This window comes from Bacillus rossius, chromosome 1, assembly GCF_032445375.1.
Source record: "Bacillus rossius redtenbacheri isolate Brsri chromosome 1, Brsri_v3, whole genome shotgun sequence".
Lineage (NCBI taxonomy): Eukaryota > Metazoa > Arthropoda > Insecta > Phasmatodea > Bacillidae > Bacillus > Bacillus rossius.
Genome location: NC_086330.1, coordinates 50,897,816 through 51,041,994, shown reverse-complemented (window position 1 = coordinate 51,041,994; position 144,179 = coordinate 50,897,816). Strand labels below are relative to the sequence as shown.

General features: G+C 36.5%; 1 protein-coding gene across 2 annotated transcripts; it reads left to right on the top strand.

The window, feature by feature from the left end:
- The first annotated feature begins 61,487 nt into the window (after window positions 1-61,487).
- LOC134535866 (excitatory amino acid transporter 3-like) lies at window positions 61,488-124,643 on the top strand. 2 transcript variants are annotated; one of them, XM_063375209.1, is made up of 11 exons: window positions 61,488-61,675; window positions 65,764-65,898; window positions 82,326-82,435; window positions 83,539-83,960; window positions 87,007-87,049; window positions 88,321-88,354; window positions 90,425-90,632; window positions 93,679-93,912; window positions 98,010-98,204; window positions 104,497-104,631; window positions 121,858-124,643. In XM_063375209.1, the coding sequence occupies exons 4-11, from the start codon at window positions 83,539-83,541 to the stop codon at window positions 122,006-122,008; spliced, it is 1,422 nt and encodes a 473-aa protein (XP_063231279.1). In that variant the 5' UTR covers window positions 61,488-61,675; window positions 65,764-65,898; window positions 82,326-82,435; the 3' UTR covers window positions 122,009-124,643. The 2 variants fall into 2 exon arrangements, with proteins under 2 accessions (XP_063231279.1, XP_063231288.1); XM_063375218.1 differs by lacking the exons at window positions 61,488-61,675; window positions 65,764-65,898 and adding an exon at window positions 70,549-70,579.
- Window positions 124,644-144,179: the final 19,536 nt, after the last annotated feature.

Sequence of the window (144,179 nt, the reverse complement as noted above, 5' to 3'; positions counted from 1 at the left end):
ATAAAGGCGAGGAAGTTTCAGAGCATATATTAAACTCCTCAAATATTTGATTTCATTTTTAATAACCAGCATTTGGGCTGAAAACTTTACGCATACATGCGAGTTTGTAATTAAGAGTAAAAAAGTAATCGCGTTTTGGGCATGTTCGCCACTCACCCACCATGATCAATACGCATGTTGAGTTTCATTTAAATTTTGTTATTTTTGTATTAATTTGAAACGTACTTGTATTGAATATTCCCATACAACATTTTTTAATCGTTATGAATTTAATATGTTATCGAAGCAAAATATATGATACTTCCCAATCAGTGTTATAATAACAAACATCAAGACTGTAATTACAAACATTAACAAATTTATCATGTTTAAAATATGAAGGAAAACAAAACTTTTGGTTCAAACTTAAGCCGTAAAAATTTTCCATGTAAAATTGGCTTCAAGGACGAGGTTTCAGTAAAGTTTTAAGGGTCAGGTTTAAATATCTTGCCCCCCCCCCCCCCCTTTTAACAAAAATTTATTTGTGAGATTTAAAATATAATCCATTGCTTCTCTTCAATGTGGTAACTGTGAAGTTAATTGACAAAAGTTGATAATATGAGAATGAAAATCCCACTACAAATTTTTTACTGTTATTTTGCGTGCTGGTTACTATTGTTAATTGCACTTTAATAAGGAGTGTTAAAAGAGTGTTTGTTTTAAATAAAGGTGGGCCAAGGATTGTAGGCTTTTAAATCAACACACTCAAATTACAAATACGTCACCAAATTTACCAAAATTGGTCCTACATACGTAGTCTACAAACTACAAATTAAATGTATGGACCGTTTCACGTCGCAAAGTATGTTTTGAAACACTATTACTCTAATATTGTGAGTTGGATTCACCATATTTATATGTTTAAAACATGTAAACACTTGGTATGTGACTAGTGGTTTGATATTATGTTTGAACGCTAACTTTGCGGATATACTGTAGGATCATAGTTAAGTACATGACAAAGCTAAAACACTTTAAGTAAGTATGTTCAGTTAGCTTTATTTTAAAACATTCACTCGATCGAGAAGAAAATACCTGTCAGGTTACACAGGAATCGATTGTTTACAGCTATAATGAATCGAAATTATAGTTTTAATGTTTCGGTGCTTATAAGGAAGGGCCATGCTTAACGTTATCATACCTCATATCCAATTACACAAAACAAATCACTTCAAATATTTTAGTCCAGTAGCCATTTACATCAGACCTTGGTTCAGATCCGGTAGTTCTAATGTTTTGCTCAGTTGTTTATGATGTTGCCTCTATAAATAATCCAAGTTTTAGACCTCGAGCGCCAAACGCAACATTGTCAAAAATAAAAAAAGGTCCAAAAATCACCAAATTTAATACCTTTCTTCAGTTTTTGGTGATTTTAACCCTAAAGAATTAGTTTGAGACTATAAATACGCATAAATTTTCAAAATAGACTAAATGGGCTACAATTTTACCCCAGACCCTATCTGTAGACCAATATTTTCCAAAATAAAGCTTTTCAAAATTTAAAAATTTTTTTTCGAACCTGGAAATTTTTAGCAATATTTTGTTTTTCTGTGGGAAATTCGACCCAGTAGACCAATTAACTTGAGAAAACTACCCCCATCCTTTTTACATATTCCAATGGACGCTGAAGAGATTTAAGGGGGACCTCATTACTAGTCATGTTATTTATGTTACATTATCAAAGCCTTGTCTGAACTTTTTCCTTCCAACCATTTTAGGTGAAAAGGTTGCTGGACTACTTTATTTAGCTCATTATTTCTTTTACAGCTGCACGAGCTTGCGTTCGGTCATCTTTTTTTTAATCAATGGTTGATGACGTCAAATCAGCCAGTCACAAGCAAGCATAGAAACTATGTCGTTTTTAAATACGTACTTTTAAAACCTGCGCAGTCTGATTGAGGAGTATCCGCGACCGGGATATGTTCGGAACCCGTGTAACCAGTTCCTGAGTTAAATATATTCCAATGAAGTAGTTCAATGTGTTGTGTAATCGTGGCTACGAAAATGTTTTTCGAAGTGAAACTTCTGTGTTTAGGAGGTTACAATTTTCGAGCCTTACGAAAATTCAGATTGTAATTGGTGAATAGTCAGTTACGTGGTGAGGAAACCGTTGAGGTGGGAAATGCGTCAGCGGCGATGCCACTCCAACACACGCATTAGCAGTCGAATGGGATGACGGCTAAAGAGGGGGGGGGATGGATAGGTACGTGGCGTAGCATGCTACATGCTAGTTGTAATGGCATGGAGATGTAGAAATGACGCAGTAGTGATGCTAATTATTTCTCGTGAAGCTGCTTGTGTTTGTCTACTCCTCAGTTTCCGTAACAGCTAACGATTTACGCTACTATATTTCTTGATTTAATTTAAAGTATCTGCAATTTTTTAAATGCTTGGGAAATAGTTATAGATTTGTGCAATTAACTTTATAACTATCATTTGTTTTTATGTGGATAATGTGAGTGAAAATGTAAAAAAAAGACGCATAGACTTAAAATTATGCATATAAGTGTAATTTTATTTTGGTACGTGAACACGATGATTTTAAAAGTCAATAGGACTTATAGAATTGTGAGATAGGCTTTATAAGTGTTATTTATCTTTGGTTGGACTGTTTTTTTGTTCTTTTATTTTATTCGGCTGGAGATCGTGATTTAACATCATGCCAAAAAATAATCAAAAAGGCAGAAGCAGATAAGAGGTATTATCAAAAGCACCTTGGGTGTAAACCACCAAAAGAGGAACCAAAAAGTGCCAGTGAACGGATGCAAGAGGCATTCATTTTTCACTTGAGATCATACCCGCATCCTTACTATTTTAAATTATTATCTCTTGTTCAACAAATAAATACTAATAATTTATCTCTATCTATACCTAATAAGCAAGCAATTTCACATCTGTCGCGCGTGGACTCCACGAACAATTTTTTTTGATAGTTATTTGTAAAAACAGTGCCGGAGCCCTGGAATTTTTATCATTTTGGAGGCCCTTCTCCCCGAAAAATGGGAAAAATCAACTCTTTCAAACAAATTTTAAGCCAACTTGGAACTTAAATTTTGACTACGGTTTTGTTAATTCATCTTAAGAAATGTTTATATTCTTTCTGATAAATTATCTTTTGGACAGTTTTATAAATGCTTTCAATCAGATTCCGGTGGAATCACGTCATTATGTGGCAAAAAAATATTTGAAAATTTTTCTAATACGAAATCATGAATGGAAATGTTTATTGAGCAGCATTTTAATTTACATGCTAATAACATTTTTATTTCCTTTTTCCATTAATGTCCATATTTTAGAAAGAAGACTTGACAAACAAAAAAATTAAACATTAAAATCAGCGGCGCGGGGCTCCTGGCTTGCCCTGCCCTGGATCCGCCCCTGTTGATAAAGGGAAAAGTAACTAGGAAGAGTACGTGTGCAGTTTTACGATAACGTCGAATGTGTGGTATGCTCTGTGAACTAGATAACCATCTTGTAGTGTAACTGCAAACAGTTACAGGCTCGCGGAGTGCTATTTCGTACGGCAAAGCTGTGCTGTTTTCGGGATCACCATTTGGGCCAGCGTCGCCTCAAGGGAGGGAGGTTCTTTGCAAGTGGACGCGAAAATAGCTCCGAGTTGTTGGCGCTAGTAAAAATTCGCGATAAGGGAAATAGGGAGGGTAAGGGGGTTATCGTCTTCCTTCATGGCTCCTCGAGTAGCTGATAAGCCCTCTCGGCGAGGACCTCAACGGCTCCCTGGCGGGCTTCAGGCTAGCGGGAGATCAACAGCAGAAGAAAAAGGCAAGAGAGTGTTCGAAAAAATTTTGTTTTGTGGTTATGGAACCAGTTGCTTAAAGGGACCGCATGCCATTTAGGCAGTAAATATGACTAATATTTACTACAGCATGCTAGGGCCGAAAAACGTTGGTACGTTACTGACCTCCCTGTAATTATATATAATACTTTGTGATACCAACTTCTATAAAAAAAACAAGATAATTCTAACCACATTATGCATTTCATTAAACATTTCAACCATTTATGATGTCTTCAATTTAGTTATTTTTTCAGCAAAATAATTTTTTTTATCGAGTACATTGTGCTTTCAGAGGTTCATAATTTAAAACTGTTATCATTGCATCGGCGTGGTCCTTCCAGCTTTAACAGCGTGAGTCACTCCCATGCTGAGTTAGCCGCGCTTCACATCATTTTGCCCGCAGGACCGCAGTACGATCACATGTGCCCCCCCCTCCCCCCCCGTACAGGCACCGCGCCCTCAGACACTCCTCTGTGCATTTTGATTACGCGATTTGGCACGTCCGGCAGACACCGGTGGGCCTCCGTGTCGGGCGCACCGCCGACGGTGCCCTACACCAGCTTCTTCGCTCCCACCTACGCCCTTTATTTTTTTTTCTTCCTCGAACTGTCGTAGCAAAAATTACCTCCTCCCCTTCTTCTACTGGGCCCTCTCCACCTGTCTGCAGCTCCATGACACCTGGTGGCCAATATAAGTACAAATTTTACCCCTTTTTCTCCCTGAGGTACTGTCGGTAGACCACGTTGAGCTACACTACCGGTACTCTCTCTGTCGAGCAAAGTTCTTGGGAGTGGTCTTGACTCCTGCAGGAGCAGGCGCTTGCTGCTTGAGGTGTTGGAGCTGTTGCCGGCTCTAGTATCCGAGGCATAATCCAATATGACCACGTAAAGTGTGGAAGGATGCGAATGCATAGCCTCTCCGCACCAATGGAAACCTCCTACCAAGGGTGTTTACTAAAGCGGGCTCTGCCGGGAAGACAACGTCCCTCGGCGTCATCAGATGCTGGAAAGTGGTATGTGGTGATGCTGGAAAGCCCTCTCTGCTGGCAATGGTAGTTGGTTGGGAAACATCACTCGTTGCTCAGCACTACCAGGCCGTCAAAAGCCTTGGGTCATCGTGAAAGATACAAAGGCATACTGGCAAAGGCCGGTCCTTGGCGGGGCTTCTGCCCTGGAAATGACCGCAGCCGGGCCGTAACAGCTGTAAGCTCCAGGGAGTCGGATAAGGTGGGATATCTGAGAGGCTGAACCTTCGGGTCTCCAGTTCCCGAGGTGACCCTGCGGTCCGGACTGGGACAGATACCCCGTTAGCTTACAGTCTAAGAGGTCGGAGAATTCCCCATGTGCCATAAAAAATTCAGGCAGTAGCCAATCGATTCTGGGAGATCCCCCACTGAGGTTTCCTTGTGTCGCCCAGGTCGTCGGGTATCGGACTCGCACTAGCGACTGGGCACTCCACGCTTAAGAGCAAGCCCTAGGAGTCCCCACTTCGAAACGGGTGGACGGGTGAGCAGAGTATCTGCTCCGGCACTAGCCTGAACAGGTATTAGAGGCTGGCTAGGTCCTCGGCCGGAGCACAGGCTCTCTGGGTTGTCTGAGGAGTTCCTGAGATGTGATAGGTTCGATGGGTGGCTTCATTTCTCTCTTGAGGGGCCTAGCCAGTGAGCTAATGTAGGTTGCTGAGTGGGTTAAGAGGCTTGTCATAAGGGGGCACGCCTAGACGGTGCCGCCCCACCAGAGGAGTACATGCCGGCCCTCGCGGGTTACTGGGCGTGTTAACAAATCCCGCACAAGTATTTGCGAATTAGATGTCGGCCAAAGTTGATACTGTTTGGCCCCACCTCACTTTCGCGTGCTGTACGTCATCTCACGGACACTTCGGCCACTGCGCGTGACATCTACCTATCATCTTACGAACTTCTTCAAGCCCCACCCTCTTCTCGGCTCTAGGACCGACTTTAACTATGCGAGCAACCAACCTCTTTCAGGCAGACTCTCGGTAACCTCACAGAAAGTCTGACCTACGGTTCTTGTTTGTTTGGTTTTTTAGTTGGAAGTCTCTCTAAAGAGGTAACAAAGGGAGTTAATTTCCTTAATAATTATTTAGTATTAACATTTAGTGCTTTGATGTAATTTTGTGTGGTTTTGTTTTCGCCTTTGCGTCTACTGTTAAGTGCTTTCTCAGCCCATCTGGGATGTAACTTCAGAATGTTCTGCACAGTGGTAAGTGGAAATTGTCACTCAAAGCTAAACAATAAATATTTGGTTTGTTTTAAATAAGTTCTGTTTTTTTTTTTTTTTTAATTATTTTCTTGTGGTTGACCGTTTCTCGGTTTGGTTATTGGCATTGGGGTTCCAGTGCTGGAGCCAGCAGCCTGTTCTGCTTCAACTTTCTTACCTTTTGGCTGCTCTCCTTCGCGGACTCCTAAGATGCGCGCCTTTTCTACGTGCCGCTGTTTCCAGTGTCCTCCGATGCCCCACAGAGACTCTCCTTCACTCGCTTTTCAAGTAGGGGAGAGCAGGGTACAGTGGCCACCCTTAGATAAAACGATACATAAATTTTATATTGTAATTAAAATTGAAATATAAAATAACCCTTCATATAATATAGTTTTCGTACAATCAAAAAAATATTAATTTCTTTACGTCTTGCAAACCATTATTTTTTTATTAAACTTTAAAATCAATTGTACCAAATGGCCACTTTGCTCACATATGTCGGGTTGAATGGCCATTGACTGGCCATTTTACCCGACGTAGGTAAAACATTAACACAACTCATTATATTAATAAAGATAAAACCAAGGTATGTGTATACAATTTGTTAGCAAGTTCAGGAGATAAACTTAAAAAAAATTGTTTCCACAATATCTAAATAAAATAAAATAACGAACTAAAATCCCAACTTAACTTCATCAAAAAAAGCAATTGCATTTACACTATGTTAACAAACAGAGTGCTAAAAGTTTATGTGTCTTCAAATAAAATGACTTGACTTTACTTAAACAAGAACCAATTAAAAATTAAAACCTAACCTATCAAACATAACTTTAACAGTTTTGCGTCTACAGCCTTCACATAAAAAGTAACCATTTTCCTCTTCGCAGCAAGCACACTCTTCGTGAGCCCAGCGGTGACATCCGGAACACCTAATCCACACTTCATTTGTTTTTGAGTTTGAATATGCTTCTTCACAATATAAGCAGTCAGCGTCATCTCTCTCACCTTCGTCCTCTTCGTTGAAAAGGCTTCGCCTACTATTGGCAGGTTTTTTCATAATTTCAAATCTATTTTTGGTGGGTTTGAGATTTTTAAATGTTTTGTTTTGACTTTAGTTGCTTGTTTTGGTTCTCTTTTTGTTATTTTTGCCTTCCCTTATAGACTTCTCCTCCAAAAGTTCTCTCTTGTACGGACTCGAAGTAAGAATCGCTGCTTTACCTTTCTTATGGTTAGTTTTGCGTTTGGTGATGTTGGATATCTTGGAGATATTGAAAATGATGTGCTTGGTTCAGAACCCGTCACTGGACTCTTATATAGACATTTGCTAATGTTTTTGTACTTTCCACTCTTAGTTGATCCATCTTCACAGCCAACTTCTATATCTTCACCTCCAGTAACTGTATCTTCACCGCCATCAACTTTGTATTCACCTCCAGCAGCTGTACCTTCACCAACATCAGCTGTATCTTCACCATCAGCAGCTGTACATTCACCGTCAGTCATCGTACCTTCACTACCAGCAGCTGTATCAACTACACCACCCACTATTACATCTTTTCCTTGAGCTATTTCTTCACCGCCATCATACATTGCATCATCGTTACTGCCAACTTCTACAGGATTAACACTGGCCAATAAAATATCCGTGGGTTCTGCACTGAAAAAATCTGAGTCGGAAAATTTGTTAGGGTCCAGCAGAACAATACCAAATTTCCGAAATTCATTAATAGCTGTAGCTGGCAAAACTGCTCGTAAAAATGCTTCACAAGCAGCTTACTTACTTGGAACTGAGTAAACGAAAACAACACACACACATTGCCATACACGTTAAACAATTATAGTGCAGATTAAAAGAATTAAAATGTTCAATAGTTTCTTTTATCATTTAGGAATACATAAATAGAGCTAAGTATACAGTTCGGGCAAAGTTAACATACGGTCGGGTAAAATGGGCATGTAGTCGGGAAAAGTGGCCAGCTACCTGGCCACTTTGCCCTCTGAGACGACATTACACAAAAACTAGCGGGGGAAAAAACCTATGACATCTTCTACAGTTATTAATATGTGGTTTTAAAGTATAAAACTTGCTCTTTTCGCTAGGCTATATTAAATAATTATGGCATTACTAAGCATTTAAACATGACCAACAGTAATTATCACTTACCTTACATCAGAAATAATGTAAAACCTTAATAAATCAAGTAACTTTCACTGCAAACAGGTCGGGTGCTCTCAGAACACTAATGGCGTCTCTTACAATAGTTTCACATCCTCGCCACCAGACTTCAGCACTCACCAGTGGAGTAACGGCCAATGGCCACTTTGCCCGCCCTGGCCACTTTACCCTGCTCTCCCCTACATACCAAAATTTCAAGACGCGAATCACATAATTACTTTCTGCGCCCAGCGCTAGAATTTGCTGCCTGAGTCGTAATCACTCCTTGCCACTATCACGCACAGATTGCAGCACGACCCCGATAAGGGACTTGAAAAAAAAAAAACCTGACGTGATTTTTTTCAAGGAATTTTATTAAAACACACCTCATCGTGTTAATATTTACTAAACAATTAACACTATAATGTTTGCACACTTAAGAGGTTATATTTGTACGGAATTATTGAAATATTAACCTGAAACATTTTAAAACAGATACTAAAAAATCTAAGTATATTTTGGCATACTTATTTTTTCTTAACGACGGAAATCAGTCTACGAGTACTTTCTACAAACAAATCTTAATATTATTAAACCGATAAAAATTATTATTACATAATAAATAATGATTCTGTTTTAAAAAGTGTAAAAAAACTCCAGTAGTTATATTTGAACCACGTCCATGAAGGTCATCTACAGCGCGCTCTACCACTGTGCTACTGAGCCCGTTAGAGTATTGTAAGGAAAATATTTAATGCCAGCTTTCTTAGGTATTTTTAAAACTTGAAATTACTTGTTATCATGACGATTATAGTTTACCAAATATATTCCAGGTATTGTCTCTATCATAAGGTTTTATTTAGTACACCAATAGGTGTGTGTACTATAATGATTACAAAAGTGACTATATTGGGATTTATTTTGCTACACGTCGGTCCGTCAGCTTTGTGTCACATTTCCGTTCATCGAATTCTATCTATTGATTTTCACGAAATTACTCTTACCAAATGTCGTATACAGAGAGCTAAGTAGCGGGCACATCTGAAGGTCATCACATGATTGAAACATTGTGAAATAGAAACACACTTAGCTTCATGCCTTATGCATCTCCTTTACATGGTAATTGGAATTAATATTCTAAAACTGACTACGAATAACTGTTTAATGCTCCAAGCTGCAAGCTGTGATTTAAAAAGCATACAATCTGGTTTTATGTAACTTTTTTTTGTTAAATTTTATCGATTCAGAAGATCAAATTTAAAGTAATATTGAACACGTAAATCTCAATGTTTTTTATTTTAACTGAGTTACTTCGTATGAAACAAAACGGGTGTTCTATGAATGCAATTATTATAAAAAAAATTTGTATAGTATAAATGTTTGTCTAATACTAGTAAAATATATAAATTTAACTAAAACACTTTTGAGAAAATAAATTTTCAAGTTTCAGTTATCTTAAATAGATACATAGTAATAATTACAGTTTTTTTTGGCTTGAATTACTATCCCGTATGCATGAAAGTTTATAAAACTAATAATGGCACACCAACATGTGTAAAATAATAAGTTTCTAAAAATTATTCTATGATTAAAGTATTAATTAAAAATACATTGATCTTTAGTATACAGCCAGACTTTATTATGTTTGTTGGCATATATTTATTTTCAAATTTATTGATATCGAAAAGAAACAAATACAAAGTTAAATTTATGGCTGCATATAGATGAACATCTTAAAATTGTGGCTTGCCATAACTAAGAGCTTGAGGACATTTAACAACTGATAAATTATGTTTAATAAAGACGAGTTACTTGCTTATTTACACAAAAGGAGGCAATGAACAATGCCAAGCCCACAACAACATTTTCATAACGAACGCACAGCTGTCGTAAATAATGTTGTCTTTTTCCAAGCGGGCTTAAAAAGGGAAATTTAATTATCTGAGTTTTCCAAGAGGTTTTATTTGCTCCAAAGTCAAGGTATCTTAATAGGATTATGTTCCGTTGAGATGGAGGAAACCTTTTTTTTTCACAGATAATATTGGGCATAAATGCAAACAAAAAAGGAGCATTATAAATCAAAGATAATTAGCAGGGGAAGAGAAATACGGTTTGTTGTAATTCAATTGTACCTGTATATAAATTTCTAACAGGCGTAACTCTTGAAATGCTGGCCTGCGGAAGCGGAAAATCTTTACTTACGAGAACTAGAAATACAAACACTTCACTTGTTGCTCTTTGAAGTGCACTCTTTAAAACGGATTGACTTTTTGAGAAGCAGTAAATGTTTTATGCCCTTCAAACAATGACTCATTATATTTAAGACCACTCTAAAATTATCAAGAAAATATGATCATAATTTTAGAAATATTGGGCTACAACAGGTATGAGGAGTGGAGAAAATGCTCAAGGCCTACTGTAAAGTTGTTGCGAGATTGTGAATGGCATTATACACACATACACACACATATAAGTCTGCTACTCAAAACAATATTTTTCCATTATTATAATATGCTTGATTTGATGTAGATTGTAAGAATTGAAGAAAATTACGTGGATTTTTAAATGCCAAAGATGATTTTTTTTATTTACTAAAAATAATTTCTTTAATTAGTATTGCGAAAGACATGAATAATTAATTTTTTGTATACATTTTCAATTGAAATATAAGTTTACTTACACTGAAGAATAACATTAAAATATAAATAAAGTTTGTCGGGTAAAATAAATAAAAACCAACTTTCTAAATATAAATAAAACACACGCCTTCTCTCATTTACGTAATGTTTCGGTCACTATAACGCCAGTGATTGACTATGGACAACTAACGCATTTGCAGAAATTTGTGCAATGTATATCATTTTTAAGATACAAGCGCCTTTTTTGTCTTTCATTATGCAAAAACTTACTTCCATGTAATGAAAGGTTTAATAGAAGTGCGAGAAGTTTATTAGCTAAAGTTTAAAAAAAAATGTAAAAAAAATATTCCTTTCTATATAGACTTATGAGTCATGTTAACATTATGACTGAGTAAAGTTGACTATTTTTGGTAGTATATTAAGACAATTATTTAAAATTCTTACAAATAAATTAAATTTTCAACAATATCTCCACCACAATAGTGAAAACTCGTTAAGTCATAGTCACCTGAATTAATTAGGTTAAATTATGTTCATTTTTCTTAAAACCAAAAAATACTTTTCCCTCTATCACCTCCAGCGAGCACGTGTAAACACACTGGAACATTTTATTTTCATCAATGTAAAGGTAAATTATCGTCACAATTTTCCATTACATTAATAACTTCGTCAGTGATAAACAAATGTCATCCTTTAATTATTATCACTTGTAGATTAGAATGGTTTATGGACAAAATGTATGTAACTACGGAACATGACTTATTTATCCTTTAATGTTCCTGTGTGGCAGTATTTAACAGGTGGATTGCCATTAACAAAGTTTTTTTTTACATTTATACTTTTAAGAGTGTTAGAAAAATATAATAACTCAATACTTTGATGATATTTAATTACATAAATAAATTACTCACTGTAAAAAACAAATAGGAAACCTTGAGAAAAAACTGTACATTTATTTACATATATAATTAATAATAAAATTTTCAAAGCTTTTACACGGTTTAAAGACTAAAATGCAAGTGTGATGCTAATTTTTGAAATTGATGGACATAATTTTAACGGGTTGCAGGGGAAAAAAATATAAAAAAACTTAAAGGAGCATTTCTATGTCATGGTTCTGTAATCGCGTTTTCAAAGGAGTACCTATTGCCTGTAAGCGCGTGAAATTCATATTTGCGCGCTAAATTTCATGGCTGTAACTTTGAAAGGTTGCTTTTCCGGACACGTGTTCCTTAACGAAAATTGCTTGTTTCCACCGAACTAAATTTTTTTTCAGCAATTTCCGAAAACGCTGTATATATGTTTTATGTATATAGAAATTTTTGGAATGTTTATTGATACCTGGTAGTAATAGAAGTGGAATGGTGGAAAATAAGCAAATGGAAATGTGATAGTTTCTTAACATGCCAGCCGACATAGTTACTTGTTTTCCCAGATCACGCTCACTGCAGTACCTAGAGTGTTGAAACTCGAGCCCGGATCGCAAATCGTCACACTCTCCCAAGCCAATGGCGAGCCAGAAGTGAGCCCGAATCGCACTTCGTCACAATCGCCCGAGCCAATGGCGAGCCAGAAGCGAAGCGAACCACCCCCGTCCGTAACCGAGCTTAGCTCGTCACAGGTAGTGCTAATTTTATTTATGGGTCTGCATCCATACGCAAATGAAGTATGAGAGTCTTGATCCATAAAGCAACATTTCGTAGCCCACACTTGCTTCAATTTTCCCCCTTGCGAACACTCCAAATTTGTTAAGGCCTATCACTGCAGCTCACAATTGGCTTCAACAAAATAATTTGGTACACTGAATTCTGGAAGCATAGTTGGAAGTATTTTTTGCATCTCGTGTGGTCTAATTTGACTGAGCCAGATTCGTAGGTAGCTATGTGAAATAGATGAGAGGGTAAATAAATTAACGAATGGCATTGTGAATCTCGTATCACAGGGTTATTACATTAAAAAGGGCGCAAATATTTATGATGCGCGATTCGGGAATCTGCGTCCCAAGGTTTTTGCGCCTGTTTGGGAATTTTGGGGGAGGGGGAAGAAATAAACTTACAAAACTCATCTCTAGGTAGTCTAGGCCTTTATGCATGAAATAATCGCAAAACTTTATAACATTCAAAAAAATTTCCCTGAAACATAGTTTCGGCGTTATATTACGTTTGTCATCCACTGTTCACAGTGAGAAGCTCGTTAATTTAATTTCGGGTGGGAAGAGGTAGAACCACTTGCCCCGCTATTTCATTTAAAATTCTTTCTATTTGTTGGTGGAAATGAGAGATTTTTTAAGGATTTCATGGGGTGTAGGAGGGTTGGGATATGCCCCCTCCTCACTACGTAAGCCCCTGGGGCGAGCCCCTTCTGCCTGGCCCCCTGGCAATTACGCCCTTGGTAGATTGTCGCCTCTGACGAGACGTAGTGGCACGGAGGTTTCCGTGATGGGGAAACGAGCTGTCGTCTCCCCCTCAGGAGCGGAATAGTACTGTTTGCCCTCTGCTTGCGCGGCAATAGGGATGTGACGTCACCGAGTCCCCTGTCGCTGCGGATTGCTGGCACTCGCTTCGGCAAGGGCACACACTTACTCTCTCTGGTTGTTGTTCCTCCGAACTCGTTCGCCTGGAACGACAGTGTTGGAGGACACGATGAAATCTGTTATGCAAATCGCCGGGTCTATGAGTTTCCTACCCACACCCCCTCACCTGTGGATTTCGTTCGAAATTCATGTCCAAGGTAGTGCAATGACGACAAAATAAAGAAGCATTAGGCAAATGGAGCTGAAGAACAATCTGAAAGAAGCAAACACAAGCATCCGACATTTAAACTTTACTCACCCTTCATTCAGTTTTATATACGTTTCTCGCTCTGAACTCCAAACAACTCTAAAACGGTAATTCTTTTACATTAGATATGCCCAAATTTAAAACTGCTGTGCTCTATATTTCTTTATTTTACGTTTATTTCTTTTCTCTGAGCATTTTCTTTCGAAAAATATACCATTTCCACCTAAAACATTTAAATTACCAGAATTTAAAATTTTATCTCAGTTACTGTATTTGATCTCGTTTGGTTGTGAACAAATGGAGGTTAACTATAGATGTCTCAATTTATCTTGCTGATAGTGTAAATGTGGTAGTTTTACAGGCTTATTAAAGTGTATTTTTAATTTTGAAAAAAAAAGTTGGCGAATAGTGTGAAACTATTTTCATTTCTGCCATATTTATTGGTTTTTGTCAAAAAATAAGTTTATTGCGTTTATTAATATATTTTCATCTCCACATCCAAACTCTTTCCTCTTTATCTGACCCCAAACAACTCTTCATATTTTCTCAAGTTTAAATAAGTGCTTTTTAACTTATTTTAATTAATCCCACAAACGCTTAACAGAATCGATATTGTAGGTTTAACTCGCAATTGTCACCGGAAAATAAACACATGGAAAATCAAAGGAAGTAGAAACAAATAATTAATATAATGTACGCAGGAAAACAGCTGACCATGAAAAATGGAAAAATTTAAAAGAGTATTAAACAAAGAAGCTCCACAATACCTTACATATATGCTTGTTAGCTTCGGCCCAGTCACAATACGAGAAATAAAGTCTCATTTCAGGTACCAACATTTCATACATAAATTTACAAGCATTATTTCTTCTAATTGGCATGTAATATTTGGAATTACCTACCAGGGAAGCTAAAAACACTTCACTTATCTCGTTCATGGAAATATAAAAGGTCCTTTGATAATGCAGAATTATTTAAACCAAAGGCAATGTTAAAAGTCTGTTTTTGAAGATTTTTATTCAATTTTGTTCAAGTTTTAATTCTATGTTAATAGTAAGTAGGATGTAAGTAACACAATATAAAAGAATAACATTTTAGCATTTATATTTTAATAATTATGTGATGATTCATACCGTGAATGTTTTATCACTTACAAAATTTCCAAACAGCCAAGGGCACAATTTGGTCGTTAGTAAATAAATTTATAAACTCATGAAGTGTAAGAAATGGAGGGCCCAAATGTAGCAGGAAAGAAAATTATGGAAAGGTACGGTTTTACTACGCGAAAATTAGCTGCAGAGATTGCAGTAGGTTTCTAACCAACCGTTACTGACTTAGTGATTTGAAATCAATAACAGTAATTTCGGAGTTAGGGCCGAAACACTGTCTCCGGACTCACCCCATGCGTTTGTCACCTCAGTGATCACGGTCATAGAACACTTAACGTCACCAGAGAGCAAAATCTCGTCTGGATTCAGAGGAATCACTTTAGAGTCTACACATAGGAGCTCAGTAGAGGACTGTCGATCCGATAGACAAGAGAACATCACTATTTTTTTATTTATTTTTAAAAATGATTAGTGGCACACTGACAAGTTTTACATTCACCAGTGAGCCAACCATCCCCCTCCCCTTCATGTTGTATCTTTTTATGTAACTCCGAGTCGTTACGTAATTGTAGTTATAGTAGTAGGTGAATGTGTTGGCACCAATTAACACTAGTTACATCCAATTCTTACCCGGGTTTCGAACTCAAGGTCCCTGCACCGAAACCCGGTGCGTCGCCGTCTACGCTACGGAGGCCGACTCAATAATCAACTAGCCACGCCACTCAAAAGCCTGCAGAAAAGTGGCTTAAATGAAAAAAATATTAATATCGGGCTCCATTGAAGTATTTGATAACGAAAACGTTAGCCTCTACTGGTATGGAGCGTAGAGTATTTCTTGCAAATTTTTAACCCGGGGGGAAAAAATTTAAACGTTTGTGCTCTAAAAAATTTAACTTTTATATTATAGTTTGGGCTGTCAAAGCAACGTACATTTAATCATTGCATTTCGTTATTAATGAAAGATTCTTTTATTATCTAATAAGAACAACCAAGGATGATGCGATTAATTTGTTTATTTTTGAACCACGATCATTTTTGAGACGATAATAATCCGCCATAGTCAAGGATCAATAGTATCAGAATGTTTAACGAAATGTGATCTACACTCGGTAAAAGTTATATTTGAATCAATAAAAGCGTAAGCCACAGTAAAAATATATGAATCTAAAAATATTTTCACAATATTTAATCTTAAGCAAGGGATGTGAATGATTAAAAATAATCCAAAGAAAATAGAGTAAACACGATTATGATTCACGATTTAACTACAGAAAACGTCCAAAAATAGTATAAGTTATAACTCTATTTTAATCTTAAAGCAGTTATATTCAAAATATCTGTACAGCATTACCGTGCAATAGAATAGTTTACGACCTATTTCTGTGAACGCAGATTACTTTAAAGAGTCAGCTCCATGAATTTCTCCCCGCAATATAGTGAAGCTTGGGAAATCGAAGCTCACCACCTTGCAGCATAAAAACGACTGTGAAAAAAATGGGGGAGGGGTGGGGGAGACCAAAAAAAGGGGGAATGGGTGATACACCGTACACCTGAATGTGGCTTCGAAGTCGTACCTCATGTAAACAGCTACTTTCCGTCAACCCCTCTCGAACAGTGTTACATCCCGATGTGCCCTATTCAACTTTGGTTTCTCAACTACTTTACGAGAAATTCCCTGCGGGGAACACTCCAAAACCATGAATAATGCATATGACCGAGGAGAGAGAGAGAGAGAGAGAGAGAGTAGGTGTGTGTGTGAGTGTGAGTGAATGGAGGAGTGGAGGCGATTGTTAACAACCTCCCCTCAGACCTCAGCACCTGTCTCGTCCTAGGCGCAGTGCGTCCTATCCACTGTGAGAAGCTTCGTGGTGCCACTCACAGGCTCTTCTCTCGATGGAGATTTACCGAGCTCAGTTTCTCTAAACGGGACGATTTTGTCGTCTGAGGAACGCATCACTACTTTGCGGCAGATGCGAGCGGCATCAAGGTTAGGTCTCACACGCGTAGTTAGCCATTTAGTTTTGACGTGACAACGTCTAATAAATCGATGAATGCCGGCTGCACGCACGAAAAAGTGTCCCGTTTCACACATTGTTCCGTTACACTGTGTTCTGTTACGCTGTCGGCGAGTGCAGTAATAATAGGTTAAGTTACAATTGACTAAAAAATTATGGTGATTTATATAATTGATGATAGATATTTGATTACAGTTTATTCATATGAAAACTTTATCATAATTATATTTAAACTTTATAGCTAAACGCCAGTTTTTGAAATTAATTACAAGTCATCCACACGTGAATGTTTCGTCGACTGTTTATAAAGTGAAGTGAAAAGTTACGTGGTTTTCATTGCTTATTACAACAACAATTTTGGCAATAAAGGTTAATAATTCTTGCATTTTAAAAATCTGATTACTAGTATAATTTCAAGAATTTATTCTTTTATTATTAAAATAAAAATGATTCAATTTTATTCATAAAAGTATGCAATCATTTCATCAATGTTTTTTGATGACGTTATCACGTTAAACTATCGTCCGTGAACCGACTTTACAGACAACCAATTTTTTGTATGTGTAATATCTTTGCTCTCGGTAGTAGTAATTTCATGAATGCGACGGAAGTCGAGGAACGGAAATGTTTAACAACCACAGGGGATGGCGCGAACGTAATATCACAAAGACAAAGCGAAATGTTAAAGTTATAGTTGTTTGATGAAGTTTAACATAATAAGCAGTATTATTTAATAAAAATCATTGTCAAAAATCAGGTCCAAAGTTGGGTGTGGAATCTACATGTGATTCACTTCCATAAATTTAGTTGCATACACAATCTGCGTATATGTATCAAGCTCGGCATTATTATTTTTAAGAATTCTACGTTAAATATAGTGTCCGAGTTTTGCATTATAAATGTGTTTGCAACATGAGAACACTTGAATTTGCTCATTACTGAGGTAAGATGTTACACATCTCTGGCCAGTAATGAAAGACTAGCTCACATTTCTATTTGCAATTGCTATTATTTGAGGGCTCTTCCTGTGGATTTATCACGTTAACGGTCTTGCATGTTATGTCCAATCCCAAAACTCAAACATGTGTTTATTTTTGTGATACCTAGCGTTACAATCTACGCTTACTAAATAAATATCTGGTGACAATTTTTATGACAAAAATAAAAATTCAAGAGAAATCTCGGAATATATAATTATCTACTCTAAAATCATCAAAACAATATAAATGAAAATTAAATTATATAACCACCTTGGCGTTTGACACAGAGCTAGGGCAAGAAAGGTTAATTTACATACATGTTTATAATCTACACATTAATGTGTTTAGTGTTGTTTGAATCTGAACTATCTATGGCATTAGTCAAGTCAGTGAGTAAGTTCTAAGCTGGGTGCCTCATGATTTAATTATGACATTTTCATGCATTCTCCAATTATAACAGAACTAAAACCTATTACTCCAGTAAAACACAACAAAAGCTTTGCTGGTGTTATGGAAAATGCCGTACCAAAAATATATTTCCACGAAACTAATTAGAAAATTTTGAATTTTTATTTGCTAAAATTTATTAAAAATTGTTTGATAATTTGTCGTAATACCATTAAAATACGAACTGCACAAAAAGTTCCAAAAAATAATAAAAATTCTAATTAATGCTCATAAAAACTTGTTATTAGGAAATTGGTTCAAACTCTGACTACCAGTTTTATTTTATTTTTTAAATTATTTATTCTTATTTTATAATTTTCTTTGGCGAGATATGATTTTGCTCAAAATGACTTTTCGGTGACGGTAGTTCCGGAGGCGATTGGAATATATTTACTTTTTTGGCCTAATGTATTGCAAATATATGAACCGATAAGACATCCACCTCTTATCTCTGAGATGGCCTGAACGTAAATTGTGTCAATCCATCGGGTTAAAGGCAAACCCCAAGTCCCCCCCGGGTCAAAAAATTCTCCCTCTTTTCGGCCACCCCGGGGTTCTGGCTCTCTGGCTCCAGCGACAGTCTCTTGTAAAGTGCTGAGCTGTGTTTTCTCTTCACCCCCCCCCCCCCCAAGATACTACCCAGTCGGCTTCCCCGAGCGCAAGGCGTCGCTCGGTTCTTGTCCGCCGTGTCAGGGGCGTATCTGCGTCGGTGAGGCGGGGTGATAAGTGCGACGCTCGCTGGTGCTACTAGCGCGGTGTCTCCTCTGAGCTGGGGCGCAGTCTTCTCGTCTGTGACATTTGAGCGGTAAACATTGTATTAACGGGCTTTTAATGTCTGAAAATGATTCTGAAAACAAGGCGTTCCCTTTTCACTATCCTAAAAATACACTTTAAATCCAAAATACGGAAACATGTTCACCCATCCGCCCCCAGAGCATGCTTTTAGAAAACAAATACCACTTGGATATATTTTTTCAAATCGCGTGGTTTGTTCTGAAGCCCTGTACACTGCATGCGTGCCCAGGTGGGTGGGGGCTTTAAGTTACGTGAATGAACGAACTGCTGTGTCGACTTCGAGATCAGTTATAGACAAACGCAACAGACTCGATGCGAGGATATTGGGGAAGTAAATGACCCTGGCTGGCTGAAAGTAACTGTTTGGAGTGATTTCGTGGGAACCACAAATCACCGGAACCTGGATGGACCAGGATTCCAACCCTGGTCGTCCCGAAAGTGAAATCAATGCTTAACACTTTGTCATCACTATCAGTAGTTTCCAGTGGAATTGTCTGAATGTGAGTTATGTTTCATAACTTATATTCTTAAAGTGAGTCCGCTATAAAACGAAGAAAGCGTTTTTCATGTTTCACTCTCTAAAAAAAATTAATGTATTGAACAATGACGCATCCCTTTTATTTCCAAATTAAGTGGGAAAAAAAAGTTTGATGGCTTTCCCCCCCCCCCCCCTTTTATTTTAAGCGAAAGTTAAATTGGAGGGTAGCATTGAATATAATTTGCAGAGAAGCGGAAAAACTATTTAACGCTAAAAATTAACCAATTACAGTTCCAGTCGCCAAATTGAGAAAATGACAGATAATGAATAAGCTGATTCCTACTAGCTAGACACATTTAGTTTTGTCGGTATCCGTCAGTTGTTTAAAAATAAAACTTTTGTGTTAATTTTGTAACTTAAATAGACCGCTTTTCACCCTCGATACACATACATAGCTCCCTTACTTGCTGCAACAAAACTTCTCGTAGACACGTGAATTATGACTTAATGTATTACGAATGTCTGCCCACTTGGTCTTGTGACTAGTGGGCAGATTCCTGGGTTCAGGACTGGGTGTTTAGTAATGTCCCTTTCACCTTCATCCGCGGAAGGCAATGGCAAACCAGAATGGAATCACCCTGCCTCGGCAAGCACAGTGACGTCACGGCTGTCACCAACGTGGAGTTGCCTGTGCTCATGACACTCAGTAATCGGCTGCAACGACTCATCATCATCATCATCATCATCATCATCATATCAGTAATTTATTATATTGCTATTAATTCCTTACTTGACCCTGTCTCGTGTAGAAATTTATTATTAATTCACGTACACCACTCTGACATACCGAATTAAGGATTTATTTTTTTCTTGTTTCTTAATACAGAGTTAATGGCGATGAATTTCATTCATATAACTAATTTATAAATCTGAATTACAAGTAACTACGCAGACACACATTTAATATTATTTTCTCAAAATACCACTTTCCCAGATTGTATGATTTCCAAACTTAAGAGTGTAGATTACTGTATCACATTGTCAACTTTTAAACTACCTCTCGTGTGCTACACAGTCGGTAAATAGGGAAAATTACAACAGTATCAAAGTGCTGTTTGAAGAGTTACGGCAAATGCCAAACATCAATTATGCATGAGAATACTCTAGTGCGTACAGTTTAAAAAATCCTCATGATTCAAAGCAAGCAGTAGCGGATCGTGCAACATTATTCATTCCTTTACGCACAAACGGTCCTCGTATTCTGGCAACGTCTTGGACACACGCACTAATAAATTAACTAAAAAACCGCCACTTGAAAATGGACCAAACTGCCAAAACCTCGTTGCGTTTTTTTTTGCCGACGACCTATAAATCCTAGTTTTTTTACTGTTCTAATTTTAGAATGCTACATAATAAAACTTGTTACAAAAATGTTAAATATTGTTTGCTGTAAACTACCGGGCTGAGCGAGGTCTCAAAATCAACTTGAGCGAATCGGCGTTTGTATGTATGCATGCGCGCATGTGACTTTGTCCGATGATAACTTTTGATAACTTTCGAACCACTGAGTGAATCTTCATAAAATTTGGTAGGTAGGCACGTGGGGTATATATAATTTTCAAGTTTATATGTGAGCTTAAAGGGTCGAGGATTAAGTAGGGTATCCTATGAGTGTTTTTTTGTACACTTCAGAAAATATTTTAAAAATTAAAATTGATTTTTCAAGTCATATGAACCCAAAATTTCATTTAAAATACTGCAATCAACGCATGATGGGATTACAATTGACAAAGTCAAAAAAACAATAGCCTACAGTTATAGAGTACCATTAAAAGTGTTTTAACGCTAATAAATAATTTTTTGTTTACTTAAAAACCTATAACAAGATGTCATTAGAGAAATGTGTCAAATGTTGAAACACGCTGAAGAAAACGCTCGCCAAAAATGGAAACTTTTGCTCAATTATCTACGGTTCGTTTTATTTTGTCAGATAGATTGTCAGTTGCATTATTATTATTATATATTTGGTTGGTATCATTTTACTTTGAAATGTTTTCTTGATTTGTTTATTAGTTTATTTTTACATATATGCAAATTTGTAAGGACGAATAGCAACGTACTAACATTTATAGATTTCTTCTGAATTGTTTTCTGATTTTACTTGTAAATAGGCCTATTAGTTAGTTGCTTAGTAGTATTTTACTTAAAACATTTTCCTTTTTTTATGCTATGTAAGTGCGAACTTTGGACACTTCCAACCTTCACTAAAGTCGGAACATCGTGTAGTCTCAATTCGAAGCGAACTTCTAGTTTATAAATAAATAACTTTATATTTAGTGCAATGTCAACCATCAGAATTGGTTATTTACTATTTAGCAGGCTATACATCTTATATTTTCATCATTTATTTTGGTTTCATTAAAATTAAATATTTTAATACCTCACTCTGAGCACTGCCATCATTAAAAAAATTAATGCAACTTACATGAATATTGCAAGGCATTTATTAAAAAAAAATATGACTCAAGTGCGTACAGTACAAATATACTTATCCATTTTTTTTACCTCTTCCAGTATTTGGATACTGCACAAATAAATAAACCGATAAGGACCATCTATTAAGTTTTTCAGAGAAGAAGCCGAGCTATAACTATAGAAAATATTACCTTCACGAAATATACACAGATACACAGATTTGTAACTGAAAGCGAATTGGTACTGAATCATGGTTGAAAGCTACCCAATGAGATTCTTGCTATTTTTCTTTAGTCACGGATATGCTACATTGGAAGTTAATTTTACGGAGGGTATATAAATGAGGTAAAGTCACTTATCGGCCGCTCGTAAAGTGAGGGAGTCATCATTCTTCCGGAAAGCGCGTGCACTCGGGGCGATTCTTAAAAGAACCATTGTGTGAGTTGTGCCATTAATACTGAGCTGAAATATATATAAAGCCTTGATTTTCCGCTCCAAATGACCTCTTAGAGAGGCTTCCGCTCAAAGCTGCTCTTATCCGCAAGAGAAGCACTTGAGGGAAACATGCAGTCATCTGGAGCTTTTTGCAAAACCAGGAGAAATAAAAATACAGAAAAAAAAATATATATGTGAGCAAGTCTTTCAGTACTTGCCAGAGATTTGTGACACCTAACCTCGGTAACGAGCAAATTCACGCGTCCTCATGTAGCAAGCACACATCTGATACAAAACTTGGACACGAAAATTAACGTAAAATTCTTCAAAATAATTCCGACCGTGATAAATATACAAAAAAAAGTGTTTACAATTACACTTCTTGATGTGAATCACACTCCTGCCAGAGCAGCTACGTCAAATATTGAATCGCTTGATTGGCAGACCGCAATGTTAAACTATATAATGAAACGTTACTGATTAATGCAAGAACAAGACATAAAAAATTACTAAACGCCGGCTTTGGACCGATTTTTCACAAGGAATTTTATTAAAATACTGCCCATCTTGTTAAATATCACTAAACTACAACAATTCCCTTTGTCTTTGTGAACATTTGTTTACGCAATACACTTCAGATGGCATTACTGTGGCTGTTACACATTTTCGTTCCTTGATCTCCGACGCATTCACGAAATTACTCCCCTCAAATGCCGTATACCGAGAGCTAAGATGTTCCACATAAATACCCAAATAAATACCCAAAACTCCCTAATCCTTGAGAGAATGTCCAGCTCATATCTATGGTTACGCTTCTATTTTCTATTCTATACACATCTCTATGGAGTAGGCTAATATTTGTGCTTCATGATACGATTGTCTCCAATGTATACCTATCTCTTTGGCGTTACAGAGTCAGTGAGTCAGTGATGAGCATAAATGGGTTAGCATTAACAAGTGTATAAAATTAATTGGTAAATATGTATTGTACGGATTAGCGCCAAAAAAAATCGTACAAATATGAAATAACTTTCATTATATGCTATCTTACGTCCTCTTTTCAGAACCGCCTGCGGAGATAAAAAATTCCAATTACTTTAGGAGATATCGAATTTTTTAATCTTCATTTTTTGGCGATTTTTTAAAAAAAAAATGTAAAAATCCGAAAATACCTTTATTCTGTGCTCTTAAACTTCCTCTTTTCATTAAACCCAGCTGAGATAAGAAATTCCAAATACTTTTGGAGATATCGAATTTTTTAATTTTCATCCTGTGCACTCATGCGGCGAGAACAGTTACTTGTTTACAAGTATGATTTTTTTTTTGCGATGTTCCCGAACGGAGAAACCTGAGACCCACATAAAGTTCTGCCATTCCCGATTACACCCGAACAATTCACCTTCGGCCAACCTCGGGTTTATTTATTAATATTTATATTTCTCTGTTTATTTTAATGTAGCTATACTAACCTAACTAACCATCCAAAGGGTTTTAAAGTGTTTTAATGTAGCTAACCTATCCGACCACTTTTAATATTTCAATTCATTTTTCCTGCGCAAAAATAAATAAATCCCGAGGTTGGCCGAAGGTGAATATTCGGGTGTAATCGGGAATGGCAGAACTTTATGTGGATCTTAGGACTCTCACGTGAACGAATACATCATGTAAAAAGAAACTTACGTGAGTTTATTCTGTTCATCCTTTGTCCCGGTTTGTTAGGTCAGGTCAGCTACATTATAAATACTTTAAAACTAAACAACCAATAAAATTAATTTTATTATTTTTAATGTCCGTTCAGTTTCAAAGTATTTATAATGTAGCTGACCTGACCTAATCTACCTTTGTCCCATTTTGTTAGGTCAGGTCAGTTACATTATAAATACTTAAAACTATACAACATGTAAAATAATTTGATATTATTTTTAATTTCCGTTTATTTTGAAGTATTTATAATGTAACTAACCTTACCTAATGGAAAATTTCTGTTATTTAGACATTCACGCGCACACGGCAAAATATAAAATGGCGACGGTCAAATTATTACACACGTCTGGTATAGCAAAATAAGAACGGCCATATCTCCAAAAGTATTTGGAATTTTTTATCTCCGCAGGCGGTTCTGAAAAGAGGACGTAAGATAGCATATAATGAAAGTTATTTCATATTTGTACGATTTTTTTTGGCGCTAATCCGTACAATACATATTTACTAATTAATTATTTAATTTAGTAAAATAATCGAGATGAATTTTAATTAATGATGAAAATAAATCGATATTCTGAATTTTTATTCTAATTTACTGTGCATGATAAGTCAGTGAGTGATTGCTACGCTACTTAAGTCCACCTCTGCTCTTCCTCGTGGGTACGCCACTGTTCCTTATTGTGGGTACGCCATTCCATAATTCACGGCTTTTACGGTCCTAAAATAATAATAAAAAACTAACTTTAATTCTGCATGCAAATAATTAATAGATAGAATTATAAAAAGGACTAGAGTGATATTATAAATACGGTTGGTAAAGTTAAAATTTAATTAAATACACAATTTTAATTTTAATATAAATCAATGTATAAAATTAATTATTAAATTTAGTTAAATTATCGAGATGAATATTAATTATTAATGAAAATCAATAAACACACGGAAGTTAAATAATAATGTAATAAACAAAAAATCTTCCTTGCTGTTAATTGATTCACTGACTAGTAACTCTTGATCGTAACAAAGCCACATACAGTTGGTCGTGTGAAGATATATAGAACAATAAAATATGTATTTCATATATAATTGTATATAAAGCTGATACCAACAAAAAGGAAATACCATTCTTCTACCTTATGAAATTCATCATTCAAACAAAGAACGACATGTAGAAAGATAATAGACATGTATATAGGAAGGTAATGGTCAAACACATAATCATTCACACACTGAAATATACAAATTAACATACACACAGAATAATACTTTTAATATCCTTAACTCACCGATGATGTGCAGGAAAATGGCTTACCCAACACCAAGATGTAGTCAAAATGATATCTTTGCGCCACGGACTCGGCAGCAATGCTAGGAGGTACAGGTTAGCAAAGAGCAATACAAATTATATGGCCTACAGCGTTACGCGATCATTAAGTCATTGATGAGCGTAACTATGCATAGGATATTTATTGTCGCGCTTACGAAAATTAGCGCAAAATTTTAAATTTTTATTTATGTTTTATACAAGCATAGATTTTAACCACGGAGAAAAAATTGAGTATTGAACAATCGGGCTATATTTTGTTTTATTATGCCTATTAATATGCATAGTTATTACTGAAAAGTTATTCATTTCTTTGTAGCGAAACAGTCGCTTTCATGTAAATGTACAAATGTACAAAAATCTGTATCTTTACATGATTATTTCAGTTCTATTTACAATACATTTTTCCAGTGTGGGGAAAAAAAGACCCTAGGATAACAAATAATGTCTTAGTGAACCCAGAGTTCGAACTAAATCCTTGCCCTAGGAATCAGATCGCGCTTATCTCACTGGGCTTCACAGTAGGAGGTGCCATGAAATGCCCACTTTAAGCCTTCTCAGAACGCTTTCTGCCACGAACTGCAATGCGCAAACTGACCCTACGAGAAAAAAAAATATATACACTTACGTTAATGCAAAGGAGTCAAATATTAAAACCACCATGTATTATATAGGAAAGACAGAGGTACCAAACATGTTCTTTAAATTTCTCGAACATTCACGCACTTTAATCAGGCTTGCTTTCTCATTCTTTAAATTTCAGTAAACATTTTATTATTTCTTTAAACCTCCTCTTACAGACATTAATGATTTTAAAATTTACACAAATTTCACTTCGTTGGCACCATATAAAATATCCATAGCTGCTGTGTATGAATGGTCATTGAAAAATTCAGCACTTTACATGCCTTGTCTTTTTGGCAACGGTAAAGCTAATTTCTTTCTGTATTTCTATTTTGAACATTTTCTTAGATCTGAACAGAAATTTGCATCTCTTTCAACTATCTCACTTCCTTAAACGTACAAATACGCTTCTCTGCAATCACAGTCTTAGAGCCTATTTGATTGTAAGGGAGAGTTAGTAAACATCTTTTTTTTTATTTCAGAAGATATACACTTCCCCAGCTTATGCTGAGAGATTTAGTGGGCAAAGGGATACAAAATCACTATTTATAAAAACACTCATTGCAAGGCGAGACTCAAACCCTTCGCTACTCTATTATAAGTGAGGTACCATGTCCTATGCAGACTCTCTAGACTGTATAGAATGTGCTAAAACTTTATTTTAATATTTTCACTAGAAATTATAGTTAAACAAATCATCCTACCAATATATTAAATGTGGAAGTACTGATGTATGGATGCTAGAATGTTTGTTGCTCAATCTTGTAAATATTTATGTAAACCCGGAAAACTGTAGCCATTTCTTAGATTCTCTGTAAAGAATTAAAAAAAAATTGCAGCATTTATTTTAAATTGAATACACAGATAACTGGGCCTAATAAAAAATTAAAATTAAGTTTTAAAATAGCCAAAATACATTTTAATTTAAAAATAAAAAGAAACCACGAAGAGCAGAGAAAGAAAATCTGTTAAGGTAGAAAGTTTCATGTCATTCTGTTTTGCGAAGACAATTCCCTCGCTGTGAAATTGTTTGAAAATTATTCCATAATACAAAAAGGTGTAAGCCAATGTGAACATACCTAAGTATTAGTGAACAAGCGCACAAAATTTATTTCCTCCTTAACTTGGTCCATTTTACACATTGTAATTTTTCGAAATCAAGTTTCGTGGTCAGCCAGCGGCCGTGGCTACCGCACGCGCCCAATGAGGCTTCCGCTCTCCCGTTTGTCATGTCCGGACGACTATGTTTATTTCATTGTCGGATGTTATTGCCGCAGATCGATGCTTCGAACAAGCTAATTAAAGTCGCGTTCGCAAAAGCACGTAGGGGCGGGATGTTTTGTGATGTCATTCCCATTTGCATCCGAATGCTACCCCGTGATTCCACTGCAGTTTCACGCCAGGCATTTGTTTCGAGTTCACTCGATAACCGTTATTAACAAATGCCGAATACAAACGGGTAAGCTAATTATGTAGTTCGTCACGAAATTTCTTTTTATAAATGTGCGTTTTCATAACTTTATTCGGAATGTTTGATAAGAATTTAAAATTACCGGGACATTTGGTACAGAAAATGTAACATGTATTCACAGAACGTAGCTTCAATAGTGTAGTTAAAAAAATAACTGGAAAAAAAGTACATTGTTGATTATAAAGAAAAATTCAATCATTTGGAGCGCGGTTACACGGGCTTTTGAACTACTTCAGGCTAACGTGTTCAACTTTTGTGTGTGGTTAAACATAGTCTGAATATGTTTGTTTTAAGGATATAAATCATTCAACTTAAACATGTTGGCCTATTAGTTCAGAACGACATCTCTTCTACATAAGCCTCTGACTGGATGTAGAGTGTTAAGAGTATAAACAGTCCTTTGCAATAAAACGCAAGATGAAGAATGTTCCTGGCACAAGTTAGTGTAATATTTTACAGATTGCAACAAAAAATAAAACAGGTGAATATCTTTTCTTTTAAAATTAAAGTTGACAGTCATTACTTAAACCTGTTCACCTGAAGAAGTTCTTCGTTCAGTCTAGCCGCGCCCTTAGCCTCGTTGCGAGACCCGATTCTCTGAGGCAGATCTTTGGAGCTGGACATTTTCTTGTAGGTCTCGTCGAATTATAGACTTTATGTGCTCAGACGTGAGATATAAGATCCAAACTTGAGCAACATTTTCAAAATGTATGATTTTTTTTAAATTATTAAGTTTTTTTAAAACCATTTAATACAATGAAGATAACACTGTTGATTATACTGTAGCTAAAAATTTTCACCAACAATGGCCGCAGCACTTCAGTAAATTTTGTCACCGTCGTTGTTAAAAAGATATTGCTATTAACACGTTGAGTTGCACCAAATAATACAAGTAGCTATTGGCTTTCAACATCTTGCCGTCAACGAGCTGAAAACATTTTGATTTTACCACGTGTCGTTTACTCCCTAATTTGTGTATTACACTGTAAGCTACATGCTATTAATATTTTTCCCCCCAACTAGTCTGGAGGTGACTTAAATTTAATAATGACCTTTAAAGGTGCTCAGGAACATAGTGGAGTAGTCACAAATTTTGCATATTTCAGTTCTCTATATTTACTTTATTAAATAGGATAAAACAAAGTCGCTATCCGCGTCTGTCTGTTCACTTACTTTTTTTTTAACTTCACAGTGGATTTTGAGTCTATTTTTAGCATAATTGGGAGAATTTCTTACGGAAAGTTTATTTGTATAGTAAATTGTAAATTTACATTAAAATTAAAAATTTCATATATATATATATCTCATTGTTTTGTAATCAAGTAAAAAAAACGCTTTTAGATCGCTTACATGGATTACGCTGACATACATGACTCATGCATCAAATTAATGTATGTGCTACATAATCGTAGGCCTTACAACGAACGGCCTACAGAAAGGTCCGCAACATATATAAGTTTATCTTCTAAGGTTGACTCATATTTTTATTTTTCAGAATTGGTTAAAAAAATTTTTTTTTTTGCGAAGCTGTTTTTATCGACATACAGTAGTGTTAATCATTATCCAGTTAAATATGGTAGTTACCGTAGGCATTTAATTACGGTCAAAATTTACCATCACACCAAACCATATGCGATCCATCAAACCGTGCTTTTTATCCCGATACCTTTAAATAGTACAGAACAAAGTCGCTGTCCGCGTTGATAGCATCTCTGCGGATCCAGAGAGGATTACTAGTGCCAAATAAACTTTGGAACGTTTCAGGGGAAATGTGTAGGTAACTCAAAGCTGCAACATTTTGGCCAACGTCACTCTGTTCCGGACCTCCTCGTCTTATTTACACGAGATCTACAACGCCGCTAACGTTTTTCTTTACGAATCGGACAAACGTTCATAATATTTTGTTAGTTATGTTTTGCTATTAACATGTGGTCTAACGTAACATATAGATTTTTTTCCGTGTTTTATTTTAGTCTAGGGCTATTTCTAAAAATATAACTTAATAATACTTTCCTTACATTTACTATCTTCACACAAATAATTTCAACAGATATTCACTTATCGTAATATCATGGGTGTAAAAAGTCGGACAAGTAATGATAATTACGAAGTCTTGTGCGCTTTTTTTTACACCCACGATATTATACAGAGTGACTATTTGTTGAAAATATTTGAGGCAGAACAACAAATGCAAGGGCAGTATCAAGTTATTTTTTTGAAAAAGCCATTGAAAAAAAAAAGTAATGATGAAAAAACGAAAAATCAACATTGCTTGTAAGACCTAACATTAAATTTAGAATTAGTTTCAAGGATTCCTATAAATAATGAAATAGTATGAACCACTAAACTTTGCAGGTTCAATGACCTCTAGGATAAGTTCCACAATATTCTTCATTACCTGTTAATTGGATAATAACTTGTCAGACGTCTCAAATGGGTAAGTAACTTGTGATTATAAACTGATGGTTCCTCGTTGACACGGATTTTTCCAGAGACTTCCAGCGGCGCAAAGTTATATAATTGTTTGAATTTTAGCGTACCGAAAAATGAATTTCAGAAATTTCACTGTCTATAATTATGAGCTCGAAGTAGGTTATGTCTTCTGTCCCACCTGTCTTCACTGGAAATGAATTATGATCACCTCTCTGCCCTTAAATTTTCACCCACTCTCCCATTCCAGATTTAAAAAAAATAATGCGTTCCTTCTATCCTTTTGCGCACACCCTAATTTGTAGCCCATTTCCGACATTTGTAGCGCAGTGGGATGCATGCCGGCTTTTGGTGCGAATATTTCTGGTTTCGAGGCCCTTGCAAGTTATGAGCGTAAATTTTCATTGTCTGAATTCGTTACAAACATGTCAAAATACTAGATGAACAGTCAAATAATCAACAAATGAAATGTCTGATTTAATATTTTTAATGTCATTGCTGGTTACACTGTATGTCATAAGAATCCTCAATAACAGAAAAATGCCACCAAAAACACCCGATGGCAAAAAATTGAAAACACAGCCAGCACAGGATATTCCTTGGAGTGCATTAGTCAGAAAAATTGCTGCAGTATAGACGTACACAGTGGGCTAACAGCGACAGGAGAGTTGCAACAGAACAGAAGAAAATACAAAAACAAAAAAAATACCTTGGACAAAACAGTGACAAATTAGACGAACCCAACGATGATGCTAAACAGACAAAGTAGAAAACACAAAGACAACACAACGCCAGCACAGAAAAACACGGTAGGCTTCCTAGGACAACAGTTGCGACGTTTCGGGAACTGAGATCTGTTCCCATCAGCAGGCACAAACCGACTGAAATAATGCCAATATTGATTAGTTGGGGATTAAAATTAATAACGAGCCAGAAAATTTGATGAAAAAATTATTCAAAAAGTTGGTTGAAGAGATAATAGCGGATCGAGAGGCCTTGTGTTCAAATCCCCGGAAAGGCATGGATGTATGAGGCGTTTTTAATTGTAACTGTATGTAAGTGGGAAACTTTTCTGGAGAAAATATACCATGCATTTGTCCGGAAAATATTTTTTTTTCAATAATAACATAGCTTTTCATAATCTAAGATAGGTTGATATACTAAGATAATATGACAAATCTTCTATGCTATAGCCTATACGCACGTAAAGTGTTTCGTTTGTATCATCTTTCAGAAACATTTTACACCGGTTGTAAATTTTTACGTTAGCATTATTTACAGCACAGGTAAAACACGTTGTTAAAAAGTAAGTATAGTACTGTGGAATGTGCCACATATACCACATAATAGCAAAAATCTTTTATTATTTAGTAATGTTTCTATACACTTTGATTAAAATGAAATTGTGTTTCTGTGTAAGAGTAACTCATTGGAAAATTTGACTGTTTTGGGGGAAATTTTCCCCCAAAAAATTACTTTCCCGGAAAACATATATTTATAATTGTACCATTATGTTATTTTTTTTAACGTTGTCCCAGATTATTCTTGTGTCATGAAAACGGGAACGTCAATAAATCCAATAAAATAAATAAATCAATTAGGTCTTATTTGGTTTTAGCGCATGACACGAATGATCTCTTGTTTTTATTTATAATATCTACGAGTATTAACCTTCGGTACTGACGTTTTGGCTACGTGCGGTCGCGCGGGAGGCCATCATCAAACACTCGCACTGAGAAGCTAATTGAAACTGGCAGACGGGTGAATAACTCGACGGTCGTAATTAATTACGGCACGTAAATAAAAAAAAAAAGAACCGTCAAATTTGTAGCTCGTAGAGGGAATGTTTCAGCACATTACGCACTCCCGGCATTCGTAATCAGGGGCCGCGAGCGCGCAGCGCGGTACTGGCGTGGTACTGGCGTGCCGACAAGCGTGCGATGTGTGCCGTGACGGTTCCGCTCCAAACAAGTGTCCCCGCGCGCGCGAACGAACGGCGGCAGAAAATGAAACGAGGACTCCCGCGCGGGGCACGCGGTCATCAAAAGAGCGCTCAGCGCTGAGCAGGAGCGAGGTTGTCACGTGACCAGATCACGCGCCCTGCACTACGAATACACGCACAACAAGGGCCTCAACTGTTTTTTTTTTTGACGTGACAATGTCTAACAAATCGATGAACGCCGGCTGCACGCACGAAAAAGTGTCCCGTTGCGCACATTGTTCCGTTACGCTGTGTCCCGTTACGCTCTTTGTATGTACGCTTGCGCCGCATCTATCTCTCTTCCACTCGATTGGCCTATGCGTCCGAGGAGAAGAAAGACAGCGGCAGCACACAACTTTCATCTACACGTGAACTGTTTCGTCGACTGGTTATAAAGTGAAGTGAAAAGTTAATGTGGTTTTCGTTGTTTATTACAACAACAATTTCGGCAATAAAGGTTAATTATTCTTGCATTTTAAAAATCTGATTACTAGTATAATTTCAAGTATTTATTCTTTTATTACTAAAATTAAAATGATTCAATGTTATTCATAAAAGTATGCCATCATTTCATCAATGTATTGTTATGACGTTGTCACGTTAAACTATCGTCCGTAAACCGACTTTACAGACAACCAATTTTTTTCCTGGCGACCACCTGTAAGCCCATTCAAATGACCAATCACACGAGATGAAATAAAAAAAAAAATCGTGAGCCAGTGATGTGTAAAATTCTAACCCCGGTAAAGAGAAAGTTTATGTTTTTTTCATGTTGCAAATAAACTCTTAAAGCGAAACTAGGACACGATTTTTAACGTTGAATTCCTTAAAATAATGCCAAGCGTGATAAATATACTCAAATTGTGCTTTCAACTACATTTCTGGACGTGAATCACACGTAGTTTCCACATCCGCCGCTAGAATTCACTGCTGGAGCAGCTACGTCGACCAGTAAATCATTTGATAAGCAGACGGAAATTTTAAACTACATTTATAATTAAACGGCTCCGATAAAGGTGAAAAAGACTTGAAAAATATATTAAACTCAGGATTTGGACCTGATTTATATTAAGGAATTTTATTAAAATATTTCCCATCTTGTTAAGTCATTATACTGTTAATACTGTTAAGTTTCCTATAGCTTTGCGGACTTTGGTTCGCACCATCCGCCACAGATAGCAGCTATGTGGTAACACATTTTCATCCCAAACAACTTCCATTCCACTCACAAAAATACTCCTACCAAAAACAGTATACCGAGAGCTAAGCAGTTCACATAACAGAAAAAAAAATCGTCGCTTTGAAAAGTGCGCTGGAAGTGAAACTTCACACTTTAATAATCTATTCGAACCGATAAAACAAAAAAAATAAAGTGCACAACAAATATTCCTTCAGAAGGCTCAAAATTTTTATAACGTAACGAAGGAAAACTCTGCAGAGTCTTATACAGTTGTTTGACTCTCTACTTCATTTATTATTTTCCTTCTCACCCTCTACGCCTTCGAGCGCTGCATTTTTCGTAACGCTCTGATGAATTATTATTTAAGGGCCCCGCCTACCCGGGCACACATACGGCGTGCAGAGCTTCAGAGAAACCAACGCTATTTGAAATCTACTCAAGATATCCGTGTGGAGTCTATTTACGAAAAACACTTAAGAATTCGCTGAAGGCCGATTAGTAGTTTTGTTTCCGGATGAAGTTTTTAAACTGTATTTTTAGAAGAATTAAAATGGCTAAAAGACGTGATTTCAGAGAAATGTTTAGGCATAAAACGCCCGGTACCGATTCTTGAAAGCACTTAAGGGATTCGCATTACACCTTTATCATTATTTCTCCGCCAGATAATGTTTAGGTCACTACTCAGAATTTATAGTTTCCCCATGCACGACGAGAAGACTGCGCGCCAGATCAGAGGAGACGCCGCGCTAGAAGCACCAGCCCTTATCACCCCGCCTCAATAACAGATACCTTCCCCACTGACTAGTTGGGTATAACCCTACTGGTAGTAAAGCAGTAAAGAATTTTTGAAGTGAAAACGGTAAATATGTATTGTACGGATTAGCGCGAAAAAAAATCGTACAAATATGAAATAACTTTCATTATATGCTCTTTTACGTCCTCTTTTCAAAACCGCCTGCGGAGATTAAAAATTACAATTACTTTTGGAGATATCGCCGTTCTTATTTTGCAATACAAGCCCTATGTAATCATTTAACAGACGCCATTTTATATTTTGCCGTGTGTGCGTGAATGCCTAAATAACAGAAATTTTCCATTAGGTAAGGTTAGTTACATGATAAATACTTCAAAATAAACGAAAATTAAAAATAATATCAATTAATTTTACTTGTATAGTTTTAAATATTTATAATGTAACTGACCTGACCTAACAAAACGGGACAAAGGTAGATTAGGTCAGGTCAGCTACAGTATAAATACTTTGAAACTGAACGGACATTAAAAATAATAAAAATTAATTTTAATGGTTGTTTAGTTTTAAAGTATTTCTAATGTAGCTGACCTGACCTAACAAACCGGGAAAAAGGACGAACAGTAGGAACTCACGTAATTTTCTTTTTACGTGATGAAGTCGTTCAACTACGTCGCGAAAAAAAAAAAAATCATACTTGTAATCAAGCAACAATGGTGAACGCGGGAAGCCTACGATTCACTTATACTTCTGGACATACCCGAATACTCACGTTGGCAAGCCTTCTTTCAACAGACGAGAGGCAAACGCCCGATCGTGCATCTTCGGTTTTTTTTTGTTTATTGTAAATAAATATGCAACTCATGAAAACTAATGGTCAATTAGGTTATGTTAGCTACATTATAAATACTTCAAAACATTGTGGATGGTTGATTTGGTTAGGATAGCTACATTAAAAATACTGTGAAATCATGTAAACGGTTTCCTAGCGCTGGATAGCTACATATTAAAAAGTTATTTGCTAAGCAACCATAAAATGATTTTACAGTTTTTTTAATGTAGCTATACCTACCTAATATAACCAACCATCCACAATGTTTTAAAGTATTTTTAATTACTTCTTGCTAATTTTAAGAAAAGAAAGCTTGCCAACGTGAGTATTCGGGTATGTCCAGAAGGATGTGTGAATCGTAGGCTTCGCACTTAACGCCGCATCAGTGCACAGCATGAAAATTAAAACATTCCATATCTCCTAAAGTATTTAAAATTTCTTATCTCCGCTGAGTTTAATGAAAAGAGGAAGTTAAAGAGCACAAAATAAAGGTATTTTCGGATTTTTAAAAATTTTTTTAAAAAAAATCGCCAAAAAATGAATATTAAAAAATTCGATATCTCCAAAAGTAATTGAAATTTTTTATCTCCGCAGGCGGTTCTGAAAAGAGGACATAACATAGCATATAATGAAAGTTATTTCATATTTGTACGATTTTTTTTGGCGCTAATCCGTACAATACATATTTACCGTGAAAACTTCTAGGCCTATAAGAAGGTTTGGCTAGGGAGTAAATTCATGTAAGTCGTCATCGACATGGTCACGAGACGTGTTAATTTTTTTATATTTCAAGGATAAAACTTAATTGATTCTATTTTTAAAGATACAAGTTTATAATTTTATCTTTATTTTTCAAGGAAATTTTAACGTTATTGTGTGGTACATATTGCGAGTATTGGATATCTTTAGTAGGTAGGTAGTTAATTTTAGGTTATGTTTTTTCTTTTGTTTTGTTTATTTACGATGTGAATTTCTTCAAATGTCAGGTTATTGATTTATTAGAGATAATGTCAATTATTTGTAGATTTAAGTTAGTAATTTTTTATTCTTTCAATGAAAAAACTTCATTTCTTCAAGTTTTAAAGTTATTATTGGTAGGGGCAAAACTTATGGGTTCGCGTCACCGACATTCTAGTGATATAATACTAAAATAATTTTCTTGCGTACATTTGACGTAGAAATGATTTCATATTACACATTTAAAAACAAAATTTTAAGTTTTCACTTCTGTCGACAGTCCCCATGACTGAATTTTAGTTTTTTTTATTTAAATAATCATCGCCGTCAAAAGTAAATAAACCGAAGATTAATTAAAAATGGCGTCAAAGGCACAAATAATTCACGTTCTAGAATTTTCAGATTTTTAAAATATTTGTACCAAAGTTGATGTGAAAGTTAAAGTAAGGTTGCTTTCGGTATGTTAAATTCGCAAAATTCTCGCCAAGATTCGTTCTTATCTTACTTATTTTTCTTTTCAAGTGAGAGCAGTATTTCATACGTTTAGAAGTTCGTAACTAAAAGGAAAGGTTGCTTACGTTACGTTAGTTCAATTATAATACGTAAAATCGTTGTTCTATTCGAACTCTCCAGAAATTTAATTTTTTGTTCTTTTTCCAGGAGGGTTTTTTTTCCCCCGCACATACATATAGGTGAACGTAACTTACATGGAAGGTTGAACTACATTTAAAATACTCTGAAATCGTAAAACATGAATTCACAAAAAACGCATTTATTTATTTATTTTTGGTAATTCCGACCACGAAGCTGCAAGAGCGAGCGGCGAACTTCGGATGTGTTCGAAACTGTTCAGGCGTGTGACTTCATCAGCATCCGACAGCCGGTATTACGTCTTCACGGCTTGTCACAAACACGAACAAAGTTCGTTGCGTCCCACGTGCGTGTCAGTTTCGGTGTTTCGTGAGATGAGACACAGCGCGAACGACAGACTTTCTTGTATTCTGTCTCGAGACCCAGTTTTGCACCGGACTAGGGTTTTGCGTTCTGAATAATACTAGGCACGAGTCAGTCACTGTTCACAAAATAGCTTTCAAACAAAATTTGTGCGCTATCACAAAGAGAAGAGCGTGAATATAAAAGGAAATAACCAACCATATTTCTTACGCTTGTATAACATTCCTTAAAAGAGCCTTAGGCTTAAATAATGACTCTTTGAAAAAAAGCATATTAAGGGGGTAGTATATAATAGTCCTGCTACTGGTGCCGGTGCAAGGAGCTAGAGCCGACGTTCACCATCTTGGATTGTGACGTCACAGCGGCCATCTTGAATGACCTTGATCGCGGCCACAATCTTATATGAGACCATGTCAACTATTTTGTTTCCCGCCATTTTTAATTATGACGTCACATCCAGCTTTTTGTTTTCTAGAACTTTCCACCATATTGCATTCTGCCATTTTGAATTATGTCACACTTTCAATTTACGTTACGGCTGCTATCTTGAAAATCCGTAACTATTATCAAACAAAAATTTAAAAAAAAAATGTATTAAAAAAAACTAAAAAAGTAAAAACATTATTTGCTTATAATTTTAATAAAATTTTTACTAAAAATGTACTTACGTCATAGAGTTAGAAGTCCTCGGTTCGAACCTGGTGAGGCGGAAAAAAATGGGGATGGATCCTTCCTCTACAGAAATCTGTATTTATTTAGTTAAAAATTAGGAAAAATTCAAAAATTCATCATGAAAATCACTCATTAATTAACTGATACATGAAATAAATTTCCGTCTATAGTTCGATCCCTGGACGATGCAATAAAGGTAATTTTAGATTTTAAAAAACTTATTTAATAAAATATGCTGAATAATCCTAAAAGCCACTTAAATTACTCATCCACCAGCCTCCAGTAAGCTTGCGGAATCCCAGATGGTGGAAAGTTCTAGAAAACAAAATGGCCGATGTTATGTAATAATTCAAAATGGCGGGTAAAAAAATGGCGGTTAAATGTCTTCCATAACGTCATCCAATTTGGCGGCCGGGGCCAGGGTTAAGGTCAAGGTTAAAGGTCATGTCCATCCAATATGGCCACTGTGACTTCGCAATCCACGGAAAACTGCTCCAGCTCCTTGCACCAGCCCCAGTAGCAGAACATATTATTATATACTACTTAAGGGGCCCGCCTTGTCAGGGTGGATTATAAGTGCGTCGCTCGCTGATGCTTGTAGCGCGTTATCTCCTCTAAGCGCAAGACACTGAACTGGTGCGCAGTCTTCTCGTCCTGCATAAGACAACTATGATATCTGAGTGGTAACCAACACATTAGTTGGCGATGAAATGAGGATTAAGGTGTAATTCAAGTCCCTTAAGTACTTTCAAGAATTTGTACTGGTTGTTTTATGCTTAAAAATTACTCTTAGAACGCGCATTTTAGCCATTTTCACCCTTTAAAAAATACAGTTTACTAACTTAATTTTAAAAAAACCTACCCACCCTTAGCGAACTCTTAAATGCTTTTAGTGGTAAGAACCCACTCGGATATACTGAGCAGTTATCTAATCGCGTTGTTTTTCCAGAAGCTCTGCACACCGTATGTGTTCGCACAAAAATAGAACCGTCTGTCTAATTTTCTTAAGAACTATTTAAGTTACAATTATTTCTTGCTATGACCATTAAAGTATACAAAATGTGTTCCAGGATAGTTTCGTTACCGTAAAGTTTCCTTTGGCACTCCAATACGTTTAGTATATACCTCTATAGTCTCGAAATTGAATATATACCAGTAAATGGTCTAACCTAACTAGTTAATGGTGCCAGACGCTGGTCAACCATCTGTGCGAAATCAACGAAAACGTGAGATCTGCGCATGAGCGAAATTTAGGCAACAGATTGTCCGTGTCCTATTCGTGCACAAGGAATATGGTTATGGTACAGCTGTAGCATATTCAACACCTAAACCCCTATTATTGTGTCTCGGAATACCGGCCTATAACCTACGTAACTTATACGTAGCCATTAAATTATTTTTATAACTTCATTTAAAAAGCTTAAAATCAAATAAGAATACATATTTATAAACTACACCTTAACAAGTGACCAACATAAGAAACTATAAAAATTAAAGTTTACAATAAAGCTCGAAATTTAACAATATTAAATTAAAATGACTGACTACAATTATACAAATACGTTGTCATTATATTAAAATTAAAATAATTATACAAAAGTTGTTCTAAAAGTATGACATCATTCAAGACCAGTGCGTGCTGCTGAACAGGGGTCACACAGTGTTTTCCACCTGCTCAAACCTGTTCGGTGAATTGCTTGGTAAGTACAACAGTAAATTTACATACATTCACATTATTTATCTAATCTACAGTTTAGTTATGACATAGTTTTATTGTCATAACTAAATTTTTCGGCAGTTTAAATAATGTTTTATTTATTGCTGCTCAAAATAAAATGTCATGTTAACTATAACGTTTTAAAACACAAAATAAAAGGAAATAATTTCAACAGCTACTGTATATATCTTGTTTAACCATGCACATATTTTTGCCTACAGCTCAAACAAATTTTTACTGTGTGTGGGCAGTAAATAGATATATTCTCACAATCAGAACTTGGTACGTAAAGTGACTGTCTTCAAATTCAAAGGTTGGTTCACAAAAGTCGGCTATACAAAAGTGATTTCCCGAAGGGATTAATTTTGTACAAAAACATGTAGGTACCATTATAAAATAATTTTTAAAAAAAATTTTTTTGACAAAGCACATTCCTAAACAAATATTTATCAATTACGAAATAATTTTTATTTTAAGTCAAATTTACGTAATTAAACGTTACATTCAAGATATAAATTAGAATATTTATTTTACTTAAAATTGACGAAAAAACAGATTTTTGTCCCCCATAGAATAATTATAAATCTAGACCTACAAAACAATTTGTGGTGACTAAGTAGTTTTTTTAATGGAATATTATTACTAGCAACATGTTGCTTCAGTATTAAATGGTGCTGTTAAAGAGTACAAAATCATTTGTTGTCATGGCAAAATGTTTGAGAGACTGTATTAACAAAATATTTTGTAATGGTCACAAAAATTATTTATTTTAATATTTTAGAACAGTTCTCGTTGTAATATAAACGCAATTCTCGGTTGACTTAAAGCAATAGTCTACCAGTTGGTTGTAAGTACCTATCCTTAAAATCTTTGTTACCCCATCTAACCCCGAAGTGTTAACCCATGAACTTCCTTATTGCCAGTCCCAGACATATTTTTATGGCTATATCTGAGACGCCAAGACTGCGCGATACACACGTTCCGTCGTAAAAAATAAATCTTTAGTTTAAGTGAAAGGAAGCACATTAAAAGGCTAAGAAACGTGGCACTCACTACTTGTCGACAGCACTTTAGTGGCTATAGCTACTTCATGAACATTACCGCCAATCGTACAGCAGGCTAATAAATAAACTGTGTAGGCACGCCTCTAACGAACAACATTGGACAGTACACAATATCATTTTCAACTACATATCCACGCAAACATATTTACAATTTAAATGTTGCATGTACTTAAAAATAAAAATTTATATATTTTTATAAAAGATTTATAATATGGCACATGTTTTTTTTATAGAAAGATGTAGTTCTGAGTGGAAATTTACTATTAAATGTGAACTTTTCAACCTTCGTTGAAGACATTTTGGCGCTTCAATCTTCGTGCCTCCTCCCCTACTCAGAATTACCCTATTTCCCCTCCCATTTATTCCCCTATCGCATGCGCGAGAGAGTTATGTTTTCCCTATATAAACTGCTGTTTGGTAAGCCGCAGTGTCCACTGCATTGGTACCGAGCCTCACTTAACCACAATAAATCAAAAGAGCTATAAAACACCTTAAACCTAAAATAAAAATATAAACCAGGAGACGATGGAATTCAGGCAGTAGTGTCACAAAACGTACCGGAAAATGCACTAGTATTTCTAGCCTGTGTATTTAACGCAATTTTTAAGTTCGAGTGTTTTCCAACTGCCTGGAAAACAACTAACGTGATAGTTTTTCCCAAACCAGGGAAGACTAAAAGTATGCCACAAAATTATAGGCCTATTGTGTCTAAAGTCATGGAATTTATAATTTTGCACAGAATCAACACCCATCTTAAAGCCCACAATATACTGCAAAATTATGAATTTAGATTTCTACAGAAACACTCTACCACACACGCATCAGTTAGTCAGAATAACTGAATGCATCACAACAGCGTTTAACTGGAAATAATATGTAGTGGCAGTCCTACAAGATATTGAAAAGGAATTCGATATGGTTTTTCATGCTGGCCTGTTATATAAACTTTATGACAAATATTCCCGACTGCTGCATCAAATGTTTACATTATAATTTCGATCATAGAACTTTTGCAGTCACATGCAAGGGAGCCAAATTGGAAACAAAAGTTATTAGTGCCGGTGTACCACAAATCAGTATTCTGGACCCCTGTACTGTTTAATATATACATAAACGACATGCCAAAACCATAATTCAGATTGGTAGAACTAGGATTCTACGCATTTGATACAATTATTTTCATCAGAACTCATAACCTACAATAAGCAACACAGAGATTACGTTCTGCACTTACGCTTCTCGAGAGATTTTACGCAAAATGGCGAATTAAAATTAATGTCAATAAATATGAAGCCATCGTCTTTACGCGTAAATTATACCCCATGCAGGCGACCGACCCAAACTTACGCTATTTGGGAAAAATATCCCACATAAAGACACTGTAAAATACCTCGGTATACATAGGGATCTAAAGCTTACCTGGAAGGCTTGCACCTCGCATAGATGGCAAATGTACGAGTACGAATGCTAGGCTCTCTGCCCTCTACCCCATCTCAAACAGGCGAACTCTATTACCTGTAAAACAGGCGTATTGATTTACGAACAAATGATCTGCCCTATAATACCGTATGCTGCACTTACCTGGGCCCAAGTACTGTGCCCGGCAGATAACTTAGCGTCTGAGCTCCCTAGTCCTGTCTTTGGTAAAGGGAAGGGCGAAGAGAAAGCGATACCCTATTGTCAAGGTCAGCGGCAAGGTTTGTACTAGCAGAACAGAAAACATTCGGCGCGTGACTTCCTATACTACGTAAGTCTGTATCCACGCCCGTGGGGGCCCCAGGGCGGTAAGGCCTTTTGGCTAAGATCGCTGGGTTACCAAACCAAAAGTGATAAATCCAATGAATTGTACTTGTACTACATAAGAGTAACATAGTGTAAATTGCAGAGGTTGTGCTTGAAAATTTGTACTCATCTGTCAGGAAAAGTAACAAACTTATATCTAATCCTGCAACGTTTTACTTTGTCCCATATAATATACTTACGGTGTCTGATAATTATTATGATAACCAAAATTAATTGAAATGTTGTTAACTCAGTAACTAGCAAAAACCAGACACGATTTATTTTGGAAAACTAGGTCACTTAGTATGTAAAATAAATTTAAAACTATGCTTCTCAATTCATTGTGTTCTCATTGTTGGTGTAACCAAGTAAAATGTATAAACGTGTATGTTTGTGCTACCTACTTTACATGTGTTTGTTAACAAAACAAGGTTTATTACATACATAATAATTAGTCGGGTTTGTAAAAAGTACATAATGAAAGTAATTCTCCGCTTATTTACGAAATCTGAAATATGCCTCACATTCCTGTCGGGGCCGCGGTTGTCTACTATTCGTCAGTTTCGCATCTGGGAATCGTGCCGGGAGCAGTCGCTGGTCGAAGGGCTTTCTCTAGGTACTACCTATCGTATTTCCCGTTCTGTCATTTCATCAACACTTCATACTCATCATTTCTCCACAAAAGGCTATCAAGACCTTACTTGTTAATAGCCGCCCAACTCACACACACCCTAACTGCCCAAATATTTTACTCCACTATACACTACGTAACAGTAACGTAGTAAATATATATTTCCATTGTTTATTAAATACTTAAAACAGCTGTTTTTTCCTGGTGTAGTCTGTGGGTCATGTGGTCGTTCTTTGCTGACTTTACGAATCCTGACTATGGACCGTTCACTCACACCCGTGTACTTCGCTGCTCTTGCCGTCGGTCTCTGTAAAGGCTCGAGCAGACATTTATTTTTCGCTTCTTCATCACAACACTACATCACGGTTTTTATTATTTCCCGCTCTCCGCTATGTATCACTTTACCGCGCCTCTGCGAGCTGCCACCTTCGCCTTCCATTTTCGGGTATACACTGAAGGGCGATATTTTCCTAACAGCCCCTACACGGCTCTCGGCTACGTGTCGCCTGCTTACCCCCTCTTCTTTCTCCGGTCCCGCTGTCCCCGCAACACGGTGCTGAGAGACGCTAAGATAACTGCCGGGCACAGTATCAGCTAAGACACACTTACAGCGCCTCCCAATCACTCAAAACAAATGCCTGAAAATCGCTGCATATGCATCCAGATATTTTCGTACTGCCAACTTAAAAACAGAATTAACATACGAAATGCTCTCGGAGCACATTGTAATACTAGTCGAATAATTCCATACAGACAGAACGACACACGCGAACCCCAAAATTTCCGGACTAGGTGATTAGGAAATCCGAAAATACAGGCGCCCACGAACCATTCCGGGCGACCGCCCGCCTTGATTCATTACAGAAGAGTGATCCTCTGCCCCAACTAATGCAACCAATTCTACCACATAGCTCACATAGCACAGCGGTTCTCAAACACACCATAAACATTCTGCGTGAACACACACACTGTGCTAGAGCCGACGGTCTTTGAAGACCGGGGGCAATTTCTCAAACCGATCAACAGCGACTTGACGACATGTTTACCTGCAGCTGTGCCTCGGCTGGAAGGGGGTATTTTTCTTCAGTGCATCGAACACACACGCATACATACCCCAAGAACTCACACCCAAGGGAGCAGACTATGTCCCCGGTGCTGTACTCATACATTTACTTATTTATTTAATTTCTCTTTCAATATTTTTCTTATAATTGCCTTTAATGCTAACCCTGTTTCCTGCATTTCAGAGAGGCGAGCTGGCATCCGTCGGGTGGGTGGCTCAGTTCCTCCCCCCACCACAAGGGCCGCAGGTTGTGCTGCGACTCTGGTTGCAAAGCAGCAGCGCCCCGGCTCATTTCACGTCATCCTGTATAACCCTCACAAAGCTGTCGTTTCGCTTGCTCACGAACATATTCTACTGTTTCCAAACCCTCCTACAATAATAATTATAGTAAGATTTTTCCACTCGCGACTTTCACAAAGGTTTTCCCAACACTCTCTCTGTCTCTGTTGGTTTTCCTGTGCCCTTCGATCTGACTCTTCCTACTTCGGGAGTGTGTCCGTGGTTATAATTGGCAGTCATGTAACACCAGACCACCCTGCTGCACACGCGATGCATGTGACCCTTTTACAATAAAAACGCCGACCTAAAGCAAATAGGACATTCCGTGAAAAGCATCCGTACTCCAACCGCCCTTAGCTACTACATGCACACCGTAGACCCGCAGAACTGTGAAGGGGCTCGCGCAGGCGTACCGGGATATGGCGGCGCGCCAGATATGCATTGCCCCAGTGCGGCGTATGAGGAAAGACTTGTGACAAGAATTGATCTGCGAGTGTCCCAGCGAGTTCTTCGAGGTGAGTCATGGCGGAACTTCGTCAATTTTTTTTTGTCCCGTGTGAGGTGGCCACTCTATTAAATGCAGGCGTACAGTTCGTAACCTCTCGTCAAAAACTGCTCGTTCCCTGCCGCCTCTGTCTGGATTGTAGCTTGGTTTAACTCGTGCGCCTGGCTTTCGTGACTTTGTTCTCTTATTGCCATGATTTTCGTCGGAGTGCCTCCTGGAATAGTTTTAAAACCGACTGTTTAGGATTAGTTTCTTTGTTGTGCTTATGACGTCTCCCCTCATGAACGATTTCTTGGTTAAAGTTGAAGGGATGACTTTGAATAAAAATGTTGTGTCATTTTGTTGCTAGGGTGAAGTATTTCTCGCCTGCGATTAACTACCCTTGAGTACTGGGCATCACTGTGCTTATCCATGATTTATATAGTGTCTTTGATTAGCTTATGCTTTTAATGTACTTATTCGGATTATTTTTATCACCATATGCACTGGTGTAACTTAACTCATTGATTTTTTTTTGGAATTATTGCTTAGCGCTTAAACTTGTCATGTTATCCTATTTACTCTTCTGCCGTTTTGGCTTGGAATATTTTCTGTTTGGTAATGTAATAAAATACACATATTTTCATGTTATTTATCCTCACGTTAGTATTTCTATCATAAACTTAAAATTAAATTAAAGTTTAATTTTTCTAGCTCTCTCGATCGTGTTTTTTTTTTTAGCATTTCACCCATGTGGTCATGTCAAATTTACAAGTGTCAATGTCCACCTATTTTTCTCTGGCTGCCTATATTTTAATGCTTGATAATATACTTATTTCCCAACTAAGCGAGTGTGGAGGGTATTGGGAGACAGTTTATTACAGTAAGTTTACTTCAAATGTGTTAATTATAATAAAAGCCAACAATAATTCAAAACATTTTAAGAATAGAAAATAAAAAAAATGGCAAGGTATTGATGGTAATTTAATACATAGAAAATTAACAAATCTTACATTGTTTGGATTTCATATTGATATCTAATGTATAGTTTTGTGTCTCAGGTAATTTTTGTTTCAAATATAAAACTCCAAAAGGCGTTTATATATAGGTTAAAAAAAATAATATCGAAGAAGTTTAATCAATAAACAAACTAAAACGCATTTTAAAATAAAGATGATTCCTTTCAGACATTTTGGAGGTTATGATTTCATCCGTCCGTCGGAAGTTGAAGCTGGGCGAGGTTTTGATGGACGGACGGATGGAATTGTTCGGTCCATCTGATTGGCTGATTGTCGCGTGATTGACGGAAAGATGAGACGGGTCACTGCGAGTCTAGCTCCAATCGGCAGCTGTGTGTGTGACCGAAGGAACGGGCCCGAGCTATGTGGATCAAGTTGCGCGGACTCTGGGGGGTGCGACCTGTCCCCAGACTGCCGGTGCCGCTTGCTTGCAAGCGCGCGTCCTGCTTCAGAACTCGCGGGCCAGGCCAACTCGGGCGAATACCGGCCAGAGCCGGCGATCCTCGTCTTTCTCTCAGGCTTTGTCTCCCCCGAAAGGATGTGTGTTTGATCCGGGTGAAACGGGGAACACTGCTTTGCTCTCTCCGCCGCAGTTAACTCACTCTCCGACCGGCGAACAACCTCACCCCCCACCCCCACCCCCCCAACCCAACATGACGGGGTTCTCATTGACCGCGCGATTCGATAAGAAAGTAATCAGTGTTCTCTTCAGCGGCTCTTTCTTCCCACCACCTCGCCCCATTATCGTCAACCATCTTTTGATCCTTCTGTGTGTGACGCGAATTTTGGCTCGCCTCCACACTGCAGAACCCTTTTTTTTTTCATTCGCTTTCTTACATAGCTTTGATTCTCCAGCTGTTTCCTTGTGGCCTATTTCTCTTCCACACAGATCTATAAAATTATAGCATATTTTTGGTAGTAAAATAAGGACAATATTTTTGAGGAAAAAATAGGGGGGAGTGTTTGAATGTGTTGTTATTTAATTGGCAAGAACATGTTTTTAGTTGTGACTTAACCCCAAAATTTCTCAGTCATTACAGTAAAATGAGTGCGGCAGCCAAATTAGAGTCACCATAGCCTAGAGAGAAAACTTCCGTTCTAAACTGGTCAGAAGCGTGATCTTAACACCTATCTTTTCCAAGACACTTTGTATAGCGTACTTTTAGGAAACAATAATACTTTTTACACAATTATTTACACAATTGTAGTGTAAATTTAAATAATCTTTCAAGAAAGTCTCCATTCTGCACGAAAAGGGTAGAGCAGGACAGATTTTAACTGCCCTTTCTATACTTAAAACATTTTCGTGCTGAAGAAACTAAGCATATTTAACTATTTTATTATGATAAAATACTTATTTTTAAATAATATTAATAAGCAAATCATTAACACTGACTTGTGTATCTTCTAGTGTCAGTTAATAATTATATGGTGAAAACAAGCAAATAAGTCAGTAAAAGACATTAGAAATATTTAAAATAGGCTACTCACTGACGGAACTCATTTGAGCAATGAGATTGGAGTTATAAACGCACTTGGAGAATAAACACCAAATTAATTATTTTATGTCCGTTTTTACGTACACGACTGTCTTCGTTCACTCATGACAACCACAAAAAAGAGAGAGAGAGAACTTAAAAAATATAGTTTGGGAATAATTATTGGCAATAAATAGGGGAATGTATTCTTCGCGAAAAGATTTCGAGACTAGCTAAGAGTTAAAACACTGTAGCATAGTCTGTGTTTCGTGATTGGGTGAGTTTCTTTCAGGTACAATGTCTGCTGTTGAAACCTCAATTACAGTACTTCAGTGCGGAAGCAAACGTGTCTTGATTGGCTCGGTAAAACTAGGCAATGCCACCTCTTTTCGACCGTCACCAATTGCGAGAGTAAGAAACCGCTGGCGCAGACGTACCATATCGCAATCTAATAGGCGTTTATATATATATATATTTTTTTTTGCGTACAAAAATCTGAACGCCTATTAGACTGCAAGAAGCTACACCCATAACAGAAGTTTCTTCTTTGTGATTGGCCGCCACCTTCAAGAACCTCCATTGCCTTGTTCAACTCAGCCACTCGGGACGCGCTTGCTTCCGCACTGAATTATTGTGATTGGTGTTGTAACAGTTGACTTTTCCCTGAAACAAGCTCACCCTTTCACGAAACACAGTGATACAGTGCTACAGTGATTTAACTTCAATTTACTCTCGAAGGCCTTTTTTTCGCGAAAATTGCATGGCCCCATCAATAAACTGCCAAACTCGCATTTACAGCCCGCAGCACGTTGAAGGAGCAACGCTCCAGGCTGCAGCGGCCCCGAGCTGCCACCGCATAGAGCACAAAGCCAGCTCGCGCAGGCGACTTCGGCGATCACTGCGCCGCCGAACTCGTTAACCACGCATCTGTCCTCATAGGCCAGTCAACAAGAGGCAAAGTAAGCATTTTTTACCAGCAGACCTGAAAACTTGATATAATCTTTGAATATATATATTCAAAGATATAATGGTGATTCGAGGACGCTGAATCGAATGATGCTCTTTTTTTTTTTTTTTAAATCGGACGTGAAGTTTTTGGAAAAAAGGGGAAAAAATTGTTTTTACTCACTTTTTCGCAGAATCTATGCGTTTAAGCGAAAAAAGTTTCAAACAAAAGTTGTGGAGAATTAAAAAATACGTAAAAAAGGTTTCTCAGTTCCACCTTTGTATTTGCAAACATGAGCGAGAACTATTGGAGGGAAAATAATAAAGCGTAATTGTAAAAGAGGGGCTAGTGTGCGTGCGAGCGTACGTGTGAACTAATAAACAAACGAAGGGTCTTCGGCTAATCTCGGGCCTCTCCGTCATGACTAGAGAGTGCAAGTGAGACGAAACCGTTTGTTCTCTCTTTCTATTTTCTCACGTGCTAGCGGGGCGACGAAAGACTACCATAATGACAGTATTCCGCCTGGCCTCTTCGAAAAAGGCGGATAAGTACCATAAGTCCAAAGGACGAGGCGGAATTCTGTCATATTTTCTTACACCCTCAATGGAATGAGTACAGCAACTTTTTTTTGTCCTCGAAGTAGTGTATAGAATACTCGGTAGGTAGTGCTGTCAACCCTCTAGCTGTTTCTCAGGTTAACTTTAAAGCGTACAGATAGTGCTACAGACGGCGATAGTTGCAATAACAAATGATATCCAGATCGCGGACGAGAAGAAAGAAATGTTTCCAAAAATGTTATATATGTAGCACTGTATTCTTATTTAGACGATTAAAAAAAATTACATGTAGTACCTAGTATTCAATTCTGCAAAAATTTCTTATACATTCTACGGAATGATAAAAACGGCCTTACTCGTAAAAATGTAATGTAACTAGTTTCATAGAATTAACATTTTTGCACACTGGAATAATTGAAGTAATTGTAGATCATGATTTAATGTGTGCAAATCCAACGCAAATATTCAAGTATTTTCTTATGTAATGTTTTCAGTATTAGGCCCGTTCCACAATGACACGGAAACGGAACACGGAAACGAAGACGGATTTCATGGAACAGAGCTTCTACAATAGCACGCAAACGGAGACGGACCCGTACGGACCTGCTCAGCAGTGCTGAAGTCTTCCGTTTACGTTACTCCGTTAGACCAATAGGAGCACGTTATTTATTCGCTACAGTTGCGCGTTCATGTTAATTAAAATATTAGTTTTGACTAATGTTGGTTTCCGTATTTCTCGACTACTTTTTTTATGCGTGAACAACAAAACATGATTTGTTTTAAAATTTGAATTGTGCACGTGGGTTTCATCATAACGAATTTTGATGAACTTTTAATTTTCATGGTTAAAGTGTTAAAAATATACCTGCTATATATGACAAGACGAAGAAGAACTACTTTACCACCGCCACAAAGCAAAAATAATAATAATAATAACAAATCGACTTACTACATTACCAAGTTAACAACCATACATTTCGATTTAACAGGTAGTTCACTTGATACTCGTAGTTTTCAGTTACGTCACGCTCGCTCTTCCTTATTGGCCAAGATTTCTTACGGGTCCGTGTATTGTAGAACGAGAAAAATACGGACGGAACGGAACAATACTCCGTTTTCGTCTCCGTTTCCGTCTGCTCCGTTTCCGTGTCATTGTGGAACAGGCCTTAGGGTGACTGTAAACAATAAAACTCAGATATTAAGGTTTTGATGACTATAATAAGTTATTTAAAGTCTAAAAAATGTGTTTTTAAGATGCTGAAATGCGAGTGAAATATTTTTGTGAAGTGTAGTTTGTTGGCACAGAGAAAACTGCACAGGCTTTCAAGGGAAACATAGGCTCGTACATTTTGAATGTTGATGGGCTTTGAACACGCTTGCATTCTTTCAAAAATAAACTCTGCTGAAATTTAAGTATTTTTTTTATATTAGAAAATAAAAATTTAAACTATGCGTAGTATATTATCCTGCTTCATTAAAACTGTCAGATCAAATTGAAATTCAGTTTGTGTGCCTTACAGCACCTATAAACGAATTATGATATAAAATAACAACAAAAACACATTAACATAAGATATACACATCAATGCGACAAAACTCGAAACAACAAAACACACAGATAGATAAAGATTGATAAAGTTCAGTTAACCAATAAGTTACTTTGGTTTTCACAAAAATCTTAAACCGGAACTAAAATGGATTATACAAAATAAATATGTAGATTACAAAAGTTTTACCAATTAATATTTGTAGATTATTCAAAAGGAGTTATAATTTTCTACACATTATATAGTTACTAATGGTTTTAAAAAACTTTTTCTGCATACTTTTAATTCTTTTCTAATTAAAAACTATTGATGCAGAGAAAGTTTAAAATTTAATTAGACCTAAGATCTTCATGTGTTGCTAATAGTACGTATTATCTACATGTTGGTGAAAAAAAGTTGGGAATCCTATTTAACTCAAAGGTCTTAAAAGAGGACACCACGTTTAATATCATTACTTACTATGTGATAGTTCTGATTAATTAATTAATTTTTTTGACTAAAGGTTTGTTAACTTTAAAATCAGATCCGGATCAGCTGAAATATCTTACTGAATAGTTTCACAAACATATTTCAGAATTATTGTTTTTGTTCAATCAGCATCTTTTCTTGATAAATTCTGATTACAGTTGGAATATCATTTATTAAAAATTAAAGAGTAGTTGAAATAAACTACTACTTTGCGGAACACCTAATACCGTGAAATTGCATTTGCAAATTTGACTGCAAAGCGTATATTTGTAAGACAATTAAAACATAAATACCACGCATTGCTTGACGAGACCTAAAATTGATAATTTTTTTATCATAAGATTGTTTTGGAAAAAAATCAAAGGCTTTGCTCATGTTGAAATAAATAGAATATTTTATTTACATCTAGATTTTTTCTGGCAAACACAAACACACACAAACATATATATATATATATGTTAAATACGATATTCCTGATTGAAAACTATGTGATTTACAGAAATATTTTTAGGAATAAATATTCATGTGCCTATAAATATTTTTTGCCAAACACCGCTGAAATACTAAAAAACAAAGAGTTCTGACTAGAATTTAACCATCAATAATACTTCCTGAAAATATATACCGATAAATGGTTGAACACACAAAAACTCAATGACTGATGCACACTTAATTAAAATATTTTTGTGCAAAAGCAAAATTTTTTAAAATGTTTGTTTGAAAAATATTTTTAACACGTTGGAATAATAATACTACAGTTACTAAAAACTAAAACGCTACAAAACTACAAAAATTAATTTTGCAAAACTCCGTTCCCCCGGAGAAACCCCCGGAATGGCCACCGCATGGGGAGCCCAAGAAAAGAAACGGGCTCCCCATTTGGAAGCCACCTGGAAGGTTTTTTTCTGTTCCACCCACCGTTTCTTTTGGTAGCCTGACTTGTTGCAAGGGATTGTATTCCTACCAGAGAAAATGCCACCATTTTGTCTGGGCAATCCGCCTTGGAGGAGCCGGGGCGCGAACCCGGGTCCTACAAGTCACAAGGCAGGCGCTCTACCACCAGAACCAGAGCGGTAGAGCGGATACTTGCAGTCTTCTTAACACTGACATGATGTTATTCCACGAGTTTACTGTAGTTTCGTGTGTCAATAACACGTACATTACGTGTAGTGACATCTTACCTCGGCAACGAACAAATTTATGTATTCTAATGTTCTTCGTTCAGCATAAATTGTGTAATTTGATAACAGTGAAATATAATTTGTATAACTAGTCTGGCAAATTTTTTAGTTGGTTTTCAGCAAAATAATTTACAGTCCCGCTGTATAATAATTATATAGAACTATAGACTAGTAAAAAAAATGTAAAGAGCTTGCACTGTCGATGGTAAATTATTTTGAAACAAATGTTAGATATTAAAAGAGTGTGTTTAGTAAAAATATGCATGAGCTTACAAGCATGAAGTTATTGTATAAACATTTTATTTATTTGGGTTTAAAGCCACAGAAAAGCTAACTTGTTTATATTACTTTTGGCTTTCTTTTGTTTTACCGTGCTTAACATGCGCAGCTAATACTGAAAAGCTATTTAAACAACTGTTTGCAAATTTTGTAGTGATGTAGTTATTTTCATGTAAATGTACAAATTAACAAATAAGTTAAGATTACATGAATATTTCTGTTTCATTTACAAAGAAAATTTACGGTGCACAATGGCAAACTGAATAACTCAACGATGAAACTAACACATAAAAATTGAAAAAAACAACGGCCATACAGAGATGCACAGGTGAACCCAGCGATGTGAAGAAACAGTATTAACAGCACAGACAAACACCATAAGCAACAGTTCAGCGAAAAAAACAGATATTTGAAAACCCATAACGATGATAGCGCAGACTAACACAGTATATGATTCCTACGAGAACAGTTGCGACGTTTCGGGAAAGACATCTTAAGGAACAAACAGACTGATGTTTGTCTTGACATACAGTTGAATTAGTAATGGAGTTTTTCCGAAACTGCATCTTGAATTAATTTACCTATTATTTAAAATGTTGTTTATTTGGCTTTATTTTGTTTTACCGTGATTAACATTCTCAGCTAATCCCTGGAAAGCTATTCAAACAACTGTTTGCCAATTACTAAATATTGGACGTACTGGGGCAACACGAAGCATAAATGGTAAGACTATTTTGTAGTGATACAGTTATTTTAATGTAAATGAACAAATTAACAAATAGTTAAGGTAACATTTATATTTCTGTTCGTTGTATAAAGAAACTTTACGGTGCACAACGGCAAACAGAATAAATCATCGATGAAACTTAACAGATACCCTAATACTATTAAGCTTCCCTTTGGCTTTGTGAACTTCGTTCACGCCATACACCACAGTTGGAATCACCTATCACTCAACATAATGTGCAAACGAATAACCCTGTTAAAACTGTTTGTTCTTGTTAAACGTTATTCATTGTATGTTCCTCTTTGCCAAACAGTGTTTCCGCAAGGTGGTGTAGTGGAAGTCAAATTTCGCAACTGTGACGTACTATGCAACAGTGCAGGAAAAATGGGTGCCAAAATAATTTTCAGGTGGAATTTATTTAGGTTTTTCCATTTCCAGGTCTATAAAAGTACTTTGCCTTGATTTTTATTTCCTGTGAGGATTATGGGTAACAAGCAAGAACGGAACATTTGTAAAAATCCATAAATATGATTGACATAAATCCTTAATCATAGTGACCTTCGAAATTAAATTTATTAATAATTTTAATCGGGAATAAATTAAATATTATGATTTTTTTAATAAACAATTTTTCATTTTAAGTGTGGTTAAATCTTGGAAATTCCTCTTATCCCTTAGTAAGTACACTATCAAATCCTTTCAAACTGTTTGTAAATCTTAAAATTTTTATATTAAACTTTTGACTGAAACAATTTTTTTAATAAGATAGGGGTTTGAAAAAATAAAGGGGTAGAATTTAAACAATCTTGTTTACTTACCATATGCACTGTTAAATTCGTTCAGTTTTACCGTAAAACCTTAAATTATTATCTACAACTTTTATCTTAAATAATTTTTAATATGACCAACCATTACTGCAATGGGTAGAATAAACAAGTCCTGGAAGACAAAAAAAAAAAAAAACAAATAACAATCATAACTCCCTTCGAAAACATAACATCGAATTCGTATAGTTTGTATATTAATCTTATATTTTTTATCTAAAACTTTTACATGAAAAGGTTTCTGATTAGACGAAGTATTGCTGCAAGCTGTTGAAAAAATGAGGGGTAGAATTTAAAAAATAAATCAATACCGAGATATATAACATCGAAACGAATTTTCTGCTCCGAAGCGACCTACCGCTCAATACACAATTCTACAACAAATAAAAAACATAATTATTGTAAAAATTACGACAATATTAACCATTTATACACGAAACGAACAGAATACGTAACACGAAACCGGAGCGCCCCGTTTTTGATCGGTCACCTTGTTCATAGGACTATCACTTTTTTTATTTATAATATTTTAAATAATTTTAATTCTCAAATTAAAATTATGAACACAATATTGAATGCCCCGAATTTTAATGTTATAATGAAAATTATGTATATAATATTATTATAATTATAGTTCTGTACATAATTTTAATTTCTGAATAATATTTCGTGGAATTAAAAAATGCACTTAATTTAAATTTTAATATTTGAACTTTGCACATAGTGAAAATTGGCAATGAATATTTTGTGTGGGCACAATATAAATTCCGTGCGATATAAAATGTATTTCAATTAATTGAATTATTATAACTGTAGTTTTTAATTTTAAATTTGAAACAGCACACAGTCGTAGTATAATTTTAATTCATCACATTTACATTCCAATTATTTTGTGGCCCATTAATTTATTTTCCCTGCAATTTTAACGACTTTGAAGCTGAAAAAAAGGCATTAATGTTTTCTTATACCATAATAGAAATGAACTAAAATTATGTCTAGACAAAAAATCAATTCCGGGTTTTTAGTGTTTTTTCCTGTATATTTTGAATTCATTTTATGTATAGACATGAATTATTCTTTTGCAAATATGTATTCAATTTGATATACAAATAAATATTTTATGAAGCAAAAAATCTGTAATTTAAAATTTTATAAAATGCATAATTTAATAGCAATAATATTTAAATTTTAAATTTCATCATAAAAATAATACGTATTCAATTTGATGTACAAATAAATTTTTGTGTGACAAAAGATGTATATAAATTAATTATAATAATTCATTTTATGTCCAGACACAAAATTAATTCATTATTTTTACTCTTGGCTGAAGAAAAATGGTTTCGGAAACTATTAGTTTTTGTTAAAATGAAATATTATTATTTATTTATGATTCACTATTTTTGACAATAAAAAAAACGACGTGCCATAAGAAACACGATTCCATTTAAAAACGGCGCGCTTACACGCTGATATATATATATATATATATATATATATATATATATATATATATATATATATATATATATATATATATATATATATATATACACACACACCTAGAACGCTCGACACTCGACGGGCAAAGACGAAAATTACTCGCTAACGCGTGAGAGAGGTCAAATGGTTCCGTCTAACTCGTACTGTCTAGTCATGACGGAGAGGCCCGAGAATAGCCGAAGTTCCTTCGTTGGTGTTTAGTTCACACGTACGCTCGCACGAACACTATCCCCTCTTTTACAATTACGCTTTACTACTTTCTCTCCAATATTTCTCGCTTATGTTTGCAAATACGAAGATGGACCTGGGAACCTTTTTTTACGTTTTTTTTTTTTTAAATTTTCCACAAGTTTTGTTTGAAACGTTTTTCGCTTAAACGCCTAGATTATGAGAAATACTGAGTCAAACCAATTTTTTTTGCCCTTTTCTCCAAAAAAATCACGTCCTATTTAAAAAAAATATATATTACCATTCGATTCAGCGTCCTCGAATTACCCTTATATCAAGTTTTCAGGTCTGCTGGTAAAAAGTACCTACTTTGCCTCTTGATGACTGGCCTATCACGCGCGCCTGGTTCAGGCCATCCTCCAGCAGTTGAATACTAATGGCTAGGGGCATGCTGATTTCGCGAAAAGATTTCGGGACTAGATGAAAGTCAAAACACTGTAGCATCGTCTGTGTTTCGTGATTGGGTGAGTTTCTTCCAGGTACATATCGATTGTAACAACACCAATCACAGTGATTCAGTGCGGAAGCAAACGCGTCCTGAGTGGCTTGGTCAAATAAGGCAACGACTTCTCTCACAGACGGCCGCCAATCACAAGGAAGAAACCACAGGCGCGGGTATACCTTGTTGCAGTCTAATAAGTGTTGAGATCTTTTCGCGAAATTTGCATGACCCTACTAATGGCCAATGGGTAGGGGCATGTATTTTTCGCGAAAAGCTGTAGCACTGTAGCATCGTCTGTGCATCGTGATTGGTCGAGTTTCTTTCGTGTACTTTTCTACCAGCGGAACACCAATCACAGTAGGTAATTCAGTGTGGTAGCAAACGTGTCCTGAGTTGCTCGGTCGAATGACGCAACGGCTTCTCTTGCTTACGGCTGCCAATCACAAGGAAGAAACCGCCGGTGTGGGAATAATTTGTTGCAGTCTAATGGGCGTTCAAATTTTTTCGCGAAAAATACATGCCCCTACTAATGGGGGTGTAACAAATGTAAGGTTCATTGCGATCTTCTATACAGAACAGCGCATCAGGGAGGTAATTTTTTGAAAATTACTTAACCCTTTCTGTCTATTCAGTAACTGAAGTCAACCATTTATGTCTTAAAGATGCACGGATTAATCAGACTTTGAATGTGTGGGTTATGGTGTAGTCTGCATTCTAATCGACATTATTCTTTAGGGCTATGAAAATGTTGAATTAAGTTTTATGGTATAATGTAGATATAATAGGTATATTAGTATGTGTTATAATTAGAGATGAATATTTTTACTACATCAAATATAAAATATAGTATTTTTATTTATATTTTAAATAGTTTATATTTTTGGTCTTTAGGATAGGAAAGGTAGAAAAGTATGTATAACTCATAATAATATAAGAATTATAGGGCAAAGTTATTTAAGTGCCTAAAAACAATACTTTAGGAATGGAAAATGAAGAAAAAAAGTGCTAATTACTCAGGTTTCTATAAATGTCTGGCAGTCTGGCTTATGAACTTACAAGGAAACGTCGGACGGACTTAAATCAGAGTGCGCTGCCTGAACAATTTTTTCCAAACGATGAACAAAAATGATATCGAAAATTTTTTGGCACCTATAACACTTTGCGTTGGAATGCTTCAAACCGTGCTTCAGTTTTACCCACACACAGAGAGACACTCACAAATTCTCTGTCTCACGCCGGACTGGCATTTGTCTTCCAAGAAGTGATGAACCATGCCACTTGAAACGAAGGTTTGGGTACAATGCCATCCCCCCCGCCAACGTTTTTCTTTACCCTAACCCGAACTCTTCTTCCCACCTCTCGCTGAAGGACGATTTAGACCAGCGTCTGGAGACACGCCATGAATCCTCTGGTTCCGGTTGGACATACACCCTGCGTCTCTCTGGGGTCGCACCAAACTTTAGGCCCGTTCTACAATGGCACGGAAACGAAGACGGATCACGTAAACGGAGACGACGGATCTCCCGGGACAGTTCACCATCGCGTCTGCTGCTTTCACAATGCGCGGAAATGTAACAAATGGCAACCACTGATATTGCAATTCAAGGTTACGAAATATTAATTGAACTAAAAATAAATTATGCCACGAGATCAGAGCACGGGCAGAATTTACATGCGTAATAAAAATTAAAGACCAAGGTTATAACAAGAACACTTCTTATTCTTGAAGAAGTAATTTTTAACGTATTTAGAACATAAACAAACATGTCTACCACCGCAGCCAAGTACTCGGCTTATATTGGTCGCACGAAGCAACGTAAACGAAAGAGCTCAGCACTGGCGAGCTAATCTGTACGGGCCCGTCTCCGTTTACATGATCCGTCTCCGTGTCCGTGTCATTATAGAACGGACATTATCACCGTCCTACCCTGAACCCCAACCCCGAGGCATATTATTCAGAATATAATCTTCATTCTTCTATCCTGAATCCAAATCACAATTGGGGTATACCAGGAGATAATAGACACTCAAAATTTAGATACTGATTAAAATTCTTAAATATTATATGGTTGCTTAAAAATAACTTCAAAGTATACTCGTCTTCCAGAAGCATTACAAGGTTGTTAGCGTTTATAGCGATAAATTTTCTCTTTTATTGGCTCTCAAGTTGCATATTTTTATTGTGGATTAATATATTTTTCTTTTAATGCATCTTCCTCCTTCGCTGGCCTTATTGGTGATCTTTAATACTTTATAATCCATATATCCATTCCTGTTTCTTCAAACTTAATCCCAGCTTCCTAAGTTAACTTCAAGTTCTGCTTCTTATTTATTATTCGTAATATTTTTCTTTTTTTTCGTTAAATTTTATTCCTCCATCAGAATTCTGACCGGAAATTTTCAATTCCGTTCTATCTTCGATCTCCAATATAATTTGGTCTTCTCTCTTCTGTATTGAGGCCACCACATCTCTCTCCTTCGGGGCGAGAACCAAAGGCTGTGGGAGTAGATCCCCCGCCACCACTAGGATCCCCCCCCCCACACCCCTCTCCATCCACGCGGGGCTGGTTTTACGAGCCCGCCTCCTCAAGACGTGGAATCAACGGCGTGCTGCGCACTGCAACTACGTACCCCGCCCGGAGCGCGCCTCTTCGCCCTCGTCGGGGCATCTGTCGGCAACCAGGCCCGGGCTTTATCGCCGCGTAAATAACCCGCTCCTCTGGCCGGCCCGAGACCACCTCCCCGCGCGGAGTGAGGCACCCGAGTTGATGGAAGTGCGCGGAGGTGGGATTTTCATTATGACGTCCCACGGTTTTACAACGGATGTTCCATTCGAAGATTACTGCTCCTTACTGTTTTACACGAAAATGGCGGTTGATAATGGACTAGTTGTACCCGTGAATTTGATCGCTTGGAATAGATATCAGGACTAAAAAAAAATCCTAAATGTTACTTTCGCCATTGAATGATGCTACATCAAAATAGTCTCAAGTGACATTTCTTATAATAAAAGTTTGTTTAATTTATTTTTTGGATTACCATGTCGCAGTTAAGGATTGTACGTCTTCTTTTACACTGAACTAATTTTTAACGTATGATATATAGAGTACAAAAAATAATAGCAATCAAACATGAAATACCATTTTGTGTATATTTTTCTGTAAAAGTTGTAGTCTAGTTCTTAAAAACCTTTGCTGTGGCACCCTTTATTTATTATCATAATAAACTTCATCAAAATTCGTTGGATTCTGTAACAAATAAACACACCAAAGAGACCGAGACAAAATTAAAAACTAAATATTTTTGTTTTGGCCTCTACTATCACTCCGGTAGTATCGTACTTCTGCGATGATTTCCAAATATGTCTTTGGTAACATCTCTTTGGTGGTAACTCCAGAGTCATGTTGGATGTAAAAATATTTTTTTATTATGCTGCTGAAAGAGAAAACCCTCAACTTTCGAAATAAAAGAGGTAGTTTCAATAAAGTTATACATTATTTTAACAGATAAACTGTCACTCTAAAACTTTTAAAGCAGTTAATCTAGCCTCTGTAACTACTTATTATTACTAACTACAAGATTACATCATAGTGGCGGTCGGATAAGTTTCTAAGAACACATGCGCTCCCAATTCTTTTTAAGTTTGCTTACAGTTCATGGAATACTTAGAAAGTCGAATCTCGGCCAAAATAATTTATTTTCGTTTGTTGCTGTTTATTAGTAGCATACCCCAATTACTGTGATTCAAAAGAGGAAAAAATCGGCACAGTCACGTTGCACAGGGCTGTGGTTATGCTAATTTTAATACGTTTTAATTATACGAAATATCTGTCGCAGTATCTCAAAGGAGGAGGTAAATCAAGTCGCGAAACCTCCCTTGCCAATTAAAGGCTTCTTGAACAGCCACACGACAAATTCCTCGCAAAAGTGGTGGAGCTACTCTCAAACAAGATTGAATATCTTAGTTTACTGAAATTTTTAAATATTTTCTTTCATAGAATATAATCAAAGCTAATGAAGTCGTTAAACTTTGTAAAGTGTCAATATTATGCGTTTATAATACTAGATATAAGACTATATAATAATACTAGATATAATACTATATATTATAAGACTAGGAAACCGTTTTAATATTTTTTTAAAAGGAATTAATTAAACATTTTCATGAGTTTATTAGGTATGTGGTTTCATTTTTAGTAGACGTTTAGCCTACAATTAATTTGAAATTCATTGTTTTTAAAATAGATGAATTGGGTATATGATAGATTGAAAATACTTATGATTGTGATACGGTTTAGTCAAGGTACTAATATGTTTGATCCGAATTCGACTGGCACTAAGCCATATCCGGAAATATAAAAAAAGCTTAAGGCAATATTAAATTTAATTTTGTCTATAAAATGTGTTTGATGATAAATTGTTTTTATATCGTGAACAAGAATCACTGCAAAAACAGTATGAACCTTTACATCGTAGCTATGAATTTTTGCAGTGATTAATGCGCTGGTAGTGGCAGTGGAATATGCTCTTAAGGAGCTTAGTAAAACGTAGTCATTGCAAATAAACTTAGTAGATTAAAATAAATCTATAATATGCGAGTTCAAAAACTCTTTTAAATGAAATTCCAAGGATAATGACTAAGCATTAAAAATCATTAATTAGTAGGGTACTATAAACTCAAATCCACATACACAAAAAGTATGTAATAGTATGTCCAAGGACCGGGTTAAGGGTGTGAAGCCGGAGCCAATGTCCGTCATCTTGGATTGTGAGGTAATGGCTGCTATCTTGGATTAAATTGACCTTGATCATTGACCTTGACCCCGGCGGCCAACTTGAATCCGCCATCTTGAATTATAACTTCACATCCCCCATTTAGATTTCTGCCATTTTGTTTTCTAGACATTTCCGCCATCTAGGATGCTAGAACATTCCGCCATTTTGAATTATGACTTCATCTTTTAAAATTTGTATTACAGCCACCATATTTAAACTTCATAATTACTATCAGAAAAATGTAGAAAATTTTTAAAATTTATAAAAAAAATTATGAAAAGTCCGTCCCTTTGTTCTCTGCCATTTTGAATTTTTACGTTATCGTTGCAAATTTCGTAAAAGCCACCATTTTTTAAATCTGAAATTATTATGTTAGAAAGTTGGTAAAAATTGTAAAATTTATAAAAAATTATTTTAAAAACTATTTTTATAATTTTTTTTAAATAAGGCATTTACGTCATGGAACCGATGAAGACAAACAAAAAATGGATACGGATTCTTCCTCCACAGAGACCACCGACAGACTGGCCTCCTACCACTAATACCAATAGGCCTACATACATATATATATATATATATATATATAATGGCAGCTAGTATGATGGCACATCCGTCATCTTGTTTTCGTCTGCTGGAGGCCGCCATCTTTATTTTCAATAGTTGCTTCCAGGAGCGCTAGTTTCACGTAGTACATATTAAATCTGCCAGAGTTCACTGCCGCCATCTTGTTTTCACTACTCGATATTTGGTGCACTGGAGTATTCGGCCATCATCTTGAAATTCTGTAATTATAAAGCTAGAAATTCTGGAAAAATTCCAAAATTCATACAAAAAATCGTTTATTAATATACTGATTGATATTGTCGTGTAGCTCAAAATTATCATTAATTTATTTAATTAGTTTATTTGTTGAAAATACAATTTTAAATTCTTTGCGCTAGTTCGGGACTTGGTTTCCCTCAAGCTAAGATGGGGTAACACCTTTGTTTGATTTGGGTCTCCGCGGGGCTGGAAGAGTGCGAGTCTTGCACGTCTTTGTCTGGGAACGCAGGCGTGACCGCGTTTCAGCCAGGCCAGCTGACACGTTGTTTGCTGCAGTTCCAGAGAAACGCGGCGAAAACTTGTTTACCGTTCTTCTTTTGAGGCCAGCTGGAAATGAGGTTGTGCGCACGCGCTTTGCGCAGAGCGAGTGTCGCCACCTGGTGGCTGGTTTTCTGACTACGTGGGCAACCCGGAGCGGCCGAACGCGCGGCCGGCTTGTTGTAATAACTTTACGTGTTTGTAAAACACAGGAAAACTTCCCGTCAGGATGTTTTCCCCGTAGGGGTTTTGCGGCCAAGCAAATAGCTTAAAAGAGATGTAAAATGTTTTCGCGGGGCTGTAATCCTGTGGAAGGCTGTCATGCTGCCCGGCCGTGCGGCGACTTGGTAATGGTTAGGTGAGTGCTAGCGAATGGCGTCTGAGTGATGCCAAACTCTTAGTCTTCCACACCTTCATGTTTCTTCGTAGTTAACTTTAAATTTCTCGTTTGCTGTATTATTTGATCTTATAAATAATTTGTTTGTAGACACTTAGTGTTTTAACGTGTAATGAGTTGAGCTCTACCGTTTCCTTTTTATTTTCAAGTGTAACTCGGTAATTCGTTTGTATCCCGATCCTTCTCTTTTCATGTTTATGATGACGTTATAGACTTAATCTAAATAATTTTTAAAATCAGTTTCGAGGTAGTAGATATTCTTAATAAGTTTTAAAAATGAAGTTGTGGAAGAACTAATGAAGTTTGGTATCATTGGGTGGCCTGGAGGAAATTATTAGGATAATGTTAATGTGTTAGTACTACTAAGAAAATCTTATATGGTTTATTGTTTTTATGTCGGAATAGTTAAGGTTTATAGCGGACATGGAAGATGCCACCTCATTTGTCAGTTCTATTTAATTGTTATAAATAAATGTGATTGTTCTATTGTTTTTAGGTTTCTCTAATTTTTTTTCTCAGTATCCTGATTTTCTATTCTTGTATAAGAATACACCTACTAAGATTCAATCCTCAGTGAAACGCTCTATGGCTAACTAATGTTTTGAGGTTATAATTTATCTGAGCTACATTTTTGAAGAATTGAACCCCCCTCTGAAAGTGAGACGTGACAATATAATCGGTTTCTGCTCTTGGTTTGATACTTGAACGATGCAAAAAAATATTTTATGTAAAAAATATTAATTTCAATAAATATGTTAGACAGTGTTAAAATAGGCTTAAATTCCTCTTCTAACAGCCTCCAGTAAGGCAGATGACATTTGTGTGTTTGTGGAAACATATTTTGTTTGTCAGTTTTTCAGGTTCTCTCTGTAAACACAAGGTAAACTATAGTCTGTTTCACGTTTAGATTGCAGTACAGGGTAAGTGGCGTACACTGATGCCTGAGTGATTCTACTCGGGTTGTTAGATTTAAAAGCGTTATTTGATTTAATGTCGTAAGACATGATAAGTTTTTAAATATTATTAATTATACTATTTCTCGATGTTTCTAAAACCATAAAATAGTGCCTACTGACAGTATAATTACAATTGTAGTCATTCTGACCAAAAAATAATTAAATGCTAAACACCAATTATTACTTCATAGGACATTGTAAAAGTCAAGCACTATTAATAACAAAGCATTCCACGAAAGTGTGTACAACGCTGAACAGAGCCAAACGTCTTAAAATTATAGGATATAAACAAAATGATAACAAAAACGGTTGAAAACAAATTGGCGTTTTTCAATAATATATCCATAGAAATAAAAAAAAGAATGGAAATCATCAGATGATTATTTAAAATAAATACACCAGGAAAATGTATTTACACAATTCTCAATCCAAATTTTACCCAAAAAAATACATTTTTTCCGACGCATTAAACAAATTTTCATTACATAACAAATATATGTCAGAAATCTTTGCGCTCTGTGGCGGTGGACACTGAAACAAGGACAGCGCTAACAGCCGAAATCGCGCATTGGAAAGCGAAAATAAATGCCCATTTAACTGCACACTGCAATCAAAGGATGATATGAGCTCATAGTAATGGCAATAGTGTTGGAGCGTATAGGCGGATTTACGATCACCCGTCGCTTCCTTCCGTCATACGCCCGTCCGTCACTTTCCCCTCCTTCAACAACAAGCAGCTCACCAGGCGATTCACAAAATGACTTCAACGGTCCGTTAAAATATATTCTCAAGTCAGTGCTAACAACCATCAGCGTTATTCTCTCAGGGGCTTATTTGGATGATGTTTGCTATTTATGTCCTGTTTTTGTACGTGTTGTATCAGCATATCGTCGAAAATATTCAGGGTAGTGATTGAAATGTGTGGACACGAGTTTTAAGAACCGCAATGCTATTATACAAAAAACAGGTGAACGAACTAATTGAGACAAACACAGGCCTGAATTCTGGTAACAATTGTTGACTGCCGCAGCTGGAAAAAAAACCATAGATGTAGGCTGATCCGTACGTCCGCCCCGTCGAAAGTATGGGTTAGCCTAACTTTTGACGGGCCGACGGATGAATTTTTTTTCCCTTGTGGGTCCTCGGTGAGGTGACGGATGACGGACGGACGGAGGCGACGGGCTAATGTAATTCCGACTTGTTGGCGCCCAAAGAGCGCACGGTGTTCAACTGTCTGTCCCGTCACGTTCATCTCGGGGGGTATTCGCAGGAGGTGCCAAAGTGCGGCGAGGACTGCCAGCACCAACCCTTAACCTTTTCCAAGGCTGCGATCTCCCCGGCCAATTGGCGGGGAAGCAATTGCAGAGCGCTCGTCAACGAGCGGGCATTGTGGCGACGCCCACGGCGCGCCGGCTGGAATCAATTTGCTCCAAGGGGGCTTGGTTGGAGGGGGGGGGGGAGGAGGGGCAGAGAGGGAACTCGCGAGGAGGAATGATTGCTAGGCGCGAGGGGAGGGCAGTAGGTCGGGCAGGAAAAGAAGGGCAGGACGATTGCCCCTCTCCGAGCGTCATTCGTCCCATCAGACCCAGCGCCGAGGTTTAAAAGTCCGCGTGTAGCCAGCGCGTCACGCTCATGGTGTGTGTTTTTAAAGGAGGGGGAGGGGGGGGGGGGAAAGCAAATACATGAGCGCCGAGTCACTGTCCAAGTCTTGGATGTTCCCGTTGTCTTTTAAGCTGTGGTCGCAATGCCGTGACGGATACGACACGCTTATTAGCCAATGAAAGACGAGGACACCGTGACGCTAACACGACAAAATAAGCGCCCGGACGGCCCGCAAGGAGTAAATTATTTTTCTAATTTCGTCGTGTCGTGCCACACAACGTAACAGAAAAAAAAAGGAAATCTTACAATAATAAACTTAAAAAAAAAATGTTTACCCATAAAATGTACTTGGTAAACCTTAATGCTGTAAAACGAAATTAAGTTTTACGTTTCCGTACACTTTCACCTTTGTAGTGTGACTGCAACTGTTTATTACGTTTACTTTTAATTATTAGCACAGCTAACAGCGGAATAATTTTTCTGTCCTTTATTAAGGTATCCATATCTTTCTTCCTTGTATCTATATTAAACTTAATCTCACTTAGTCTTAGATACGACTAAATGTCATATTTTTATGTACTTCATCTATAAAAAGGAAATAAAAAATTTATATAGGGCCAACACTGTTTTTTTTTGCATTATGTACTGCATTTGATGTACGTATTTGGCTTGGCCTACAGCCGGATTAGAATTCGTCGTGTTAATGCTGTCGTGTTATTGTAAGCCTACGTTGGAATGTGTTGGAACGATGTACGACGCCTAATCGGAGTTTTCAAATACGTTGTAGCATTGTGACTTCAGCTGTAGGTCTCTGTTCATAACCATAGCCTTATAACCTCGTCAAACACAGAATATATCGTGCTACAGACCAATAGGAGTCCACTAAGAGACCACTAGGTGCTGATTAACTCAGTCATTTGGGAAAGTTTCGTAGTTTACTAAACATAAATATCCGTGTAGTCGTAGATGCATCCTTTATTTTTAAGTTTCACTTAGAACTTAACGTAAGCGCGTAGGCGTCGAAGTTTGCTTGATGCAGCCCCATCATTTGACAAAGTTCGCTTTGAAATTTGTCACAGACTTGCTTCATTCATCTGCAACATGGTGAATATATTTGAGTAAAATATTTCCAAGTTTTCGCTGTAGTAGAACAGTCTCTCTTGCCTGATATATGCTATCGAAATAAAAAATATAGCTCTACACTTTCGAGAAAAATGGAAAACACATTAAACTTTTTTTTTAATAAAAATATAAATAGTCCTTAATATTACTTAGACTTGACTTACATATTAAATAAGTATATATTAATGTGTACTTTCATTTGTACTTTCATTCAACCCTCTTCGCGCCTAAACATGTTTACGAAAGCTTATTGTTGGGGTGCGTGACTCGGAGTGGGTGAAAGTAAACAGAGGGTTTCGCCAGAATTTTAAGAGTTTTACAGCGTCACCTGCCTCCGGAATAACTCGAGGAATTGTTTTTTTCCCCCAGCCCGTCGGCACCGCGAAGCGCACAGCGCCGGAAGAGAGACGCAGCCCAGAGACCTTGACGGAGCTCCGTGAGGCGATGATGGGCGGGCTACGGGAGGAAGCACTAATCAAGAGCGACGGTGCAACACTGCTCCGGGTAATTACTGCCGGCACGACGCGGCGTCGGCGAGTTTGACGTCAGGCAGCGCCCCACACAATAACCCCACCCCCTTCCCCGTGGAAACCAACAGTCCCCGACTGACCGTACATCAAGTTGAGGGACAGGAACCTCGCTCCGCACGGAAAACAAAACTACAGAATTCCTCGTGCTGTCTAGCGGCTCCTACCAGTTTAGAAATATGCTTTAAAGTAGCAATTAATGAAAAAAAAAAAAAAAAAAAAATTGGTTGTCTATTAAGTCAATTTACGGACGATAGTTTAACGTGTCAACGTCATAACTAAAACATTGATGAAATGATTGCATACTTGTATGAACAAAATTGAATCATTTTTATTGAATTATCACTATTTTGTGTGGATACAAAGAATGAGTGAAATGAAATCTACAATTTAATTGATACATGTACTTTTATTTGCACACATTAATTCAAATATGTTTATTACTTTAACTAAGAGATTATTTTAACTATAGCTTTTATACATGTTTGCTATTTAACTTCTTCCAATCTGTGTTATTCTGATAAGAATAGGACGATGATAGGAAAAATAGGAAACGAATGGGAGTGTTTCAAGTTTAATGTGCCTCGAAAATGTCAAATCGATGGTTGTTCCAATCGAGTGGAAGAGAGATAGATGCGGCGCAAGCGTACAATGAGCGTAACGGGACAATCGTAGGGTCACAATACCTCGACAAAATTAACCCTACTTCTTCTGATATGGCTGTCAGCAATTCGTTTCAATCCAAATCATTTTATAAAATGCAGTATAGAATTCGCTAAAAACAGCGTAGAAGAGAAAAAGAACATGCTATCTCAGTCCTTTTTTTTTTTTTTTTTTTTTTTGGCTGTTTCCTGTAGTTATTCAACCAAATGTAACACAGAATACCATGAGCCCGAACTTTATTACTAAAATGTTCTTCGCTTAACTCGTCTATTCTTAACTTCAATCTTCACCAGTCTACAACAATGACACTGACCGTAAACAAGATGATATCCGTTTTATATAGGCAGGTGAAGGCAAACTACAAATATGAATGTGTACCCAGACGTAAAACTAAATTTAACTTTTCAACAAAAATATTTACCAAGAAAGTAAATATTTTTGAAGTTTAGTTCTGCAAGGTGTCTGTTTTTCTTTCTGTCGGGCAGCACGTATTTTTTCGGGGTGACTTCACGGCTATTGAGCGTGTCATGCCCGTCGTGGCATTGCGACTCCAACTTAAGTAGACTAGAGACCGGAAAAATTTGCAAATTCATTTCGCGATAGAGGTTATAATCCAAATACGTTTGGCTTTTTTTTTTGCATCTTCGTGATTGGGCCACAGTTTATCTGCAGGCCTCTGGATCAATGAAAAACCTTTCACGAAAGAAGTATAGAATCACAAGCAATCCACTTAAAAGATGTCACAAGTCAGTAGCCAATGAGCGAATGTAATTTGCCCGTGGACGTAGAAGATCATTGAGTAGGTAATTGAAATCGAGAATTTTTTCCAGTCTCTAGATATGGCATACTCACAGCGTAATGAAAAAATAACGTTTAGAGTGTAACAAAAATTTATATTCTTGGAATGATACTTGCAATGCGGAAGATTGATTAAATTATATTTACATACGTCATTGCTGCTTACACTGTATATCATAATAAACTTACTCTTGTGATAAAACTTTATCCTCGCTGAACAAAGGATAAGTTCACAAGTTGAAGGAAGTTGTTTTGTAATTTTTTTTTTGGTGATTTACTGAAATTGATTTAGGAACACGTGCGTTAGTTTTCTCCGTGTCCTCCTGATTATTTATGACACATATTGGGTTGTTTACTCCGCGTATTTCTGATTATTCCTGTCAATATTTTGTTAATTTTCTCTATATGCTCCTGATTATTCCTGTCAATATTTTGTCAGGTGGAATTCATACAACTGAAAAACACTATCAGGTAGACTTAAAACAAAAACAACATACTCAGTCAATTAATATGCCTTGAGACAGTTGAGATGCAAGACGAATTTCCTACTTCTTGACGTCTAGCGAAGCCCCCCTTCTCTTGCGATCGTGAGTGAGCATCCTGCATATCACATGAAAGAGAGACTGTCTGTGCAATACATTGAATAAGAGATTCATTACTCAGTCGAATGCCTCGTAGCCTTGTAGTCTTGTAGCTATGTAACAAAATAGCCTGTAGCCATGTAGCCTGTAGACTTGTAGTTACGTAGCCAAATAGCCTGTAACCATGTAGCCTTATAGACTTTTAGACATGCTGTCTCGTAGCCTTGTAGCCTCATCGATTGTAGTCTTGTAGCCATATAGACTTGTAGTCTTGTAGGAAAATTCCATTGGTGTATTTGAAGTCAAAAGACAGTTGGAGCAATATCCTACCTTATATTCCGATCGATCATATCCTACTGATAGGCTCGTATCCTACTGAGTTTCATGTTCATGTAAATGAAAGTCATTTTCATTAAATGTGCGTAATAAAGTCTGTAGTATCGTATCCTACTGATGGGATCGTATATTACCAAGTAGAATTTTCGTCTAAATGTGTTTTTTTTTTGTCAACTGTGCTTCTTTTTTTATCGAGTGTGCTTCATTTTTATTGATTGTGCTTCCTAATGTGTTTCCTTTTTGCCGAATGTGCTTTATTTTCGTCAAATGTGCTTCCTTTTTGTTGAATCAGTATATTTATGGATGAATCTTGGTAAATATTTATGCTAAAAAATTAAATTTAGTTTCACGTGTGGGTACACATTCATATTTGTAGCTTGCCTTCATCTGTTTATATAAAACGGATATCATCTTGTTTACGGTCAGTGTCGTGGTTGTAGACTGGTAAAGATTGAAGTTTAGAATGGACGAGTTCAGCTTAGAACTTTTTATTAATAAAGTTCATTTACAAGATGACGGCCAAGATGGCAAACAGTCTGGTAGTACTACTACACTCTAGTGGGGAAAATTTTAGCCAATATGGTGGCAGTGCTCTCTAGGCGACGATGTGCACTACACAACAGCAATGCTTCTAGTAGCAAGTACTGAAAACAAGATGGAGTGGCGCTACCTAGCAGGTGATGTGTGCACTACATTGTCCTAGCGCTCCTAGAAGCAAGTACTGAAAAGACGAAGGCGGCAACGTCCTCTCAAAAATGATATTATTCCTTCAAATAAAAAAAATACGTGTCCAAATATATGTTTTATATATCTTATTTAATTTTCAGTCTGGTAAATGGCTCGATAACCATCTGGTCAAAGGCTTATTTTTTTTACAAAACAGAGGTCCGAGCAGTCATGGTTCGAATAACCTCGCTTTTAGTTTATTTTGTATTAAAAAATTCAATTTAATATATTGATAAGCGCCATAAAAACATTGCTAGGTACTGTAATATTGACCTTACGTGCATCAGACAGAACGATGATGCCAATTTTTAGGAACAAAAAGAAACAGAAATGGCGGAAATTACTTCATCCAAGATGGCGACTTACAGAAGAACAAAAAAGTAAGGCGGCTGTGACGTCATCTAAGATAGCGGCCTTCAGCAGACGGAAACAAAATGGCCACCATCACGTTTTCCAGGATGTCGACTTCCAGCAGAAGAAAACAAGATGGTGACTGTTACAACAGAATTCAATATGGCGGAAGGTTCTACCGTAACGAAAATTAGAAACATATGTGAGTGGGGCACTCGATTTCAAGATGGCAGAATCGATAATTTTGGACGAGGTCAAAGGCCAAGGGTAAATTCTAATGTAAATGTCAATGTAAATGGTCAAGGTACAAAGCTCAATGTCAAAGTTCACGTTAATTCAAAATGGTAACCATGATGTCACAATCCAAGATGGTGGTCGGTACCACAGCCACCACAACTTTATTTCGAGCACAGGACCGCCTGTGCCCTACTACTTGTATGTTTTCAACATAATTTGTCGTGCTGAACCTGCAGCCGAAGTTCGTCGGACAAATTCAGACTCATTATGAATGAAGCTAAAATATCGAGAAATAAAAATCACAGATGGCGGAGACAAATACCTCGTAAGACCTAATTCATTCTCACTCCATTGATTTTTTTATTCAATTATTTAATTAATTCATCATAATTTCTATCTCCAATTAAATCATGTTTTATTCATACATACTTGTACCAATACATTCGTTCAACCAAACATTCGTCCTTGAATTAGTCACGTGTCATTCCATTCATTAAAACACCAGCACTAGGCTGGCCATTCCTGGTCACTGCTGCTAATGACCTAGCTGTTGAAGAAACATTGAGCCTAAAGTCACATTTGCAGGTTACATATTTCTACTCTCACTATTTCCCCAAGCTAGGACATTTTCAAGGACTCTGGTACTCAGTGTGAGCATGCAGACAACCATAGTCTTACCATGCCCATTCCCTGGCGAGATCAGGCATTCAAAATCATTCAGGTTAAAAAAAAATATAAAAAAATCCAGAAAAAAAAAATAAAAAAATAGTTCCTCCGTTCATCCGTCCGCACAAGCGATGCTTTGGTCCCACCAAACAGCGTTGTCTGGTCAGTTCGGCCACGAGCGCGGACTCGATGGCGGGGGGACCGCGGCCCGGGGGGAGGGGCCTATATCCCGGGCGGCGCGGCCCGATGCCCCTCCAGTGCTCTCGTCGCCGGCGCGCTCCGCGGACCACGTGACGAGCCGTAAGTACCCACTTCCCGCGACCGGCCAGTCGCGACTCAAGAGTGAACCACGGTCTGTCTCTGGAACGACTGTCGAGAAACGTGATTTTCTGCACTTTTATAAAAAAACATTCCTTCGGAAACTAGTTCCCCAAGAAATACATTGTAACTTTGTACAACATTTATGACTTTCTTTATTTTTGCATATACGAAATACGTTTTATTTCCCCCGAGATGAGACTGAGTTTTGCCCACGAAAATTGACGCGTAATTTTACATATTGTTAATTGACTTTTCATTCAAACGTAGTTTTTTTTTTCAAATCACGAAAATGATAATCGAATATTTTACAGTGGGAAATTATTGTGTATTTTTTTTAATGTGCTTACTAAAATACTAGAGAACGGTTAACAAAAAAAACTTTACTTATTGGAAGTACTTTGACAACACAAAGCATAAACACCCGGGTAAGAATCTGAAACCATATTTATGCGAACACTATTTTGTAGTGATCCAGTTGTTTTCATGTAAATGTACATGGTTACAAATATCTGAAATTTCAAAAGAATAAATCTGTTTCATTAAAAAACAAAAAAAAAGTGAGAATGTCTTTCAGTACTCGCCAGTGATGTGTAAACATATAACCATGGTAACGAGTAAATTGATGCGTTTTTATGTTGCTAATAAACTTATAATAACTAAATTCTTAAAAGTAACCCCGAGCGTGATAAATATACAAAACGTATTTCATTTCAGAGAATAAACCCTAATATTTTTGCCCTTTTTAAAACCTATGACTCTGTATAAACAAAATGGTACTATAGTTTTTAAAGATATACTTGTTTAGGCTCGTTTAGGTTGAAATTTTAGTATACACCAAAAGTGTAAAAAAAAAAGCTCGCATTAAACAACGGAAATTTGACATGTTGAAAGTCCAATGCACATCCATGCAGAAACTGCTATAGCCACGAGAATATGGCGGATCCACGTGTGGCAACATGCACCCGTGCATGTTTTGCGAACATCGGGTGATGTACTAACCGTATTGGTGAGTCAAAGTAAACGTTATGGTAGTGAAACTATCCTGGAATACATTTTGTAAACTTGAATAGTCATAAGAAATTATATTCGCAAAGAAAAAAATAAATATAATTTATTTTCCAGGAAAATTGTTTGGGGCAAACATCGCGTCAAAGATATTTAACGTTTTGTTGGTTCTCTAAAGCATTACGAACGTAGCAATATCTTTCAGGTATTATTCAAACCAAAAGTTGCAGTCCAATAGATTTGAACTTGATTTTTGACAAGTAATTTTATCAAAATTCTGCAAGTTAGAAGTTATACTTCCATAGCATTACTAAAATAATAAACTTTTAAAATTTTAAAACACATATTATCACACTAAGTATATGTTTGTAATTTTGTGTTTGTTAAAATGACTTAAATCTGTCTGTAAATGCGTCCTACAAACAAACCTTAACATTACTGAGCTGACCAAACATCATTATATAATGTTAAATTATTATGTTATTAAAAAAATTAAAAACCCAGTGACGAGGTTTAAACCCCGTCTTAAAACTAATAAGGACGCGTTCTACCACTAAGCTACCTGGCCAATATCAGTTTTAGAGAGGAGACTATGTATTATCAACAGTGTAATGTAATACTATTTTCGTAAAGTATTTAAAACCATGATATTACATTTTACTATGACTATTTTACTTTACCAAATATGTTCCAGGGCTGTATCACTATCGTAAAGTTTCATTTTACATACCAATACGTTTGGTATGTACCCTAATTTTTACGATTGACTACATACGGTTTTATGTTGCTGCACTTGGGTCCACCATCTTAGTCCCACATTTCCGTTTATCGACTTATGATCCATTTTCACGAAATTACTCCAACAAAATGCCATATACCAAGATCTTATATGTTTAGACATCAAAATTTTTTTATAGTATGTCGGTAAAATGCATGTGGCCAAAAATCATACATTTTTTCCTTTTGAAATAAAATGTCTGGTTATCGGCCAAACGACTGTCGGTCAAATGACTGTCAGTCTACTGCTAGTCAGTCAACTGCCTCTTACCAGAGTTTAGTGAACTGCCTGTCGGTCAAATTGGTGAACTGCTGCGTTTCCCCCCCCCCCCCTACCTTGTTGAGCGTCCACGGGAACAACGGACTGGAGCCTGCGAAAAATCGCTTTATTTTCTGGCGCCAGGCTAGAATCCACGATCAGCCCGAGGTTTTCATTGGCCGATGCCACATTCAATTTTTTTTCCTGGTCGCACATAATTGATCAATAATTATTTTTAGGTTATTAAAATTAATTTGATAAAATTATATAGATGTTAAAATTTTATAAACACTTTCACAATAAAAAATATTAGTTAAATATCAAGTATAAATGTATAAGACGAGATTGCCATTTTTTTTACCCAGTTCAGTATACCTATATAAACAGCAGGTGTCCATCACCAGCTGATCGACACACTGTAATTTATTTTGGAAATGGAACAGAAATATTCATGTAAAATTAATGATATTTTTTAAAATGTACCAGTAAATAAAAAAACTGTATCACTACAAAATATTGTTCGCAGTATTAATGGATTCGGATTATTAGCCGTGAGTTTATACTTTGTGTTGTCCCAATACCTCCAATAGTTAGAGTTATTTTTAAACATTTCCCTGAATAGCTGTACAGTATAAACTGCCCACGTTAATAAGCATAAATCAATAAAGTTTAAATTAATTAAAGTTTTTTTATCTTCCTCGTGGTTAAAAAGTATGCTTGAATGAAATATCAGTTCAACCATAATTTATGCGCCCATTTCCGTTAGCAATACTCAGTATTATCTCGAAAAACGTACTTCATATATGCAAAAACACCCATGGCCACAGACATGGTATCCAAAGGAATCTTTTGTAAAAGTACAAACATTTTTTTTCTATGCATAATTTGTTGGAACCTTGTCTTTGCAGTTTTCCATATGTCTGTGCAAGCCATCAAATATGTGTCAGCCACACATGACGCGAATCACATTGGCTTCTAGTCTTTCAAGGCATGTCGAATAAGACATTTATTTCAGTATAGAAACATTTGCAATCTAGACTGTCAACCAACCATAGCGCGGAGTGTGCAGTTCTTCATCAATGGAGCGAGGGGACGTAGATGTACGACACTGGGACTCGCATAAAAAGAGGATAAGGTTTATAATCCCAGTTCAGTCATAATGGTTTCCGGTTTCCATTTTCCCCCCTAAACCACTCCATGCAATATACCTGGTGTGAGTTATATGTTATATTCTATCTTCGATGGTTAAGAGACGTACTTACGAAAATTTTACATTCTTTTTCTTTGTTTTAATTCACTTTCTGGTAACATTTATTTATTTTTCTAGTAGCATATATTCAAAAATAATGGCAAAATTGACATTTTTGTTCCTCACATTTCCTCGTAAAGGATCTGTCACATAGGTATATGTAGTCTGTGTTCGTGTAACTTGGCTAAAATCTGACGGTTCTCGAGGGTCATACCACTTTCACTTGCAAGGCAACACATGATGTTACGAGATTTTTTTTTTAGTTACTACCCTTTGGATGTACAAAAGTAGAATTTTCTTAACAATTTTATATTCAAATGAAAGCCTGTACCTTCATCTACTTTACTACACAATTTTCACCAAATGTAAGACACTTATCGTATGGTACAACCAGCTTTTGTAGCTCATCCTCATAGAAGGCTGCAGCGTGATTCAACAACCATTAAGACTTGAGGAAACTCATAAGTTAACGACGAAATCCGTCTTTTCTCTTTCACTTTTTCGTCAACTTTCTGCACCAAATCTTCAGTAATGACAGAAGGTGACCCACTTCGTTCCTCATCATGAATATTCGTGTTGCCATCTTTAAAAGGTCTAACCATTTCCGTACCATTCCATCGATCATAATATATTCTTCATACACTTCACTGATCTGACGATGAATTTGCCTCTTTCACGAATTTAGCTCTTAACCTTCGACACATCACGTGGGGTCTTTCTGGACCCCACGAAAATGTTTCACTTCGTAGCATTCATATGTTTAGCCTGTGACTTATGTTATTTTAGGACATTTCTTTAAAATGTGTTTTAGGTGCTTTGTTCAAATTCTGGAAATGTTTGGTTTCAAAATATCTGTGTAATAAATATTTTAACTTTAAGTCTCTTTCACAGTGCACTTGGGGTCTTTTGTACCCCCACTCAAAGATAACTTATATCTAATGTATAAAATTAATTTTCAAAAAATTTATCTTTATATTATTGCTTGAGACAACGGAGCTAGAAATAACTCTACTGGCAGTTCCTAAATGAGTAAACAGATAGCGCTAATGGTATCCTCTTGGCGCATCAGCTATCGCAACTGCTCGGCAGTTGTATTTGTACCCATGAGTTTTGTTGCGTGGAGTGATTGTGTTACTAGTTTTGAACTATCATTATTTAGCGTTATATTTTACAAGTTGTGGAGACGTGATTATAAAATTGCATATTCTTTAGGAACAATATATTCCACGAAACATGAATCGTAAAAGAAGAATATAGAAAAACATAAAATATGGATGAAGAAATTATGTAAGTAGCAGTACAATTTTAGTGCGCATTTTATCATTCAAAATGATGGCCTAGGCTGCTTATATATTTTTTATTTTACGAGCAAAAGTTTACTAGTGCTTTCAATACATTTTATCAATAGGATGTGTTCGCTTTGGGCATCTTTGTCGTCGTGCCCTATAAAAGTTCAAAGCAGATGTAACAAAGTGAGCTTGTTTTGACTCATAGAGAAAGCGTCCATTTACACTCTACAATGTTTTTTTCAAGTGCCATTTGCTTTTCTCGGGCGGTGGATCGTTTTTGATGTTCTACGGTTTGAAACATTTCATACCTTTTTTGTATAGCCTACTAATTTTCACAGGCATGGGAAGTTCATAAAAAATCGTATTCTCTAGCTACATTGTGTTCAGTAATTTTTTTACAATAATAACGTTCAAACACTTCACTATTTACAATATCTGATGCAAACTCTGGAGGTTGTGTGTTTGCTCTCGGTCGTGTGCATTATAGTGGTTTTTGCAACTATCATTCCAGAAAATAGTTGAAGTTCCTCAATGTCCATATTTCCAATTCCATGCCCATAAATTTGTTGTTCTTTTATAACGCCAATGCTGTTTCTAGGAAAAATTCAAAATATAAATAAATTATTTTATATATTATATATATATATATATATATATATATATTACACTTATATTGTACAGCATAAAAATAGCAATAAACAGACCAATAAAAATGTCCATCCCTGCATTCGAGTATTAGTAATAAATACAAGAAACTTGTTTTGGTATATTATACAATGCCACTTATTCCTTCCTTGCAAAAACTAAGATACTGTATTTTGTTCACAGTAACTATCTACAGTGGGCATCCGCTCACCTTGAAAATAAGGGTAAATGTTTTTGTTTATTTCAGAATTGAAGGCAAACGCCACTCCAGTGAAGAAGGAAGAAGTATATTACTAAAGATGTTGCAAGAGATAAGTGACAGTGAAAATATTTCAAGTTCAAGTGACAGTAATCCAACAACTGAAAATGAAAGTGATGCACTTGAAGATGAAGATTATCAAGATGATGCTTTACAAATATCAGATGATGACTCGGAAATAGAAAGTAACTTGTCTGGCCAGTATTACATAGCTAAAAATGGAATGAAATGGTTTAGGGATCCACCAACACAAAGGCAAACGTTGAAGCACAATATAGTTCGTGATAAACCTGGAGTGAAGTGTAATCGCCCGGGTTCAGTAAAAGAAGCATTTGGGACATTTGTGACACCAGAAATGGTCAGTACTATTGTAAGGGAAACTAATAGAGAAGCGGAACGAGTTATGAATGATTGTAATATATCAGATGCGAACACTGAACATAAAATATGGAAAGATACAAACGAAATGGAAATTGAGGCTTACATTGGACTATTGTTGTGTGCTGGTGTGTATCGTGCTAACAGAGAAGAGCTCAGTGAGCTATGGAATGAGGAACATGGCAGGCCAATATTCCGAGCTACTATGCCCTTGAAAAGATTCAAAGAGATAACAAAGATGATTCGTTTTGATAATAAGGCAACACGTGTGGCACGCCAACAGGAAGATAAACTTGCAGCTTTGCGTGAAATATGGGATACATTTGTACAGAATCTTTCAGAGTCATATGTACCTGGTTTTGACATGACAGTTGATGAACAGTTAGTTGGGTTTAGAGGAAAATGTCCTTTCCGTCAGTACATGAAGAGCAAACCAGCAAAATATGGCGTCAAAATTTGGTGGTTATGTGACTCTGATACATCTTTTCCGCTAAATGGCCAAATATATCTGGGCAAGCCCACACACGGTACGAGAGACCAAAACCAAGGCTCTAGGGTTGTCAATGAACTAGTCAGAAAATGGAAAAACAAAGGACGAAACATTGTTGCTGACAATTTTTTTACTAATATTCCTTTGGTTCAACAGTTATTGAAAGAGAACACAACATTCGTGGGGACACTGCGTAAAAATAAGGTGGAAATTCCTAAGGAAATGTTGCCTCATAAATGTAGAGAAATCCATTCATCTGTATTTGGTTTTGCTGGTAATCTAACTATGGTGTCATATGTGCCTAAAAAATCCAGTTCAGTTATACTTATTTCGTCAATGCACCATTCCACAACTGTACAAGGAACTGAACAGAAGCCGGAGATAATAATGCACTACAATTCAAAGAAAGGAGGTGTAGATACACTGGACAAAATGGTGGCTACTTATAGTTGCAAACGTAACACAAGGCGCTGGCCACTTTTGTTATTTTATAATCTCCTGGATGTTGCTGGTATTGCATCACTTATCGTTTGGGTATTTTATAACCCTGAAGATTTTGGAAATGTAAAACACAAAAGGCGTCATTTTTTGTTACAACTGGGACGCCAGCTTGTTCATCCATACATAGAAAAAAGGCTGCAGAATGGTAAATGCATTCAGAAGGGTGTGAAAAGTGGCCTTCTTGCACTTGGCTACAAAAAGCAAACATCAAGTGAATATATTCCTACAAGTAACAAGAGAAAACGATGTCACTTGTGTCCAAGAACCAAAGATAAAAAAATTAAATCTGTGTGCAACTCCTGTGGATACAATGTATGCAGCTCGCATAGTGAAAACTTTGTCAAGTGTTCTAGCTGCGCTGCAGAGAGTGATTGAAAATTATATTGTGAATATAAAAATCGTTTTGTATGTCTGCAAATTAGACATACTATATAATTATGTGAGCATACATTTTCAAGAACAACAACATTGTGTGTTATAATGACATAAATATGTTATTTTGACAGGGACATTTCAAATGATTGAGAAATATGACTAAAAATGTAAAAATCATTAAAACTTTCTGTGGTTGTCCACATTCTTCCAAAGTGAAACATCTAAAATGTCGTAAAATATTATGAGTACAAATATGTAAATCACTACATGGCGTATTACATATATAAAATCTCAAATATTATTGGGGTCCTAAAAGACCCCATGTGCCCTAAAATGTTGTTGTAACGTGTAATTAGAACACTGGGTAGTGTAACATTAAAATAGATAATAAATACATGGCAATTTGTAACATTACAAGATATGTGCAACTTATATACATTTACCCACATTTTAAGTTGGGGTCTCAAAAGGCCCCAAGTGCACAGATATGTAACAAAACTAAGGTGATTTGTCGAAGGTTAAGAAATTAAACCACAGCACTTATTTCACAGTTGGCAGGATTCTCAAACGGCAGAGAAATTTTAAATGCTCCCAAACAAACGTAAAGACAGTCGAATGTTTCCGTAATGCCTCCTGCGGCTTGCCAACTGATGTAGACACACAGCCCACATGCGCGTAATGCCAACCACAGCGCTGCAGCAGCCTAATTTCAAAACGGCACGTACCTAAAAAAAACACCCCTTGTAGTTTACGAACACCGACAAACACCCGAAGTTGTTTATAAACACCATTGACAGAACAACAGAGGCAGAAGGATACGTGTACCATTAGTACTACTTTTGAGGTTTGCATGAAAATTTCACCCGGTGAAATTTCTCCCTGTCACAAAAAGTGGGAAAGTTGCGCCCTCGCCAGAATGGGAGGGAAAATTGCGTCCCCCTTCCTTTTCCGTGTGACACACTCCTCATGAATTTAAAACTTATGCTTTTGTTATCCTCATTACCAGAGTTGCTGGTTAGGTTAATAGTAATGTGTCAATTGAATAGAACGTAGACGAAGAAATATAAGCAGTGTGCTTTGTTCAAAGGATATCAATACAGAACTAAGAAGACTACAAATGAGAAAACGACTTTGCTTTGTATTAAAGAGAAGAGAGGAAGTTTAAAGGACAGATAGTGACTAAAGGGCACGAAATTACGAGTGCAACCGATCACAAGTGCAAACAGAAGTCCGAATTAAACGAATAGCAGTTAAGAAGAGAGTAAGAGAAATCAATAAGCCTGTCTCTGATTTCTATCAGTAAGAAATGTGTCCTCTTTTTAATCAATGATTCGGCCTCGTGACATAAGTTCCTGCGTTCTCCAGCTTTAAATGCAACATGAAATAAGCGAGCACTAGGAATTTAGCGCGACCCGGTATCTATGGAGAATATTGTTTACAAATCTTCGAATAAACAATGTCTGCGAAGGGAGGAACAGTAAGCTTGAGGTAAAATGTTTATCTTAACCCTCTTAACCCAAATTTCTACACCTTTTTGAAGAAAATGAAGCAGTAAACGGAATATACCAGCTACAAATACGATAGGGCTACTTTCATTTTGGAAGGGTCGAAGAGAAGGCAGCTGTGCATGAAACTGGACAAACAGATTGCCCTAGTTTTTCGCACGTAGGAAAGAAGTACGCCCAAGGTTCTCGCCAAGTGTTTAAAGAGTCTGGCCTACATTCAAAAAATTGAACGACATGTCAACTAGCTATGTAAATACAAGTGTACTGCGTAAATACAAGTGATACTAGCTAAGTAAACACAAGTGTACCAAAACGTTTAAGCAAACAATAACAAAATAAAAAGGTTACTGACGGACATCTTTTGAAATAAGAATAATAACTAATTTTGAATTTTATATTCGTTGAAATTATTAAATTGCAGTTATAATTTATATAAATACAAGTATAGTAAATATGGTAACACAAAAAAACTACACCGATAAAAGACAAATCATTATCCCACTTTATATGCGAAAACCCATTTTTCCCGAGCACAGTTTTACCGATACCACCGAGCGATATTGGTCTCATTTTAGGATTGCAATCATCCCACTTTTTTATGGAAAAGCGCAATTTTTCCAGATGCAATTTTCCCGATACACTTTTGTAAAGTATCACATTCGAGAAGAATGATGTGGCATGTACTAACTTAAGTTATTTAAGTTGTTCATTCGATTACATTATTTCTTGTTATCAGTTTTGAAGCGCAGAATTCGTTAACGCATGTCAGAAGATAAAATATTAAATCTATGGCTGAACAAGTAGTTTTTCTGCTATTTCCAGTGCCAGGAAGGTATAAAACACAATATGTCTTTACCAATGTTTTACTAAACACATGCCCTTAAAAATCATTGTCCCAGGGTGAACGTTTAATGCTTGACTAACTTTCAGCATGGGCTTTTTTGTTAAAGACCAACAGATCATTAGCCACTAAGGAATAATGCTCTGACAAGTAAATATCAAGTTTAACGCATACAGATTGAATTCACAACACACGATTATTAAGAATTAATTATTTAATGAAACTTTTCAATATCTTACAACATCATTGAGCGTCTAACTGAAAAGCGTGATATTTTAGTTTAAATAATTGCAAAATTTAACTCTTTATGTATAAAATTTCATCACTGCAACTAGTTTCTATTGTTCTCAAATGATTAGAGTTCCAAAGGTATTTATTATTTTTGAACAGAAAGAGAAATCGATGTGAACACTTGGCTAATATTCAATGAATAATAATTGATAATATGGATAGGGATGAACTCTTCATTGCATAATCATACAGAGCAGACGCAATAAATCAAAGCAATGAAAATTCGAGATATTATATGCGATTCTCTCTCTCTCTCTCTCTCTCTCTCTGAGTGGTATTTCGCTTATATATATATATAAGAGAAATACCACTCACTAAGTCAATCACCGAGAATTTCTCTGGAACTATAAGACCTTCCGACTGGAAAATTGGCACGCATATTCCTTCTTCTACATAGTCATTAACTTACAACGAATTTTGCCACAATCAGCTCCAAAGGGGTTCTAGGAGCGTTAAAGATCAAAATTACCGTTTTTCAAATACTTCTCTGTTCTAAAGACTTGAAAATTGGCAGGAATGTTCCTTATATTACACAAAAAAAACACATATATATAAACTTAGAACGTGAGTTTCCAAACATCAGCTCCCAATGGGGATTCAAAATAAAAATTCTCGTTGTTTTTCATGTACCTTTGTGTCGTACAGACTTTAAAATCGGCAGGGATGTTCCTTATATTAGATAGACATCGACTGAGAACATAGTTATCCGTAAATTAGTTCCCAAGGGAGATTGCGGGGGCGTTAAATATTAACATTTCACTCTTTTTCAATTATAAGTTTTATAAAATTTAATGTTGATGCTTTCTTCGTCTTCATAGAAACGGCCATTGAATTGTTTTATTTGGAAATCTTTATTTGGCTAAAAGAAGCCTCTTCACGGCAGGTTTAGTCCGGCTAAAGCCTGGTACTTCAGCTAGTGTATGTGTGTGTCTATGTATATATATGTGTACATATGTATAACTAAAAAGCTTTGGGGAGTGGCCTTTTGGGGATAACATAAAGTTCGGCAAGACCAGGCATAATGGAATCGGATGTTTTATGTGATTCGTGTGTGCCGAATGAAGCAAATGGAAAGTGCGACGCAATATTTTAAAAATTCTTTTTTCCAACAAAATTACCTGGACGTGTTCATGTTACTTTCCATTTGCATGGCTTAACGGGCTTCAAAAATGCTGGGATGCCTCTCGAACAAATAAATTTTAAATACGGTGGCACATTAAAGCCTAATGGAAGTTGGCATATAAATGCAAATTCATTAAAGTATATTACCTGCAGTGTGAGCAGACACGGTGTTAGTTTATATTTCCATCCTCAAACTTTCATTTGCGGAACTTAAGTCTGGAAATTATGTGGTAATATTTATTTTTGTATCAAAATCAACTTAAAAAGCAAAAAAAAAAAAAAGTTGGATACGTACAGTAAATATTCAGTACAGCAAAATTGGCTACAGCTAATGGTAAGAAAAGATAATATCAGAAATGCACTTCCCGCAATATTAACACTCTAAATACCAAATAGTTAAAACTACTTCGAATTGCTAAACACACACATACTTGATGCGTGAAAAAATCAAATTTGAATAAATTTTTATTTAGAAAGGGTACAAAATCCACTGTGTTGAAAACTAAGACGACAATTTTGACAGGTGCTACATTGAAAATTCGTACTGTGTCGCCTGAATAATTAATTTATAAAATTTAAAAACTAAATAATTATTGTTTCGTGGTTAGCAATGTCACGGCTAGTGTCATGAATAAATGTTTGTTTTATTGTACAACGCCATAATTTTCATCTTTCACAATCTAAATAACCTGCCAAAAACGTGGCACCGCATCTTGAAGAGCGCGCGTGTGCTCCACAGGTGAAGAGTCTACCCGGACGGCCTGAGGGGACCGCGCTCTGCAGACGTCACCGACGGGCGCGACGCGGCGTAGGCGGACTTCCTGCCCAGAAGGCCGCGTGTGGCCCGCGGTGAGCGGAGTGTGGGAGGACCGTGTGTCCTCACGGTTATGCCACACGGCACAGACAGAACACAGAGTGTGGTAGTTTTAAAAGTTGAAGAGAAGCTTCAATTTTTATTTTATTCCTGTAGATAGGTGTTTTTTTTAAAGACTGGATAGAATGTGTGTGTTACAGTATTGGTTTATTGGCTTTATGTAGTTAGGTGACACAGATTTTTATAATATTTTCTTTAAAAAATGATAGTTGTTCTTCCTGAAGAAATAAAAACTAAAATTATTTTCAAATAAAAAGTATGTATTACATATATCAATTATATTTGGATGATGAGGCTATTTTTTCAATATTTTTGTTAGGTTTTATATACCTACTGTTGTTACTTATGTACTTGTATTTTTTTAAATTCTTTAAACATTTGTTTTTTTCATGAATCAATTTTATATTTGAACTTTTATTTAAATTAATTGCTCGTTTTAACTTTCAACTTTATAAACTCTAATGCAAGTTTTTTTTTGACGTGACAACGTCTAATAAATCGATGAACGCCGGCTGCACTCACGAAAAAGTGTCCCGTTACGCACATTGTCCCGTTACGCTGTGTCCCGTTTCGCTAATTGTACGCTTGCGACGCATCTATCTCTCTTCCACTCGATTGGCCTATGTGTCCGAGAAGAAGAAAGACAGCGGCAGCACACAACTTACATCTACACGTGAACTGTTTCGTCGACTGTTTATAAAGTGAAGTGAAAAGTTAATGTGGTTTTCATTGCTTATTACAACAATTTCGGCAATAAGGGTTAACTATTCTTGCATTTTAAAAATCTGATTACTTGTATAATTTCCAGTATTTATTCTTTTATTATTAAAATAAAAATGATTCAATTTTATTCATAAAAGTATGCAATCATTTTATCAATGTTTTTGTTATGACGTTGTCACGTTAAACTATCGTCCGTAAACCGACTTTACAGACAACCAATATATTTTATCAAATAATAAAGTGGGTTTTGTAGTGTTAATACGCTTTTTATTTATTTGTCAATTGATAACATTTTTGAAATGTTCACACGAGTCGAGTACCGTAGCCCCGAGTGACTGGATCACGGTGGTAGCAGATGGCGCGGCCGGCGCCCTGCTGGCGCAGAGACCTGCTGACGGCGCTCACGGTCGCCGGCACCGCGGGCGGGGTTCTGCTCGGCCTGGCGCTGCGCCACTCCGCCGACCGGCCCTGGGGAGCGCGCGCCGTCATGTACGTCGGCTTCCCCGGCGACGTGTTCCTGCAGATGCTCAAGTCGCTCATCCTGCCGCTCATCGTGTCCTCCATCGCGGCGGCCGTCGGCTCGCTGGACCTGCGGCTGTCGGGGCGCATCGGCGCGCGCGCCGTCGCCTACTACTGCGCCACCACCGTGTCGGCCATTCTGCTGGGAGTCGCGCTGTGCGCCGCCGTGCGCCCGGGAGCCGGGGGCCCGCCCGACAAGGCGGCCGCCGGGGGCGCGCGCAACGTCACCACCGTCGACACGCTGCTGGACCTCGTCAGGTGCGCCCCGCGTTCCTTTCCGATACCTCGCGCAGGACAAGCCTGCTGGGCCCCTTGGATGGGCAGCCCTTCAGGATTTTTCTGGCAATGGTTTGTTTGTACAGCGACTGGAAGGGCAGCCCATCCAATTTCTGAAAACATGTTTCTTTAAGTGTTTAAATAATCCTGAAAACTTGACCCTTGGAAGGGCAGCCCATCAGGATCTTTCTGGCAAAGGTGTTTTTGAAAAGTTGTCTGAATTGTTGCCCCTTGGAAGGGCAGCCCTTCAGGATTTTTCTGACAGTGGTTAGTTTGTAAAGTGACCTAACCTAACCTAATCTAACCTAACCTAACATAACCTAACCTAAACAAACCACTGTCAGAAAAATCCTGAAGGGCTGCCCATCCAAGGGGCAACAATTCAGACAACCTTTCAAAAAAAACACTTTCAGAAAAATCCTGATGGGCTGCCCGTCCAAGGGGCAACAATTCAGACAACCTTTCAAAAACACCACTGTAAGAAAAAAATCCTGAAGGGCTGCCCTTTCAAGGGGCAAGTTTGCAGGATTATTTAATCACTTAAAGAAACATGTTTTCAGAAATTGGATGGGCTGCCCTTTCAGTCGCAGTACAAACAAACCATTGCCAGAAAAATCCTGAAGGGCTGCCCATCCAAGGGGCAACAATTCAGCTCCCCCGCCTGTTGTACTACCTTTCAGAACAGTAAAATCTGGCACAAGAACAGTACACAGACTTTAATGATGACATAAAGCCATTGGCGTACCATCCTGCGTGTGGTGCGGGGGGAGGGGAAAATATATTTTTTTTAAAACGAGGTTAAATTAATTATAGCTAGTAAAACAACGTTGCTGATATTCGTAAACAATTGTTCGGAAATGTTTTTAGTAAATTGTATTATTTCTCATTTTATTATTTTTAATTATTGTGTTTTTTTTTGTAAGGCACCTTGACCCACATCCCCCATAAGAGAGGTTTAAATTCTGAAAAATATGCCCCTCCTCCCTTTTATGTTTTTTGATCAAGTAACGCCCTTATATAAGACACTTCTGCTTAATAAAGAACATTAATATTTTTTTTTTATTTCAGACAACTAGCACATCTTATAATGACTATGGCAAATTAATCTCTAATTTCTGGTAGTTCCATGCAGGTGTGAGTTTGTAACAGAATTTATTATAACTTATATGATAATATATATTATAATTTATTATAACTGAGCCATATAAGACCCCGGACTCTTACATAGATTAATGTTTCGTGTGGCTTTTTCTACACTATGGCTTACAATTGGCCGATAAAACATTCAAAATCATATATACTTAACAATTATCCGTGACTTCGTTAACGTTGTACGTTCAAACATTCGTGCTTGTTTTGTTATAATATTTTACACGTTTGTGAATTAATGCACAACGCTGTTTATTTGATGTGTTACGTGCCATCAAACACATTAATCTTTGAGTAGAGAAGTGATTTCCTGTTAGTTTATCGGGGCGCAGACAGGCCTTTATGGACCAGAAATGGCCCACGGATCCCAAGTTAAATAAAAAAGTTTCCAAACGTTGTAGCTACATGGTACTACTAAAGCCAAGATATTGTTTTCCCTATATCAACAATCTAGGGAGGCTGTGCGTGGGTACATAATATCTATTTCTACGAGCATATTAGTTGTCTCAGAATGACTTTTCGGCTAACTCCATCGTAAGATCTTCAAAAGCCATCCTGTACATTGTGACTGTGTATAAGAAGCGTGTTTCACTGCGACATATTAGAGTTTAGCTTCGTGGCTGCATTACATAATACATGCAAAAAAGTGGGATATTGACAAAGAAACAAGCCAATCACGATGTGGCTGTTTATTTTATAATAAGCGTAGCAATCATTTTTGAGAGTAGCAGATAAATTCTAAGGCAAAATAGTACAGAATTTTGGTTGACTGTTAAATTAAACCAGAATACAGAAAGCACGTTCTTTGAATGATTCTTGCAACTGGGAATATTTATTTAAATAATTTTTTAAAGACAAAAACCATTGATAGTTTTCACTGTACATCATACAGAAAATATATCATAGAGAATCACTTAAAAGATGGACAAACAAAGAAGAATTCACAATCAGACAGAAAACAAGCCAAAATCAGCCGATATGAAATGTTAAATGTAAAGAAAGCACAGAAAATTCCGTGGCAATACTTAGAACAATACCATAGCACAGACGAACACCTTCAGCTGACAACGACGAAATAGTTACAACAAAAAACAGTAAACTCTGGACAGCGCAGCGACAGACAGAGTAACTTAATGATGATTCTAAACAGATAATCAGGACAACACAACGACAAATCAGCGACGCACAAACGATAAAATAAAACAGGTATTCTGATAACACAATGACGACACAGACGAACACAGTAGGTCTGCCAAGACAAAAGCGGTTGCGACGTTATGGCAGCTGCTATCTGTTCCCATCATCAGGCACAAACACACTGATCTTTGTGTTTGTCTATTCATCGCTCTTTGTCCATTTTTTTTTTGTTTTATCTATGACATACAGTGAAATAAAATGTCCAAAATAATGATTTAAATCATACAGAAAACAATCACAGTTTTAGGTAGGTACTCTAATAATTTGAAGGTTATTTGACATGCAAGATATATTCGATATTTCTCTGTATTTTCTGGCCCATGTCAGCTGTTCATTTGTTGCTAAACGTTTGAGAATCTCTAGAGGGTTTATTGTGATTTTGCAATTCTGAAGTAGCAGATTTGTTATAGGTGCAGCGGTCTCCTCACGAACAGTGAACCAATAAAATAATACAGAACACATGTATATGTATTCGAATTTCAGCCTGCTGCGAAAAGAGTTCGTGAATTTTTCCGGTTTTTATACATTATGTATACATATTAATGTAATTATTTTATTTTAAAATATCACAGTAAATATTTTTGTTGTTCAGAATTATTCACGTAAACCTTCAAGAATGTGGCTTGTGTTGCATTTATTTACCGGTAGTAATGATTACGGAACTTTTTTGTTTCTTTTTCAGGAATATGTTCCCTCCAAATTTAGTACAAGCCTGTATTTCACTGGTAAGTTTTATATTATAGCGTCAATTCATTGTTCACATAAAATTGCTTTATATATTTTGGCTCATTAATTAAATTGCGTACAATACCTTTTTGAAGTTTACTTTTTAACAAGTGTATTATATATATCATCTAGACTATAGTGCGATTTATTTTAAAACTAAAATTAATGTTTTACGATTTTAAAAAGATTTTACTGAAGAACGCATTGCTTTTACCTAAATATGAGAACAGTAATTTTAAAGGAAAAATAGTAGAGCTGAAGTAAAACACACAAAACAATTATTTGCTAGCAAATGAATATTTGATGGGAAAAAAACAAATTTATTATAAATTGTTCCATTTTCAACACTAAACTCGTCAACACTTCGAGTATTATTTAAAAATTGCGAATAATTCTTTATCAATATTCTGCCACTTACAAAAATAGATGAGTATATCTTAGAAGTTACAGTCACGCCAATTATTCTGATTAAAGTTTTGGTGTTATTTTATAAGAAAGATTATATGGCATTAATAAAATTAATATAATAATACTTACAGAAGTTAAAAAGAAAGCTATACGAGTTGTCATAAACTTTCAGAAAATTGCAAAAAAAACAAAAAAAAAATCCTTTTTAATCACTTCGTTAAGAGACATTCACTGCTACCAAAATTTGTCTTACTTAAATAAAATAATTTAGTTTTCCTAAGTTGGTTGGACCCAAGTATACCTAATCTTGAAGAACATTTCGTCTTAAATCTATTTGGAAATAACTATTTCAAATAAAATTTTTCCATTTAAATCCACATTCTCAGAGATATTTTCCCACGCCTTTAAATACTATTAGTCCAATGCAGCTCTGATAAGTGTTGATACGTAGCAAATGCACAACTTAAATTCCTCTTTCAAGCCATTCATGAAACCCATATGAAAACTTAACGGTTGCTAAAGAGAAAAAGGAGATTAGTTTTCTATTCATTCACTAGTTTTTAGTTTTCCTTTTCAATTTCATACAGTTTGATTTTGTTTGAGTGAATGTTTTGTTTTACTTAATAAGTGTATCATTAGATTTGTAGGGATTAAGCAAAGGTAATAGATCATCTATGTTTAAAATGCACAACTAGGAAAAGCTTGCGTTCAAAAAGGTTTAATCAATTATGTGCTTGTTGAATTATTGTGTTATTATGAGAGATGATTAAAATTAAAACCAGAAATGAAACAAATTATTACATCACCATTAATTTAACTATGGGGAAGAATAACTCCAATATATTTCCTTCTTCTGTTCCAGTATCAAACCGAGCTGTCTCCGCCTAAAACATTACGTAAGCTAACTTATAAATATAAATTAGTTTTAGTTTAAGATTTTATACGTTAGGTACACCCGACTACCACTTACGTTATTTTTGTTACAATAAAAGATTAGTTATCGTGGACTCGAACATTTTGTTCTTATATTATCTTAAATATGTTTCTTGGTGAACCATATTTTCTCAAGTTTCAATATACTCGGTAAAAAAACTTCCTTTAAATGTCTTTAATAAATAATTCAATGGACTATTTTTTGTGTAAGACTGTCTGTAGGAATTAAATACATTGTCATGTTTCTAATTCTCAAAAACTGAAAGATATTATTTGGATATGATATATTCTGTCATTGCTAGGGCTTTACATGAGTGTTATCGTTCATACTGGCAAAGAACAATTTAATTTGAGTTAATATTTCATCAACAATGAGGTCATTAAAATGGCTACTCACAATATCGGTATCAAACACAGAAAAAAAACTGTACATTTGCAAAAGATTCCTTTAGAAAACATTTCCCATGAAATATTCTGTAAAACTACAATATTCAACACATATTTTTGGTTATATTTGCATATATGACATTAATTTTTTGAAATAATTCACAGTATTTATAACGAAAACTGGCGCAAAATTAAATGTTGTAAATTATGTTTCATTCAAGCATATATTTTTTTTAGACCATGAATAAGATAATCGAATATTCAATAAATAAAGGGAATTTGGTTTTATCAAGCTTTTTATCTGCGCAGATAATACTAAAAATGTATTCAGGGAACAGTTTACAAATAACAGTATTTATAGGCGGTACTGGGACAACAAAAAACAAAAATTCCTGGGCAAGAATCCGAACCCAAAATTACTGCGATTTTTGTGTGTAGTGATACAGCTATTTTCATGTAAATGTACACATTTACAAACTTTTGCACTTTATATAAATTTGTATGTTTACATGAATATTTCTGTTCCATCTACAAAAAAAAACATTACAGTGAAAGGAAATACTGTAGGAATTCCCCACGAAATTGGAAAAAAAAATCACCCAAACATTTGGTGGAGTGATTTCGGGAAACAATAAAAAAAAAATAGATGTGGAGTCCTCTTCATCGCCACTTGTTTCCTGTTAATAGGACACTACAAGAATATGCACGTAGTTTGTTTACACGTGTATTAGTCAATGCTTTCCCTGATTCAACTGTTAGCTTCACTCACTTAGCTCATAAACAGCCTATGCCCCATCTGTATACTTCCCTTATTTCTCACTGGGTCAGAGTTTGAACCTGAGTCCTCCCGAGTTCAGGGGTCCTATTCTTGACGCTGTCGGAATGCCGCTAGTCATTCCTCTGGCGGAGTAATTCCGACAGCGCCAAGAACCACAGGGCACGTGACGAACCACGGTGAAAATAAGCAACATTGGACTAGCCAATGATTGACATGCCCAGGCTGGCAGCACAATGTGTCGGGCATACATGGCCGCGGCGACTGGGGCAACCTAGGAGCTGAGGTCATATAATTAAATTATGTTATTTCACTTAACTTGGCTGGCTGGCAGCCTGGCGGGAAACGACTAAAGTCGCCCCCGAAACAACCAGTGCCACTCAAAATCAATGGGCACAGCAATGTGAAAGCCCCCAACCCCTCCGCATGGTAAACTCTTTTCTACTCTGTCCAACTCTTCTTCCTGAACCATCCTTCTGTTTCCCGTATTCAACCTGCTTGCCAATTATGCATGAATTTTTGCATCCCTCATGTAAGTGCCCAGGGTTTTCCCTGTGTCTATGCAGGTTTTACCTGGGCCCAACTTATCTAGTTTATAGTCTAGAATAGTCAGTGAGGGGAGTTAGTCATGGCGCCAATTGCTGCCATGGGTGGCCAATCCCCCTCCTAGCACACGATGCATGCTCCCTCTCCCGCATGGCTTAATCCCTGCATGATTAGAGCGTATAGGCATCGGCCTGAGACGCACTTAGAGTCTTTCCCTAACCCGGACCCTTCCCAAACACACTTAGTTTTAATTTAGGTTAGGAAAAATAAAATAGCCGCCGGGGAGGGCGGTCGAGCGCACGCGCGGGAGTGTGGCGGTTCGCAGCGGGGCAGGATCCGCCGGCCAACTCGACGCTGCACGACTGGGACATCGGCGGCGTGCACGTGCCGGGCACCAACACCCTCGGCCTGGTCGTCTTCGCCGTCGTGATGGGCGTGGCCATCGCGCGGATGGGCGCCGAGGCCGCGCCGCTGCTCGCCTTCTTCCGCTCGCTCTCCGCCGCCATGATGGTCATCACCGGATGGGTCATATGGTGAGCGCCGCTTTCCAGCACTCTGGGACAGGGGCGCAACAACAGGGGGGGGGGGGCAAGGGTATTTGCCCCCCCCCCCTTTTGAAACCATGAAGTGGGGGAAAACGGGGGCAAAGAAATTGCTGTGTAATCAATTTTTAGATAATAAAACTGCTTAAATAGCTCCATGTTCCACCTTGAAATACAAATTTTCCCGGGGGAGGACCAATGATTCTTTATAAAAAGGTTTACTGCCCCCCCCCCCCTCCCTTTGGAAATTTAGTTGTTGCGCCCCTGCTCTGGGACTACTAATTTGCACGCTCGTCTCGAGTAACCTGGTGAAGACCACACACCGATTGCTGGACACTAGGCAATTCCGCGGATTCATTTCGCCATGTACCTATAGTTGTACCCCAAAGCTTGTTCTGCCATTGGCTCACAACTCATCTGGAGGACACTGGGCCAATGAGGAACAACACTCAACCAAACCTCTAAATAAGCATATAGGCTACTACTTTGGATGTCTCACAAGACAGCATCCAATGAGTGGGTAACATTTGCCCGAATATACGTATAAAGTCATTGAACCGGCGCCTTTTTTTCCGGTCCCTATGGATCGCTCTTGTGCTTGCTCATCCTGAATCATGCAGTATGTAACATTCACGCATTGCTCTCGTGCTTGCTTATATTGAATCATGCAGTGTGGACAGCTCTTGAATTGCTCTTGTGTTTTCTCGTCTTTACTGTTGCAGTATTGACCACTCTTGGATAGCTCTTTTTCTCGCTAGTCTCGATTCACGCATCGTGGACCACTCTTAAATCGCTCTACTGCTTGTTCGTCTTGAATCATGCAGTAAAGTCCACTCCTTGAGTTCTCTTGTGCTTGCTTGTTTTTAATAGTAAGCAGAGGATCGTACTTGGGTGGTTCGTGTGCCTACTCGGATTGTACCATACGTTTGGGATTTCACTTCAGCTGCTCTTTTAAAGTAAAATGAATGAAATCGCAGGTATCAATGAAAATGAAATTCAGAAAATTTTAAGTAATTTTATTTCAGATATTTTTTTACACTGTGGTAAGTCAAGGCTGCAATTGCCCTCCTTCTCTGGAAATGAAAAAAATTATATTTGTTATTTTTAAAAACTAAGTCAACCCACACAAACGTTACTGTATACTTAGTTGTAAATAAGCGTTTAATTTTTTCTCAATTAAAAGTAAGTGGGGATTCAAATTTAACAGCCTTAAAAAACCATATGTCACATACCCAAAACTATGAAAATCTTCGTTCTCTTTCTCATTCACGTAAACATTCTTTGAATACAAAAATTTTATTCTCCCTTTATTCGTAATGAAAAGTTCTATGCTAAAAGAGTAACGCTTAAGCTTTGCAGTGTAACTGGTTGGTATCTCTAGACTAAATATTATATTCTTATTTTTCACCGCAGGAAAATCGACTAGTTACACTTAAAGTATAATTTTTTTAGTTGTTTAAAACACCGGTCAATTATATTTTCTTTCGACTGACAGGGCACCAGATCCCAACAGGTTGAGTGATGTTTTTTATAACCTCCCATACTGGGTCAATACAAATCCTCAGACGACTCCACTGCAGCAAAATCACAGCAGACAAAAATCCACGGAAATAATCTTTGCAAAGTCAACATTTTACTACCACTCGTAGTGAGTGCTTGCCTTAAGGGCCGATTGCCTACCGAAACGTTTCCTGAGGCAATCGCGGGAAACCAGTGTTTCAGATAAAAATTTTAACTCCTCATGTAACATATAAAAAAAGGCTCTTTTTTTTTAAAGAACCAATATGGTATTAATAAGAACATGTATTTTTCGCAAAAAGATTTCGAGACTAGCTGAGAGTTAAAACACTTTAGCATCGTCTGTGTTCCGTAAGGTTCTTTCAGGTGCATATCTTAGTTTAAACACCAATTAAGGTACTTCAGTGCGGAAGCAAGACGTCCTAAATGGCTCGTTCAAAGAAGGCCATGGCTTCACTTGCCGGCGGCCGCAAATTACAAGGAAAAATTTACTTGCGCAGGCGTACCATATTGCAGTCTAGTGGGCTTTAAAAATTTTCCTGCGAAAATTGCTTCCCCTTAGTATTTACCATTTCAGTAACACAACAAACAATTGATTCAGGTAAATTACATTACTATTAAAACATATAATACAAAGACAAAATTTAATTCCATATAATATAAAACAAAAACTTGAATACAAAATATTAACCAAATTCACAAAATAACATAAAACAATGCTAAACAATAATATTACATAAATAACTGATAGCGTAACTAATTTTAAAACACAAAACCAATTGACAGCCAAAATAATAAAATGTTTAGCATAAAAAATCAACTTATTGGTTTCACTGATAAAACAAATTTCCTCGTTAACTACAAGATAAATATTAGCAATTGGGAAAAGATTATGTTTTCCTAAGAAACGCAGTTAACCGAAAATTAGCAGTAACCTGCTAGATAGGCCTGGGCTATGCAAGTTCTGTCAGGAGGAGTACCACAAAAATAAATCAGCTCAAGAAAGAAAGAAAAAAATTATCACGTTACTTGTTTATGTGTACCACTGTACTTTGAACAGTTTGAGATAATGAGGCTGTACTGTTTGAAAATCTGTCTGTTTAAAGAATCTTGGAGCAATGGTGAGTTGAGTTTTTCTCTGTGCGAGAAAATAGACTGGTGGTTACCGCCATAATATTGCTTGATGCAGAGACACCGTGGGACTTACCCCTGATTTGATGTGTGAACAGGTTTTTTCTCTTTACTTGTATAAGGTTCTTCAACAGAAGAACTGCTGCAATGGTTTAACGTTCTGGATTTACTGGCATGTACTCCCGGGAAAGGCTGAATTCTATGATCAATGTTTCCCCAGTGCCATCGCAACCTGGATGTGTTTGGTGAGGAGCTATATGAGAGGCAGTGGAAACCAACCCAACAATCATTGCCTTTGACTCCTCCATAACCATTCGGCTTAACCGTGCTTGTATCAGTGGGATCTTCTCTTGGAGCCAATAAGAAGAACTTCTTGTGGTGATCGCAGGATCTCGCCCTTCGGAGTGATGTTCCTGATCGCAGCGAAGGTGATCAGCATGGAGAGCCTGAGCGTCCTGGCCGGCCAGCTGGGCTGGTACTTCATGACCGTCCTCGTGGGACTCCTCGTGCACGGCTTCGTGGTCCTGCCCTTGTTCTACACCATCGTCACCAAGAAGCTGCCCTTCAGGTTCCTCCTCAACATGGCTGAGGCGATAACCACTGCGTTCGGTACCGCGTCCAGGTTGGTGTTATTTCTTGCAGAAAAAATTGCTTGTTCCATAATTCACTGCTATCTCCCCCTCAAAGTAAGCGCGTGATGACATGTCTGGTTTTGTGTACAGTACTTCGGCAATATACTGTTTAGTACAGAGAGTTATATGGTAACAAAGAGTTTTCAAATACAAATGTGAAGCTGTTGCTGTTGCTTTCTGAAGCAATTGATACCCTGATGATGGCGATTGGAATTTATAACAAAAAGAAGAAGCACTATACTTCGACCATGAAGTAGCTACAGCCAAAATCCTAGCTTTTTTAAAGTTTTAAATTTTATTTTGAATTAAATGACTTTCTCAGAAGCCCGATTCTCTTGGAGAAGGTACCACTTATACATAAACGCACTTGTCATCACACAACAGTAGATTTTGACCGTTTTATCGGCAAGTCGTAAGCCAGCGACTATCCATGAGCAGTAGACAAAAACAGCGCTATATTAATTAATTCGTTTTTAGTTTCTCAGGTAACAGGGTCTAGGGGCCAGATTACTCACTTCTCAAAGAAGCGATCTTGGTGGGGTTAGTCTCAGATTTTGGAAAATGGGGTGGACATCGCATTACGTTGGTGGGTTTCCTAGAGGCACTTATTCACTTTTTTCCCAACAAAATTCTTTTTGTGGCTATTCCACCTCACCATTTCAACCCTTATCCTTGCATAATCATTTTCTTTTAGATTGAAGTATAGTGCCAACAGTTTTAATTAAATGAAATTTTATAACGAATCATTTAGAGCTTCTCCCTCCGTGAACAACAAAAACAATTTTTTTACTGTTTTTGTTGATTCCCCCATGGCGTACACCACATCAAGCAAAGGTTGCCAGGTAAGTCCACTAACATATCAGTCAGCATCAGAATGTTAAAGAGAACTCTCATGGCTAGGTGTGAGCTCGTTTCACTAACTGATTCGACAGTTTTTCGACCACATTGTTGTTGCACCACTGTGTTTTTAGCAACAAATTAAGAAAATTATTAACTTCGAGATGACTTTATCTACCTTCAATTTCATGACTATGATCTCGGATCGACACAGTGCGAGAAGTTATGTCCGGAATTCGTAAGGAGTATATCGAGGTTATTTATATAATCAGACTAAAATGTTAGATAATAATTGACAAACAATCAGTTAATATAAATTACATGTATGAAAAATACCGATTATTCTATCTTTATTTTATCCCGTCATTTTAGATAACTTTTTCCTGAAGCTCTTTATTTCGTCAGAATTTCGATATTAAATATAGGCTTTTAAGACAAAATCCATTCACATAATAAGACCTTTAATGATTTTTAAGTACCTATTAAAAACTAGAAGGTTTTATAAGTCTTGTTAAAAAATCAACAAATACGAAAGCTGGACCGCATGAGCTGCTGCTATTATTTGGTTAAGCATGAACTATTTGCTTTCTATGTTAAAATCGATCGTATGGACTTCCAATCGTAACAGACCAATTAATAGCAATACTCTTAGCATAGATGTTTCCCTGTTGCCGCTGGATTGCAAATGTATGAACTAAAGATTACGTAAACGAAGATCGAGTAGACCCCGTGTGTGTTGGTGCCACTTTTAAATTAACAGTTCTTATATTTTTTTGGGCTAAGATTATTGTATAGCGGATCAAGGACCAAAATGAAAAAAAAGATTAAAATATAAAATCATGCGCCAATTTATGTAAGAAATACGCAGTATAATCTAGAAAGAACTTATTTCATACATCCAAAAATAACCATAGCCATGTATTGTATAAAGTTACAGTATCTTTCTCGTAGTATTACAAAACTATTTATTGGCAAATGGTTCGCAAAAGAAATCGTTTGTTAAAGTAAAACAAATGTGTTTATTTCTGTGTATAATTAAAGATTTTGTTGCTGCCTTGTACAGGTTTGTGTCTGCCTGCATTTAACATGTCTCGTCATTGTTAGCCCACTGTGTTGGTCTGTGTCGTTAAATTATTTTTAAGACTAAGTTCCTTCAACGGAATTCATGTGCTGTCTGAAATTTAGAGGTTGAAAATTTTTTTCGTATGTGCTGCCGTCGTTGTGTTGTCCATGATACTTGTTTAGTTTCATCGTTAGTTACATTTGTCCGACATCAGCTGATTCTGTGAATTTTTGACGTGATAACGTCCAATAAATCGATGAACGCTGGCTGCACGCACGAAAAAGTGTCCCGTTACGCACATTGTCCCGTTACTCTGTGTCCCGTTACGCTCATTGTACGCTTGCGTACTATCTCTCTTCCACTCGAATGGAACAACCATCGATTTGACTTTTTCGATGCACATTAAACTTGAAACACTCCCATTCGTTTCCTACTTATCCTATCATCGACCTATCCTTAACAGAATAACACAGATTGGAAGAAGTTAAATAGCAAACATGTATAAAAGTTATGGTTAAAATAATCTCTTCGTTAAAGTAATAAACATATTTGAATTAATGAGTGGCAATAAAAGTAAATTTACCAATTCAATTGTAGATTTTATTTCACTCCTTTGTATCCATACAAAAAGTGATAATTCAATAAAAAATGATTCAATTTTATTCATGAAAGTATGCAATCATTTCATCAATGTTTTGTTATGACGTTGTCACGTTAAACTTTCGTCCGTAAACCGACTTTACAGACAACCAATTTTTTTTATTTTCATATGTTTTATTTATTTATTTTTGATTTTTGGAATACTTCCTTGACAAACAGTGACAAACAGCTTGACGCCACTCCCGCTGCCTGGTTTTAGCTTTTTAATTAATTATTAGTATTGTAAAAGATCTCAGGGTTTTAACGGGGGTTCGGCCTCGTGGCTGCAGGCAGGAGTGCGTCTCGGAGTTTGAAAATTACGTTCCGAAATTACCTGGGCTGTTTAGGCCACCCAGGACGCCTTGAAAATAATTAATAAACAGATTATCAGAACACTGCACTTTATTCAACGTCGATACACTGGATGGTCCTTTTACTGGCCGCGTCCGTTGTCGTACCGCTGTGACACACGTAAACGCCGGCGAATAATACGCGCGACCAGGATAGATTGCAAAGTGGATCGACGGGTTGAAGCTGTGGCCACGTGTCTCTGAGTAAGATTTAGCATACAGTCACGGAGTTGTGGACGCGACAAATTATACAGAAAAGTTAACTAATAGCGGAGTCCCCGTGATTAGGGTGGTTTGCAGTCTAGCTTGCAACAAAATTACATACTCGAAAAGTTATGCAATCACGTCAGTGAGCGACGTACGCGTAAAGTCTCAATGCGTGGCAAGATGGTCACTTAAAACACATGTTACTAATTACACTAAAACATGATGAAAGTTACAATATGAAAGTTATTCAGTCTTTCACAAGATTCTCGACGATAACAATTAATTGGCTACTGGAGCCGAAAACTGCGTGCCAATATTACGCGGTCCTTAAACTGGACATGGCCTTACGTATTACGTTAAAAATCCCTAAAGGGAATTAAATATTAAGTTAAGTGTCGCACGAAGTATCGTGCGACTTAAGTGGGGTCGGCGCCGAGCTAATTGAAAGGTTTGTAGACACTTACACTATTGCTGAAATGTTGATGAGAAACTAGAAGTGCTGGCCCGACGTTCGCGAAGCGTCCGACCCCTATGAGCCCCCGATCCAGACTGAGCGCGAGACCGCCCGGCGGCCTCGCGCCTAAACGCGTGGAACGCGGGAAAACCGACCCGACCAGTTTTGGACTTAGAAACAAATTACACAACATATGCTTATAAGACAATTAGACATAATTACCCTTACATGAACCCTTCTTTTAAATTGTTATTAATTTGGTTGTTCTAATTAACAAAATAATCAAGAGTTTAATTAGGCGCATTGCCACACCCGGCCGGGCGCTGTCGTCGTCGCGGCGTTCGTTGCGGTGCACTTTCTTACACTTTGTGAAGATCACGCTCGGGCGTGTTCGTCGCACTTCGGAGCCAGTGTTGTTGTGGCATAACGACCTTTGCGGACCAGAGGGAGCACCGGCGGTTGGCGTCAAACTAATGGCGTATGTCCAAAAAAAAAACTGCGTTGAAATAAGTATGAGTTGATCTGGTTTTCTCGCAGCAACGCCACGCTGCCGGTGTCCATGCGGTGCCTGGAGGAGCGGAACGGCGTGGACCCGCGCGTGTCCAAGTTCGTGATGCCCATCGGCGCAACCATCAACATGGACGGCACGGCGCTGTACGAGGCGGTGGCGGCGCTGTTCATCGCGCAGGCGCGCGGCCGCCAGCTCAGCGCGGGACAGTACCTCGCCGTCAGGTGCGGCCCACGTCGCGTGTCCGCAGGCTCCGACTGCCACTTGCCTCGGACCGACTCACTCGTTCAAGCGATTCACACAGGTTCCCCACGACTGATGGTTAGGGGCATGCATTTTTTTCGCGAAAAGATCTGAACTCTTATTAGACTGGAACGAGGTAGGTATACCCGCACCTGTGGTTTCTTCCTTGCGATTGGCGGCCGTCTGCGAGAGAAGTCGTTGCCTTATTATTTGACCGGAGCCGACTCAGGACGCGCTTGCTTCCGCACTGGATTATTTTCGTGATCGGTGTTGTTACGAAATACGTGTAGGTACCTGAAAGAAACTCGACCAAATCACGAAACACAGACGATGCTACAGTGTTTTCACTTTCAGCTAGTCTCGAAATCTTTCCGCGAAATATGCACGCCCCTGCTGATGGTTTATTGTTAAGAGGTACGGACCGGCAAAGTTCGCAGGATCAACGACCTCTAGGGAAGAATATAATAGATTTTTATATATACGTATATATACAAATATATAGTTTCAAATTACAGAAAAAATACGTACTTTTTTCAATGAAGTATTTGACTCAAATAAACGAATATTTCTATGTAAATTCAAATAACTGAATTTTCGTGGAAACTACGCCTTATTTCGACTTACAAGTTGTATGTTAAGTTCTAAACACTGGTAAATACACACGTGAACAAAAGAAGGGTGTTGATACTGCAGACTTAACCAATTTTTATAATTTTTGACAACATATTAAGGATATTCTATTGGATTCATGTTCAAAGCAAGTGCACTCAGTGTCCGTAAATTTTAGAATAAAGCGTTCTTCGTAAAATGAAGGAGAAAAATTTTTAACAATGATTAGGTACATGTCTTATTCTTTGTTAAATGGTTTCTCATTGGTCCTGAATCCTTTAGAATAACCGTGAACCAACATTAGAAGCAGCACAAATCAATGATTATTTGAATTAAACGTATCAAAAAAATAATTAGACAATTTTTCCGTTCTCTTTTTAAAGACCAAGAAAATTCTTGAATTCCTAACGCGAAGGGCTAACACTCAAACTTTGCGCTGTTTTTGCTATTTGCAGTTTGTCAGAATGATTAAGGGCCAAATGAAGAATCCTTAATTAATGAACTGTCGAAACACAGGCTTCTCAGTTTAGACGTCTAGAATGTCAGTTTAGCCAATGCACAGGTGACATTTGCCCGAGTGCGTAGTATATTGTGGATATGATCTACGATTTAGGTCACCCAGAAACTTTTTTCAGTTCTTGTTATTGGTCTCCTAGCCCTTGCCATATTACCAATAGTCTAACTTTAAAATTCGTGTAAAAATACATAACTTTGAAGGAAATATTGGTGATTAAATCATTCAAATATGCATCCTGTGAAACTGTAACATCTCAAATGATGATGAAAAAAAGACATCTCGGTTTGTTATACCTCCTCTCTGTGTTAATGTTTTGGCACAACTTTATGCATCACCGGCTTAAATGAACACATAGTAAACTTTAATATCAATTTTTTCTCCATAGCCTTTCTTTATCCACAATCATGACCCGTTCACCATCCGAGAGTTATCCATGCTGCTGCACTTACTATGCAGACACTTCCTGATTGGTCAGTCCCTCCTTTAATCGTGGCCACCGGCAGAGACCAATCACAGCTCAGCTGTCAATAACTGTGTATAAAAAATGTGCAACGATTCAGGCCTTCAGTTGTTGACCACCACTGGAAATGGCTGCAATTATACATTTCGATACTTAGCACATAAAATCGTTTCCACGGAAAGTGCCCCAACCCATAATCCTAGAAGTAGTTATTGAATATATTCACGAAAGCTTGCAATTCAGATTTATATATATACATATATACATACCTAGACAAAATGCTTGAAATATAAATTCAGGGAAAAAAATTAGCACTGTTTGGGAACGAAAGTGATACAGATTAGGAAAAAATTTGCACTTTTGGTTAAGAGAAAATTTATGCAGATAAACTGATATAATTTAGATCATTCACTTCTAGCTAGTAACAAAATTATCTGATCCGGTAAATGTAGAAATTGACATATTTTTTAGGAAAAAAAATTCTCTAAACTATTACAATATTTTTTTTATTCAACATTTGTTGCGAAATTTCAGGAGAAAAAATAAATTGTAAAGTGCAGTCATTTGCTGATAAAGGAAAAAAAAAAACCTACAATATATAGCCTCATTCTCTAAAAATAAATTAACATATTTCTTTAGGATCAAAAAAATTAATCCAGGGCCTGGCGTGGCAAGAATCGGAACTAAGAGCTGGGAATGTTGTAGTGTGTTATCTGAGAGAACGTCGCGTTGGCAAGAGGCCATAGCTCGATCGCGCGGGGCAAGCGCACTGCAGCGAACGTAATGTGTCTGCATTAGGGTATCTTAATAGGGAGCTAGCCCACCACTAGTTACCCTCGTGTACGCATTGCAGACGCAATTATTGTCGCGAGGAACATTTATAAAGGATAGCTTTCTTGTTACCATTACTTGTGATGTTTGTACATCCAGGAAAACATTTACGATAAATCTGCAATGTTACATTGACGTTGTACTCAGCAACTTACTCTACTCAACTTTTTGATTTAAGCTTCTATTTAAAAAAAAAACTAATTAATAAGAACAGATTACGCTACCCTGTTAGCTGAGTAAAAAAAAAAAAAAACAATATTGCAGAGCCAAATACGTCTCACCTAAGATTTGAATTTAAATGTAACTAATATGACTTACACATTTTGGAATTACTTAAGCCCACGCCAAAGACAAGCTTAGAGATACCATGTGATTTTTAAAGTTTCTTGAGAAACTGGTCATTTATGACATGCGCATTATATGTTACTCTCTTATTTTTAACAATATTCCTAGTAAATGGGAAATTATTTAAAAAAATAAAACCGTTTTATATGAAAACGTGCTCCAGTTAAACAGGGAACCCTCAGTATTTTGTGATATTTTAGGCATGTAAGACAAACGTCGCGTCGTGTGAAAGTGTTACATTTAGAGTTATGCAGGGTTATTAACAGAACTACCATACATCAAAGGGACAACATAATTAATAGCCAAATAACTACAAAAATTAACCTGTTATACAGGTTTATATGTATAACAGTATACAGTTCAGAATACTGTCAATATACTAAACTCTCTAAGAAAATTACAGGTGTTTATAACGTGACATGCTCCCGCAAAAAGACATCTGTACCATAAACTGGTAGCAGGCTTTCCCCTTCTTCTAAAATAATATTTGGCATTTTTAAAATACAAGAGCAATCATTCAGAAATAGCACAGCACTACCTTAAACACTAACACTTCTATTTTATTTATTTGTACTTATTGATTTTTAGAACAAGAATTCTACTCCTACAACGCAAACGTAATGGTACTTACTCTTGATGAATATTTTACTTTTCGCGTGCTCTGAAATTCCGAAGTTTTTCTTTTCTTTTGATAAACAGTTTTTTTGAACACCGATCAACCGGAAATCTAAGATTTCCTGTGACAAACCATGTAACTCAAACAATTGAAAATCTTCTATATAGAAGGGAGAAAAAAATGCTCATCTCTAAAGCTCTTCGCAGAAGTTATTTTCCTGAGCAGTCGCGAACGTGGTTTCGTGGAAGCACGGAAACAGTCGCCTCTTCCCAACCTGCAGCTTGCACGCTTATCCCGAACAGCTGGGAAACTGAATAATGTATGAAGTTCTGCCAACTCCAGAAAATTAAACTGTGACATATTTTCCAACGAGCATATATAAGAATTGAATTATATTTTCAAAAGATATTCACCATGGGCTCCATTTTATTAAAGTTAACTTATACAATCAACACATGAGATTTCACAAGTTTTACATTATGAAACTTTTTAAAATAAATTTATGTGTTCAAATTCATATTTTTATTTTACAATCAAACGAAAGACTTGCCTTAAATGTATTTAAAGTAGAAACATATAACGGGTTTATTGGAAAATTGCTATTAAATCATGATTCTCTAATTTGGTGTTTTTTATGACCTAGGAAGATAACTAACTGTTTCTGTGTCCATAAGAAGTCCGGAAGTGCAAGACATATTTTATGTGGATATTTCAGCCATTGAAAATTATTTGGCAAGTTAAATTTATCTCATTGGTTCATTTTTTTTTCAGTAACCCCAAGATATGTTAAATTATGTTTCCACTAAAATGTTATTTATTAAGGTATTTTCAATGAAAGATGAGTGTTTGGAGCCCATTAAATAATTCTGCTTTTGAACGGGGACTAAGCAATGATCACTGAACTGAGTGTAGTCATCTAGCTACACAGAGTAATATTTTCTAACCTTTTACAAAAGATTCCAAATGCCAAGAAATAAGTTTGTAATACTACAATATATGCATATTGTAATTTTGTGCAACACATTACTGTAGCTATTTTTTCCATACTTGACGTACGTTTTTCAAGATAATGCTAATTATTTCTTACGAAAATTTGACCATAAGTTTTTATTGTAATGGAATTTTCATTTATTCATAAGTTTTTAAATCACAAAAAAATCGATTATTTCATAGTTTGACATTATTTTGTTTTATTATGTTTATTAATGTGCACAGTTATAAATGGAACATATTCAGGAAACGGTTTAAAAATAACTATAACTATTGGAGGTACTGGGACAACACAAAGAATAAATTCCCGGGTAAAAATCTGAATCCAGTATTACTGCGAACACTATTTTGTAAATATATACAAATGTACAAATATTTGAAATTTTACATGAATATTTCTGTGACATTTACAAAAAAAAATCAGTGCAAAGTGTTTGCTCCGATTGCAGTTCAAGATGTAAAATTGTCACTAAATTGCAAATTTACAAATAAGATGATGTGCTGTAAGTACACACGTAACTTAAAAAATGTTTACACAGAAATTTAATACCAAGTCTGATCGCGGAAACAACCAAAGTTCTCTCCCTCTTACCCCCCTACCCCTTTCCTAGTACCCTCTGCTCGTCCGTCAAGTTTAATCATTTAGATTGTCACCTTCCCGTTAAATATGAAACGAGGGGAAAATATGGTTTGAACCATTTTTTGTAATACCAAATATGCCAGGATAGTAAAAGTCCCGAACTGATGGATTCAGGAGTTATAACAAGTGTACCGTTGAAATTTTTCACCTTGAATTTTAGAATAACAATGGTAACAAATCATCCAGGAATCTTCATATATTTACGGATACCTTCGTAGATGTACGGATAGTAATTTTTTTCTTTCTTTCAACTTTAACTCAGAATAATCATCATAATAATACTTCATTAACAAACAGTATTGATCTACATCAAAAACACTCTTTTTCTCTGCATGTGCATATTTAACATGTTTTAAAATCAACATTGATTTAAAATTAACAATAATTTAACTAATTAAAATAAATTAATTTAAAATTATACGTTTTAAAATTAGCACCATTTTAAAATTAATTGGAAGTCAAAATATGGTGTGGTTTATACCTATAACACTTCGTTATTTTACGGGGCATTCTTCTTAGAAGTGTCAGTTAATTTCTTGTTATTTCTTATAGTTAATCGAAGCAAGACATGCACGATCCTCCACGCTTAGAGTCCGAAACACTCCGTGGTTTTTTCATAGTTGCTTGAGTTATGGAACTCAGTCAGTGTGTCTTAATATACAGCCCAATAAGGCTTATCTAAAAACCATTCAATTAAAACTGCTAAAACAAATTCATAATTTTTATCACCAAACTTGGAGTGAAATATGTTCACACTCTGAATAAACTCTGGCCGCTTCGGAATTGTAAGATCCATTCTTTACTAATGCAGTTTTAACAAATGGATCCTTTAGTTAAATGTCTGCATTTAGTTAGATACTAGTCGTGAAAGGATGTCTGAATTATTTCGACCTAAATAAATCCGGTTTATCTAAAATCTATATTTTTGTTGGTCATTTTTTTTTGTGTTTATATATCTCTCGTTATCTATTTTTAAGGGTATTTTAATTAGTACGTGTTCAGAATTTATCAATTTCCAATAATAAGTTCACAAAAACATATGGACAGCAGTTAGGTGGGTCAAATACAAACCTTCGCCCACTGGGTTCGTGGAGTTCAACGTGTTCACTGTGTTCGTGGAGGTCACTGTGCTCACAGTGCTCACGGTGTTCAGGTTATCACTGCGTCAGTGGTGTTGAGGGTGTTCTCAAGTGTTAGCGGTGCTCAGATTGCCCGTGTTCACGATGCTCGCGGTGTTTGACGGTGTCCGTGGTGCGTGTGCGCAGCGTGACGGCCACCATGGCGAGCATCGGCGCCGCGGGCATACCGCAGGCGGGGCTCGTCACCATGGTCATGGTGCTGGACACGGTGGGGCTGCCGGCCGAGGACGTCACGCTCATCATAGCCGTGGACTGGCTGCTGTGAGTGCCCATGGCCCACTGCTCCCTCGCTCTCTTGTACGGCATTCTGTTTCGCTTACTCGTCAAAATAATCACTCAGCTCTCTTATACGGGATTTTTTTTTTTGGGTATAATTTTTGTGTCGTCATCATTTGTGAGTTATTTTCGCTCTTTTAGTACATTATTCTTTGTTTTTCTTTATTTGTTGACCATATTCCTGTTTCTTAATATTTTGTGGTGCTTATATCCTGTTGACAACAGGAATTTTTTGCTTAATTTATGTTTTTTTGTCTTTTCGGTATTTTTATTTATTTATTTATTTTTTAGTTTTCTTCTACAGAAAAAAGTGCTTATCAATGGCGTATGTCCAAAAACTTACATCAAGCCATGCACTCCCGTTGCACAATTCTTTCAAAGATAATACGGGATTTTGTTTCGCTTAGCCGTCAAAATACTCACTCGTTTCAGGATTTCAGAAGGCCAGGTAAAATTAAAAAAAAAAAAAATCTGGAAGAAACTCCAACAGTTTGTTGAAGTAGCCAGTAGCATTGCTGTTAAACATAAAAAAAGATTTAGGCCTGTTTTCCTGTTGATTCCCCTTATTTGTAGGTCCAAAAAAAAGTAACAAATTTTAATTTGGCAACTAACCATGCGATACGTATGCGCCGTAATTTTTTTTTTCGTTTGATGGGAGTTAAACCATTGAATAAGTCTACATGATTACCAGCGTTTCAGTCAACTACAAAATAATAACCCCAAATGTTACTCACTCCCTTAATAGACAAACGCCAATGTTGGAATACACTGGATGTCACAGAAAAAAAAACCAGTAATGGGCATCAAATAAATAAATAAATATACACATTTTTTTGTCCGTTCTTGTAAACTAGCTATGATGTATGTCTATCAAATTTTTTTAAATATATATTTTTTCGTATTGTAAGATTCATTCAAAGAACTTACATACAGGTCATACCACACAGTAGATTCAGGCACATTTCAGTAATGTTGTAGGAATATTGTAATGTTTCAGTAAGTTAATTTTACGTTTTAAAAATGTATCGGACACATTTGTGTGGTGAATGAGCGGTTCTTAAACACGTTTCCCATACATCCACCGAACGTGAATAAAATAATTACGGTCATATTTTTTTTGACACTGAGGTCATTAGAGATTAATAATTGGTGAATGTTTAAACGGTGAAACGGAGCAGCGACGTAATGGCTATAGATGGGGGAAACAGGAGTACACTGAGAAAACCGACCTTTTACTATGTTTCTCGCTTGTAAAAAATTCAGATTTACTTTATTTAACTACAAAATTAATATATGGATTAAATGAAATACTTACTATTGTCCATTAGTAATTTAATTTCATGAATGTTATGAAATTAAAGAAAAAATAGCATCATTAAATATTTAATATTGTTTAATGTATGCTTACGTAGGTGACTGTGAATACATACACGCACCCTGTTTGAAGCTATTTTTCTTCTAGCTGATGGACAGCACTATTTTTACGAGACATCAAAAACATTGTTTGAATTTTAGTGTTAAAACTGTGGGAAAAGTTTTTAAGGAATGTATATAATGAAATTGACTGTTCAAAGACGGAAATTCTAATCCATACTTACAAATCATCATCAAGCGTGTTTTGTGTTTTGCAAAATGGCGATGGTTATGTAGAAAGGAACTTCACATACGTCACAGTATGCCATTTCTCGACAATTCCTAACTTTATGATTCTACAGATTGCTTGCTAGGTAAATGAATGCTTCGTCACCACGTGTTCTCTTGAACAAGAAAGTTAACTGTTTTTGTTTTACATTTCGGGCTGAAATTTTAATACTTGACCTTTATCTTAGGTAACTTTCGTACTTCTTCCTCTTTAAGTCCATCCGTTACCACGGCACCGACTTTGAAAGGAGGCGGATCTAAAGGAGAGATTACACGGGCAGTTAACAGGTTCGATTACAACTAGGGTCCTAGTTGATATAACATTTACTCTACTTGCGTAATCGCTCATTTATAGTTGCAAGTACCTTTTCTGTCCTCTGCGTGAAGAACTGGCCTTACGACTCCGCAAGAATGGAGTGACACCCAGTGAAGTAAAAAAGGTGTCTCGAGATAACCAAATCCTCGTCGTCATGAAGGTATTGTTAACATATTTCTCAAAGCGGTCTTTTCGAAACGATCTGGCTGGAGAAAGTTTCGGAATTCGAAACCGGGTCACACTGGTTCAAGGTGAATGATGTAGAGCCTACTCGAAGAGTACCACTGTGTATTAAGGATTGGCTTCACGTGACATGTTGAATTTTGTTTCTCATTAATTGCCAATTTTTTCCAAGGAATATTTAGAAAATGAGATAAAAGAAGCAGATTTTTAATGTTCTACGCATCAGCTGCGGAAAATCAGTAAATGAGCTTTACGTAAACGTAAACCCTACCAGTATTCACATGACAATAAATAGTTTCTTAAATCAATTTAAATTAAACCTACATGAAAAACTACTAACAATCCTGAGCAGAATACCGTCTAAACCAGATAAATAAAAATCTGATTTACAAATTATAGGAACTATTATAGGGCGTAAGTTTTTTTTAAAAATATTTTTTTAAATAGTTCCATATTTGTGAAAAATAGAGAAATAATACAACACCAGTCAACAAACTCACATGTCCTTGTCTGGATTTCATACTTGGTAAACACCTTATATCGTAACTTATCAACTATAAGCGTACAACACTTGGCGTGCAAAATTTAAAGGTGAAATAGCTAAAAACTATTATCTAACTAAAAATGACACTAAACCCCATATTACCACGCAAATCTTAAACGCAATTATATAAAATATACTAAAACTATTGTTATTACCTACTTGACTACTTGAAACCGTTTTCAAGAACTAGCCACACAACATGATGTTACATGTCCTTGGCAGAATAATATAAAAAGTTTATATTTTATTACCACATAAACGGGCATAAGAAAATCATTATATAACTGCAGTACAAATAAAAACCCTTGGCTTAGCTCCAGCATTTAAACTTGTTGATGTCAGAGCATTATTACCGCTATTACGATGACGCAGCTGAGTCGTGCAAATATGTGCGCTCGGGTCTTTCGAGCAAAGACGACAGTTCCATACTGCCTTAAAAATAAAAATAAAACTTTTGTTATTATCACTAATTTAATTTCTCAGGGCAATGAATTTACGTAAAACCATCCGCTCAACACCTTAAGTTCTTGCGGTATACCAAAAGAAAAGTAAAACGTCAACTTGAAAGTTAGTTAACGCCCTTCGACGTGTCAGTTAAATGCGGGCCCACACCAGCTGTTAACAACCATGTTAATATTTCTGCAGGTAGCGATAAATCATTACTAGAGACCCGGAAAATTCGCGGGTTCAATGACCTCCAGGATAGACTCCAATATCCTCTACACACTCGGGCAAATGCCAACTGTTCATTGGCTGCTGACTTGTAAGTCGTCTCGACTGGGTGGCCTGTGATTCGACACTTCTATGAGTGAGGGTCTCTAATTGGCCCTTAGTCTTCCATATTGACAGTGAACCAATGACAGAAGCAGCACTAAGGTATAATTATTTGAATTTTAGCATAACACGAAATGAACCCGCGAATTTTCCGGGTCTCTAATCATTACTATTGGAAATCTATTCTTGCGAAACGTACTACGCACGAACCAGCCAGCCGGTAAGAAAACTTTAAATCCAGCACGTGACTTTTGGAAAAATTTGGGGCACTAAAACGGGGGCACAAACTTTGGTGAAATTTCATGTCCGTGCAGGCATTAAGATGATTAGAGCTTTTTTTTTTTTTTTAACTTTAAGGTCCGACGCGTAGAAATTCTCGTTGCCTGGTGGCCACACAAAACAAAGATATTGCTTTTGAAGACGTCGCGGAAGAGTTTTTGAACACAGCACTGCCCGAGGTAGCGCCATCAGTTGCGCGGCCGTCCGCACACTCGCGACACTCAGCGATCTTTCTACTTCCTTGGTTGGCAGCTTGCAGCCTCCCGCGCCGCGGCGCGTCTCACTTCTTGCTCGGCGCCGGCCGAGGATACAGCACCTCACGGCTGCCTCACGCAAACACTTCATAGTAAGCCGTTAAAAAACAATCTTATTTCAAACTTAAAATTTAATAAGTTTAAATATGCTGGTACAAATACTAAAAAATCCCAAATGAGTTAGGCAGTAATATAAAACGTAAAAAAAAAGAAAAAAACAGGAGTTGTAAAGAAACTGCAGAAATCTAACCCAAAGCGTTACCAACTGTAAGAAAAAGTCACTATATCTGGTGACAAATACTAAAGCGGCTTTCTCTAAAAAATTAAAGATCCTACAAGAAGCAAATCTAAATACAAACGAGAGTAGGCGGTAGCACTCAACACGCCTTGATTTCCTGAAACCACTCCATGCTAATTGTTCCCTAGTCGATTCCTCCTCCAATATTCCCGATATGTTTAACGCTGTTATGTTTTCATCAATTACATCTTCACGAAAAAAAAAAATTCAGACAACTGTGGCTTAACAATTTGTATAATTGCCTGTGTTTCGTGGTTGATTAGAGTTATTTCAGGTACATGTCTACAGTCATCGTACTAATCATAGCCACCCGGTGCGGAAGCAAACGCGTCCTGAATGGCCCGGCCAAGTAGGGAAATGGCTTCCCTTGCAGGCGGCCGCCAATTACATGTGAAAAATCGCTAGCACGGGAATACAAATTCTAATGAGAGATTAGATTTTTCTCGTAGAAAATTCACGCCCCATGCTTATGAGGTTGATTAAAGCAAGAGACACATACATTTAAGGTGTTTTATGTTAGGAACAATAATCATTGTTGTTACGTCTTTGTACAATAGAATGACATTATATATATATATATATATATATATATATAAATGGATGTTGGTGTACCGTTTGACCTATAATCATGAAAGTAGGCATATCGAAGTTTTTTTTCAAGGAGAAGGTTTTTATGATATACATTATTTTTCTCTCTCCACAATATGGCTCTACAGTGAAATAATCTTTATATTGTTCAACTGATCGCCATGGGTAAATTAATTATTATAACAGAAAATCATAGGTCATATACATAAAAACAGTGAATGTGTGTAATTTCTCTGCGTCCGCACCTAGAACGTGACATACAACGTGTTTAACATCTCGTAAGACCTACCTGTCAAAGAGACGTCAATAAAAACAAATTACTATCAGTTGGCTTATAATATTTATATACTACGTTCTTTGAATAAATCTTGCACTGTGGAAGATTGATTAAAAACTTTATTTCTTCATACGTCATTGCAGGTTAACATTGTATGTCTAAAAAAAAAAGCTCGAAGAACTAGACAAAGTAAGATGAATACACACACACACTGTAAACAAGCCAAATTAAGCTGATGTTAAATGCATAGACAGGATATTGTCTGTTTAGTATCTTTGGTTTCTTCTGTTTTACATTGTGTATTGTCCAAGGTTGTTGTTTGAATTTAATGTTCTTGTAACTGTCTCGTCTTATCTTTGTAAGCCCACTCTATTAGTCTGTGATGTGATGTTGTTCTGACTTACTCCTTCCAAGAAATTCTTTGTGCTGTCTATGAATTTAACATTGGCTGATTTTGGCTGGTTTTCTGTGTGTTTGTGTAGGTATTCATCTTTTTCTGTACGTTATTCAGGTTTTCTCTATGAAAAACAGTGTAAACCTTTAATGTGTATGACCAAAATAATGTTTTAAATCATTACATCTTCTTAACTCTTAAGCAAACTAGTAGGGAAAAGAATTCACCAAATTAATTTTGCATTTGTCATATTTAAAACATTAAATTTTGGGACAAAAGGTGGCCCCACGAAAATTTTCCATTGTTCCACTTGCTTTTACCCCACCAGCCATTAAAACTTGACCGTTCGCACCTCTTACATAATGCACTCGACGAGAAGTCAGTTCCACTTTCGCGGCCCCCCCACCTGTTGGCTTAACACTTGAGTAAAACACGCAAAGTCCTCATTAAATTAGAGTGGAACCGCAGGTAAGTGAATGTTTGCCTAGGGGAAGGGGACTGGTGCGAGAGAAAAATGACCTGTCTCTGCAACGCATAGTCTATGTTACGTTATTTTTTTATGAAAACTGAAATTGCTCGAAAGTAGTACTCGTGGTACTCATTTACCAACTTTCACTTACAAAACATCACGCGATGCTTGTTTACGAAAATTGACAACCATATGAAGTTGTTAAAAAAAACAATGGCAGAAGGAAACGTAAACCATGGATTCCTGTTTTGATAACTTTCGAATATGAAACTTGTTACATATAGACAGAATGTAGCGGCGCCGGATTTCATCAAGTCATATTTCAAAAGTTTAGAGTCTAATGTCTTATTCATTGAAGTTTCATAAATTTATCTGACTGGTAATATGAAATATCAAACCATCAGAAGTGTTAATGTAGTTTTGTAGCATTTTAAAGTTATTTATCAGTTTTGTGGGAGATAACCTTACTGCGGGAAGAAGAATGTGATTAAGTGACCCAATTTTTGTACCCATCATCCATGTAGACAGTTAAATATTATCTTTGAAAGATTTGTGCAATGGGAGTGCATGACTTGATGTAAGTTAATGATTTGTTAGTGCCATAAAATCATCCTAGCAACAGAAGATACGTTTATAAATCCATGGCTTAGAATGTTAAGTAGACCTACACAGATAAATATATATATATGTGACAAAAATTTGGTTTTCGCTACATTGTAAATTTATTACATAACTGTTCTGTTCATCTTTCTCATTTTTTAATAAAATATTATACCTTTTTATTCAAACAGTAATGCGGTACAGGTTAACCAGTCGGATAGCGTTATTATTTACTGAATCATATTGTAGTTTATTTACTAATGTCCTATCGCGCGTTTGAAGAACTAAACAACGTTTAAAGTTCTTGAAGCTACAGGTTTGTATGTACCAAAAAATTACAATTTTTAATGAAATTCATAAACGTAGTGCAAATCGGTAATTTATAACTGTTTAGAATTATCGGTCTGCCGCTCTAAACTGTACAGAAAAATATTTCAACTTATTAGTAAATTGGATTTTATTGGATTTTGGATAAATGTAAATGATACATTGCAAGTTAGATGAATAAAAATTTATTATAAACTATGTAAGCTCATAAGAAATACATATAGCAAGAGTACAACGAAACAAACATTTGAAATATTGCGGTTTCGTACGAGTATATGTACCGGAAAGAGAATATCGGTTTGTTAAATGAATGACTAAAGATTAGCGCAACGTAGGCCTTAAGGTAATCAAACACGCTGATTTTTGTAGCGACATGACCAGAGAAGTGTTGGAATGCATTGGTGGGGGTAAAATGGTAGAACCCCGAGAAAACTAGACGGCTTCAGGTCACTTCCGCCACGTTTTCTACTTGCAAAATATTCCGGTGTTGACCACGCCGAGAACCAAACCTAGGGTTAATTTGGTGGAAGGTGAGCGATGTGGCGTATCAACCATCGTGCCCCTGTTTGTTGTAATATATATATATATATATATATATATATATATATATATATATATATATATAATTTAAAAAAAAAACTACAAAGATTTTTTTGCTGCAAACTCATCCGAATCATTCAAAGCTGAACACTTTAAATACTTCCCAGAAATCCGTAATCATCACAGTTAAACATCGGAGGCATGAAAATTAGAAGGAAACTAACGTTCAGTCTCGAGCAAAGTTAAATCATTAAAAACGCTTTTCTAAAAAATAAATAATGACTTGATATTTGACAAGCTAGTCGTATTGCACGACTGAGCCAATTAAAATTTCTTGAAACGAAGTGGTTTCTCAGTTACCCGGATTACAGTCGCTTCTCGCTTATATGTCGAGGGTCGTGAATTCGATCCAGAAACCTGACGTGAATTAAATTTATAAGCATCGATTTGCTTCTCAAGTGATTCGAAACCTACTATTATCTTGGAGGTCCCGTTGACTTAGATATTTATATAAGACTGTGTAGTCGTTAAACTCGCTTTGTCCCTTTTAACATACTAACGAAATCATTTTTTTAAAAGTTTTTACTAAAAATATTTGCAATAATATTTAGAGATACAAGTAGTATATGAATCCGGCTACTTAGTGGAAAGTGTGTGAAGCCGGAGAGTGTGAAGCCGGAGCCGAGGTCTGCCATATTGGATTGTGACGAAAACGCCTCAAATGGGGTGATCTTGATCTTACCCAGGCGGCCATCTTGGTTTGTGAAGTCACGGCGGCTAACTTGGTTAACCCTGTCCATGACCTCTTACCATGACCTTGACCCCGGCCACAATCTTGGATGAATTTGTTCCCGGCGTCCATCTTAGAATCCGTCAAAATTGTGTTCCATCATTTTGACTTCTGGGTTCTTCGGCCATTTTAAATTATACCACAACCACCATTTTTAAGTCTGATGTTATGCCCACTTTTACGTTTCCTAGAAATCGTCACCATCTTCCATTTTGTTTAGGTCTGCTGAGTTCGCCTTTTTTGATGACCTTAACTATATTTAATTCCGCCAAATTGGATTCTAAAACTTTCCTTCATTTTAAAACGCCATTTTGGAATCTGGCGTCACAACCACTATATAGTTTTCGTCTGCTGAAGGTCACCATATTGGATTTTTTCGTTGGAGTTTGACATCTATGATAACGTATTGTTCGCAATCTTTGTTTCCAATGTTTTTTCTCAGAATTCGCTAGCATCGCTATATTCATGCATATAATATCACATCATCTACCAGTGTTAATAGGATTCTCGTAGACTTATTAAATTAAATTTTTTAATACAAAATACATTGGATGCGAGGTGATTTGAACCATTACAGCTCGGAACTCTGGTATGAAAAACAAACAACGTTGACCAAATGGCCTTCGATAGTTACACCTTTTTTTTAATATATAGGAATAATAACAACAGTTTTCGGAAACCGAAACGCCATTTTTGTATTCAATGCTTGTAACTAAGAGCGCTAGTGTCACATAGTGCACACAATGCTTGCTAGAGAGCGCTGCTGCCATCTTAGTTTTCAATACTTGCTACTAGAAGTGCTAGTGTCGTAAAGTACGCACATCGTCTGCTTGAGTTCACAGCAACTATATTGGTTTATTTTTTACCCGCCATAGTTCAGTAGTGTAAGTAACCAGATTGTCAGTTTTCGTAGCACCCACCATCTCTTCGGTCATCCAGGCTGTCATATCGAATATCTGTAATTATAAACTTAAGTATGTGGAATAAATTGTAAAAATAAATTTAAAAATTGCTTATTCAAATATTGTTTCGAGAGTATTTGGTTCTAATCTTTTTTTCGATTTAAAAAAAAGTAATTCGAGCTTAAAATTACTTATTTGATTAAATATGATGAATTTTCCCCAAATAGGCTTAAATTACCTATGTAACATCCTTCGGTAAGCCCCGGTGGTAATTTTTCCGCCATCTTGAAAATATTTTATTATTAACCTAGAAATTCGGAAAATAATTCCAAATATGAAATAAAAATTAACATATCATTATATTTGTTGACTCGATCAATCTCCGTCCTTCGTTCATTCCTGTGTCACTGCTAAGAGTAATTTAAAATAAAAATTATTATTTAATTATTTTTTTCATTACCTTTCGATAAGTTTATTATTCTTTATTACTTTAAACAAGGACTCTACACAAGATGACTGTCGACTAAATAAATATATTCCACAATATCACTATACCTACCAGGAGGTAGTATTAAACACAACTTATGATTACTATATTGCCAACTCCAAGCATATAGAACAGATGTCTCCGAAAATGAGGTCTTCTGCTTAGATATTAAGCATTTATTTAAATAAAATAAAAACCAATTACAAGCATATGGAACAAGCATCTCCGAACCAAAAGGCCTTATTTTCCGATAATTGTCACACCTTTCAAACAAGTCATATACATTTTCAGGCATAAAGATCAAGCGTCTCCCAACCATGCGGCCTTCTTTTTGACACTTGAAATTATTTGAACCAAGTCAAACTAATTACAAAAATATATAACTGGCTTCTCCGAACCAAGATGCATTCAATTTCGCAACTTCGTATTCCTTTCATCCAAGTCATATCAAATTCATACGTATAGACGAAGTTGAGTCAAACCACGAGGCTATCTTTTATAACACATGCCATATTTTAAAAAAATATTTCTTATTTAAAGCAGACAAGCCAATATTTTTCTGAATGCCAGGCCTCCAGTATGATTATAACCTATTACAAGCACATATACCAACTAACTAAACATGTTTTACGATTAATATAGGAACAAGAATTCTAAAATACGTTTTCCGCTTACTATAGGATGACAAAAGGGTGCTGTACAATAAAATCTTCAGTCTTGATTATACACATTCAACGCAAAAACAGTACATTTTTGACCCACTTTCAACTCAGTAGGGAAACAATCAACAGGAATCGATAGATTACGATCGGCAGGATACGATATGATTCGATCGATACGATACATTGGGATACAATAGGATGCGATCAACAGGATACAATAGAATCTGGCTACACTATCTCCAATTTCTGCAACTGAGTATAATTGTTCCAACTAGCTACAACTGCTCCATATGATTTTACTTGTATTTGTCTCGAACTGGTCCCTATAGCTGGGATGGCTTTATTATTACTCACCATTTTTTTAAAGTTATTGGCGACGTATTTACTGTCTCAAGTTAGAACTATAATTACGAGAAATCAGTCTTAAGTATTTGGAAATTATATAAAGAGAAATAAAATAGTATTTTTTAAATACAAATAATTTAATTTTTTTTAAATTTTATATGCGTGAATGCTATAAAATCATTCATTGTATGTAGGCCACACCTCTTAGATCATGAAGTATAATCCATGTTTCTTTAGTGATGGATAAATTTTTAACATTTTGCAAAAAAGGTAGAAGTCCTAACATATTGACCAATATGTTAGGATCTTCCCATGATGTGTTTGCAATATCTCTGCTACTTTCATCTTCCGTATATGTATATTATCAATATTTTTAAGATATCTAAAGTAATATTATCTAACTCCTACCTTGAAGTAACAAATATCGTCATAATTTTAGTGATCAACATTATCATAAGTATGATGTGAATAATTTATTTTACACATCATATCCACGGTTTTGGGACTTGTGGTGGTGAATAATATTTGCTATAAATATATTTTAATTTCTCATTAAGAAGACACTTTCATCGTTAGCTTTCAGTTACAAGTCATTAGCGAGATCTGGGATAATGTTGTTAGTATCAGCATTTTCGTATTATTCGTATCATTACAGAAGTCTAATAATTTGTTTTTATTCCATTTACTTGCTGTTGTACAATAGTCCTCGTTATCATTTATGGCTTGGCTGTACAGATATTGCAATATTTAATCAATAAATTTTATCGACTAAATAATGTCTGAGAGAGACCAAAAATAAAAAATATGTGGTAAGGAACCAAAATGCACTCGCTCCTCTCATAGTGCTTAGTATTTTTACAAGGTAAACTCCCTACTGCAATAACTACACCTGTAATCTTTCGATACCGCTGCAGGTAACGATCCGGAATCCATGTCAGCTTCTGCGACTAATGCCAAAAACTTGTTGAAAGTTAAAAATGGAAACAACCACTTAAATAGGATTTTTAATTATCTAACTTCGAGGGTTAATTTCTCATTAAAAATAATACATTGTCCAAGTAGTTCATCTTATTATGAAACAGAATTTTGAACATGTTGTTCGAATTACATATAGTTTAATTTGTTTATGTCACAGACGAACGAGAAGAAAGGCTTTTCCAGGTCTCAAGGAGTTAACTGACTTTTTTTTGTCTAATATCTTTTAAATGATGTTAGTTTTTTAGGTTTACTGTGACTTATAATCGAAAGTTGCTCCATCTGGCTACAAATTAAGCCTTAGAGCGAAGCTACAAATGCAGCATTGTAGCCTGTCTACAAATGTAGGCAATAACTCTATCTTGCCAAAACAAAATGTATCATTTTGGCCTGGCTACAACTGCTGCCAGGTGGAGCGATTTATCACAAAGAATATAGGAAACGTACTTAAATAATAAATGTTAAGTTTTAATTATGCTTAGCAATGACAAAGGAAAGAACAAAAAATTTAAATGGATAGAAATAACAAATATATAAATAAATTAATATATTATTTATTTCTGTAAATTTTTCAAAATTCAATATGACGGCCAAGATGGCTGAAATCATGGCTGATGCTACGACAGCTGACTATCTGGTAACTGACACTACTGCACACTAACGGGTAAAACATAAACCCATATGGCGGCAGCGAACTCTAGCAGACGATGTGTACAATACATGTTGATAGCACTTCTAGTAGCAAGTATTTAAAACCAAGATGGCGACAGCACCTTTTAGCAGATTATGTGTACACTATGTGACACTAACGCTCCTATATCAAGAATAGAATACAAGAATGGCATCTCGTGTTCAAACATTTACACCTATGTTTATTTCATATAAAAAAATAAATCCGAATTAGTAATTTTTATGTATATGTTATTTAATTCTCCGTCTGGTATATATTTCGATAGTCGTTGTATGTTTTTCACACAAGAGTCCTAACTATTACGGTTCGAATCACCTCGCTTCCAATGTATTTTGTATTAAAATATTGAATTTAAAATGCCTATAAGGGTCATAACAACACTGGTAATTAATGTCACACTGAAATTATGTGCATGAAACAGAGAGTTTCTGGCAGACTTAAGAAACAAACAGCGGAAACAAAGATGGAGAATTTTGTGTCATCCAAGATGGCGACCTCTAGCAGACAAAAACCATAAGACGAGAAAAAAAAAGTTTCTTTGATGCTAGATCCCAGATGGCAGCCGGTATCCAGGTCATCCAATATGGCGCCCAAAATGGCGAAAACTTGGCTCCGGATCCACATTCCGACTCCAAAAGTCGAATCCCCATTCATATACTACGGATATAATAATAAAATAATTCTTTACCCTGTTTCGGTATTGGCTTAAATTTGGATGTCTCAGAGTTAATGAGAGACCTTAATCTAAAGAACTATACTATTACAACTTATCCGGTACAGACGTCTTGTAAGTTAGTAGCGAATAAACAGGTGCCACTGGCTCGAGTATGCAGAGAATTTTGAAGTATGTCCTGGAAGTAATTAAACCAGCAATTTTTTTCCTCCGTTGCTTAGTTATGTGAAAGAGTATTGCTATGTGAGAAGTGAGAAAACGATGATGAACACTCAGCTCATTATTTTATTTTCTCGTCAATATTTTATACCATTATAATAAACAACTTTTGCTTGTCAACTTTTGTGCTAAGGAAGCACAGTCATTGTGTGATGAAGCAGAATATAAATAATTGTGTATCCGTGCAATTGGTATGGCTCATATTCTTACATATGAAACCTGTGTCTGCACCAAGTGAAAGAGCCACTAAATCTTTAGCCGCAAAGCTTTTCTGTAGTTTTGACATTTAATATTTATAGCTATTTTATTGTGTCGTACTTAGGAAGTTCAATTTTTTATGAATTACTAACTAAGGCTATTTTCAGTGAAACAGTATGCAAGAAAATCATTTTTTCAAACCTCATTTTATATTCCTGCACCTTTTATGAAATAGAAGGAAACATGCGTGGAAAAGAGATTGCGTGTATTTAAAATGCAACGCTATGACTCAAAATGTTCTGTTGGTGTGTGAAGAATACGTTAGAAAGGCGGAATTGTTTGTATTCATTTATGAATGTCATGTATAAATATGAATGCTGAGAATTCACGGCAAGCTCATCAATCCTGTGTGTTTACTCGTTGAAAAGAGGGTAAAATAAAAAAAACTCACAGAACGAGCCAACAACATCATTTGCAATGAAAAGAGGGACCTGAGAATTAATTTTCTGAGAAGACAATTTGTTCTTAATGAAAGCAAAAAAAAAAAACCTGTTTTCTTTGGTTTCTAGCCTCGCTTTTACGAATAACTACATAAACTTTCATTTGTTTAGTTTGCAGAGGGCAGCGCTCTGTCGAAAAGTTATTCGTTTCCATAAAGTTATTGCTTCACACGAACGGATCAAGATTTTTTACTAAGAAAGTTTTATTTTATGAATCAATTTAAAACCCTGACATATAAATCGATTCCAAGTACCCGAACCATCGATAGGCCTGTTCATTTAAAAGGCTTGCATGTACAAGATAAACATTACTGTTCTTCGCGATGTCTTCTAGTAGTGTAGATACAGAAATGTTTTTCACTTTCCGGGATAGGGAAACATAGTGGGCGTTGCCGTTGAGACTTTTGCAATGGGAAAACTTTCAATCTGCACTTAAAGTCAATTTCATCTTTTGTATCCGGTATAAGTTATAACTTATAATATATATAACGGAAAAAATTATAGTTATAACTAATAATATACATAACGGAAAAAATTCCTTTTTAAATAAAACACAATTTATATCCATCTGAAATAATGCAGCTTTATGGCAGTTAAATATATGCTTTTAAAATCTGTCCAAAAGTTTTGGAGTTTACTTCTTACAAACAAAGAAACCAACTCAGTTTCCTCATTTTATAATATTGATATAGATGAGCTCTCGTTTGTAACAATGGCCTCGTTTAGCACAATTTTTTAACAAAATTATTACCTTAAAACAGTAGCAATAGTAACTTAAAAAAAATATATAAAATACTCCTTAAAATATTGCAGAAAGTGGTATTAAAAAAAATTTCCCTGGTTACTATTAATTCTTCCTCTATCTCTTACGCAAGTTATAATTTCTGTTTACTCCGCTTTCAAATATGAATCACTCATATTGCTGTATTTTATAAACAATGACTAAATCTAGAGATATCGTATACACGGTTGTGGTAAGCTAGGCTTACAATTAAAGAATTATAAACATAAATATTTAAATGATTGTAAAATAGAAAGAGTCTTTGTATGTGTAATAAAAATCGAATAATTTGGGGTTCAAGCGAGTCTTTACATTGGATTATGTTATAAAAAGGCCTAAAGGGAACGGCTACATGAAAGAAAGAAAATATGTTTATCCTTAATTTTGGAACTTATATGTTTCTTTTTTTTTTTTTAATCCGGCAGTAGGCCTACTCGATTTCTTTTGAAAACATTTCAGTAGGAATTTTTTTGTAAGTAAAGCTATATGTTATTACGAAATCTCTCCCCTAAATAAGTGAAAAAGGTGGTATAATGGTTTCTCGAATAATAATCACATATCCTAAGGCTTGGAATAAGTTTGGTTAAATAAATACAAAAAATACAAAACAGGGTTAATTAGCTATTAAACAATAAAATAATATTTAAATAATAAACAAAAAATAATGACAAAAGGTTAACCAAAACAACTTGTATTTTTCTCCCAAGTGAGCTGCCATTTTTAAAAGGGCATACGTACCAGCGCAATGAACCAGACGCGAGGTATTCTGAAGCCACAACCCGCCCCAGTTACGAGGGCTGACACCCCTGGCATCAAGGCGATCCATGGCTAGATTCCCGGTGGAGTCAAACCTGGATTTTTTTATGTGTATCATCTTAACTCTCGGTAAACGGCATTTGGTGGGAGCAATTTCGTGAAGTTAACAGAAATGTGTAACCACGGTGCTGCTATCTGTGGCGGATGGCGCTATTCGAAGTTCACAAAGACAACGGGAAACGTTATAATAGTGATGCTTGGTAAATTTTAACAAGATGGACATTATTTTAATAAAATTCCTTATCAAAAATCAGATAAAAAGTATGGATTATTAATTTTTAAAGTGTATTTTTTTTCACTTTTATCGGAGCCATTACATTACATAGTTTTAAATTTCGGTTTCGGTCTGCTAATCAATTGATTCAATAGTCTACTTAGCTGCTCCGGCAGGTGCAGAAACAACGTGTGAATAACGCCAAGAAATGTAGTTGAAAAAAAAAATTTTTGTTAGGCATTATTTTAAAGAATTATACGTTATATTTCGTGTCCGAATGTATTCGTAACATGAGAACACATGAATTTTCCCGTTACCGGGGTGGATGTTACACATCTTCGGCGAGTACTGAAAACCTCGCTGACATTTTTTTTTTCGCAAGCGGTAAACGTGGCGGACGTTGCCGAGCTCTGATTGGTCTGATCCGGGGGTGCTCGCGTAACTTTCATAGTTCATAATGCCGCCGATTTCGAAGAGACGTTCAGCTCAATCCAACTGCATTCCAATTGGTTATATAGCCATGTGCATCATACCCTGTGCCGGCCAGAAGGTGAAGGCAGGTTGGCAAACTGGTGGCGAGAGATGGGTAAAAATCCCCGGGGAACATGAGTTTTGAGACTTTATTGAGTGCGAGAGTTCACCCGGATATTACAAGTTTTTTGCTAATAGAACTCATAAGAACCCTTACAAGTTATAGCGGAGATCACGCTTACAGTTGTTATGGCCACAGTAACGTTTACAATCTTCATTTTCTATCTTATATATATATATATTTTTTCATTTGTATGGTATAAAAATGGTACACTAAAGCTCTATCCCACACGTTATGTTAATTTTTATTTATTTTTTCTTTCAACATTACTTTTATTTAAGGTCCTATTTATAACTCTTTAATTCCTTAACTTCCTTACATTTATTTTTCTGCCACAAATATTTTCCAACAGACATTCAACCAGTGTAATATCGCGGGTGTACAGAGGCGCAAAAATCTTCGTTAGTTAACATTACTTGCGAAAAATTTTTGTAGCTATGATATTTACACTGGGCGCATATTCGTTGAAAATATTTGTGGCTGAACAAAACGCACGAGGAGATATGGAGTTGAAAGTTTTAGAAATAGCACTTAAATAAAATTACCAACGTGGCATGTGAACCGAGCGTTTCCCCCGGGCCCTCAGCAACTCTCAAAGGGAAGCCTACAACTTACGTAGTTTCGGTTCCCTGCAAGAATTTCCGAATATTTCCAAAGTTTTGCGTTTTGGTATTAACGCCACTTCAGCCGCTAAATCAATGAAAACAAGCATGTTGTGACTGACCTAACCTAACGTAACCCTTCGATTATTTTAATTTCAATTTTTGAGAGAAATCCGAAGTTGCACGAACGTGGTAGGGAACCGAAACTACGTGAGTTGTAGGCTTCCCACTCCCAAAGGCCTCAACCGTGCATCCAGTGTGGTTCGCGGTGTTTCCCCAGGGACCGGTTCCGCACGACCATCAACGTGGTGGGGGACGCGCTGGGCGCCGGGATCGTGGCCAGCCTGAGCGGCAAGGAGCTGGGCGTCGCCGACCCGGAGGGCTCAGCGGAGGCCGACGGCAAGGCAGCCGTCGTCGTCGGCGACGACTGATGACCCCGGAGTCGCCTACCAGGGATCCTCCCCCTCCACGAGTGGACCGGTGCGGCACCCGCCGTAAACCCGTGTCCAAGCTCATTCGAACACCACCGAACTCTTGCAAAGAGTAGGGGGAGCGAGCGTTTCTTGAGACATTTCTACGGCACGCACGATAATTATGGTACACAATGAAGGAATTATGGTACGCAGTCACAGAAATTTACCGTACCGTGACTATATTATGTGTGCGAGGGTGAAGAAAAAAAAGGCACACCCTTCTGGCCACCCACACCTCCTCACCTCTCTCCTTCCCCACCAGTCAATTTGTTTGTCTCTTTTTCCATGCGTGACGTCATATTCTATTAACTGAAGTAACTGTGCAGTTCCGTCCGGTGAAACCTCGTGTATTCGACCCTGAGCCCGGGGACCTCAGTTTCTTCCAGATGATCGTTAAATCCCGCCATTTTAATGATAAATTTCGCAGTGGGCGCATCGTAAAGGGAGATCCTCATTTTCACATAATCAAATAAACAAGTCCCATTCCAATCACTAGGATTTGGGGATACTAACTATACTTACAATTTCAAAAAGGCTGCCACATGTGGGTTGTATTTATGGAAATGTTTAAAGTAGTTCAACCACAATATGATCGTAAAGTGGTACCAAAAGTATTAACAAACTTGCCTCATACTTTCACAGAAATAATACAACAGAAGGAATTAATGGAGAAATTGGACGTTAGTCTGAGCTGTAGCTACAAACATCCAGTTTTTTTTCTTACTATCACGATTCAGGTAACTGACAGATAAACTGAGCGTGTATGGAGGCCCTTTTATATCCCGTTAAATGGAACATATGTAACACAGGCTATGTCAAAGTCGAACTTAGTGCAGTTCATAAAAGGAACGACTGTCAAGTAGTCGATTACAAAACGTTCAAATCAACTGGGATGCATACGGGCAACCTTGGAAAGAAAACCTTAAAATGGTATATACTTTACATACTCGTTGTATTATATGAAGCAATGAATGTATGTTTACGTTTCCCAATGGATTACTTTTTGATCCGGTCCAATGGGTCCCACAGCCAGTACCAATATATTTGAAAGCATGTGCTAGGGGCTACAAATCTTTTCGCTGTGTTAGCAGCCATTCACAAATTCATAACATGTTTGTTTTATAACTATATTATAAATGATTCCATTCAAAAATTAAATTTATAGAAAAAAATATTTTTTTTATAATACACTACGACTACTAACCTTTTTCAAACATGGACTTAAAGGAAGTAAGAAAGCGAGGAATACCAGATATATAGAGCGGTGATTTTTCTTGGAAAGGTTTAAAGACAAGTTGTGTGTTAAACACTGTATCATCTTCCTATTTTCGTGACTGGTTGAGTTTCTTTCAGGTGCATGCCCCCTGTTGGTACACAAATCACAGTAATTCTGTGCGGAAGCAAATGCGTTCTAAGTGAGCTGGCCAAATAAGGCAATGGCTTCTCTTGCAAATGGCCAGCAATCATAAGCAGAAATTACTGACATAGAAATACTGTATTGTAGTTTAGTAATCCAACAAATTGTTTTGCGAAAAATCACCACCTCTAATGATTTATAGAGAAATATTTTTCGCGAAAAAAAATTACGAACACGTATTGGACTGTAATAGGTAGAGACATGCAAAATTCGCGGATTCATTTCGCGATAGGCTAGCAACAAAACAACTATACCTTCGTACCGCTTCTGCGATTGGCCCACATTTTATCCCGGGAACAGTGAGCCAATGGGAAACACTAAACGAAGAAAGTGCCGAATTACGGACAGCCTAGTTGAGACGTCTCACGCGTCAGTAGCCAATGAACAGGTGTCATTTCCGCGAGTATTTAAAGGACTGTGGAGTCTATCCTAGAGGTCAATGAATCCGCGAATTTTGCAGGTCTCTAGTAATAGGTTGTGTCTGCGCCCGTGTTTATTCCTTGTAATTATCTGTCATCTATAAGAGAAGCCTTTGCCTTATTTGGCCTTGACATTTACGAGGTTTTTTTTTTGTTTTTTTACAAAATTTCTGTGTTTGGTGTGCCGACAGTAGACACATACCTGAAAGAAACCTAACAGTTCACGAATTACAGGTGATGCTCAAGTGTTTTAATACATAATTAGTTCAGAAATATTTTCTTAAAAAATTATAGGTCCTACTAATATAAAAAAGAAGCGATAAATCAATCAACTATGGTAGGGCATTCAGCAGAATTTCGAGTTCACTGTTCATAATAGACAGACATGTAGAATTTTTTTACTGAAAATAAGATTCCACTAAGACAGTGTTTATACATATATTAATTTTTTAACGGTAACTGGCATTCCTGCTCTTTCCAGCAAAAATAATAACCCCATGGCAACTGATGTCAGCAATGTTTACAAAAAAAATATGTAGATTTGTTGATACATATTGAAGTTCACTTCTCTAATTTTCGTCTTATTATGTTTTTTTTATAAAACTAATATAAAGTCTTTTAAATTTTAAATATAATTTATTATTTTAAAATATACACATTTATGTTATTAATAACTGTACTCCCATTAAAAATATATATACTCTTTATTAAAAAAAATTGTTTTATCAATTTTGTAAAAAACATTTTTGTATGAAATAAAGGGACAATAAAATTCGTAACAATATACATTGATTTCCTGTTTATATTTTTAAAGTTGAAAATCGGATAAAGGTTAATTAAAAGTGTGTTTACAAAGCATACTTGCATCATCATCATTGTTCTAGTATTCACAGAACCATTTTAAATGGATCTCAAGAAAATATGACTGAGAAGATAGCTGGCACACTATAAGAATAAATAAAAAAATAACTATCCAACTACAAAAAATAATTAAAAAAATTGAAGTTTTGTATGGGAGAAAAGAAATACTTTGACAAAAAAATCTTAATTTATAAGGTAGATCTTGCATTTCACCCGTCAACAAAATTCTATCGTTTTCTTTGACCAAAAGCCTGACATTGTGGTACCTGAACTGTGTGTTAGGGCCTATAAAGTGACGGCATAAACGTGCCTAGGTTGGTAACCCATTTTCAATATTTTTTCCTCTCTAAATTGTTAGACGGAATGAAGTGGCACAGTAGTAAATCTGGTTTTGAGAAACCAGTCCGACCATATCGAATTTGTCTTTTATGATTACCCAAAATCACTGCAGATAAATTCTAGGATGGTTCCTTATCGATTGCTTCCCCAAAAGCTATTAACATAGTTTATCTAGTGCCATATCTTATGACTTTGTTGATGACTAAATGTGAAGCTGTACATAAATACTGTACAGTGATGTGTAAAATCAAATCTTAGTAACACGCAGATTCACTTTTCCTCATGTTGCAGATATACTTATAATACGAAACTCGAACACAAAATGTAACATAGGATTATTTTTAAAATAATGCCAAGTGTGATATATATGAAAATTGTGTTTTCAGGTACATTTATTGACGAGAATCACTCGTAGTTTCCAAAACCGCCGAAAAAATTCACTGGTACAGCAGCTACCTCGACTAACGAATCATTCGATTTGCCTAGCAAAAGGTCAAACAATATAATAAAACGGCTCCAATGAAAGCGAAAAAGACATTAAAAAAATACTAAACCGCGGATTTGGACCGGAATTTCAAGGAATTATGTTAAAATACTGCCAATCATGCAAAAATTCATTGAACAGTCTGTATAAACTTTGGTTCGCAACATCCGTCACAGATGGCAGCATTGTAGTTGTACATTTCCGTTCCATGAGACTTCCGTTCCATGAGACTTCCATTCTATTCACAAAATTACTTCTATCAAATCCCATTTACTGAGCGAAATATATTTACACATCAAAAATAAAGGCCTCATGCTTGCAATTGTCTCTTAATCCAGAAACTTTCACAATGTAAAGTGTGCAAAGCAGAAGGTCTGTTTTTGGGCTTTTATGAGGTGATAGGCTTGTTTCCCCGTCAATAAATTCAGTTATAATGATAAATAAATTCATAAAATGGTAAATTTTTTAAAACTTTATTTCATCAATTTAAACTCCTAACTTTTCAAGCAATTCTTTAAAATGTTACATTTTCAGACATTTTTAAAAAATTTTTGTTAGTAATTTTGTTTGAAATTGAAAGGAATTTTTTCTTAAATATATGGTTCATGGCTGGAGCGTTGAAAAGTCGCAGAGTAAAAAAAAAAATGCAAAGTGAAAGGAGTGATACTCAAAAACATTTTTTTAAAATTACTTATGCACATAGTACAATAATACATGACTCTCTTGGAATTAAAAATTCGGAGTAAATTATGAGGTTTGAAGGTCTTAAAAATGTTAGTAACGAAAGGTTATCTATAACCGATTTAAGTGATTCGTGAATGAAAGTTCAGATGCCCCATATAGTCTTGGAAGGTGGGTGAGGTAACATCTGCGGACATGAAGCCATGTTGTAATGGTATTTCTAAGAGAAACTTATAACCGAATGTGTTGGCACAGTATAAATAGCCAATAGCAGTCGACCTGTGATTCGTCCCAGTGGGTAGCCACGATAGGATGAGGGTTTGGTAAATATGGTTGGGTGCAGCAGCCTTGACTGTGGCTTATTCCTGGATGGTGACCGTTTGTGGAAGCCTACAGGACCAATCACAGTTCGGGTCTGCATGAACATGCATACCACCAGGCAATCATATTTTAATCGCCCTTGAAGCAGTCTGCTGCAAGGCATGCCGAAACTTCAGGCACATCAGCGTAGCCTCAACTCAGAAGCCAAGAAACAGTAAGTGGCTAGCCATGTAAGCCAACTATAAAGCTTGATGTGCCTTACATAAAACGTTACTGTGAAGGGGAACTTTTGGTCGTTTATCAAGAAAAAAAAGGTCATTTATTTCTCTTATATTCTCACTCAATCAAGAGCCCTGACTGAAGCTGGCTCTAGTGAGATACGATCCCGACTAAATCGTGCAAGAAAAGTCATTCGAAACTATTTTCTTCTTGAGGACATTACAAATCGTTTGTGCCAGAACAGTAACTGCTTCATACATTTGTGGGTTCGATTGTAAAAAAAAAAAAAAAATACTGTGCCTTGATCGTGGAAACAAACTTTTTTTTCTTCTCCTGAGTCACCATGAACGTCATCCGGAATAAATTTGGTTTCGCTGATGTGTTCCGACACGTCTCCATGGCAACTCTGAGAATGGTGCCTACAAGTTTGCATCTTCCCGGCCAGCCCAGTGACGACGGGGGCCACATCAGTTTTCATCTTCCTCTGCTCCCATCTGTCCCCTTCCACAAGTGGGGGTAGAACAGGAATTATTAGACCCGTCGTGAAGTTGGGGGGGGGGGGGGGCAGAAAGAAGGAAGTAATAATGTGATTTCTGGCGCACACTGGCGTCTCCTGCCGCATCTTTATTTATCGTCATATAACGTCTGTCTCTCTCTCTCTCTATCTTTCTATCCATTTTCCGTTCCACCTTCGCTCGTCGGGTCCGCGAGGTGCTGCTTGGCGGGATGACGTCTCCGAACCCAACACCTCGACTTTAATGAAAAGCAATATCCCTTCCCCTGGCAGTCACACTTTTCCATATCTCCATTTCGCAACAGCCACGCCAGTTGAAATAGTGACTCGTGTCCTTCACTTTAATTTTTGGGGCCCTGGTTCGTGCATAGAATTCCGGAGTGCGAAACCCACTCTTCCTTTGGTTTTGGTGTTAAGGAAGTAGCATAAAGTGAAATATTAACTTCTCAAACCATATAACGAACTTGAATTTATCAACGTAATAAGTTCATCAGTGATCAACATTCAGACTAGTGAGGATGCTAAGTAAATGTATTTGACGCATACTTTTGGACTCTGCAGCTGATTGGATTACTTCAAGGAGAGACTCACGTCAGCATAATTTTAGTATCGTTAATTGAAGCACAGCGTATATCTAAGGTAGTAGAATGTTCGACTTTGCTATTGCTTAAACTGTGGCTCCATTTGACTAATTTTCAATGTAATTAAGCAGTATTAACATTAAAATTGATTTTGGAAATTTAAAATGTACCTAATATAATGAACTCAATCTATAGTCACCCAAGAACCTCCATTTCAATGAGTAAGATTTATAATGAACAGAAATCTTAAAGAAAAATAAAGGTAAGAAAATAAAACAAACTGCAAAAACTAGACTGAAACACTGGAAAAAAATACGAACCACTGGAAACTATTCTGTAAGAGGATATTCCAAGAGCGAGAAGAGTTCTTTGAAAGGGAATAACTTTAATTAAAATATCTCAGGATTGGGCCTTCATTACCAACATAGAAAAATAGAGCAGTTTTTATTGAAGTCACAGATTTTCGCAGATGGATATATGAATACTGTGTTTTCTATTCTTTTAAAAGTCAATGTTAATTTTTATTCTGTTTCTTTTTTATTGTTTTATTTTGACTAATATTCAGCTATATAAAACTTCAATTCGAGATAATGTTTAATAATTAAATAGGCACTATCCTTCGCATGTTTTGATGACAGTTGTATTGTCATGAAGTCATTTAGTAAATTATTTAAAAATTCTTAAAAAAAACTATAACACAAATGTTGGTATTTTGTTTCAGAACCGTAATTCACTGACCTATCAACTGTTCTCGATTCGACACGCCGTACGTATTAACAGATTTCTGTTATCATTCACAGCCCTGACCCTAACGGTTATAGTTAATCGAAGTTTTTACATTCGATTTTTTGTTCTTTACACTGCAACAAATCTCAGATAGGACAACATATCAGTTATGTAATAGAATTTTAGTCAGCAGTAAAAAAAACTTCAGTACTAGCAATAGAACAATCTATCTTCATACGGAATGTTTTAATGTAAAACATTGTTTACGACAGTTCAATGTATTGCAGTAACAGCAACGTAAATACCACCAAAACGTTTGCGGGCAAAGAAAATCTGTGAAATGACAACCTGTTAAATTCTAACATGCATGGTTAGCAGGTAGCAGCACTGTTGTCGCTAAGCACCTTGAAGGGTCAACTTCCCCTCTCTCTAGCCCGCACGGCCTGGCGAACCACCCCGCTGGACCAATCACGTCCATATCAGCTGGATACTAGCCGTCTTGTGAACATTCAGCTACCAACTTCAACAAAACTAATTTACTACAAAGAATTTCAAACATACAATCCTCGCAGCCACACACCAGCCAATAACATAAGCTGTTAGCGGTGTTAGGTGCTCGTCCAATCAGACGAGTGCTCGCCTGTCATTGGTCGCACCCGAAGAGGGGCTCAAACAAATGTATACTCACTTGTTTGTTCCAGTGTCCGCTATCAGTGTGCTTTGGCCCGATGACAGGAACAGATTTAAGTTCCCGAAACGTAACAAATGTTTTGATTAAGAAAACCTACGTGTTTATCTGTGTTGTTGTTGCACTTCTGATTATTTGTTGAACTGTCGTTGTGCTGCTGACCGAGTTATGTTTTAAATCATCGTTGTGTTACTCTGCAACTGTGTTGTCCAATGTTGTTGTTTATCTGAATTTACTGTTATTGTCGCAAGTGTTTTGTTGTTGTCAACCCACTGGGTTTGTCTGTGCTGTGGTGTGGTTTCTGACTAATCCTTCCACGGAATTCTCTGTGTTGTCTATGCATTTGACATTTGACATCGGCTAATTTTGGCTTCGTTTTTTATGTGTGTGTTTGTGAAACCATCTTTTGTTTGTCCGTTATTAATATTTGTTCTATGACACACAATGTCAACTAGCAATGGTTAATGTGCATCACTATGTTTTAAATAAAGGAATTTTTATCTTTAATGGCCCCGCAACCCCCCTTCTAGGAAGCTGATTTTAATAAATACTAACTTAGGGATGCCTAATTATCAAAAGGAATATACGTGCCAAATGTCAAGTCTGTGGGTATTAAAATTTCTGGGAATATGTAATGGTTATGTTAGTGGTATTTTGCTTATATATAAACACATACAAACAAATACCCAGTGGAACAAGTGATAGAAACTTTATAGGTATTGAAGCATTTTATATATTTAAATATGGCTGGTAAAATATCAGTAGAAGTTGCGACAGATTACCAGGTTTTTTTTATTTCCTCGCCAACTGACAGAAGAAAAATCTATTCCTATTATCATATAAATAGGGTATTGTACGAGGGCTCTTCGTAAAGTAAGCTCCGTTTGGTCATTTTAAATAAAAAAAATAAACTCACGAGAAAAAATTTTTATTGTCAGTTTTATTTTACTATATATCGACTTCACATTTTCACACAATAGCCATTCAGTTTCAAACACATTTCGTAATCTGTACTAGTTTGTTTAACTCTTCTGCATAGAAGTTCGCCGCCTGGGAATCGAACGGACGCCTAGGTCATAGGCATCGTGGACTTAGAATACGCATTGCGTGTAACCTAATTACAGGCGCTTAGTCTTCATCTCCTGAAAACGTTAAGCAATATCCGTACTCGAGTCGAAAAATGATAGCTATTATTTTTTTTTTCTTTTTGGAATGAAAAAGGCATCATTTCGGTTGTTTTAATAAAACGTGGGTCAACAATTACAGCAAAAATTATAAAATACGATTTTCAACGGGTTTAGTTTCCAGGCGGTAAATTTCTATGCAGAGGGGTTAAAAAAACTGGCGCTGAGTTGCGAAAAGTGCTTGGAACTGAATCGCGATTGTGTAAACATTTAAAGTAAGTTTGCAGTAAACGTAAACTGTCAATACAAAATTTACATAGCGAGTTTTTTAATGACCAAACAGCTTACTTACTAATAGCCTTCGTATTTTTCGAGAAAAGTCTTCGAGACTAGATGTGTGTTAAAACACTTTACAAGCGTCCAACGTTTACTGTGAAACATCTATTCTCATAAATATTACACCTGGAACAATAATTTTAGACCACTTTAACGGAAATAATATAAAATTTCGAACAAATCACCGTAATAAAATATTTTAGACGAGTAATATTTATAAAAACTGTCAACAAAAATCCGGCTTGCATTCAAAAAGAACATTAGTTATAAAATAATGGAAATAAATTATTTTATGAGATTAAGTTCTATAAATATATCAAAATACTGTTTAACTATTAAGAGCTTGAATCATGAGAAATCAGTCACGGATCATAATTTTCAAGTTAGTATTTCGTTTATTCAAGTTTAAATAATTCTAATAATTTAAATACTTGACATGGACTGCCTGTAAGATACAGTGACAATAAACCTCGCAAAAATATCTGTGTTTTATGTTAATAAATAATCTTTATTCAATTTTATTTAAAATTATAAACACATACTAAATTTATTTGGTAACTACCGCTTTTGGTTGAAAAGCCCTTGTATAAACCAGTAAAAAGTGTGTTTTATGTCATTTGTTGTTTGCCTCCAGTACAAATAAGATGTTAATCCCTTTTTAAATAAGCCATAAAATGTTACAGAGAAATAAAAATGAAACAAATTTTTGGAAACGTGCACACTAAAGGTAAAACATTTTCAATGGCAGAAAATGGCAAATTAGAGACAGGTTGAGAAACAGCTTTAAGGCCGTGAGTAATGAACTGTAAGTCGCTTAGCGCACGATCATTAGAGAGCTTTGGAATAACTGAAAAAAAAATTAACTTTTAATTCAGCTGAAACGAAATTCGCAATTTGCACTGCACAATGGCGAAATCGTAATTATTCCAGACTCGTCTGTTTTTAAAAACACGCTTAAGCTGATCTGTGAGGAGATAATCGCATTCATTAGCTCCAGTTTCATAAAATATCGTGAGTTTATGGGTACACTGAGACTTCATAGATATTCAAGACATACTACGTATGTGCATTCAATGATTAACTGTGATAATGTTTTTTTTTCTGTTCACGCCCTAAGTAAATTTATATATGTTTGTTCATTTAATTTGATGTCCAAAAAGGGAACACAATATGTTAAGTGACCAATTTTCTTATGGCTCTGTTACACTACACATTTTCGTCTCCATCTTTATTTTAAAATATAGTTGGAAGGGTAGTATTGGAATTTATATGGCTTCTATTTTCCACCAGCGAATACAATTGGTCCGAAAACCCTAAACATGTTTTAAATCAAGGCACAATAACAACTATTTTATTTGGACTGAGCTAGCTCAAACTCTATAATGTTTATATCATTTTGAAATTAAGATATTGAATCATATTGCTGGATAGAAATTTTGACCTTGTGATATTTCAGCTTTTATATTTTCAAACATGTGTAAATTTAGCACACATTAAATAATAAAATAAATATTTTATTAAGTTAAATACACATCATTTTTTTGTATATACAAAATTATACTTAATACCACATTTATATTAACATTTTCTGAGATACATCAATTTAATAACCCATGTGTCATCCGCCATTTTAACGACCCGTTGTGACAGAATCGGTCACCGTTTCATGTTTAGCTGGGAAACATTCCGACTAGATTGCTTATAAAAGCTTTCGGGTGTCCAAGATGGAATAAAATCAAGATTTCCTAGCTGATTCCAGCAAACATCCAACATATTTTAGAACCAGTCCTCTAAGCAAAATACTCAATGGAAACTCAAGTCATCCAACTTGTCAAACAAACATAGCTGTTCTAGTGACGTTTTAGGTGACATCAAGGTTCTCCGAAAGTGTTTCACTAACAGTATTGGAATATTTGAAGTGACATCTTTAACAGAGTGACAGGGCCTTTCGGCAAACATTTGATATAAAATTATGGTTTCACAATTTAGTGTAATGCGTTTTTTTTTTAATGTAAGATATACCTTTTAAAAACTGATGAAATGGTAGAAACACGAAACGTAGAATAACCAAATACTATCTTTCGGAATGTAGACTATGTGTTGCATGTGTATATTGATCATCTGAAGACCAAAAAAATAAATAAAAATTAAACATATTATTGGTTTCTATGAGCGCGAGACGCAAATAAAATGTAGTGAGCTCACAAAAATTTAGCTCTTTATACTATTTCTTTAACCATTGCTCTAATCCTTGGCATTTTAAGGTAGGGTCTCCCACACCACGATGATAATTTGAAATTATACTTCTTTAGGTGCGTTATGAAAAAAAAAAAATGATGAGAGTGAATTCTCACGATGCGCGCGTACCATGCAACAAAATTATCACTGGATGAAAAGAGGCTATTCAAATAAAAATTGTGTATGTGCTTTCAAATATTATACTGTAATGAGTGATAATGACTAATGGTCCATATAATTAAAAACATTTATTTATTGTGAACATTAATTATATAAATTGTGTTTATAAACTTTGCAAGTGTATTTATATGAGGTTATGTTCCCGAATGTATCATTTATTAGCAATATAAATAACTACATTATTTTTAAGAAATTAATTAAAATTAATAAATGAATATAAACATTCAGCATATTTTTGCTTATAGTTATTATTTAAAATTTATCTCTATGATTCTACTAAATAATAATTTAATTTTATAAATAGGTTTATATTAATATTGAATACGAAATATACAAATTTTATTTGATTTGATTGAAATAAATGCTTTGCCTATCGTACTTATAATATTCCTACATTTTATTTATATTATTTATTTGCATTGGTTATCTGCCAATACACTTACCACGCAGGAACTGTTGGAAATACCTTTTCCTCATCTGTATGTATGTACCACAGATGTCCAATTTTTTTATCAAGTATAGTTGGCACAAATGCAATAGAGGTATAGTGAAAAATTTACAGAAATAAACCCTAAAAAATAGCAATGAAGATAAAATGATAAACATCAACATGGTAAGAACCCACCTTCAATTCAGCTCTAAACCTTATAGCTTTAACTTAAGATTTTAAAGTTTATCATTTCATTTAATGTAAATGAACGGGCACTTTTGAGAGTCACACAATCTATTGTTGGCCCATCAAGAGCTATACAAGCACTTATGTGGGGCACCACGTGACGTGGCGGGTGAAAGCGGCGGAGGGGAGGAAACCTGCACGTGGTCTCGCCTCCCCTCCACCCCCGACGGCGGTCCCACAGGTACTGCAGTTTGCGTGGGTAATTTATGCCCGGGAGTTTAACGCTGCTTCACGCGAACGAGCTCACGGCGGGGTTAAGTGCGCCCAGTATTTCACGCCGAAACTTCCCTGCCGTTCCCTGCGACCACGCGGCTCTCGAGCGCATGCGTCAGCGAGGGACAGTTCCGCCGCCGCGGCCGTCCGACGTACGCTCAAAGCACCTGGGTATCTGCCAAACCCACTTGCCACAGGAGAACTGCTGGAAATACCTACTGCTCATCTGTATGTGTGTACCTCAGGGGTCCATTTTTTATGAAGTACAGTTGGCACCGTGTTCATTTTTTAAAATGAAATACAGTTGGCACAATATCCATGATAGGCGTCTTTTCACTCTATGTATTGGTATGTAGCAGTTTAAAGAGCCAGATATTAATTTTTTTTATTCACTGTGATATGTAGAGTAGGTAACCAATAAATACAAAAAAAAATTATTATTTTAAAATAAAAAAAAAAAAAATTTCAAAAATAAGATTATACAAAAAAATAGCTGGAAATATAGGGAGAAAGTAGTGTGCTTTGGCCGTTACGGGCAAAGGCTTTAAGGCTGTGTGGCAGGCACCACAGTCTTAAAGCCTGTGGCCGAACCGGCCAAAACACACTACTGGAGAATTTTCATCAAACCAAATAAAGATTACATAAATATAAATACAAATTTTAAGATTATCTCTATGAATAATTTGTTTCCAAACACTGTCTGCCGTAGGTTAATTTCTGCATATATAAGTAAAAACAAAAGCGGCTAACACGCAGCCGTACAACTAATATTTATTTGTTAAAATAGGTTTAGGCTGACTGTAAGAAACGAATTTACGGTCTGCCAGTTAGCCATTACGGGATAAAGCTCGTTTGCTTGTTTGAATTGCAACTTTTGATAGAAAGGCATACAACACACTAAAAAAAAACAGTCTATTATCTTAATAATTTAGTTTCTTGTCTAATAAACAAGTCCAAGATAAATGTGTTAATGGTTTACAATAATAGCTCCTGTTATGAGCGAATAAACCTAAAAAAAACCTAAAAATAAATTTAGTTTAAACAAATTGAAAACTTAGTTGTCCTGAAAAGTTATCATATTATGACATAGTGTCCTATACCTCTGGGGTAAAACAATATATACTTAAATAAAAGTGTATGCGTGTTAGTTTATTTATATTAAACTACATATATACTCCGGACTTGGTGAAGTTTAGCACCCTTGACCATTGAAACAAGAGGAAGGTCACTGTCTACTTGGAATTTCGTAATTCAACTCCCTTCCTCATTTCTCACTTCTTAAAGCAGAACAAACTTTGCTACTTATTAATTGAATTTTTTCAATTTTTACGCTCAAAATAAGAGGAAAATTACTGTCTAAATCTCTTAATGCTCCATACTGACTAATAAAAAGCATCGTGTAACATTAAGCTTTGCAATAAAAGGTTCTATATATAAAGAATGTTTGCTTATTTGTTTGTTTTCTATTCAAATGAAACCTACCGTATTATTCGAGCTTGGTAATTTTTTCATAATCTACTGTGGACCAAAAAAAGAGGAAAATAACTGTCTACCTGAAGTGGTCGACTGCTTCTTTTAATCACGTTCATTCGTTGTATTAAAATTTCAAAAATTAACTGCCAGGAGTACAAGTGTAACTGGCTGTAGTTCCAGCTCCAACAGCTTATGTCAAAGTAATTAATTGTTAACTAGGTTCATTGCCTTTTACTCCAATAATGGAGGAGAAATATAGCACTGACTAATGAGTAATTTTAAACGAGCAATCATATAAAGTATCAACTACATTGCAACTGTATTTTATTGAAGGTCTGTATTGAAATATTTTAGTTATTTTTTTCATACCAACCAAGTTTTCTAACTCACACCTATATTTGCAAGAAAATGCACAAAGTCAATGTTTTTTAAGTTATTATTTGTAGTATATTTTACAGTCTTAGATAAATTTTATATAAAATTTTACACTCACTATGTGTGTCAATAACTTACCCATACTTACGTGTAAAAATACTACTATTCGAAAGGTGGAAAAAAATTGTTTTACAATTAAGGGATACGGGCTACAAGTGAGCAATAAACATTTGTTCATAGTGTTTTAAAATGCAAACTGTTTGTGTAAAATTATACACACTAGTTAATAAATAATACACTAGGTAGGTGTGTTATTATCACTAAACAAAGTATTAATTTAATTCATGTTAGTGCAATTTTATTAGAATATTTTGGGAATAGAACCAGCAGGAGAATCACTGATTTATCGAGCAAGTAATTTTTTTTTTCAATTTTAAGATTTCGTTAGTTTGAAAATTACATTGTTTGTTTACAATTACACAATCCACGTTGCGTTTTATTATCAGAAAATAATATTGTTACGAACGTGAGCAAGGCCGCGACACGTGCAGGTGAACATCTGGCTGACATTACGTGGCCGCCGCAAGATTAGACGTGCCGCGTGCGTCTGTAGATTAGAAGGGTCGCCGCTTTCCCCCCTCCTTCCCATCGCTTCCTGCCCGGCGCCGATAACCTGACACTTGACACCTGAGAGCTGGGGAGTTCCGCGAGTCACCTGGCAGCTGCCGACGCGTGTCTAGAGATTTCTCGCGTCGGGTCGGCGCGGAATGACGCGACAGGCCCCAGCCGCGCTCGTGAATTCTAGAAGGGCGCCTGGGCCGATATATAAGCCCAGGACGCCGGCCTCCGAGTTGAGTTCAGTCGGGAGTTCTCCCGCGGCGGAGTTTCCGGGGCGATAGTGCCGCGGGTGCGACAGAGTGGCGAAGTTCCAGGGCGGGGAGTGAGTTCAGTGGAGTCGGGAGTTTTCCCGCGGCGGAGTTTCCGGGTGATAGAGCGGCTAAGTCCCTGGACGAAGGTTCCAGGGTGGAGAGTTCAGTTCCGGGCGATAGTGTCGTGGGTGCGGCGGAGTTCCGAGCGGAGTTCCGAGCGAAGCGTCGAGCGGATCCTCGGCGAAGGAAAAGTGCGGCGGCGGCGGAGTGCGGCGACGAAGTCCCGCGACGGAGTTCCACGAGGGTTGCTGCGGCGAGAGTTGCGCCAGAGGTGCGGCCCAGCGAGGTGTGCGGTGTGTAAAAACGAGTGACTGGGGAAGCAACATTTGTAAGTACAATTGATTATTTGGCATTTTTAGATTATTTGTTAGTGAAGTAAATAGTCGGAATAAATAAAACTGTGTGGTAGTAAAATTTTAATTGGGTTATCCTTTAAGAACCCAGCAGTGTCCCACACGAGGATTCATTATTTTCATTTTAATAATAAATCGTAACAATATGTTATTATACTTTAAGTTCGTGTACATTTACAAGGTTATTGGAATGTAAAACCTTCAGAAGAAATATAAATTTACAAGGAAATGTATTTTTTTTTTTTTTTAGAGAATGTTGAGTTTTTAAAATGCTGTGTTAACTTGGATGACATATTGGTGTTTTGGCACAAGGAATGTGTAAAAGTACTTATATGGAATGGGTTTATTCCAAATAACATGACAACAAATGTAAAAATATACATAGTGTACGGTGTGAAATAAATCAAACTAATTGCCACTCAAAAGACTTACCACGATCTATAATTTCAGTACGAACAATAGCATTTCAAAGATTATACTTTATTTAAACATCGAGCAAGGAAGAAGATTAGTATTTATCAGCTAGGATTGAATAATTACTAATTTATTGTATGTCTGATGCACTGTGTGATTTAACGATGGGAAAACAAATTAAACAAATGCTACAGTGAACTAAGAAAGGATATTTGTTCATTTAACATTAATATATTTAATAAAAGCAAATTATTAAAAATTATGAACCATCTTTGAGTTTAAAAAACATTTTTAAACATGTGGATAGCAAATCATATAATTTTTTAGCCATAGGAATACGAAAGCAACTTTGTCAACAATTTGACTGCCTTTAAGTTGCGATAATACAATATCCAATTACTCATTTTGCAATGTGTATAATTATATATTCAAAAAAATTAGAAAATTGCCATGCTAACTAAAAAAAAGTTTAAAAATTGCTACTGACAATCGTGATCACTAGATGCAAAATTAATTTTGAATACCTCTAGTTTGAATCTAACAACTAAACTCACGGGTTTTTGAACAGTTTTTTATTTACTCTGGTGGTTTTTTCAATTAAACTCTATACATAAATTTAAGCACGCTAAGTCATAAATACATTTTATAAATTGTAAGCCATAAAGTTGGTTGTAAAACTACAGAAGAAAAGATCTCTTAAATATGCTAACTTAGAGGAAAATAATTGTTTGCAATGTTTTAATCAAGAGAGAGGATGAGAGTAAGAGAGAGAGAGAGATAGAAAATATTTTCACCTTATAACAGGTCTTGGCCTACCTGTATCTTATACAACCAAGCAAGAACGTTACGCATTATATTTTCCCCTTTGTTAATTGGACGACTAACATGGACTTTCGTGCTGGCTGGATCTATGGGGCGACGGATCGCACGTTTTACATAATCACATAAATTAACATCACCGGTTCAAAAAGTACGGGATCGAACCCTACGCACCAGCAGAGCGCTCCATCCCACGATGGACCAGTGGGGGTGAGAAATCACCAATAAAAGTTTTAATTTTTCACAACTCTTGAGAGGGGGAGATAGTAGGGGGGGGGGGGGAGAGAGAGATTGCCAGCGACGTCTGGCCAGCACTGTCGAGTTGCCAGTCGGGCAAAGACCTTGAGCGCTGTGGTAACGCGGTCGGGCGCTAAATCACCGTGGCGTGGACATGACAAAAAGTGTGCGGGGTGGAAGTGCAGAGCGGGGGGTGGTAAAGGGGTCGATAAGGGGTGGGGAGGGGAGAAGTTTGACCGACGGAGCAGCAGGCGACCAGCAATCCGTCACGACGCCGAACCACTCGCTGACCACGCACACACGCTTGTAGAAGCATGGCGGAAGAGAGGGGAGTTTTGCGCGCAAGGCTTTGGACGCATGCGCGAGTCACCCGATCCCCCTTCCTCTTTTCAAATGTGACGGGTTAGCCCACGATTCACCGACCCTCGATCAGTCCCTGAACACATCCGAAGTTCGCCATTCTCGTCGTACACTTCGCGGTCGGAATAATAAAAAAATAAAATTTTTGTTTTCTCGATTTGTTCATTTTAGATACGATAAACATAAATGAGCAAGAAAAAAAAATGCGCTTTTAACAAAACGTTTACGTGTTATTATTTATGTAACTACCTAGACGTGTAAGAACCCAAATTTCCGAGAAAAAATAAAAATTGGCTGCCATACCTATGTGTTGGAGGTGAAACTTCACAGATACAACATAAAGGGATAGAACATTTCTAGGGTATATAAAAATTTGTAGAAAAAAAGTGCTAAAAATGCACACACTATTTGTCTATAAAGATTTTTTTTAAATTCTTATTAATTTTAATTGAATCTAAAAAAGAGAAACAATTTAAACTTACAGAGTAACGAAATATGCAGCACTGTAGTGTCACTTTGCTAACGCTTGCCTGAGAGTGAGGAGTGGGGCGCTCAATATTTCACCTCAATCTCTTCATCATCAAGTGATACACTCCCGAGAGTAACACTTTTCGTTTCGCTCTGATGAGTCATCTCATCGACTATCCCTACTGGTTAAAAGAAGTTTCACTTCAATAAAAAACGAATATTTTCTGAGAATCGTATTTTTGTTACACAACTTAACTTACGCGGTTTATTTTGTAAGTGGAAGTGAGATAATAATGTAAAATTACAGACATTTGTAAATTATCAACTGTCTTCCTAAAAAAAACGTTTGCATTAATACCATGTTCGTATTCTTCCCCGGGCATGTATGCTATGTGTTGTCCCAGTACCTACATTATATTTTCCATGTTTCATAAATAAACATTCAAGAAATATTCAAGAAGAAACAAGAAGAACAAACAAGAAATATTCAACATTGTTTCCAGAAACGTACTTCATATACGCAAAAATATAACAACAGCAATGAGTTGTACAAATGTACATTAATTTCTTGAAGTTTTTTTAAATAGTTCTTGTCAACTTTCGTAAAAAAATGAATTAAATAATCTGTGTAGCAAATACATTAACAAAATGTAAAAGAAAATCTAAGATGGACGAATGGGGATTAAACGGGCGTCTGACTCGGGGTCGATGAATAGTAGGTTCTTCCCTCCATACTCCCCCCCCCCCCCCTTCAAAAATCCTCTGCACACGCGTGTAGCGCCGCTGGGAATTCGGTCGACCGCCCCCCAGCCCCCTTACCGAACCGCTCCGCGGGCAGATTTATTGCAGGCGGGAGCGTTTTATCCGCCAAGCCAGCGTTTCTTCCCCCGCGACTGTTCGGCCGCTCGCCTGTTGCCAGCCCGACACGGCTGGACGAGCCGCGCCCCGCATTCACTCGCCGTCACTCCTCCGCATTTCCCCCCACCCCCCTTCACAGAGCTCTTTGCTTTGAATTTCTGCCAAAACACGGTTCCACTTCTGTCCCGTCGTTGTGAGAAATATCATTTTAGTCTGTGTGTGTGTTTGTGTGTGTGTGTGTATGTGTGTATATATATAGGAAAGTGCCCAAAAGTGGACCCCCATTTTGTTTTTTAATAAAAACACATAGAAAACTGTAAAAAAATATGTTTTCAAAGCATGAAATATTTACTTTGTTAAGTTGTAAAGCATTTACATTTGTAATTTTAGAAAATATAATTAAAAATTGCTTTAAAAAATTTATTTACACTTTGACGATCTTAAAAATAGTTGCCTAAATCGGACCCCTTGTAAAAACTATCAAAATAACACAGAGTAAAATAAATAAGGTATTAAATCAAAGAAAACATACCTAATATCTATAGTTTCAAAATATACGTAATATAAACAGTTACTGATTAAGTTTCAATTAAACCTACCGAATGTAAAGTTACAGAAATTATAAACAGAATTACATCATTTAGCGACAAAAGTCGCAAATATAAACGTCCTGTTCAGCCCCTGCACAATCCACATGGGCCCACAGTAAGCAAATAACACACATGACCCAAAGTTACCCTTTAGAATCCTCCATAAATTTCCTGTCACAAAACATACACGAAGCATCATCATCTTTGAATGGGGAGACTCCCGGCAAAATGTCCAATTCGGATCTTCCAGAGGACATGCTGTTTTCATCTTCGGTGCTTGATTCTTTCACATTTCTCTCAAAATTCAAACGCCTTGTCACGAGCACTTTTCCTTTTCTTGATGGCTCTGTTCCTGAACCACGTCCCCGGCCATGATTCCTTTTGCGTCCTTGACCATGATTTCGTTCTTGCTGTTCTGATTCCTTGGCTTCTTGAGCTTTATTAGCTTCCACTAATTGGGTTTTGTAAGGAGTAGATGTAATGACCGTAGAACTGCAGGCCTTTCGTCCTCTGTTCGAGGTCCTATTTCAATTTTTGGGATGGGAGTGATGTCAAATGGGCTTGTCTTAGAAGATGTGAAACTCTGAGGATCCTCAGTTGTAGCTGATGGCCGCGGAATACCATGACCTGCCAAAGACGTTGATGGTTGACTTGGTTCAAACTCTACAATAACTCGTGGTTCCTCTGTGTTACTATCTTCTCTGCTCTCTCGATAGCTCTGATTTTCTGCAGTTTGTTTCTTCAACACAGGTTCATAGAAACTTTAATCTAGTTTTTTGTTTGCCTCTTCAATGTATTCAGCATCAGAGAACAGCTTCTTGTTCAAGGGGTATATGCTTGTTACTTTAAATCCATTGATTGCTATTTGAGCAGTTTGGAATTTAATATAGGCTTTGCCAAACAATTCCATTACATAAAAAGGACTGATGGCGCGCTCATTGTGCCTTATCCACTGCCTGATTTCCTCACTGTAATAAGCTTTGAGAGGACCCATGTAACTTCTATCCAGCAGTTGTAGTTTGTGCGAGGAGTGAGGTGGCAGCGACAGAATGGTAACATTATTCACTTTTGCCAAGTCGATCAGATCAATATTCTGTGTACGGCTAAAGTGGCCATCCAAGAGCAAGAGCACAGGTTTTTCATTCGTAGGATGGGCAAACTCGATGAAGTGTCGAAACCACTGAGTGAAGGAGTTGGTTTGTATCCACCCTGAAGGGTGCGCTGTAAAGATTGTTCCTGGTGGAGCACCCTTTTTCAACTGTTCACTCATAATTTTCCTCGGAAAAATTACTAAAGGTGGTACAAATGAGCCACTAGCATTTATACAAGCAAAAATTGTTATAAGTACCCCACGTTCTCCTGATGTCAAGGCAGCAACCTGTTTTTTTACCCTTAAGGCCAATTACTTTTGCTACTTTACTTTGTACCTCTGTAATTCCACTCTCATCAACATTGTAAATTCTGTCAGGAGAAAATTTACCTTTCTCATAAATATCTTCCAGAACATTATAGAATTTCTCTGTATTTTCTTTGCTGAACCCAAAAGCCCGGCTGTAGGATGTTCGAATAGGCTTACTTTCTGTTAGTTTGGTTTTGTGGCGTTTAAGAAAAAGTTTTACCCACTTTTTCCCAGCAATTCCGTCTTTGAAAGGATGTTCAATGTCATTTCTCTCTGCCAATTGTACAGCCATTCTTCGCAATTCATTACGAGTAAGTCCAAAAAAAGAAGCTTCCATAGCAAGACAATAATGAACAAGCTCATCAAGATCTTCACCCAAAACTGTGGGTCTGCCTCTTTTTGTCATTGCTGCTTCCTCAAGTGTGCCGTACTTCATGTTGGACAATCTCATTAGTGTGGTTTTCGTAACATTAAACTGTTTACTGGCCTTCTTCCAACCCATCTTCTTTTTCCGAACTGCATCAATAGCTTTAGTCATTTTAGATGGACTCCACTTTCTTTGATCAATTTTCCCCATTATCCTTTTGGAATCTGCAACAGAATTCCAAAAGTATAAGAGTATATTCAAATAGAAGCCGACATAAGACATGAATATGTAAGGGGTCCGGTTAAGGGAACAAGGTGTCCGGTTTAGGCAACTGAAGGGGGTCCGGTTTGCGCGACTGTAGCTAACATATTGCTAACCCAATAAATTTTTAATCAAGCATCTAAATGAAACGGTTTGGTAACAAACATTTACATTACAGTACACCTGCCAATATCTTAGAGAAATGATTAATTTTGTAGCACACTGTAAAAACTTTTTACACTGCCACAACACACAATGGCGGGTGGACACGCTACAAGTGAAGCGAGCGAGGTGTGCGCTCCGCTACCGCGTGGACAAAGGCCTGGACTACTGTTTGCACTCGGTACCGCTAGAGTTCAGGAAGTTGCAGAGCCAGGTGACCGGGGGTCCGCTTTAGAGGGGGTAGTCCAGTTTTGGGCACTATACATAGGCTATATAAATACATATTTACACACTCATACATACATCGTCGCTTAAGAAGCAAGGCCTATGTGACAAAAAAAAATTCAGGAGTGCTAAAAAAAACCTTGTATATTGCAAACATTACAGCACCAAATGTTGTTTTTGTTTTAAATTTACAAATTTAATCAGAAGATTGTGTTCAAAAACGTCGTGATGAGACGTCAAATGCATACGTTTCCACGAACAAACAAAGAACAAATTTTAAAAAGTCAATTAAGGCGGTGTTGTTTCTTAAGCGATGTTAAGTATACAGAATGTTCGAGAATAGCAGGACATAGATTGAATGGGTTGCAGGAAATCCCAGAAAAAGTAATTTTTATGTTGAGGTTTACATATATCCAGAAACGAAATCCTAAAAAGTTCAAATCGCTAACAGTAGCGAGCAAATTGGAACTTGGTGGGCTTCAGTCAACTACTCCACTGGCTGAGTGGACGAGAGATCGCGAATGAACTAGCAACGAGCAGTCCGGTGCACAGCACAGTGGATGGTCGTTTGCGTTACCTTTACATGCTCGGCTTTGGGCGATTAGCGCGCAGTGTAGACTGTTGGTACGATGCGACGGTGCGATTACATTGTTTCTGATGAACAGAAATAGCATGCCAAACATTATATTCATGAAGATATGTTGATGGTGTTGTGGAAAGGGAAATAAAATTGCAGATGGAACAGTACGCAATTAACCAAGGGCGTTTTCACAACAGACGTACGCCGAATAGGAAGAAATAAGTACTGCTTGGCCAGCGACT

What these genes read in the sequence shown, in the direction of transcription:
- LOC134535866 (XM_063375209.1), top strand. Translation starts at nt 83,539, where the DNA reads ATGGCGCGGCCGGCGCCCTGCTGGCGCAGAGACCTGCTGACGGCGCTC. An exon ending in GGACAGTACCTCGCCGTCAG is followed by an intron (nt 98,205 to 104,496) that starts GTGCGGCCCACG and finishes GCGTGTGCGCAG; the next exon opens with CGTGACGGCCACCATGGCGA. An exon ending in ATAGCCGTGGACTGGCTGCT is followed by an intron (nt 104,632 to 121,857) that starts GTGAGTGCCCAT and finishes GTGTTTCCCCAG; the next exon opens with GGACCGGTTCCGCACGACCA.